Raw genomic sequence first — 144179 nt, 5'->3', positions numbered from 1 at the left:
AACCTATCTTTAAGAAATAATCTCAAATGTGGAAGAAAATATGCCAGATGATCCAGGTAAAAGATGGACTTTTCAAAATTATTTAAAATCACAAACTCAGAGGCAGGCATGATTTATGCAAACTTTGGGAAAATGCATTCAATGAGAATATTATTACATCATTTAAAAATAACGCATAGTGGGGGCTCAGGGGTGGTTCAGTGGATTGAGCATCTGACTTCACCTTACTTAGGTCATAACCTCACGGTTCGGGAGTGAGCCCTGCATCCGGCTCACTGCTGCAGATACAGAGACCGCTTGCATTCTCTGCCCCCTCTCTCTCTGCCCCTCTCTCTCTCTCTCAAAAATAAATATTTTTAAAAACCCACAATGTTTTATTAGAATGAGAAAGATTCTGGGTGGTTTCTTTGACTGCTGTTCTCTGTACTCGTGATGTTATGTTCATATACAACTTATACTGCTGCATACTCTGCCCCCAACCCTAAGCACATTCAGAAGATTGTTTAAAGTTAATACTAGTATGTACACAACCCAGACGACTGTGGTGGATGGAGTTCAGCCCCAAAGAGAAACTCTTTATTCACACCTTCACTCCGATTCAGGATTTGGTAATCAGCACCAAACAAATATTTATGTTTGGAGAAGACACACAGTCTTATCAGTGAATAGAGAGCTGCAGCCCCAGAATGAATATAAGAAACAAGAAGAATCATGAGATGATTCAGTTCAGAACACTACACTCAGAATCCACGTGCCAGACATGCGCTAAACGTGTTCAATGCATTATAACCCACCTACGGCTCATAAAGGAAGTCCAGCACTATTATTATTCCCATTCTGGGAATGAGAAGCCTGAGATACAGGAAACCAAATGACACAAGGGCTACTGGAAAAGATGTAGATTGCCTTCCAAAGTGCATAATTAAGATCTCTCCTTGTCCCAGTGGATCAATGCTACCCTCATACCAGACTTTCAAATCTATCCAACACTATTTGGTCCTACTGACCTACTTGATCACCTCCATTCACTGCCATGAAGTGTGGGCTTCAGTCAGGACTGTTTCCTCATCACTGCTCACTCCTCTCCTGCCCCACTCAGACTCCTGGTGCTCCTTCCCATGTTCACACAATCAAATATATACTAGTTCACGTTCTGGAGATACACGATGACAGGACGACGCCCCTGCCTTCAAGGAGGGCAAAGTTTGGCTGCCATCACTTTAAACAAAATTCAGTACAGATGACTGATCATTTTTATATGATCACGATTCGAAGGAAGAGTGCTCAAGGACAGCGGGAGAGACGATTACACAGTACAGTCAGGGTGCTGCTCAGAGAGCACGGGTGCTGTGGGCAGGGAGCAGATGGCCCGAGGCTGAATCTTCAATGCCGTGGGCACTACTCACCTGCCGAGGGTGGGCGTCACCTCTCTGCCCTCTAGCCTCAGACGCCTTCTCTACTTATGACTCGTCTCCAAAGCTTTGCTTCTCCATGCTGGTATTCTGCCCTAATGATCTCTCCTTCCTTTAAATTCCTTCTGCTCAAACTCTTGAGTGGTTCCCAATCCAGGTTGTACATAGGAACAATCTGGAGAATGGCCCCAGACTAATTAGATCAGGACTCTCACCTTCCTCTCTGCACAGGGAGCTTTAGAATCACTCCAAACGTGACTGTAGACAGCAGCCAGGATGGAGAGCACTGCTTACACCTCTCATCCAGCCCATGACCCATCTTTAGTGCTGTTAACTGTTTCCTACCATCTCCACTCAACAGTCAACAGCCTGAAGGCCGCTAACTAACAAGGCCGTCTCTCTCCCACTTGCTGGCACAAGACTGAATATACACAGCTGATAGGGACAACTGGCATCCTAACGAAAACACATGTAATGTGGAACAAGATGCTGAAATCAGGATGCTAAAAAGGTACTACAGTGAATCTAAAATGAAAGAACCAGAAAGCATGCAGATGAAAGAGATTTTAGAAAAACAGAGGCTTAAAAAATTAATACACTGTAGGAAAATGATCTTGGGGGGGTGGGGGAAGGATTTTTAACCAACTAAGAATCCATTCAGTTACTTACTGCACCAGCTATAGCCTTCAGCACTGGGATAAAACGGTAACACAAGACAACCACGGCTCCTGAGGGTAGGGCCTCACAGGCGATCCCTGAGAAGACGGAGCAGACAACTACCACACGGTGTGGAAGAGGCAGAGGTCGCTCTGGGCTCACACCAGAGAAGCACGTGACCTGATCGGGCATTGCACTCCCCTGGGCAGGTTTAGCCCTCTAGCTGAAAGGCCGAAGTTTGGCTGCCATCACTTTAAACAAAATTCAGTACAGATGACTGATCATTTTTATATGATCACGATTCCAAGGAAGAGAAAACATCTACTGTTGGCACGAGCTTTCTGCTCTGGGTGACACGTATACTCTGTCCATAATGCAGAAAGTAATTTTCTGGTACAAATCTGTCTTATATGAATTTGGGCATTAATTTGGGCCATTAAGAAGGCTTATAATTTGGTGCTGATTGCCCTTAGATAGGTTTGATGGAGGCCTCAGACCTTGGGATGTGAAAAATGAGATGGAGAATCACTGACTACGAGGTTCAGCAACCCTAAGGGTTCAGCCCAACACTGTACCTGTGGCCCACAGACGTCACAGCCAAGGCCAGATAACAGCCGATGGGCAGGCCCGCCTTAACAGCCTTCAAGAGAGGATGAAGCGTGGGTGACTCTGTCATGTCAGGCACAGTGCCGGAGAAGGGAACAGTTGGACAATTCTGCTGTATTCCATAATCATTTTTGTGCAGTTTTAACCTCAAGATCAAGTTCCAGGCCCACTGGTTAAATGAGGTCTCAGGTGTCTCTCCATATCGAACAATACTGGCCAAATATGAAACCTAAAACATTATTTATTTCAAACCATATTAGTTACATACAAATTAAATCAGTAAGCTCACCCACCCATTTCCTTTTGTGATCAGTAATGTCCTCACAGAGGACACACTACTTACCAGTACTCAGTTTGCAGCACTCAATTAAAGCACTTTCTCACAACTGACCACTTTGTGTGTCTGATCTGAGTCAGCACAAGCAAAACAAAAGTTGGTGCACAACTGATGGTGTGATGGTAAATAAGTTTTAACACCCATCTGGAAGTGTGGGAGATCCCTTACAGGGTTTGTCAATTTTGCTAGTGTGAAAACTCCCACCATGGTCAGTTTAAAGCCACCAACGGGTCAACAATCTAGTTTGCAAAGTTACCAAAAACGTAACAGTCAGCTCTCCTGAGCTAGGACACACCAACTTCAGCTCAAGTCAAATGCCATAATATTAGAATGGTCAAGTGCAGGCCACCTCTCAAAGAAAAAAACCTTCATCCAACCACAGAATTCAATTTTAGTATCCTAAGTTGCCAGAAATGTTCTTAGGCAACCTTAGGGTATATACTGTAGCTTCATCCACCCAAATCATTTATAATAAAAACGTTCTCAATATATAAGAAGAGGAAATACCTGCTTCATACTTTCAGAAAGAAGCCCGGCATACGGCTTCTGCGCAAGGTACTTCTGGTACGCTTCAAGAATCATCAAAGCCACTTCAGCATGGATGGCTTGATCCAGATGAAGGGTACCCTATTAAAGAGAAAAATCATCACAAACATGCCATCTTGATTTTTTTTAACATACCTTTGAATAAAAAGACTAGGAAGGATAGTGAAAAAAAAAGTTGGATCCTCAACTTCCCAAAAATTACATCACGTACCAATTAAGTTATAAAATGACAACAGGAAGAAACACAGAAATCTTAAAGAACCATTACATTGTATTTAGGTAGTCTGAGTCATCCCAGACCCTCATATATAGATGTAACTCCCCCACCCCTGCCCTAGAAGCTCCATGAAGACTTTGGGTCACAAGTTTAAGGGCACTGCCACAAACCAGGAAGATTTTTAATTATTTTTAAACAGGAAGATACTTAATGAATTAAGTCTATAACCCTTTCTTTATTATCAGTGAAAATATATAAGATACTCAACAACAAAAATAAAATATTCCTTTAGGAGCCTGAAGTTGCCTATAGAATTCCCATCCAATCTTCCTTTGCAACTTGAAGAAATACATTTCTGGGCTGCCTGGGTGGTTCAGTTGGTTAAGAACAGAACTCAGATCACGACCTCGCAGTTGGTGAGATGGAGCCCCATGTCGGGCTCCATGCTGACAGCAGGAAGCCTGCCTGGGATTTTCTCTCTCCCTCTCTCTGTCCCTCCCCGGCTTGTGCTCTCTCTCCCCAAAATAAATAATAAACAAATGAACAAACAAAGGAAAGAAAAGGAAGGAAGGAAAGGCAGCCGTCCTTAATCTTTTCACGAATTCTCTAACAAAGGATCAGAGAGACTCTCACAGAGGAGAGGGAGAGGGGAGAGGGGAGAGGGGAGAGGGGAGAGGGGAGAGGGGAGAGGGAGAGGCGAGGAAAGGAAAAAGAAAGACAGACATCCTTAATCCTCTCATAAATCCTCTAAGAAAGAATCAGAGAGACTCACAGAGGAGAAGAGGAAAAAGAAAAGAAAAGAAGACAGACAGACACCCTTAATCCCCTCACGAATCCTCTAATGAAGGATCACAAAGACTCTCACAGGGAAGTCCTCAGACAGCCGGCTACAAGAGGGAGGACTGGGAGGCTCTATTCACAAGTCAGAGAACATGAAGACGGAAAAGAGGCCCCGACGGCTCCCACTGGAGTGGGAGAAGCCTCAGACGAAGCCATGGGGAGACCCAGGTGGTCAGGGACACTCTGGGAGAAAAGCTCCCTGGCTCCAGTTTCTCATCTGTACAACAGGGGTCAAGTTCATGCAAAACATACAAGATGGCTGTGAGAACAAAATGATTTGCTCAGAAAAAAAGCTGGCAGACTGTTAGAGAGGGCTGAGTTCTCTCCCATTTTCCCTTTTTTGATCTCGGAGCTAACACATAAGGCCTAGCATAAAAAGAAAGGAAAGTTTTTTTTTTAATGTTTTATTTTTGATACAGACAGAGACAAAGCATGAGAGGGGGAGGGGCAGAGAGAGAAGGAGACACAGAACCGGAAGCAGGCTCCAGGCTCTGAGCTAGCTGTCAGCACAGAGCCTGACGCGGGGCTCAAACCCACGAACGTGAGATGTGACCTGAGCCGAAGTTGGAGGCTTAACCGACTGAGCCACCCAGGCGCCCCAAGAAAGGAAAGTTTTAATGGTCAAAATTATGGACATCTTTAGACACACATGATACATAGCAACCTCTTAATAATAAAAAGCTACCAATAATAATATTAGTAAATTATGATTGATAAAAATTATCATCACTGAGTAGTTTTGTGCACTAAGTTGAGTACTTAATGTGCACCAAGCGGTAAACATTGTACAGGTCCTAACTCACTGCATCTTTACAACAGCCCTACAAGTAGGCACATTAGTATCGGTGCTTATGGATGGACACCTGAGGCCCTAACAGTTCAGCATGCACTCGAAGTGTCCCAGCCAGGAAATGGCAGAGCTGGGGCCAGAACCTGGGCATTCAGGCTGCCTTTGAGTTCAGGCTCTTGGCCAACACACGGGGTTTGGGGAGATGAATCTGGCAATGACATGGAAGACAAAATGCAAGAGAAAGAAAAACCAGAGGCAGGAGAGGCAAATAGGAGGAACCGTAGCTAGAGATAAAACAACAGATACAAATGATCTAAGGAAAAAGGGAGACTTTTCACTGTGGAACAATTTATCTTCATTTAAAGGATGGTCACTCTACCAAACAGAATTTACAAAAAGATTCTAAGCTCTGACCTAGCTAAGAGAAATCTGCAGACCTTGCAAATGATACTCAGATGTGTTTATGTTTTGAGAAAATGTTTCTCTAAAACTGATGTGTAGAACCTGCAGTATCTAGAGAATGGTCTTGATACATACCTGTTCACCAAATCCCCAGTTCAGTCCTTCTAGAATAACACAGGCCAACTTATTCTTCACCATTGTCAGGTTATAATTCAATAACCAGTCCCGAATCACCGCTATCTCAGAGGCAGAAGGTCGCCAGAGATACAAAGGTAGTTCTTTAAACAAGTATAAAGAAACCTTATTTAAAAGAAAACGATAATTAAGATCAAAACTTAAGGAATAATCCTGAATTACTACAATATTATATTATTAAACCGCTCACAAAATTTTTTTTCAAAAGGAAGTCGGGTTTTGTTTGATTTTTAGACAAATGAAATGGATATCAAGGACAACCAAATGAAATAAATATTAAAACCAATGATACTCCAAAAGCACATTTTGCTACCCTGTGTGAAGGTCAATCTTTTATTACATATAATTTGGTATACTTCCATTCAATGAAACCACTGTACCAAGACCCAAATTTAAAGCCATAATAAACAAGAAAACAGTCTTTCATTTTACAAAAAGATTTAGCACTTTAAATAATTATTTAAATAAACAAAAAACAGAAATACGCTAAAATACAGAGAACAAACTGGTAGTTCACAGAGCAGAAGAGGGGAGGAAAGTAGGCAGATGGGTGAAAAAGGTAAAGGAGATTAAAAGGTACAAACTTCCAGTTATAAAATAACTAAGTCACAGGGATGAGAAGTACAGTATAGTAATTACAGTCAGTGACACTGTAGTAACTTTGTACAGTGATGGGTGGTAACTACACTTAGTCTGGTAAGCATTTCATAAACTATATAATTGTCGAATCACTGTGTTGTACACCTGAAATGAATATGATATTGCACGTCAACTATACTTTGGTAAAAAAAAAATTATTTCTTCTCTGACACCTAAAAAGATATTTCTATTAGCTTCCAAGCAATCTGAGGAGAGGGACCAGGAGTGAAAGGAGGTAAAAATGAAACAAGATTAACCAAGAGTTGGTAACTGTTCAAAGTAGATGATGGGTACACAGGGATTCATTTCCTATTCTCCTTTTTAAATATATTTGAAAGATTCTATAATAAAAAGTTTTTAAAATCCTGTTTACAAGAAGTCTATAGTATCACTTTTTAAATAACATAATAAGATAAATCTGGGTTCACTCATTAGCTTACTTTAAGGGAGACTGATCAGAAGAGCAATTTATTTTATATTGTCTAGAACAGTGCTAGCCAATGCAAATACAATGTAAGCCACATACATAATTTTACTTTTCCTACTGGCCACATATTTTTAAAGCAAAACAAGTAAAATTAATATAGTAATCTAATATGCCCAATACATTATCAACATGTGATCATTATACAAAACTACTGAGATATGTTCTATACTTTTTGTTCATGCTACATCTTTGAAACCCAGTGAGTACTTCACACTTACAATACATTTCAATTTGGACTAGCCACCTTTCAAGGACTCCACAGTTACATGGACCTCATGGCCACTGCATTGGACAACACAGATCTAGAACGTACATACTAGTATTTTTCAGGTTTCTGCACTGCTCCCAGTGAGAGGCAAAACAAAATGGGAAAGAACAGTAGAAAGAATGAATTTTAAAGAAGGCTTTCCTTTCCTTTGTATATGTGCATGCATGCACATAGCTGAATTTTCATGAGGATTTATTAATAAAGGTCTTGAATATTCTGAATAAAATGGTAGAATAGTAATTTTAAAGACGGAAAAATTCTACTTTGCCCTGTGAGAATCTGAAAGAAAGAGCAAAACAATGAGTAGAGCAATGAGATCTGTCCGGAAAAACATCTCTCCCAGCAACATAAAATAACAGTGTAGCAATGTATCTGTCCACCAAGAATTAAAGCGTGGCTATCGGGAAAGACCTCAGGGACATTAAAAGGTTAACAAGAGAATAGTACCAAAAACTCTATGCCAATAAGTTCAACTAGTTAGATAAAATGGGAATATGCCTTTAAAAATAAAACAATAAAACTAAGGAAAAGTAAAAATCTGAACAGTCCTGTATTTGTTTAAAAAATGCAAATTGTTATCAAAGGGTCTCCTATAAAGAAAACTCTAGGCCCAGATGATTTCATTATAAAAACTCTTTTGAAAAATAGAAGACGAGGCAATGCGTCCTAATTCATGTGATGAGGACAACATAAACCTAAAATCAAAATCTAAAAAAGACACAACAAAAAACAATACATCAATATCCCTCATAAATATATATGTAAAAAGCCTCAACAAAAAAGTTACCGAAACAAATCTATCAATATAAGAATAATACACGGTGATTAAGTGGCTTTTATTTCAGGAAAGAATAACAGTTCAACACTTGAAAACTAGGACTAGTTTAGAGCCCCCAGACCATTCCTAGGCTCTGGGGCTAGGTCTAATTCTTAATTATCCCAAGCTGACAACAAAAATATCAAATCATATTCATCTGAAGGCATAGAGGGTTTGAACAAGTTCCTCCAAAAGTGTCAGCAAGTTCACAAAGCACAAAGGGACGATAGGAATAAACAGAGAATGGAGCCACCTTTTAGAAGATATACTCTAAAACACATTATGGTTTCAATTTTTATACTTAAAGTCAGGCATCTCTGGGCCAGATTACTAGAAGTATTATGACCAAGTTTAAAATGTAAGTGTGTGTATGTTAGCCAACCTGACAATAAACTATATTAAAAATAAATAAATAAATAAAATGCATCCATATGGGAAAATAAAATCAAATTAAAATAAAGATAAAATGGAAGTGTGGCCAAAACCAGAAAGCCACTTAAGAGAAAATGGTGATGAGCTCAACCACAGGGAGAGATTCTTGTGACCCACTGTATATTCCTTGGAACTAATTCCATTAGATAATCACTCAAAGAGGAGCAACCAAAAACATGCTCCCATTGACTGAATATAAAAGCCCTTTCATCTCAATATCATCCCATCCTATCATGGTGGGACTCAATGCTTTTCTTAAAAAGTATTACTGCCACTATGAAAACACTATAGTGCTGCCTCAAAAATGAAAATGGAATTACCCTATGTTCCAACAATTCTACTTCTGGTTATATACCTAAAACAATGGAAAGCAGGGTCTCAAAGAGACAGCTGTATACTCACATTCATAGCAGCATTATTCACAACAGCCAAAAAGTAGAAGCAATCTGAGTGTCTATGAACAGATGACTGGATAAACAAAATGTGGTCTATACATGCACTAGAATATCATGCTGGCTTAACATAGAAGGAAATTCTGACATATGCTACGACATGCATGAACACTGATGACAGTATGTCAACTCAAATAGGCTAATCACATAAAAACAAATACTGTGTGGATTCACTTATATGAGATACGCAGAGTAGTCAAATTCTAAGGAGAATGTTGATTGCCAGGGACTACAGGGCGGAGGATGGGGGCTATCCGCCATTAGCACACTCACACACTGTAACAGTATTACAGATGATGAAGAAAATCTTCATTAAGTGTATGTTTTTTAAAATGATACATCCAGGGGCCCCTGGGTGGCTCAGTTGGTTGAGCATCCAACTTCGGCTCAGGTCATGATCTCACAGTTTGTGAGCCTGAGCCCTGCACTGGGCTCTGTGCTGACACCTCGGAGCCTGGAGCCTGCCTCTCATTCTGTGTCTCCCTCTCTCTCTTTGTCCCTCCCCAACTCATGCTCTGTGTCTCTCTCCTTCAAAAATAAATAAATATTAAAAAAAATTTTTAATGGCACATCTGTATAATGGAGTATTATTTGGCCATTAAAAGTCATGAAGTGCTGACTCCTGCTACAACATGGATGAACCTGAAAAACAGGACACTAAGTAAAAGAAGCCACTCACAGACCACATAGTGTATGATCCCATTTATACGGAATGTCCAGAACAGTCATATTTATAGAAGCAGAAAGTAGACTAGTGGTGGCTTATGGCTAGAGGGAATGGAGGGACAGAGTGTGATAGCGAAAGGGTAGGTGGTTTCTTTCTGAGGTGATAAAACTGCTCTAAAATTGAGAGTGCCAATGGTTGCACAACTGTGAAAAAACGAAAAACGCTGACTTACATGCTTTAAATAGATGAACTGTATCGTCTGTGACTTATATCACAATACAGCTGATTTTAACATCCACAGACTACAAAAGGGACTGTGACAAATGACAGAAATAAACCATATGTGTCGTTCGACTTAAATTACCACTTTTATTTTCGCTTTTGGCCTATGTAAATAGGGCCTTCTTTCTTAATCATAGTTGTTTCTTCTAAGTATAAAATATAAAAATTATGAAAGCCAAACAAACTTTGAAATACAAACTGTTATTAACTATACACTATAACTAAAAGAAAAGCCTGTTAACGGGACGTCTGTGCGGCTCAGTCGACTCTTGATCTCAGCTCAGGTCATGATCGCAGGGTCACAAGATGCAGCCCTGCATTGGGCTCCACGCTGCGTGTGCAGCCTGCTTTAAAATTCGTTCTCTCCTTCTCCCTCTGCCCCTCCCCCGTGCATGCATGTGTGCATATGTGCTCTCTCTCAAAAAAAAGAAAAAAGAAAAGATTACTAAAACCTGTTATTGAGGGAAGTACAAGTCATTTTGAGGAGATTAAAGAGAAACAACCACAGCTTTTTGTAAGAAGCTGCTAACCCCAAGCAGGCCTGGTCAATGGCAGGGCCCGGGACACAGTGCCTGCTCTCTTCATCCTGCTGCACCTGTCATCAGTCACTACCAACAACCTGATTATTTTTCTCATTGCTCCATTACTCCAGGATTTAACAGAACAAAAAAAGCAAAACATACAAACAAAATCAGTGCTCTTACCATTCCAACCTGGTCAATGGTGTCTTGAACTCTATCCAACAGGATAGAAATTATCTCTGGGTGAGCAGCTGTGATGGCCCCTAAGAGCTCTCGACCAACCTTTGAAAAAGTCTCTCTGGTGGATAGGGTGACATAAGATACCTAAAAGTGGGAGGAGGTGGAGAAGGCGCTTTCAATCCCATCAGTTGTCAGTCAGAACCCAGTTCCATAATTCAGGATGTTTTCAAGTAAAGGAGAAAGAGTCTCACACTGAGCCTCGGTTCACACCATGTTCAAAAAGATGCCAGAACTACAAAGAGCTCACTGCCTACCTGAGGCTGGGGGTCAGGAGGACAGAGAAAGGCACCTTGGTAATAAATTCAAGCACCGGCATCAGGAAATCTATCCTAAGTCTGTCTGTAGCTATGTCCCTTTGGTGTAAAAACTTTTTAAACTTGAGAAAATTGCTAAAATGATGAAAATCAGAATATATTTCAGAGAAATACCTATACTCTCCTATAAAGTAAGATCCAACTACATGAGTTTCTAAAATATCAACATCTACCAACTCCTCTTAATATATTCCAAAGTACAGGTTACAATCCACTGATGCCAATGGCAAGCACATTTTCTTAAAAAATATAACAACAGAAAAATAACAGAATAGAATAGAAAATTGTGAGAGTACATCTCATTTAGATTAAGTGTTACTTCAATTTCACACATGCACATACACACACACACACAATTAGAATAGAGTACACAGTGTAATTTTTACTGTGAGTACTGGCCAAACCCTTGAAACATACAAGAGCATAACTGTTACTTTCACAATAGACCGTGAGAATGCCACTTACTGTACATGAAAACAGACCTTCCCTCCACACCCACAGTATTCTCATACCATAGTAGTTTGGAGTTCCAGATCCACTTAGGCCTTAACCTCACAAGTAAGTATAAAACACAAGTACAGGACCAGACTAGTACTGGATCCTGGAAGAGAACTTTGGATCACCCAGTTCTATCACTCTCAAACCAGAGTACTGAGAAGAAGGCATTAAACTCAGAGAATCTTCTTCAAACATAATTTTACTTAAGTGTACTTGAATAGTTTGGAAGGAATATTTTTTAATGAAGATAAACAGATAAATGACAACCTAAATCGAAAATATACGTATTTTAAAATATACAAAACTCCAATAAAAATCTTGATTAACCACTTTGGGTTCTGCCTCTAAATACACAGGGATCCAAAGTCCACTCTCTTCCTCCGTGAGGGACGGCTCAGCCTGTCCTTTTACAGACGAGGCAGCTGAGCCCAGAGCGGAGAGGTGTGTTTCCTGCCTTAAGACGGGCAATTACAGCAGAGTTCAAACGAGCCCAGGTCTCCTGGCTCTGGCACGGGTATGCCTTCCACCATCTCGTTTACACCGTGGGGCAGCCAGGCTTCCGCGTAGCTGGCAGTGTTGCCGGGCGGAGGCACAACACACCGTGAAAACCACAAGTGTCAGGCTGTGCCAGACTGCCTGCTCCTCAACAAAACTCATGCATCAAATGTCAAGAGATAGTAGGGGGGAATCGAATGAGCATGATTCATATTTTCAATATTCCTTAGAGCAAAATGATAATCCTTGGATTTTCTATCTCCTTCCATAAATACAGACAATACAAGCGAGTCACTTTCTTTGAACCAATCCCCAAAGAACCAACGCACGGACAATCCAAAAGAAAACATTTTTTAGCTGATTTCTGAAACTTCATATTCTAACCTCATATATCTCCAGAACAATAATTTTTATGAAGTCTTCATCCACATTGGTTCTTCTGGCCTGAGCCATCTGCGCAAATGTTGTCAGAAGACAAATCTCTTCCGAGCTATTCATGGAAGAAAGACACTTCTCAAAGTTCACAAAGTGCTCTGGATCTGCAAGTTCATGGCAAGAAAATTAAAATGGGTAAGGAATGAACATCCACCACGTGTATTCTTCCAGAGAGAAAGAATACATAAAATTAAAGATATGCAGAAATATTTAAGAGCCTTGTTCCAGCACAGATTTCTATAGGCATTGGGAAGAAGCTAGAGGCCAGATAAAATTCCAAGTCTACATACAACGTAGCCTCAGCAGTGACATTCAACATCTCCAATTCTCCATTTCCTCATCTGCCTTAAAGAGCTGTTGAAGATTAAGTGACTAGTCACTAGTCACTAGGGACAGGTTGTCAACTGCAAAGTGCTACTACTGTCACTAGGTAAGACATTTTCAAAGGCACACTTGAAGCTACTTGGTAACTGTCAGCCAAATGAATGAGCTAACGAAAGCTGCTAAGACTAGCCAAACGCTCCACACCAACACAGCACTCATCTCAAACAAGAGAGACTTCCTTATAAATGAAAAATCTGGAACACGAAATGAGTTATAACCAAGAATCTGGGGAAAGAAGTAAGTTATAACCATGACTGCAATACTGATAAATGCGGTAAACCGTACACGGTCTGTTTTACCGGCTTCCCAGAGGATGCAGCATAAGCAATATTACATTTTGTCACTAGGGAGCGCTACTGACAAACAGCTCTGTGATCTGTGACCGAAAACTGAATGCCACAAAGGCAGTTACAGAGGAATGATTTAAAAAAAAAAAAAAAAAGGAGCCTGTTTAAAAACATGTATTCCCCTGACGGAATGTTCACAGTAAGCAGGCAGTAAGCCTACAATTCTCTCCAGATGTTCACACCTTTGAGAAATCAAAAGCAGCCTGTCAAATGCCCTGTATTTTCAAACTAACTCCATGGAGGCATTAACGACCCACTTTTCATTTCCCATCCCCAAACTGGGATCGTACGGAGGTACCACCCAGAGCATTTCAAGAGTAACGAAAATTGAAATTATCTTTCTAGTACGTCAAAACAACAAAGCCATCTTGCAAATTTTACAATGTTTACTCACGAGTGCACAGAGTACAATGACTCTTAGTCCTTCTAAAAGACAAGACGAATAACGCCACGAGGAGCGAAGCGCACAGGTGGGAGAAGACCCGCCGCGGCCGCCGTACCTTGGAGCTGCCTCTTGCACTCGGCAGGCGGGAGACTGACGCAGAGCCGCTCCAGGTTCCCGCTCTCCACCTGGCGCATGAGGTAGAAGAGCTTCCAGAGCATCTGCACGGACAGCGTCCCGAAGGGCATCTCTGACATAAACAGCCAAATGCCAAGTCTGCATGATTCAAAGAGTGGGAATAATGTCATACCTCAGTCAACTTCACCACACTGAGAAAGCAGGCAGACCTGCTTTGGTAGAAAAAAAATTCTCAAATCCCAGGGCAGCAGTTTCTCTAACATGCTTCGGCCATCAACACCTCAAGGACGGGTAACAATAACAGCAATACTCACAAAGCACTTACTCTGTGCCGCGTCCTGTTCCAATCACCCTACATCATCTCGTTCCACCCGCGCAAGACCCAGGCAAGGACTATGACTGACGCTATTCCCAGTTTATACAGAAGGCCACCAAGTCACAGAACAGGGAGTAAGAGGTAGAGCTGTGTGTTAAACCGAAGATCTTGTTAAGACCCAGGTGACAGGCTGCATGGAGGCGGGTGTGTGTGCGTGAGCATACGTACAGGTACGTGTGTCCACACAGACACGCGTGCCGGGGTGGGAGGGGCATCAGAAGCCCTCAGTGACTCCTCACTCATCACTGAGTGAAATGCAAACCCTTCAGCCCTGCATTCGAAGGCCTGCATGTACAGCTCAGACCCATGTTTCTAACCAGAGCCCTCGCTGTGTTCAGACCATTCCTGGACAAGCCTGGTGACACCCTCTTCCCTTCAAGTGGCTATCAATTCATTTGTGAAGCCCTCCTCTGATGTCCTCCTGAGCACTATCACAGAATTCTGTCCGCACCTGACTTTGGCGATATCATGCTAGAGTGGCCAAAAAAACTTTGTGGAAAATGCAGATTCCAAGGCCTGCCTACAGAGATCCTGGTTTTGGGAAGCGGAAGCTTGAGTCTGGCACCTTAGACCACTCGGCCATCCTGACACCACAGAGATCCTAGTTTTGTAGATCACAGTTGGGGCCCAAAGATTTGCACATTCAAGTCACCACAGGTGACTCAGACTCAAGCGCTTCTCAAACCACACAGTGAGAAACGCCTCAAGTCACTGTAATTTACACACACATACAAACCACAACAATTTGAGAGCAGACACCAAGTTTTGTGCATCTTTGAATAAACCACCACGTGGACGCGAGTCTTGTATTTTAATTATCCACTACCTAAACTAGTTTCTTGAAAAAAATCAGCACTCAACAAAAGCTCATTAAAATTTTGTGGTGTGAATTTTATTATCAAAAAAATCTTTGAAAAAAACAGGGAGGCACTCAAAACTGTTGCTTTATTTTGGGCAAAACTATAAATTGTCCAATAACAAACAAAGCATATTAAGAGAACAAAAAAAAGGTATTAAATAGTTCGTGCCTGACCCACATCTATGCCCAAGCCACTTGACCTAGATTCTGAAAAGCAATAGCTAGAATCTTGAGCACAGGTTGAAGAAACTGTAACTTCAGGTGGGCCAAGCTTCTATCGTATTAAATAATTATCCTAACGCCTCACACAGGACCTGACACTCTTGTATGACTTCTCCCAAAACAGTGAGGGGAAACTGTAGAGGCCTTAAAAGTGAAGTCACAGGATGCTGTATTTCGGGCTACCAATTCCCCACATGGCAATATGCAGTAGGTACTTGGGCTTTTGCTATCTTTAGGGTTTGTTTTGCTTTAGGTTGGGAGATAACCACTGTCAGAAATTTCTATTGGAGTGCCAAATAAATTTAAATTTCATGGCTTTAAGTACCTGATTCTTCTAGAATTTCTTTTTTTTTTTTAAGTTTTTATAGTTTATTTAATTTGAAACAGAGAGAGACAGAGCATGAGGGGTAGAGGGGCAAAGAGAAAGAGGGAGACACAGAATCTGAAACAAGCTCCAGGCTCTGAGCTGTCAGCACAGAACCCAACATGGGGCTCGAACCCACAAACCGTGAAATCATGACCTGAGCCAAAGTCGGCCGCTCAACGGACTGAACCACTCGGGTGCCCCTCTCCTATAATTTCTTTCCTAAAATAAATTAAACTCAAGAATAACAGTTCTTGATATTTTAAAGTTCAAAATGATTATCATCTTTGTGGATTACACATACTAGAGGAGAGTTCACAGCTCAGAATCTAAGAGCTAGCAGCTACGGTGAGAACTTTCCATCTCAGCTAAGCAGGTTTAAGAACACGTAACAGGAGAGCAGAGATGGGACACCATTCCTGAACCCCGCCGGGTTCTGCACAGATCTGGTGCACCTCATGAGACCACTGAATTTATGGACAACATAGAATGTATAATGAAAAATCTAAAGATTTCTAAGCCCAAGTTCTATTTCTCTTAGACGCATACCTTCTGAGTGCTCAATACTTAGTCAAGGAGTTCTGATACTTCTCTAAGGGAGCAGTTACTCTATTCTTCATCTGAAACGAGAAAAGAACTACCACCACTTACACCCAAAAAGTCCTTCAGGGTTTAGACAGTATTTCCATGTACTTCCGCATTTCATCCTGGTGACATGTCCATGGGGTCAACACAACAGGTAGTGTCATAACCTCCATTTTATAAATGAAGAAGGTGAGAACGCAAACACTAGGTGACTTGCCCAAGGTGACAGTAAAGAGCAGGCAAGACTCAATCCCCCTCCAAAACACATAATACATACAGGGCTGAGGCTAAGAGACCCATGCCAAGAGGGAACACAGCTCACAAGAAGGCAGAGGTGGGGAAGAGTGGGAAGTTAATGAGCGAAGCTGGAGGCCAGCAAACATCTCCTAGCAGAGGGCACAGTGCTGTGGGCAGAACTTGCTCCTACCCTTGGCCAAAAGCTCACGAAGACAGTGCAGGAGGTACCAGTGTCCCCCTGCCTCCACCTCAAGTGCATCCCAGGGTTATAGGCAAGAAAGACGACATAATCAGAAAACAGCATCTACACAGCCAGGACAGGGGACCGGGACCTATAAGAACCCTAGACGTTGAAACCCTCAGAGTAAGACAACTTAAATAATAAAACTGGCAAATCATTTTCACTGTGCACTACTCTTCCTCACTCAGGCACTGAGATGCTGAGAAACAGAATTCAGGCCTTGTTCTAGGCTACCCCAAAAGTTCAGGGATGGCAAAACTGAGACATCAGAATTGGGTTATTTTAAGACTGAAAAAAAATCTTAAAGAAGGAGCATTTCAATCACCACTGTAAATAAGGAAACTAAAGCCATGAATTTGCCCAAGACAAGAAATGGGTGAAATACACCTAGACATTATTATAAGACATCTTCCATAGTCAATGACTTTCATGCCACTCTTTGTCACTCGCCCGAGAGTCACTTCTCCCCAACTATCATCATATTCCTTACCTTTTGGCTTTCAGCACATGTAGGACAGCTCTCAAAAATAGCTCATCAAATTCAACCTGTAGTTTCTCCATGGAGTAGGGCTGCTGGGCCAAACCCAAGCCTTGGTTGTGGCTCACAAACTGTGCCCAATGGTCACTCACATAACCAAGGGTCATCCTGAGCATGAAGAAAGGCAAAATGACACTTTGCATCAATGCACTCAATCCTGGCACCTTTATATTACATTTGAAGCACAAATTTATTCAATATATATTTATCGAATGCCTACTATCTTCTAAGTTCTGAAAAGAATTCAAAGCGGGGGCGGGGGGTACAAACACTACCCTCATGAGGTTTACATTTAATGGAGGGCAAATGGACAATAAACAAAATAAAGTGAAAAATACAGTCTGTCACAGGTCATAAGTGACATTGAGAAAAATAAGTAGGAGAGAGGAATAAAGTTTCTCTGGAGTAAGAGAAGTTGGCCAGAGTAAGGGGGTTGGTTGGGAGAAGGAAAGGCCTTACTAAAGAGGGACATTCCGGTAAACATAGGAGGAAGTTACAGGGATATCTAAGGGAAGAGCAACCAGGTAAAAGAAAAAACACCAGGGGCACCTGGGTGGCTCAGTGGGTTAAGCATCCAACTTTGGCCCAGGTCATGATCTTAAAGCTCATGAGCTGGAGACCCACGTCAGTCCCCGTGCTGGCAGCTCGGAGCCTGGAGCCTGCTTCGGATTTTGTCTCCCTCTCTATCTTCCCCTGCTGATTCTCTTTCTCTCTCTCTCAAAAATAAACAAACAGAAGAGGAGGAGGTGGAGGAGAGGAGGATGGAGGAGGAGGGGAGGAGGAGGAGGAACACCATGAAGGCTCTGAGGCGTGGTCAGCACAGTGGAGGAACAGCAAGGCAGCCAGTGTGCAAAAGCAAGGTAAGTGAGAGGGAGACTGGCTGGAGAGGAAATGAGAAAAGTGACAGGAAACCAGACCATGAAGGCTGCTGGAGATCACTGTGAAGACTGTGGCTTTTTCCCTGAATGGGACTGGGAACAAAGGAATGGCATGAGCTAACTCACCACTTACAGGGGACACCGGTTCTTGTGAGAATAAGCTGGGGGGAGAGCAAGGCAAAGCAGGAAGGAGGTCAGGAGGCGATCAGAATTACAACCAGGGAGAAGTATCTAAGAATGAACTAGAGTGGTAGCAGTAAAGGTGAGAATTCCAGCTGACTTCTGGAAATAGCATGTTTCATTGGTTCGAAAGGATGCACATTTCATCCCTGCAACTGGTATGTGTATTACATTGCTAACGTGCCATATTTTGGTAGCATTTTTTTCTTTCTTAGAGGCACATAAATGCATCTTCAGCATCAGACTGGATGTGGGGTGTGAAAGGTCGGAGATGACACCAATGTTCCGGCCTGAGCGATGAGAACGAAGCTACCATTTACTGAAATCAGAAGGCCGCGGAGAGCAGTGTGGGGGGTGGGAAGAGGGAGGCCTACTGGGTGTATTAAACTACGGTGTTCATGAGTCATCCAAGCAGAGGTGCAGACTTGGCAGCTGCACTTACAAGCTTAAGAGTTAAGAGAGGCATGGGCTGGAAATAGAACTCGGACAATCCTAACAGTATCTAGGTGATATTTAAAGACACGAGAACAGATGAGGTCCCAGGTGCAAGTTGAGATGGGAGAGAAGAGGCCCAGGAACTGAGCCCTGAGGCACTCGGACATCAAGAAGTTTGGGAGGTGAGGATGAAAACCACCAACGAGACAGAAAATGAGCAGCCAGTGAAATGGAGGAGAAACGAGGAGAATGGGGGATCCTGGAAACGAGCCAAAGAAAGTGTTTTAAGGAGAAAGTGAGCAACTCTGCGAAAGGCATGTAAGCGACGGGAGAGATGTAAAGGAGGAGGGAGACTCAGAGTCGGCCCCTGGATCAGTACAACAAAGTTCCACGGCAACAGCATTCCTAAGAGCTGTTTGAGGGGCACCTGGGTGGCTCAGTCGGTTAAGCATCCGGCTTCAGCTCAGGTCATGATCTCACAGTACGTGGGTTCGAGCCCCGCGTCGGGCTCTGTGCTAGCTCAGAGCCTGGAGCCTGCTTCAGATTCTGTGTCTCCCTCTCTCTCTCTGACCCTCCCCTGCTCGCACTGTGTCTCTCTCTGTCTCTCAAAAATAAATAAAAAACCTTTTTAAAAATGAAAAATAAATAAATAAAAAATAAGAGCTGTTTGGGTAGTACCAGGGGAAAGCCTGATTGTGGAGAGTTAAGGCAAGAATGGAGGGAAAAACCTGGAACCAACAGATGACCTGAAGAGAGGGACCTTGTAGAAAGTGTTCTACAACTGGAAGATGTGAGAAGAATCTGTGATAGATACAAAGAAAAGTAAGCAGATGGAACACAAAGAAAGAATAGTCATAATATGCTACAAGAATCAGCTGTAAGTATTAACACAGAAACAATATAAAGAGGGGCTACTGACCTTAAAGCAATAATAACAATGCCTTTCCCATAGAGTTACTGAGAGAATAAAATGAGGAGGTATAATCCTGGCACATAATGAACATTCAATCCTACCTCATGTGTATGAGCCCGAGGACAGATTTTACCTTATTTACACCAAGCAGAATCAGCAAATAAATGTCTGGACTTCTGATAATAAGTAAATATGCTTTTAGCTTTTAAGAAATCACTCTTCAAGTCACCAGCCATCCCTCCTGCCACCATCTCATGTTCATTATCTTTCTCAAGCCCTTTAAAGTCATCCTCCAGCCTTTCAGGGCATCCTATAATCATTTACCTGGCTTTCCCAAGCACAAGGATACACATCTAAAATAAATTAATTAAAGTCTATTTTGCTTTGGGAACAAAAACTGGAGAAGGGGAGGGGCTTTAGAGGCTTTTTTTTGGAGGGAAGGGTGGTTGGAAGAAATAACAGCATATTTATATGCTATAGGGAATGACCAAGTAAATACAGAAAAACCAATGATGCAGAAAAGAGGATAAAAAATTAATTCAATGAAAAGCAGTACATATGGTCAAAATTTATTCATACTTGATAATAAAAACATAAACTCATTTTCCAATCAAATAAATGACAATGCCTTCCCTAGTTCAAATATAGTGGGTGAAAGCTTTGCAACTTTCTTTAAATGGTATTTAACATAAAATGAGAGTAAAAATACAGAGAGAAAACAGGGAAACAATGACAAAAAGCGCTGCTGCCACTCTTTCACAGCTAAGTGCCAATTCCCAGGCAAAGGTTAGGAAGTAGAAGGAAAGAGCAAGTGAAGGAAAAGGAACGAGGTTCATTTTTCTTGACCAAGTTCAGTTTCGCTGGCCAAGTTCAATCCAGCAACTGCTTTGAGGATCTTAACTCTAAGGGCAATTATCTAGCAAACCAGTTAAATGTGAGATAATTAACCAAATATCCTGACTGGAAGCATTCATAGAATTCCCATCTGCTAGGTGGTGAAAAAAAAAATCTTACTCTTATGATCAGTCAGATATGAAGTACACACTAAAATGTCCATCATCCCAATTCCGCAGAATCTGCATCTGACCAAGGTGACAGCAAATAGAAACAGATGTACCAAGAGCGGTGTTACCTGATCATATAACCAATTCGTTTCACGAACTGCCTGTAGCGTGCTCTGTTGAAGGTTTCTAATCCCACAGCTAGAAGCTCCACTAGTGAGTTAGCAAAGGCAAACATTTTCATCATCTCTTGAGGTCTTGTTGTTTCAGGCAAATAATCACCTAGAAGTTCATTGGAGAAAAGGAAAAAATTATAAATGCTATGAAAAAAACACTGAAGGACACAGTTGTAAATACCTTGATGAGGACACAAAGCCAAGGTAGAAATATTAACAATCCCCGTGTCAACAGGAGACGGGAAACCGGAGACAAAGTGCAGAATGAAAACAATTTATCGAGGTTGGGCAATGTGCAAGCCAGGTGGCTCCCTGCATCTCAGCACCAAGTGGGGAATTACAAGCACCAGAGAGAAAGGAAGAAATCTCACTGAGGTCTGATAAGCCATCTCTGTACAGCACGGCCAGGCACAGGGGAACCTGAATCAGGAACTGAATGAGATGGAAGGCTGGATGCTTTTGAACTTGACACTGTCACGTTTCACACAGGACAAAAGAAATTAGTCTACCTTTTGCTTTAAACCCAAGAAGATGCTGAAAGAGCTCATGAAACGGAAACTGTGACAAAAGGATAACCAAGTCATCTTCGTTAAGGAGAAGCCAACTGGTCTCAGGGTCTTCATCCTGAGGGAGAAGATGCAAAGTCAGGTCAGCCAATTTGATGAGAATGCATCGTGCTTTAAAGTTAACAGGGGCTAAACTGTCATGGGCATGAATGGCACATCAGGGACCATGTGTCTTCATGGACTCTCCTCTCTGTATCAGTTCCGCCGATGGGCTATAAATCCCCCAAAATGGCAAGCACAATTTTATGTGTATCTGGGTCATATCCATCCTTCAGTGGCCAAAACTGCTCTCATTAAATCTGGGAGGCAAACCAGCAGAGACTCTTAAATACTGAGAACAAACTGAGGGCTGACAGGGGTGGGGGAGACAGGAAAAGGGGTGATGGGCATGAAGAAGGGCACTTGTTGGGATGACCACTAGGTGTTATATGGAAACCAACTTGACAATAAACTATAAAAGAAAAAAAATCTCCATCCCAAAGAAGATTTAAACAAAAAAATTCTTCTAGAGTAAGGAATCTTACCAGAAAGCTCACTGTTAGGACAACATCAATTAAAGAACCACATACTGAGTCCAAGTTATTTTAGCTACAGATCTCTTGCCCAAAAGCAAGGCCTACCGTAGTACTTAACTGTCTTTGCATTTGCCATAGATAAGCGCAGCTCTGCTGTCAACCGGTGCTGCCGAAGCAGGAGAGAGTAACAGGCCGTAGGTGGTGATTATATGGAGGAAATCTTTGAAGTTTTTGTTTGATATGCAAGTTTAGAAATCAAGTTGATCTGTGTCCTAAGATATGCTACATTCAAAAGCGAATGCTATAAAGAATCCAGAGATCCTGAGGAATATATCACCTCAATTTCAACAAGGGACTAATGTAATTCATTCATAATTTCCCAAGCCACACATTTCCCCCCCCAGTTTAGGTCCTAAATGGCTAACAAGCAAACCTCAGCTCCACTTAGAGCAGTAGCTCTCAGCTCTGGCTGCACGTTAATCACCAAGGAGCTGGGGCGGGTGGGTAGCTCAGCTGATTAAGCGTCCAGCTTCAGCTCAGGTCATGATCTCACAACTCGTGAGTCTGAGCCCCACATCAGGCTCTGTGCTGACAGCTCAGAGCCTGGAGCCTGCTTCGGATTCTGTGTCTCTGTCTCTCTCTGTCCCTCTCCTACTCACGTTCTCTCTCTGTCTCTCAAAAATAAATAAATATTAAAAAAAATTTTTTTAAACAAAAAAAGGAAAGAATCACCAAGGATGCTTTTAAACATTCGGATGTCTGGGGATGGGCCTGGGCGAGAGACGTAAGCTGCCCAGGCAGTTGTAATACACAGCTGGCATCAAACCACCACTGATGTGACGGATCTGGTCCGCCTTCCTGGCCACGGCCTTTCCGGGGCCAACAGCACCCTCAACCCTCTTATCTACTCCCCCAGTTCTGGAATTCACTCAACAATCGGTGAGTGGTAACCAGGAGTCAGATACCACCGCAGGGTCCTCTATCGTTATCTGTCTCTGGGAGCAAATGCAGGAAACCTACCCCAGAAAAGACTTCTCTCAGGAGAGAACACTCCTGGGGGGGGGGGCGGGGGTGGAATCTGTTCCACCACAATCTCTAAAAGACCAATTTGCACCAGCTCCTGAGAAACTCTCTTCAAGGGGACTGTTGAGTCTCTAGGAAAGATGTCTAAAGGGTAAGATGTGTGTGAAGGGCTCCCCATTCACTTGGGGAAACACAGGCATGATCCCCACGCCTGCCATGGCTCTCATTCTGAGAACTGCCTGCTGCGATCTATTAATTCCTTTTAAAAAGAAGGAGTCTTAGTAAATGTGGCCCCTGGCCATCCTGGACAGCACATCCAATCAGGATGTGAACCGTAGAAAAGCACCAGGGCTGGTAACCAGCTGAAGGGAAGGCTCCCCACAAATACACTAACCCCGTATATGGCAGAAAGAAAAACCAGTAAGTATTATCTTGAGAAACTGGATTTTGATCATTCAATCCTCATCATGAATAAAGAACCATCTTCTACTTTTCTCGTGAGAAAATCCAGATGAGAAGTATTTGTAACAGTTAAAGGGAGAACCCTGGTAAGCCCCAGCTCTCTATTGTACAGACTCATGTTACCTATTAGGAGATCCTGAGTCCAGAAACTTGCTACTACATAAAAGTAAATCCTAATATAAATTTTACACCGTATGAAAATATTCCCAGGCTCCAAATTCTCCCAGTTGAACCGGAAGATATTCTACACAAAGGCATCAACATAGCACGCCGGCTCAGAGCACAGGCTCTAGAGGCTCCACCACTTAATGACCTTATAAGCTGGGAAAAATCCTTCACTCCCCCGTGCCTCAGTTTTCTCATTTGTAAAGTGGGGATCACATCAGCACCTGCCTCCTGTGATCACTGGGAGAAGTCCATGCGATGCTATGTGAAAAGTGCTTAAAACCATGTGCGGTACATGAGAGGAGCTTAAAAATGATTAATCAAAACACCACAGACATGACGAGTTACCTCCTCTCCTCCCTCGTCGACCAGCGTCCATGTCCCAGATGCAGGCCCCGCGGAGGACGGCTTCTGCTCACTGGGCTTCATGTGCCACAGGAACTCTGCTCGATTTCTAAAGGCCAAGGGAAATCAACCCATCACATAAACGCAGAAAGCCCGCACGCACTCTGGATCATCTGCTCACCCAGAAGAGTCAGTCATTTACCCAGTCTTCAAAGGGGCTTACATTAGCAAACAAGAAATAAGAACTGGATAAAACTCAGGGAAGCTAAAAGCTCACGAACTTGGTGTGGAGACCTCCTCCATTCTGAATTAGTCATGACGAGTGACTGCGGTTACGGCCCCCACACTCCCTGGGACCACACGCACGGACTGCTGCGGTGCCTTAACTCGAGCAGGGCCTGCCGAGTGTTGCCAGGCACACGACTTGAAGGAACCATGCTCTACTCAATAAAAAAGGACAATCTGCAGGTAACTCAGAAGCTTCTTTAGGGCAAAAGAGTACACCCAAATGCAAAAACATTTTAAAGTCAAAATCATATCTACCACGTGTCAGAGAAGGCCCTGCACCCAGGCAGAGCGAGAGAACTGGAGAGGATTCCTGCCAGCTAGACGTCACAAGGTGCTGGCTAAACCTGAGGAGCAGGTATAACTAGATTAGTTTCTCCTCTTGGCCCAAAATACAGTTCTCAGTCCCTGTTCTTTCCCCTGTGGCCTGACCCTGAAAACTTCATCCATTCCTTGCTGTCACAGAAACTTTCTCCCGTGACTTCCAGCTCTGTAGGTCCACTGCTGCCCTTGCAACTTGAGGAGCCCCAGTCCTGAAGCCCCAGATGTCCACCGGTATCCGGCACGTGTCTGCCCCCAGTGACCTCCGACATTCCTCCTTATAAAACAGCTCTCCTTTCTGTCTTTTCGGTCTCTTGGCACCAGTGCCCTCACAGTCACTCAGGCTCAGACATCTACAGGGTATGTCAGAACCACCCCTTTCCTACAATTTCCTGACTTAGCCAGCAACTTCATCCCTTTCTGAGAAGATGACCTTAGGTACGCCTCCTTCTCTTTCCCAACACCACGATCCCACCCGGGCTCTGAGGCAGACAGGCTTTCCAGGAACGAGAGCGAGTGGTGCTAACACTGTTCAAGGTCACGTAGACGACTGTGCCTCCTTCCCCAGTTAAGTGTCCTCTTGATGGTGAGTTGGGATCCAGAGCCAGGAGAGCCAGAAGTCTGTACCTTAATTAATTAAGCAGAAGCACATCTTCTTCTGCCTTCACTCAATCCTAACCTTCCTTGATATGACTTTTACCTTTGTTCAAAAGCCCTCAATTGCTGCCATGCCCAGGCCACATCAGATCTAGATCCCTCTGTCTTAATGTCAAAACTTTCTATCATCAAGTCACTGTGGTTATGCACCTGTACGACCATCCCCCACACAGTCCTTCACTCCAGCCACCCTGCCTGGCCTCCGCACAGCCATCTATACTGTGCCCAGGGCCACTGCCTGTTCTCCCCACCGCAAGCGCCCTGTCTGCTCCTCTCCTACTGAGACCCACCCAATTCTTGCAATTCAGCTCATGCACCTGGAACCTTCTTCCACTGATCCACCCTCCTCTCTTCAGCCTCTTCAGTGCTAGTGTGCCAATCACAGCTTGACAACTCGTGCTTTTCCCCCTCTGCCTCTAAATCTCTTCTTCTAAGGAAAAGATGATCTTTCTTATCTCCCCACAGCACCTTTCACAATGACGTATATGACAGGAGAGGCAAACCCGCTAAAAAGGGGCCAGAGAAGCTTAACTGTTTACACATGAGGACAAAGGGTATCCAACCCAAAGAAAAGCTGCAATATTAAATTCTGGAATGCTGACTCTTCCCTTAGCAGTTCTTTCGATCTGGGCAGTTTAGGAAGCCAATCCTTTGGTAGAAAGAAGTGTTTCGATTTCTACTTCATAAAGCTCTTCCACACTTACTTGACAGGCGACATTAGCAGGGCAAGGGACTGCATAAAATGAAAGACCCCTGATGGGTTATTCAACACTTTGATCTGCAATCAGAAAAGGAAAAAGCATACTGTAGAAAACCAACAACCCAAGTACCCACGTTCTTAGTTCCCCCGCATTCTGACAAGGGGAGTGTTTATGAAAACAAAGAATCCACGAGAGGGGAGCACGGCCCGCAGGCTCCCTGGCAGTACTGACTCAGCTGTCCTCCAAGAGCAGCGCTCGCTGAGCACTGTCCTTCAACCACTGTGACCGTCCAGGAGGAAGGACACTGCTGCTGCTTTAATCCAAAGACAGAACAAAACAAAAAGTCTTCCTTCTACCTGAAAGGATTCAAACTTCTCACCACCAGAAATACTGAAGAAAAAGAAATGTGGAGAAGTTGAACTTGGCTTGCACTTGGCTTCTATCCATCTGAGTGGTTGCTGTGAGTGACAGAACAACCCAAAGGCAAGCAGCAGAGAGGAGGAAGCATGAACCACATAATCAACACTGAAGGTGATTACGTGAGAGCTGATCGTCGCACAGATGTGGATCTCTGCTCGTATCAAAGACCTGAGACACCCAAGCTTTCTGTCTCGTCTAGACCAACTGCGGTGTGAGGTACATTAATTTACGAAGCTGTGTCGAGTACTACAAAAAAAGGCCTAGTGAGCCTTCTGCACAGAAATTTTACAGAATTAAATACACTGAACCCTCCAAGCAGACTACAAGGGAACGCTTACAACTCTTTCTTAATTTCATCAATTAGGGTGGCTCAAGAAGTTTCAGCATAAAAACTCCTATGAATCTATAAATACATATAGATATATTTTAAGAATTTAATTTTAAATATTAATATTTTAAGCAGCTTTTTCAAGGAAAAAAAGGCAATTTCTTCAAGTAAAAATGTTTTAAAAAATCTCTCTCATCCCACTCAAAACTGGATGACCATTCATCATACCTGGATGAAAGGAACAGCCCATTTACTAACACCAGCTGGGCATCGAAGAATATGATTTAAAAGGAAGAAGTGATCGCCAGGACAGCCAACTCTTTGTAACACTGATACCTGAACAGGAGAGAACACAGCGTTTCACTATTTAAGGAGACGAAAAAAGTACTAAGGACCTAGTAATTCACTTAGCTGATGTTTAAATACGTGAATCTTTCAGAAAAATAACCAGAAATCTACCACACACATACATACATAGTATACATATAATATATAACCAAAGATATACTATGAACAGTGAGTTTCTATTGCAGAGACACACAGAGGCCTATGAACCCATAAGTACTACAATCAAAATATCATAAGTACTTTCCTGCAAACCCAATTTTATTATCTGGCAAAATATAAATTACTAATGTTCCTGGCCACATGTGAGATACAAGTCAAGTAGTTTAATCTGTTCTCAGTTTGTAATAGATGCTCAAATCCAAGTATGCATGCTTGGGCTCTTACCACATATGTAAGAACTTTTGTATGAAAATAAAAAAATACCCAAGGCAGCCCCACTGAAACCACTAAACAAATAAGCCTCCTTCTCTAATACTCCTAACATCTTTCTTAAATTCCCCAAATCCTGACACCTGTCTTTTTTCTCTTAATTTTTTAATGCAACATTAAATATAAGATGATTAAAAATAAATGCTATGAAAGATTTTAGAGCAGCAACCTGTATTAAATACAGAGCTAATCTTTAGTTGAGCATGCTTCCCACATTTCCACTTCTCAAGCTGAAGCCCCGAGATTATTTAGCTTAAACTTTATTAGAGAGAAAAATACTGTGTGCTTAATAACACACCAGATAAGTAGTGTGATAGGTCGTAGATAACTTATTTCCATGTGTCATGAACAAAGAAAGTGTCACTAATTAACATATCAAATAAATTAGCTGAAGAAGCTGTTGAAAAAATAAATATAATCAGAGATAATTCTTCAATGATCTGTTTCCTTACCAACTTCTGCAGCCAGAGAAGAATATCGTCATGAAACTGAGAATCTTCATTAACCCTCCTGGTGAACATGAATAAGACACTAATGCACTCCTTTAGTTGACACAGATCAGAGGGAAAGCTTTCAGTCTGTTTACAAGCTATAAATGAAAAAGAGGACTAAATGAGGCCCATATAAGTGGTGTTTTGGGGAGAAATTTTAGTGTCTGTACCAATAAATAAATAAATAAATACATAAATAACTTCTCAAACTATTCAGTTCAGATAAAAATCCAAAGGAGAAAAACTGCATCAAAAATATCACAAACTGGGGCATGTGGGCGGCTTAGTTGGTTAAGCGTCTGACTTCAGCTCAGGTCATGAGCTCAAGTCAGCTCACGATCATGAGATCAAGCCCAGTGTTGGGCCCTCTGCTGTCAACACAGAGCCCATTTCAGAGATCTCTCCCCCCCTCTCTCTCTGTCCCTTCCCTATCTGTGCTTTGTCTCTTTAAAAATTAATAAATAAACTTAAGAAGATAAATAAAAAATTTAAAGTGTGTGTGTATATATATATATATATATATATGTATACATATACACACTATAAATTTTTTATGTATACATATATATATATTTGGGGCACTTGGCTGGCTCAGTAAGAAGAGCATGCGACTCATGATCTTGGGGTTATGAGTTCGACCCCACCCTGGGTATAGAGATTACTTAAATAAAACTTGAAAACATCTGAATTTCCACTAAATATGTCATCCAAAAATGTACTTAATATCCTAGCGTGTGAAGTATTATAAAGGGAAAATTAACTTCATCAAAATCAATTTTTCATTTAAATATCAGCAGATATCTGGTCTAACCCCGGCTCTTATATTAGTTCTGAAATCAATGAGGGGAGGGATTTTTTTTTTTTTACTTTAAATATTCCTAATATCTCCCTCAGAAATAAAAACTGCATAATTCAAGTAGCTAACTCATGCTTAACACATCACACAATCAAAGCTAGTTTTGCAAAACCCAAATATGGTAAAAAAAAATGCAAAACGTTTTGGTTCCTCTGTAGAAAGTTATATAAAACAACCCAACAAACCAGACAAGCAAAAATAAAGTACAACAGACAGGGGATGAAAAAGTACACTGAGTATCAGTTCTACAATCAAAAACTGCATTTGAACTCGACTTGGTTAACAAGCACATAAATAGGACAGTAAAGGGCATTAATGATAAAAAAGCAAGCTCTCTGGCTTCCCAGAGGAGCACAGACTGAGCCCCAGGGAAGGGAGATCTGGCCCAGCTCCCATGAACTGCTAGGAAGGCAGATCTCAACCCTACGCTGGGGAAGGCAAGGTAAAACAGCACAAAGGTTCCCTTCCAATGCGTACACAATCAATTCAACAAACCCCTCAATTCTTTTTTCACTGCACACCACAAGAAAGAGTGAGACTTCCATTATTCACATACCTCGGCCTTGAACTGCTAAAGACCTCAGAACAGCTGAACTATTGAGTAAGGCATAAATGTAAGACTCCACTTGCAACTTTGAGAGCACAGAGGTATACGAATGCAGAGCGAGGGTCTGGTGGAGGTGCTCAGACTTGGCATCAAATAGCTTCTTTAGCTCCCCCAGGGCATTTTCATTCATCTCTACTCTTTGGTAGCGATGATAGCCTGAAACTTTCACTTGATCCGCACAGATTCCCTAGTGGTGAACAAAAGGGTAAAATAGCAAACCAGTTAACTCTATGCACTTGAAATAATCAGGCTGCGGGCATACGAGGCATTGGCTCAGTACCACCTTCAAAGAGCTTACAAATCATGGTGAGGGGACAGTACTACCACACAGGGAAGACTAAATCAAATATATAATCAGGTGCCATGCCGAGAACTATGATGCCAATCACAAGGTCAAAGAAGGAAAAATAAACCCTCAGGAAAAAAAAATAATAAAACTTGCCCTTAAGCCTCTCATGATCAATAATCTTACCTTCTACTTTACAAACACTGAAGACAATGTGAGATCCCTACAACTTCAAGGGACTTCAAAATACCTCTGTATCTACCCTCTGCTCAAAAGAAACCCCTTCTTTCCAATGCTAACACCTTCACCTGTGTTCTTGATTCTATCCTCCTTTTTAGTATTTTCAAATGCTCCCCTCTCCCCAGACTCCTTTCTATCTACAAAGAGAGATACACGATAAATAAGAGATCCCAATATATAAGGATTAGGGATTGGAAAGCACATCTCCAGCTTCCCTTCACTGCCACAAGTGTGGCAAGAGTGGCCTTCTCTTCCCTGCCATCCTTCCCAGGCCACTATGAAACGGCTTTCCTAATGGTCACCTTGGCCTCCATAGGGTCACATCTAATTGCCTTCCCTGTTTCCTCATCATCTCTCAAGTTATTCCATGGATCATGGTCTCCTTGACACTCTGTACCTATTGGATGTTCCTGGCATTATGCCCAAGGTAACAAACTAAATGGTTCACAGGCTGGATCTGACCTGGAGACATGACTTGCTTGGCCGCTACTCTGTATTTTGTTGACAACATTTACATATCAGGATCCCTCCCATAAAAATATGCATTCCCAGCTCTTCTGAGGAATTGCAAAGATGTGGCAATGCTGGGCCAACACAGCCTCAAAGCAAGAAGCAGCTAGGACGGAAGAGCAGCTGCCCCCGTAGGGCCAGGCAGGAGCTTACCCAGTGACCACCGTCCCGCTCAGCCCACTGCACTTCTCTAGGTCACCTGCTTGGCCCCTGCAGGCATCTGACTTTGTGACTCCTCCACTGTACTACTCTGGGCTAGGTCAGGGTCAAGCGTGAGTATAAGCACACTCCAGCCCTGGACGGCCTCACAAGAACAGCACCTCCACTGCAAATCCACCAGGCTCCTGAAATAGCCAAAATACCTGCACAGACAACTGCTCCTCCTTAAAGTGCCACAGTCGACTTTTCGCATTTTGGCAATCAGACGTCAGGGCAAGCAGCCCAGCTTCAGCCAGCAGCAGCTGCTTCCTACAGCGTGAGTAGTTCAACAGCAGCTCGTAAAATTCGTGCCTGTCCTGATGAGCCATGCTGTCAAACTCTTCTAAATAAGACTCCACATTTTCCAGCCACGAGCCAGGCTCAAAGATTTTTAGCTGTTCTTTCGTGAATGGTACCAGTTCTGGTTGAGAGGGGAGCTCGGGGTAGAGCCGCTCACTGCGGAACAAGGGTTTCACGCCCACCAAGGCTGGTACTGCTCCAGCAATTTCCACTGGCAGCTGGGGATACAGTGTTTTCACTCTCGGTGGCTGAAAAATGTCTTTGGCCTCACAAGAACTCTGCAAGCCAACGTTTTGTAGCACCTCTGGAGAATGACCCAAGGCTTGTCTGTCTTCTTTCTTTTTTGGAGTTTCTCTGACCTGCAAATTTTCCATTTCCTGCTGAGTATGAAAAATATCAGGTGGCAAGGTGCTTTCAGAAGGCCCACCTTGTATCAATTTACTTCCCTCCGCTTCTGTAAAGTTCTTGGGGGTTTCTACTTTGGTTCCAGTATTGTCTCCAGGGTCAACCTTTAGCTTCACTGCATCGTCCCCCACACAGGCTCTGACCTCCTCCCCTTCCTTTGGGGCCTCTGTGTTCCATGCCAGGGACCCTTCGCTGCTTATAGTTAAGGAGGTAAGTGGTACATCAAACATTTCACTCTCGTTGGGTCCACTGGGAGCATTCTGAAGCTGAGAATCAGCTAACGCCTGCGGACAGTCTCCTCTGAATTCACAAGCTGGAGCAGGGATTTCCAGCTCTCTGGAGGTTTTCAGAAGGGAGACTTCATCAGATTCTTCCCTCTGAAAGGGTTCAGATTTTTTCTTTTCCTAAAAACAAGATTTATAATGTGAATTAATTTGTAACATAGCAGTAATTCATGACTTCAACATAAGAAATTCTTAAACTTTATATAAAATCTAAATTTTATAATTTAGCAAATGGAATCTAAAAAAATTTCTTGAGCAAGTGTTTCATGTTTCCTATTATTCAGTTTTGACTACAATAAATTTGGGAGATTCACTAGTATAATCCCAAAAGAGAAAGACATCAAAGTAAGCAACAAATTATGATCTGAGAACAGAGGAGGAAAGTTTTAATTAGGTTGTTCTCCATTCTGCTAGAGGTCAAGTGAAACAGAACAGTCTCCAAGTAGCTTAGGCCTCAATAGACTTATCTTCATCTTTACAAACATAGTCACTGAAAACTCATACAGAAAAAAGTCAAATAAGCTCAGCAATAAAATAAGTAACTACAGTATTAGATTATAACCCATGGGATAAAATAAATATAAATGAGCAAAAAAATGACATTCCTTCTTAAAGAATTCCAATCAATAAACCTAGATGAAATGAGAGAAACAGAAAACTCACATTACAACATCATGGTAATTACTGCCACAGGCAAGATCTATGAAGGATGATACAGTGAGTGAGTGAGAATGTAAGCAGAAAAAAGACAGCTGCAGAGCATCAAAGTATGTCCTAAATATTTAGTAATTATACAGGAGGAAATTTTAAGAATCAGTGGAGAATTCTGGCAGAAAATACCTTAACCTGTGATCAAGGTTAATATCCAGCAGCACATCCCCATGTGGTGTTCTGAAAAGGCCTATCACCTCCTCAGTACCCTTCCAATAATGTGCCCTTTCAATGTAATCATAAAAAACACCAGACAAAAACTCAAATCAAGAAACAGTCTACACTATTGAATACTGAAAACGAACCGAGAGCTGAAGGGGGAGTGGCAGGGGATGATGGTCATGGAGGGGGCACTTGTGGGGAGAAGCACTGGGTGTTATATGGAAACCAATTTGACAATAAACTATTATAAAAAAAATAAAAATAAAAAATAAAATGCCCCTTTAAGGGGCGCCTGGGTGGCTCAACTGGTTCTGTGTCTGACTTCAGCTCAGGTCCGACTTCGGCTCAGGTAACGATCTCGTGGTTTGTGAGTTCAGCCCCGTGTCCGACTCTGTGCTGACAGCTCGGAACCTGGAGCCTGCTTCAGACTCTGTGTCTCCCTCTCCCTCTGCATGCCCACCCCTCACCAGCTCACACTCTGTCTCTACCTCTCAAAAATGAATAAACATTAATAAAAAAAATTTAAATGCCTCTTTAAGGCTGTAGTAGTATCCGAGAAGACCTGTCTCCTTTAAATAAAAATTGAACCAAGCACAGTGGCCTTGCCTAAGTCAGTGGCCTGACTTAGATCATTAAAACTAAAATTTATTTTTTTTAATTAAAAAACATTTTTACATTTATTTATTTTTGAGAGATAGAGACAGAGCACAAGTGGTGGAGGGGCAGAAAAAGAATGGGACACAGAACCCGGAACAGGCTCCAGGCTCTGAGCTGTCAGCACTGAGCCCGACAAGGGGTTCGAAACCACAAACTGAGATCATGACCTGAGCCGAAGTCGAACGCTTAACCAACTGAGCCATCCAGGTGCCCCAAAACTGAAATTTATTTCTAAAATTTTTTATTCATTCCTGGGTTCCAGCACCAAAATATAAAATAAAATAAAATGTTTATGATCATTTAAGAAAAAAAAGGAACAGTCTACAAAACAACAGAATTGTTATGGTCACCAAAACAAGACTGAGCACCTATCAAGAGACCAGAGGAAACAACACAGACAGGACACTAAATGCCATGTAGGACCCTGGACTGGATGCTGGCAGAGAAAAAGAACATTAGTAGGAAAACTTGAAATCCAAATACGTTCTATATTTTAGTTGATAGCGTTGTACCAACATTCATTCCTTGGTTGTGGTGACCATTCTGGACCATAGAATTTATGATTATGTGAGATGATAACATAAAGCTGCATGAAGGGTACATGGAACTCTGTATATTTACAACTTTTCATGAAGTCCAAAATTATCTCCAAAAAACAAAGACCAAAAAAAACCCCAGAAAATTAACCATTAAAAAATACAATAAAATGAGTTATGGTTATGAAAAAAATCTCAGGCACTGACACACAAACTAGACACATAGGAAAACACGATAATAAAGAAGAAAAAAAATACAGGAAAATTACTTCAATAAAATTGTTACACTCAAACTGGAAAAATGACAGAATCAAATACTCCGCTTTCACTATGAAATTATAAGGAAGACAAACCTGACAGGTTATCAGTGATTCTGGATTGTGCCATCCAGCAAACGTCCAGCAAAAAAAAAAAAAGAGTTGATGAGTAAATAACCAAAAATGTAAGATGTTTATATGTACCTAATATTAGGAAGAAAATATAAATGTTTTTGAAATGGAATTTGAGGTTATCTTGCTGGTAAGGAATGTGGCTATCAAACCTTTACGAATGGTGATTCAAGAAGCCACGTGCCCCTCCAGAACTACCTTAATCCACAGATGAGCCGTGGACATCAGATTCACATATGAGCCACACAATGCACACAAACCAGTCTGTCAAACTGCCTAAAATCACAAATAACTAGAAAGCACTGCAGGAGTATTTATAAGAAAATGAAAAAGTGGGTCCAGTTACACTGCAGTGATGTTCAGCACGCTCTGTAATAAATAGGTTTGCCAGACTGGGAGGTCAGCAAGAGAAAATAAAGAGAGGGAGGCCCCTGATTACTGCAGGAGGAGAAACGCTGGCATATTGGTCAAGGAAAAGACCAAATTTCTGTGGGCTGAACAAGCAACACATAAAATTTTTTTTTAAAAAATTTCATTTATAATGAACAAAAAATAAAATATAAGGGGATAAATTTAACCAAAGAATTGTAAAAGTTGGACTCTGAAAACTGCAAAACATTACTGAAAAAAAAATTAGAGACTTAATATGTGAAAATACATTCCAGGTTCATGAGGGGCAGCAATACTCCTCAAATTGATATACAAATTCAATATAATCTCAATCAAAATTTCAGGGGTCCTTAAGCTCATAAGGAAAGGCAAGAGACCCAGAATAGACAAAACAATCTTAAAAAAGAAGAACAAAGGAGATCTCACAGTTTGCAACTTCAATATCTACTACAAAACTACAGTAATAAAGACAGGGTGGGTCTATGGAAAGAACTGAGAATCCAGAAATAAAGCCTTATATTTAATCTCAACTGATTTTCAACAAGGGTGCCAAAACCAGATAATGGGGAATGAGTGAAAAGTTAAGCCCCATTCAACAAATGGGGCTTAACAACACTATATCCAAAGACTGAAACTGGACCCTTACCTTCCATCATATACAAAAATTCAACAAGGATCAGAGACCTAATGTAAGAGCTAAAACTTTAAAACCCTTAAAAGAAAACACAGGAGTAAATCTTAATGACCTCGGGTTCCACGTGACACCAAAAGTACAAATAACAGAAGAAAAATAAATTGGACTTCATAAAAATTAAAAATATTTGTACTGAAAATGACACTATGAAGAAAGTAAAAAGATAACCCACGGAATGGGAGAAAATAGTTGCAAATCAGTTATCTTATAAGGGACTTATATCCAGAATTTAAAAAGAACTCTTGTAACTGAATAATAAAAAGATGAATAATCCAATTTAAAAATGAGCAAAGGATGTGAACAGACATTTCTCCAAAGAAGATATACAAATGGCACACAGAAAGATGCTAACACCATCAGCCATTAGAGACAAGCAAATCAAAATCCCTGGACACCATGTCACATCTCCTGGGATAACCTTTTAATGTAAGATAAGCGACAGCAAGGATGCAGAGAGATTAGAACCCTCGGACACTGCCGGGGGGACTGTGCCGTGATGCAGCCACTATGGAGGACGGCTGGGCGCTTCCTAACTGGTGATGACTGCACAGCCTGATAATCATTCTGAAAACCACGGACTTACACAACTCAACAAGGCTATGAAAAACAAAGATGAGAGATTTTTAAAATTTAGTGAGCTGACGAATGAATGAGAAGTAAGGAAGTAAAGACTGGAATGTAAAACAGGGAAGATTTTTATTTCTCTTTCCTTAAGCCAGAAGACACCTCGAGGGGTGTTAAATGCCAACGGCAGGACAAGACAGGGAGCTGTAAGCAGCCACAAATGAGCCACTTGATCCAGGGCAAGGTAAGCAACCACACCTCCTCCAACACCAACACGCAGGCCTCCAGAGCCTTCCTCCCCAGCCTGTCCCATCCCATTCCACTCCACCCTCACCTCACTGCTCCTCTCTCCTCACTCTAGGACTGCCTTTGTCATTTCGAATTCTTCCCCCGTCACTAAACACAATGAAGTCTCCAACTGCTACTCCCGAACCCACCTGCCCACTCCCAGCCGTTCTAGCAGCAGATAATGTGGCTAGAGAATCAACTGAATTTTTGAAAAACTTCCTAGCCTCTCTGGGAAGAACACATAGTCTTTGTTTAGACTTTCATTTCCCTGGGGTGGAATCCGTGCTTCTCTGGTGTTCAAAAGTGGAATCCAAGCAAACTCTCCACCAGTACGGGTGAGGCAAGTTAGGCACAAAGAGGAATTAGCCTGGAGGTGGCCCAAGGAGGGAGTGGAGACGGGACAGACAAGCTGGGGCTTTGATTCACACGGACCATCCAGACCAGGGCAGGCAACCTGGAGGGAAGGACAGACCACTGTTTGAGCCAATGGCAAAGGCCTGACATGGCTCCCTCACAGATCCCAAGACAGGGGCGGGACCTCGAGGGGGTGAATGTGGAGGGAGAGGAGATTTGCTGAGATCCTCACAAAGTCAAGGCCTCAGGAGCAGTGGTGGCTCCCTTTGGCTTAATTCACTTTTCCAACACACCAAAGGTCCTGGTCTCCAAGCCTCCAGCCTCTGCCCCACCACCAACTCATCCCAGAGGCCACCTTAACATCGGCCTTCCTAAAACACCACTCTGAACAACACAGACACGGCCACAGCTCTCCATTTAGTCAAAGACTGACTCTGAATTCTGGCACTCAGTGCCTCTGATGACTCAGTTATGATGGTGCCTCAAGACAAAATCTTCCTTCAATGACCTTTCCACTCCTGAACTCCTGCTATACGTGTGCTTGTCATCCGGCCCTGGTTACAGAGTTAGACACATAGTTATTTATCTTTATTGTTACGTCTCCCTCCACTTATCATCCGGCCCTGGTTACAGAGTTAGACACATAGTTATTTATCTTTATGTTACGTCTCCCTCCACTTATCATCCGGCCCTGGTTACAGAGTTAGACACATAGTTATTTATCTTTATGTTACGTCTCCCTCCACTTATCTTTATGTTACGACTCCCTCCACATAAACCGCAGGTACCTCACGGCCCGGGACTATATCTTGTGTCTTTGGATCTGATCTGCCTTTGATTTTCGACAGTGTTCAATAAATGTTTCGTGAGACACTAGCGATGAGCTGCAAGGATTTACTGAGTACCAACTGTGCACCGAGCTCCGTCTTAGATACTAAAGTAAAGAACTTCAGATAAAGACATTATTTGGTTATCCAACAAATACTTACAATGTATTCTGGTGCATTCAGTTTATTTTTACATGCCTCTCAGAAAGCAGAGGGATTTTCCAATGAATGCAGAGGAAACAACTTTTAAACCAAAATTTGAATCTATTCTTACACTAAAAACACAAAATCTCACTTAAAAATAAAAAAGCCAGCTTCCAATCACTTTCCCTACATGAGTTAACTAGAGATAAAGGAGAACATACTGTATATATAATAATCATTACAGATCACAAAATAAAATCCAAACAGAACTCCAAGTGTATCAAGTCACATGTGCAAAAATTCATACCATTTTATTTTAAACAAAAGACAAAAGTTTCTTACAACTAAACAAGCCAGGAGATCAGGAATCCATATGTCTTTATTTTTGATCACATAAGTTACATATGGGTAGAGAACATATTTTAAAATAATTCCACAGAGGGAAAAATAATCAAGCACTTACACAGAAATGGAAGAGTCATTAATACGGAAAACCACACTTCACTATACTACACAGTGAATAAATAATCTCTGGAACGTGTGTACACGTGGGAAAAAAACTAAAGAATGCACACAAACTGCCACCAACAGTTATCTCCAGAAGATGGAACTCAGGGCATTCATTTCTGCTGCACATTTCTGTGTGTGTGTGTGTGTGTGTGTGTGTGTGTGTGTGTGTACTCTCGGGCGCACATACTTCTTTAAGCAATGAACACTTCTGTAATCAGAAGAAAAATGAGAGTTCAAGTTCTGGGAAACAAATGGAAGTTTCCTCATTTGCAGTTATTTCTCTCTGAACTAGAATAAGTAAAAATAATTATGACTCCTTTACTTCCATAAAAATAACAATGAGCCGCTTCTTCATGAATAATGAAGGTTCGATTTTTACATTTCACAGAATACTTTCATGAGATTATTCTAAAGGCAGCGTTTGCTTATCAATAATGTCTGTATCCACAGCACTTAGTACAATGTCTGGCACAGAACAGATAAAAAGGGCTTGGACACATGGGTTTGTATCAGATCAAGAGCTCCTGGGGCAATTTTGCCAGCTCTCCTTGAAAGGGCTGGGGGGCGGGGTACATAGGGATGCTGCACAAGTAAAAAGACTTGGGGGAAGGATGGGGCCGCTCTACATTTTGCCTTGAGCACATCTGCTCTGGGCTGGCACCTCTTTCCGGTTGCTCTTAACAATCTTACTTCACTTATCAGCATGTTGCAGGCTTGACCTCTTCCTCCTCCTTCATACACTTCCTTCACCCAGCTTCTGGGACCCTACACTCTCAGTCAAGGGCACTGGGGACACACATTACCTCACTGATAGCTTCTCACACTCCTTTGTTGGCTCCTCTTCTCCCTAAACTCTTAAAATTCGGGTGCCCTGGGTTATTTTCTTATCACCTTTTCTAACTACACTCATTCCCAAAGTAACCTAATTCAGTCTCTGGCTTTAGATAAGTATCTATATGTTAAAGACTCCCAGACCTTAACCTCACAACTGGAGCTCTCTCCCAAGCTCTAGATTCCCAAACCCAACCCTACTCTACATCTCCATTTGGAGGTCTAGCAGACACTAGTTTCTAAATTAGCATATTCAAAACTGAACTCTTGATCAGCCCCCAAACCTATTCCACCCACCACCTCCTCTATCTCAGAGTCATCCCTGACTGTTTCCTCTCACACACATCTAAACCAGCACCAAATCCTCTTGGCTCTATTTGCAGAAACTCGGGGCGCCTGGGTGACTCAGTCGGTTAAGCGTCCGGCTTCGGCTCAGGTCATGATCTCACGGTTCGTTGGTTCGAGCCCCACATCAGGCTCTGTGCTGACAGCTCAGAGCCTGGAGCCTATCTTCAGATCCTGTGACTCCTTCTCTCTCTGACCCTCCCCTGCTCACGCTGTCTCTCTCTCTCTCTCAAAAATAAATAAAAACATTAAGGGGCGCCTGGGTGGCTCAGTCGGTTAAGCCTCCGGCTTCGGCTCAGGTCAGATCTCACGTTCGTGGGTTCGAGCCCCGCGTCAGGCTCTAACAGCTAGCTCAGAGCCTGGAGCCTGCTTCCAGTTCTGTCTCCTTCTCTCTCTGCCCCTCCCCCTCTCATGCCTGTCTCTCTCTGTATTAAAAATAAATTTAAAAACATTAAAAAAATAAATAAATAAAAACATTAAAAAAATTTTATTTGCAGAAACTCTCAGCTTTCAAACACCCCTCACCACCTTTGCTGTACAAGTCTGGTCCAAGCCACTGTCACCTGTTGCCTAGATTACTGCAACAGTCGCTTAGAAGGCCTCTCTGCCTCTACACTTGCTCCTTTACAATCTATTATCAACACTGCAAGAGATCCCTTAAAGCATAACTCAGCATCACATCACTCCTCTGCTCAAATCCCTGAGGCACTCACATATTTCACTCGAAGGAGACGTTGCTACAATGGCCAACACACCCCCGCATGACCTGGCCCTGTGTTACCTTTCTGACTTCATCCCACTCCCCTCTCTTCCCTCACCCCTACCCTAGGCAGACTGCCTCCTTGCAGTTCCTGGGGCAGGCCACTCCCTTAGGGCGTTAGCCTGGGACACTTCTCCCCCCAGTATCCATATAGCTAACTCCCTCCTCTCTTTCTGTCTACACTTAAATGTCACCTTGAAAAATTGCAACCCGTCCTTATCTCTCACCAGTACTCCCCAACTCTGTACCCTGTTCTTTTTCTGTTTTCCTCCACGTATTGCCTCCTAACATGTCATATATTTTAATTTTTTTTTTTAGGGAGATTATTGGTTTGTCTGTCTTCTCCCTTGAGAATGTAAACTGCATTAAGGCCAGGTTCTTTGATTTTCCTGTATTTCCCAGGATCAGTTTCTAGGTGACCAATGAGTGTTTGCTCAACAAATGAATGCATCTTAGGAGGCACAAAAAGAAGTGAATAATATATAGCACCCCTTACCTTCACTCCTGTAACTACTCATGGGAAAGAGGGCCTAAGAGGTAGAAATCATCCAGGTGAGAAGCAAGAGGGGGTGCCGATTTAAAGGTCTTTCTGTTTGTGATCAGCTTTCTGGGCCACATCTCAGTCTATCCTTAGCAGTTACCACACATACATTGTTACCATTAATGAGTTGTTGGCATTCAGAATTTAACTAACGTTCATATACATTCCATGACTATAAAATACACCGCACAGGTAGAATCAGTCCAAATCTAAAAACCTACTGTATTTAATCTACCAAGATCACCAAAGTCAGGGTGCTCTGAGGTGGGGATAGTCTAGTAGAAGATGGTACTAAAAGAACGAAAACGTTATTAGGTTGCCCTCTTAGGAATGAGGTGATAACCACAACCTAACAACATGAGGTCATCTACCAGGTGATTAACATTTAGGAATGCAGATCAGCTGCTGGGTAAAAACACCCACACGCCGCCCAAACCGTCTGAAGACAAGACATGACACTACTCACTTCCTGAACTGAGCCTTGGAACTGCTTTACGGCTCCGTAAATACTTGCCCCAAATTATATTACAGAAAATAAAGGTTTCATTAACATAGAACTTTATACTTAGGGTCCAACTACAGCCAGCACTAACAATGAATCTATTTACTCTAAAAGAATAATTTTTGTTAAATGACAAATATGAGGCCCTTGCTGGTGTTGTGCTTTTTCCATTTTTTTTTCATGCTACTCAGAGGAAAGTTACTAAATTCTTCTACGTGACACCACTTGGAAATATTCTTCAATACCAGCATCTATGCCTTTATTCACGACCAAGTGCAAAGTGGGTGTGATGGGTACTGGGAACAAGACAAGGCCTTCTCTCGTTGAGAAGGGAGAAGAGTTGCTGACAAAATAAATACCAGCTCAAGTGAAAAAGGGATGCAGAGTGCTACTGCAGGGGGAGTAAGTGCGGGCAATGAGGGAAAGCTCTAAAGAAGGACTGTTTTACTAGAGACCTCATGACTGAGCAGTCGCTAGCTAGGTGAGGAGGGGCAGGAAGAGGAGTCAGGGCAGAGGAAACAGCCGTGCAAAGGTCCCGATGCAGAAGAGACATACAATTGAGAACCAAAAGAGACAACAGTGGTAAACCTGAGGCTGCAGAGAAAGATAGAAGCCAGATCACTTAGGGCCCTGAGTCCATGCGAAGGGCTCCAGACTCTAGTCTGGGCAATAGGGCACCTCCGAAAGGTTTCAAAGAGGAGAATTATCAGTTTTGGTTTTTGTTTCTAAAACTATCAACTGACTTTAGTCTGGAGAATGGGCAGCAAAAATGAATTTGGAAAGGACCGTTTAGCAGAAATTCAAGAACTCTCCCTTGGAGGATAGTGGTGGTAGGATGGAGATAAACAAGAAGAATTAAGAGAATATTTAGGAAGCTACAGCTGGCAATACTTAGCGAGTGATTAGATTTGGAGAGTGAGAAAAAGTATGCAGCCCAGATTTCTGGTTTGACCAAGTATCTCTAGAATGAAGGTCTCTTCAAATAAATCAACATGGTCTGTGTAGGAAAACTGCCTAAAATATGTCAATCAAAATAAACGATTGGTTTTTCATGGAGTAAAAATAAAAGCTTAAGATTTTTAGTTTTAGAAACCCTCTTGCAAACAAAATAACTTGACAGAAAATCCTCTTAACTGTTTTTAGGTACTTGTAACATCCTATCTACAGACAGAGACATACGATGTATGGATTTATAAAGTGCCTTGATTGCGATATTTGGCTTTAACTTGAGTTGTCAAACTGCATGACTCTGAACTTAACCACTTACCTTGTTGCTTCATCAGTCATTTGGGAAAGAAAAAAACAACCCCTCCAGATTAAGATTCAAGATTCTGTTCTCTACACGACTGATGTTTACATGTTATGCACTACCATGTTCTAGGTTGAGGGACCTTATGCATGGTTGACCACAGGCTTTTTTCTTTCTCCTCTGTCTAGCTAGTTATTTACCAGCCTAATACAATGCAAAGTTATTCCTCTTAAATATGCTTCTTAAATTAGATAGCAAGATGGCATTCGCCCCGAAGAGTAAGAGTAACTCATCACGGGCCTGGGTATACTGATGTGCACAACTCCATTACAGCCTTTTTTAAATGCATCATAATGAAAGACAGCCACATAAATCATTTATGGGCTATTAGATACAGTACCTGTGAACGCCTGTCTCCTGACAAACCTTTGTTCCCATAAGAAAATCAGGTTTTGATACCATTTTTATGGTACGCCTGCTCTACACATCACCCACGTGTAGGAAAGGAAACTTCCAGTAATTGTAATACCATCATCAGTATTTCCTTCATGTAAATTCAGTTCTAGGTAAGCCAGAACTATCTAGGTCCAGCCATCCAGGGCCAGCATTTAATCTGTCCACTGTAAAATAAGCGTCATTTCAGCAAATATACAGGAGAAAAATCCAAGGTGCATCTGAAAACAAAACACACCAACATAAGAACCCAGAAAATTCAAATCTATCTCTATTGTGTGAGCCCTGCCCTGGTTTCATTTCTGGACATTCATCTTCCATCATAAACGACCAGAATCATGAGAAATAAACAGCAGCAGCACCACAATCACACTGAATTTCAAAAGCGAAGAGGTCCATCACTGTCATCTACTTTCTGTCTGTCGCTATCCCTAAAGCTCTGCCAGAGAGTACGTGCCACACGTGGAGGGGAGGTCCCTTCCCCCTTTGTGCAGGAGAGGACTGAAAATGTTCCTAGGTAGAAAGGAGAAAAGAGAGTCAACGAGGAGGCTGGAAACTGAAAAGCTGCTCCACGGCTGGAATCCAGACCCAGGTGAGGAAAAAGTCAAGAAGGAAGCAGAAAAGGAAGAGCCTACAAAGGTCAGAGGAGAAGGAAAATACGGGCTCCTGACAAAATCCGGCAGGGGAACATGGAAATGGAATAGATGAACAGAAGTAGTGTCAGTGGGTAGTGGGATCAAATACTGGCAGGTGCGGGGAGTAGCTGCGGAGGGCTCAGGGGATGGGCAGCCCTGGCTAGACAGGCCCGACAGAGGAAAAAGGAGACACGGAGCATCCTCCAGGGTATTGGGAGGGTAGCGGGGGGGAATCCTCACCTTGGTTTTAGTCCGGCTGGCCTTGGCCTTGGCCCGGCGCGGGGGCCTTACCGCCTCGGCCATAGACCCTACTGCGACGCCGTCGCCGTTTGTTTTTGTCAAAACCCTGCGCGTCCCCACAACCTGCCCAGTTCCGGCCTCCGGACTTGTCACGTGATCAGACCCCCACCACTCCCGGGGAAGGGGCGGTACCTCAGGGACGCTACGGGCCGCAACGTAGGACAAACCATTCCGGGAGGCATTTTCACGAAGGGATGGTAGCCCCGCCCCCTTCCGTCCAGGCTCCACCCCTGGCCAGGCTTGCGGAGCCTCCAGGTGCTTCCCGCCAGCGGCTTCCAGAAGGTTGTGTAGCGCCCGGCGCGGCCCTTCGCGGTTGACTTGTCGCGTCTGTCTCCCTGGCGCCCACTCATCTTAGGCTCACACACCTCAGGCCCGCTAACTTTAAGGAGTCCGGGGAGAGATGTTTGTCAGTCTTGTTTTGACCTGTACTTAAGTCAATTAGCCTCAATCTCTGCTTTGCGCTCTTGATGACCCTTGAGATATGCACCTCAGTATCCACTTTCGTAAAGAAGAAAGATGTTTGATGAAGATTAAATGGGCTATTCGTAAAAGCTACCTGGTAGAGCAGCAGGCATTTCAGTAAATGCTAGTTGTTATCATTACTATTCAAATTGCCAGACAGGAAGTGGACACCGGACCCAAAAAGGGCAAGGAAAAAGTAAGACCCATAAAAGTGTGCTTAGTATACATTGTGTGTACCTTGCTTCATTTTTAAATTCCAGATGTTAAAAGCTTGGCCCCATCTCCCTTCCCCAGCTGTTCCATTTCTTTTTTCCAAAGCACTTAGTGCCTCTTAAACTATTATTCAATTTGCTTTTATGTTTAGGTCTGTCAGCTCCTCTAGAATGTAAGATCCTAAAGGGCAGAGTTTTTGTTTTGTTCCCTGTTGTATCCCAAGGTCCTCTACAACACTGGTCAACATATAGTAGATGCTCAAATATTTGATGAATGGAACAAATGAATGTGAGTTGTTCTGTCTGATGGTGGGGTAAGACAGTTGAGATGGCTTGTATGGGAGCAAAATAAGACCATCCACCCACTGGTGGCATATCCTAGAATGAAAAATCCTGGAATAGAATGTGAGAAATGAAAAGGACTTCAAAGATGTACACTGCAGTGACTTGTTTATGAACTATTTGATCATATAAAGTACAGTTTCATATAGTTTGATCTCAAATCCTCAACAATATCAAAAAAGTTATCAAGCTCAGAATGCACATGCACATTGTATGCCCTGGTGTGTGTGTGTGTGCACGCGCGCACGTGCATGTGTATTATAATGGATGAGACTTGGCAAATACTAGCAAAATCTTTATATCACCATTACTATCAATTACTTTTGCTGGTATTTCTCCAGGCTTGGAATACCCTTTCTGCTTTCCACTGATTCAAATCCTTTTTTGGACTTCAAAGTTCTCTGTGTGTTATTCACTACTTAGCAAAACAGAACTGACCCCACCTTCACTTCCTGTGGTTTACAACTTATTTGGGAACCACAGATGTGTAGATAAACAGCAATAAATACATCACAGCCTATGGGGAAAGGGGGTATACTTTACATTTATAAACTGAATTTGTTAGACCTTAGTACTGTAAGTAGTTGGTTTTGTTGGTCAGTTCAGGCAATAGAATAAATTAATCTATATTAAATTTAATACTGTAGTTTAAAATGTTTGAGGAAATTTAAATCCCAAAAGAGACTGATTCCTTGACAGAATTTGGTCTATTGAATTTGAGTTGACCAAATGTTAAAGTTCTGCCTTGAAAGTGATTATTAAAACTTATTAAATTTATAAATAGGATGTTGAGATTCATAAAGATAAAGACTTAAGAAAAACTAAATTTAAAAAAAAAAAAGAGGGGCACTGGGGTGGCTCAGTCGGTTAAGCATCCAACTTCAGCTCAGGTCATGAGCTTGAAGTCTGTGAGTTTGAACCCTGCATCAGGCTCTGGCTAACAGCTCAGAGCCTGGAGCCTACTTCAGATTCTCAGTCTCCATCTCTCTCTGCCCCTCCCCCATTCATGCTCTGTCTCTGTCTCTCTCAAAAATAAATTAAAAACTTAAAAAAGAAAAAAAGGAAAAGAAAAATTAAATTTTAAAATGTATATGACAAATAAATTGAACATTAATTTTAAAATAATTAGTTTAAAAGATTCATCCCAAAAAACAAAATAATGGTGGCACCTCGGTACCTCAGAAAGTTAAGCATTCAACTCTTGTTTTGGCTCAGGTCATGATCTCTGGTTCCTGAGATGGGGCACTGTGTCGGGCTCACACGGAGCCTACCTGGGGTTCTCTCTCTCTCCCTCTCTACCTGTGCACTCATGTGCTATCTCACCAGCTCTTGCGCTCCCCCCCTCTCAAAAATAAATAAGCTTTAAAAGCAAAAACAAAAAACCGACAAAATAATGACAAATGTATTTTCTATATATAAATTCTATCTGCAGAAACTCTAAAATATTTACAGCAAGCACAGTTAATCACTGGCCTAACTGAACAGTGAAGGGTTTGCTACTACTGATCCTTCAGCACTAATAATCTCCATTTCCTGAGCACTTACTATAAGCCAGGAACTGTTCTGAGGACTTTTCTTTTTTTTATTCTTTTTTTTATTGATTTTTTAAAATTTACATCCAAGTTAGTTAGCATATAGTGCAACAATGATTTCAAGAGTAGATTCCTTAATGCCCCTTACCCATTTAGCCCATCCCCCTCCCACAAACCCTCCAGTAACCCTCTGTTTGTTCTCCATATTTTAGAGTCTCTAATGTTTTTATCCCCCTCCCTGTTTTTATATTATTTTTGCTTCCCTTCTCTTATGTTCATCTGTTTTGTATCTTAAAGTCCTCATATAAGTGAAGTCATATGATATTTGTCTTTCTCTGACTAATTTCGCTTAGTATGATACCCTCTAGTTCCATCCATGTAGTTGCAAATGGTAAGATTTCATTCTTTTTGATTGCTGAGTAATACTTCATTGTATAAATATATATCACATCTTCTTTATCTATTCATCTGTCGATGAACATTTGGGCTCTTTTCATACTCTGGCTATTGTTGACAACGCTGCTATAAACATTGAGGGGCGTGTGTCCCTTCGAAACAGCACACCTGTGTCCCTTGGATAAACACCTAGTAGTGCAATTGCTGGGTCATAGGGTAGTTCTGATTTTAATTTTTTGAGGAACCTCCATCCTGTGTTTCCAGAGCGGCTGCAGCAGTTCGCATTCCCACCAGCAGTGCAAAAGGGATCCTCCTCCTCCACATCCTCGCCAACATCTGTTGTTGCCTGACTTGTTGATTTTAGCCATTCTAACCGGTGTGACCTGGTATCTCATTGTGGTTTGTATTTGTATTTCCTTGATGATGAATGATGTTGAGCATTGTTTCATGTGTCTGTTGGCCACCTGGATGTCTTCTTCAGAGAAATGTCTGTTCATGTCTTTAGCCCATTTCTTCACTGGATTATTTGTTTTTTGGGTGTTGAGTTTGATAAGTTCTTTATAGATTTTTGATACCAACCCTTTATCTGATATGTCATTTGTAAATATCTTCTCCCATTCCATTGGTTGCCTTTTAGTTTTGCTGATTGTTTCCTTTGCTGTGCAAAGCTTTTTATTTTGATGAGGTCCCAATAGTTCATTTCTGCTTTTGTTTCCCTTGCCTCCAGAGACGTGTTGAGTAAGAAGCTGCTGCAGCCAAGGTCAAAGAGGTTCTTGCCTGCTTTATCCTCGAGGATTTTGATGGCTTCCTGTCTTACATTTAGGTCTTTCATTCATTTTGAATTTATTTTTGTGGATGGTGTAAGAAAGTGATTCAGGTTCATTTTTCTGCATGTCGCTGTCCAGTTTTCCCGGCACCTCTTGCTGAAGATACTGTCTTTATTCCATTAAATATTCTTTCCTGCTTTGTCAAAGATGAGTTGGCCATATGTTTGTGGGTCCATTTCTGGATCCTCTATTCGTTTCATTGATCTGAGAGTCTGTTCTTGTACCAGTGCCATACTGTCTTGATGATTACAGCTTTGGAATGCAGCTTGAAGTCTGGGATTATGATGCCTCCTGCTTTGGTTTTCTTTTTTGCTTTGGCTATTCGGTGTCTTTTCTGGTTCCATATGAATTTTAGGATTGTTTGCTCTAGCTCTATGAAGAATGCTGGTGTTATATTGATACGGATTGCACTGAATATGTATACTGCTTTGGGTAGTATTGACATTTTAACAATATTTGTTCTTCCTATCCAGGAGCATGGAATATTTTTCCTTTTCTTGTGTGTGTCTTCTTCCATTACCTTCATCTTCTTTCCATAGTTTTTAGTGTATAGAGTTTTCACCTCTGTGGTTATGTTTATTCCTAGGTATTTTATGGGTTTTGGTGTTGAGGACTTTTCACGTAACTCATTTGATTCTCATAACAACCCTACAAAATCAATAGTTTTATTGTTCTCATTTTATAGAAAGAGACTAGAGCTTAGAGAAGTTAAATGACTTGCAAAAAAAGACGAAGAAGAAGAAGAAGAAGTTAAATGATTTTCCTATAGTCACACAGCTAGGATATGGGTCAGCTTGGATTTGAACCCATGCAATTGTACAACATAAATAGACTTTAAGATAGGTAGCCAGGCTTACTCTCTCTGTATTTGCAATACTCTGTACTTATACATTGGAGCCAAGATAAATATCAGAAATACTTCATTTAAAGATAAGAGCATTGACTTGGGCATTGATTTTATATTATTTTCTTTCCTTCAAAAATCTCCATATAATAGTTTTAAATTATAATATTCTTAAAAGTGTCCACAAACATAGAAGTACAACATAGAAGAACATGTAATAGAAAGCTAACTCGTCTCCCTAGAGTTAATAATTATTAACAGTTTACTATGCATCCTTTCAAACTTGTTACCCATGCACAAATATTGCATCCTTAAATATTCAATGTCTATGTGTATATTGCATGTGACCTTTTAATTCATAAACCTTGGAGATATTTGCTTATAAAGAAGATAGCTCTATTTCTCTTTTTTTTTTTCCAAGAGAGAGCACACAAGTTGGGGGGAGGGACAGAGGGAGAGACAGAGAAAGAGAGAGAGAGAGAGAGAGAGAGAGAGAGAGAGAGAGAGAGAGAGAGAGAGAATCTTAAGCAGTCTTCATGCTCAGTATGGAGCCCAACATGGGGCTTGATCCGACAACCCTGGGATCATGACCGCAGCTGAAATCAAGTTTGAAAGGATGCTCAACCAGCTGAGTTACCCAGGCACCCCAATAGCTCTATTTCATTTTTCTCTTAATTAATTTAATAGTCCCTAAATTTATTTAAACAGACTTCTGGGAGCCATTTGTTTCCAATTTTTCACTGTTAAAAACAATGCTTAGGGGTGCTGATCTGGCTCAGTTGTACACTTGATCTTAAGGTTGTAAGTTCAAGTTCCCCATTGGAAATAGAGATTACTTAAAAAGAAATAAAATCCTTTAAAAAATGATTACAAATGACCCTACCTGTATATTTTTGTGCATGTGTACTTCTATAACATAGATGCCTAGCTGCAAAATTGCTGATGAAAAACACATTCTCATTTTTTTAAAGTTTTTTTAAGTTTTATTTATTTTCAGAGAGAGAGAGCATACAAGTAGGGAAGGGACAGATCAAGAGCGGGAGAGAGAGAATCCCAAGCAAGCTCCACACTGATAGCATAGAGCCCTACGTGGGTCTTGAACTCACCAACTATGAGATCATGAGCTGAGCTGAAACCAAGAGTCAGACGCTTAACTGACTGAGCTAGCCAGGTGCCCTGAGACATTCTCATTTTTAATTTTAATAAATATTTACCAAATTTCCTTCCAATGGGTTATATTAATTTTCATTATAGATTTAAGAATTTAAAATAATCTTCTATCTCATGAGAAAAATCCCAACTTAAAACAATTACTTGGCATTCATAAAAGGAGTATAACTCACATAGTACATTGCGTATTCCAAAATTTAATATGAGCATGATTCCTAATTCAGCCAGCGTCTGGAACAGTATTTGCCATAATAGGGGTTCAATGAAAGCTGCTGGACTGAGGAATGAGCCCTGGGTAAGCCCTTTTGACACCTCCTACAAAATTAGATTCCAAAGTCTCTGTTGCCATCTGGTGGCAATTCTCCACTGGCGAAACCTCCTGTGACATGATTTCTGAGAAGTCCCTCTTCTACAGTTAATGACTTCCTCACTCTGTGGGAAGTATTAATGATTTCATCATTCATGATTACTAAACGAAATTTTTTTTAATTATAAATAACTGAGGTTACTTCTAAATTTTTTCAGCTTCTTGAGACAATTTGCCAACAGTGCAAGTACCAAAAGTAGCCAGCCTACATTTTTTTAAAAGACTTACATATATGGAGTCTCTTCTATTAACAGACATCTTCCACAAGAAGCAAGGCATAAAACTTATATTTTTTCTATTATTCCCCCTCTGAGAATCTTCCCCGCTTAAAAAAAAAAAGTTAAATGAATCCTGGAAATGATTAATTATCTGCATCCACAAAGTATCGGATATTGCTCGTGTCCTCCTCATATCGCCCTGGCATTTTTCATTTCTGAGTACGCAAACCCAAGCTCCAATGATCACATCTTTGTCTCCGAGCTCCCCTTGGTCACATGCAAGACAGGCTGAAGGTCCCAGGGAAACCATGCATCCTCCTAAACTGAAAGCAGCCCTCAACCAGTGACAAGTGGAAGTTGGTGTATAAATACAATTATAGATTGAATTGTATCCCTCAAAATTTGTATATTGGAGCCCTAAGCACCACCCTCCCCCCCATACTCAAATGTGACCTTATTTGGAATGTGCCCTTACTTGGAGATAGGATCTTTCGGTAATCAAGTTAAAGTGAGATCATGAGGGTGGGCCCTAATCCAGTAAGATTAATGTCTTCATACAAAGGTGGAAAATGGACACACAAACATGCAGAGGTAAGATGGCCATCTACTGGCCAAGGAGAGAGGCCTAGAACAGCTCCTTCCTACACAGCCCTTAGAAGGAGTCAACTCTGCCAACACCTTGATTTTGGACTTCTAACCTCCACAAATGTGAGGCAACACGGCTCTGTTGTTTAAGCCAGCCAGTGTGTGGTGCCCTATTACAGCAGCTTTAGCAAACGAATATGAACGCTTAGCTCCCTCATACCTGGGGCGGATTAGCACTGCCATCTGATTCCCTCTGTGCCGTTCCCCAGAGTCCCCCATGAGATTCAGCTCCAGTTGCTTATAGCGGTAACTTCCTTGGTAACATAATCTTTATTCATTTCTGTCTCTTCCCTTTTTCAGTTCCCATTTCACTACTAGTGTTCTCTGGGAACACCTCTTAAATCAACTGCTTGATTTTAAGTCCTGGTCTCCAGGCCCCCTTGAGGAACCCAGACTAAGAGAGTATCAGAAACGGTACTCAGATGTCAGGATGGGACTCTGGAATTAGACTCCTTCCCAGCCAGATGGTAACAAGGATCTCACTGCTTACAGAAGTGGAACAAGAGGTAACCTCCAAGCTGAAGCATCACAATGACTGGAGGCTTCATCTGTGGTGACTTAGGGCAGGATTTAGTAGGACACTCTTACATAACATCCCTGATGTTTGAGAGATATGGGCCAACTGTAGTTATGAGGACCCTAGAGTGGATTTATTGTCAACTGCTGTTGGTGTACCAAAGAAAATTACAAGCTCAGACCACTAGGGACTAAGAAAACCAGAAAGCCTCCATGGTAACATTTACAGAGATGCATTTTGTGAAAGTTATCAAGGAAATATAAATATTAAATAACGTTATTACTGAACTATTTTATCCTTAGTTAGATCCCCTGAGTCAGGTACGGAGGGCATTCCGGAATAAGTAGGGTACATTCTGGAACAGGTGGGGGCAGATCCAGAGGCCAGTGCATCACTCAAACAGGCAATGCAGACAACCTCCTCCAACTTCCTCTGCTGCATCTATGTCTCTCCTTCCGGCTCATACCTGTGGCCTCAGAGGAGGCTTCCTTCAACCCAGTGGATGGAGAAGAGCAAAAGAACTCATGCCTGGTTCAAGAATAAATCATCTCTCTCTGTTAATTGTTCAACTATATGTGGACTGCTGCTATGATACAGCCCCACCTAGGGTGAAGAGAAGTGCATGCTCCCAGTGGACAGTGTATCAAGTAACACAGCTGGTCATCAGCCTGATGTGAAAGGAAAAGAAGGTCAAGGTGACAGCTTGGCAATGGCACATGACTTGACTGATTGACCAAGGAATAGGATCAGAAGACCGAAAACAAAAGAATGGGCAGCAAAATATGGAATCTTTGTGTCTTACATCGTGCCCACAAGAAACCACTCATCAAAGGAAGTTCAGAGCAACCAGGTGGCAAGGATGACTCATCCAGTGGCATCCAGCCGGTCTCTGTCCTTGGCCACCCCAGTGCTTCCTCAGTGGACTCAAGAACAGAGTAGCTGTGGTGGCAGAGATGAAGACTCTACAGTCCCCCCCGCCCCGACTCACCAGGCCTGCCCTAGTGGCTAACGCTAAATGTCTGATCGGTTAGTCCTTGAAGCTGAAGGTGAGCTCTAAATATGTTGTCATCCCCCAAGGAGACCAACCAGCCACTTGGCAGAAGAGTGATTCCATTAAGCTCCTTCCACTCTAGAAAGAGCCAAGATTCACCTCTACTGGGACTGATTCCAAGAATAGATTCTTTTCAGCTAGCAGTGCCTTGGCCAGCAACACTAACCAAAGGCTGAGTGTCTCACGTATCATTATGAAATTCCACATAACATTACCTTAGACCAGTGTTTGCCCAATTGTTTTTCATTACCCTATGGAGTCTTTTAAGACATTTTTTTTCCTTAAATTGCCATGCCCATGAAATTCATGCCCATAGATATACCATACCTCTGCATGTGTGCTGTATGTGTATCTGTGCTTTAAACCATAAGAAGAGTAAGACTTGTTTTGCCCAAAAAGAACTGATTTTCACCCCCTTATGAGCAATTCTGCCCCCACTGAGAATGCATATCTTACACCAAGAGCTTCACTTTACAGTGTAGTTGGTACAACAATGGGCAAATGGCCAGGGGCTCCACTTTGTCTACTATATACCACATCGCCTAGAAACTGCTGTCCTGATAGAATGTTGGAATGGCCCTATAAAGTGTGGCAGCTTGAGAATACCTTGCAGGGTTGGGGTGCTAGTCTTAAAGATGAGGTCTTATATGGTGTTTATATGGTAATATATGTTGACTCCGATAGGTAGAATTCACAGGCCTGGGAGCCAAGAGGTAAGAGTGGCCTCTTAGATCACACTGACCCACTTGAGAACTCGGTGCATCCCATGTCTTTAACTTTATGTTCTGTGGGACTGGAGCACCTAGCTCTATGTGATTGCCAGGAGATGCATTAACCAGGGGGCAGAGAAAGGGCTTCACTAAAAATGGCGGCTGATGCCTAGTGATGCCAGCAAACCAGCAAGGAAAGAAGGGGATAACTGTCCCAGCAGGAGTTGGTGATCATCACGAGGTGATCATCCAGGGAGGAATGTATCTGGCACTCAGGAGTTTCACTGGGGTGCCTCTGGGTGTTGCCATGCCTGTGATAAACATAAGTTGGCAATTTCAGCAAACAGGGTCTGACAAGAGCCTGATAACCAGGGGCTAAGACCCCTTAGGGATGAGGATCTGGATTACCCCACCCAGCTGAGTAACCTAGACAAGCAGTAGTCTTGCCAAGTGTGAAGGGAATCTAGAATGTGTGGTATTAATTTGCTGGTGCTGCCATATCAAAATACCACAGACTGGGTGGCTTAAACAGTAGAAAGTAATTTTCTGGCAGTTCTGGAAGGTGGCAGTCCAAGATGAAGGCGTTGGAAGGGTTGGTGTCCTCTGAGGTCTCTCTCGTCAGCTTGCAGATAGCTGTCCTCTTGTTTTTCACAAGGTCGTCCTTTGGGCACACTTACCCCTGGTGTCTCTTTCTCTTCTTAGAAGGGCACTAATCAGACTGGATTAGTGCCCTACCCCAGGGATCTCATGTCAACTTAATCCCCTCTTTAAAGGCCCTATCTCCAAACACAGTCATATTCTGAGGCACTAAGGGGTGGACTTCAAAATATAAATTTGGAGAGGGCCGTGGGCAAGATACAATTCACTACCTAACAGGCTGCTAAAGGAAGATGATGCATATCAGTTAGAGATTCAGGACTATCTATAGCAAGGGGCCATAGCTTGTCCTACTGAACTGCCTGGAGTGTGTGTGTGCATGTGTGTGTGTGTTTTGCGCGCGCGTGTTGGAAACTGGAACTTGAAGACGGTGGGCCGGAGTAAAATCCCCGTGGGGCACAGCTGGACCTGAGCCAGGCAGGGATCAGACACGGCCAGGGCACCATCCACATCCCTTCAGTACTTACCATTTCCTTAAACATCAGCCCAACTTCCAGCTGCCAGGAACTGATTCTCCCAAGGGCTCTCTCGGCATTGGGGATCCCACTCTGCTGGCATTTCCGCATTTCCAGTGGGCCAGAGATGCCAGGAGCTTAGTGCCTCCTGGGGGTAGCCCTCAACCAGTGCCTGAAGGGAGCTGGGGAATGCATGTCACAGCTCCCTCAGCTCCAGTGAGCCATCTGGGAGGTGTGTGTGCCACCTGTTTCCTAGGAGCCCCCGCCAGACTACAGCTCCAGTGCCTGCAGCACTGTCTTCATCATACACACTTTTTTTGCTTTCTTTCCTTCCTTCCACCTCCCTTGCCTCCCCACTCCCATACTGGTGCCTCTGGGGTCACCTCCCAGAAAAAGTACCCACACGCAAAGCCTTATCTCAGGGTCTGCTTCTGGTGGAATTTGAACGAAAATGCCTCCAGTCTTCGGGGTAAATCATATTTACTAAATTTAACATGTTTACTATTTGACTGGTTTCGCTCCCTTTCCTCTCCCAACTGGTTGTTTCTCCGGGCAGGGTCTCTTTCTAGCCACTAATTCTTTCATACTCACTACAATGCATCAGGTGCTGGGGATAGAGCAGTCATTAAGGTCACTGTCTAGGAGAGAAGGCAGACTCTGAACAATTAATTTTAAGAGTGAATCATGTATTATCACAAGGAAAATCCAGGAGAGGAGAAGGACACAGCAGTGGGATCCAGGGGGGAGAAACGCCTCCCCAGGGAAGTGACATTGTCGTGATACCTGACTTGGTCGTGATACCCGAAGGACCAGTAGGAAGTGATGTGGCAGCTCCTCTAACAGTCTGCCCTTCTGCCCTCAGACAATAGCAACTGTGACAAGGACCAAATGGCTTAGAAGAGAAGATGCAATTAACACAAAAATGCAAAATAAACCCTAAATCTCCAAGAACCTTTATTTTACTTCAGATCAAAATGAAAGAGCAATAAAATAAAAATAATTTCAATTCATAAAACATGTTTACAGCAATTGCACTGACCAAAAGAGAGAAAAGTGAAATCCCTGAGGAATTGTGAACAATAAATAAAATACCTAAAAATAGAATGTTCTGAGTTTGAAGAAAAATGTCCTGAGCCTGCTCAATTTGGGGAAGTCAATGGCCCTTTGCAAACTTCAGTTTCTCAAAAGGATATCCAACTGAAGCAAGCTTCCTGTCATGAGGAGAAGCTGCCACTTTCAGTAACACCTAAAAGGGTGGGAAACTAATCTTGCTTCAATTTGTGCATAGTTCTGAGAAAGCTACCGCCCAGGGCAGGAGAAGAAAATGTGTTACAAGGCCAACAACATTCTGAGTAAGCACCGGTGCGAGTTTAATTTGTCATTAACTAAAACGTACCATTTTCTCAGGGTGTGTGGATATTCTACAAAAGGGACACTGTCTCCCTGCCGTTTGTGGGTGGTAAAAAGAAAGACTCAAATACCTGTGAAAGGGTAAGATTGACATTTTATAAAGTTCCAGGATCTAACAAAGGAAAGATTCCCTGTGAAGACCCAGGACTGAGGACTGGCTTGGGAGCTCTAGAACTCTCTTTAGGAATGAAGTCCAAATACCCTACTGTGCTGATCCTAGGATGTACTTTTTTTCCCCACACACAGTTTAGTAAATCAAATTCAAATGAGCTTAACCATTAACTGTCACAACTTTCACCTTTTTATGAGTAATTCTGCCCCCACTCAGAATGTCAACTCCCTCACTGAACTTTCTCAGTGGTATGTAAAATAATGGCCATGCTTTATAATCAGTGGCTTCTTAGATTAAATTAAATATGGTGCTCTGAAGTTCAGGACACATAGGGTGTCCTATAAAAATAAATCTGACTTTTAAACCCTGGTTATTTTCCCAACTGAAAAGACACCGGCAAAAAGCACTTGGCGGCTGAAATTTCAACAGGAGCACCAGTGGCCTTGGAAGGAGCAGTAAGAATGGCAATGTGAGGGGAGCTTACACTTTGGTTTGGATTCAGTCTCTAATCGGTAAGGAAGTTGATTTCACACTACAGGGCCCCACTTCCTCATCTGTAAAACGAGAAAGTATAATCAGATGGCCTCCAGGTCCTCCAGCCAAAAAGAAAGGTGGTTGGAAATGGAGCACCACCGAGGGTGTGCGCCGCTGTGCAGGCACCACAGCCGCGCCGCCCCCAGGGCCAAGGAAGCCCCTCCAGGCTCATGGCTCAGACCCCTCCGCAGCCACCTCTGTCCCCCCACAGCAAGAGTCAGGGCTCCGAGGAGATAACACAATTCACTCTCAACATTAGTAACCGCCCGGAAAAGAGTAATTCTTCGGTCTGGGGCAATTTGTAAACTTCTTTTAAGAATTTCAGAACTTTACTAACCTAAGTTGATCTAAATGTCTACAATAAATTTAAAGTACCAAAAAAATTACAGCAATATTTCACTTGGAAGTTTCACGAGTGACACAGTGTGGCTAAGGATTCTACTGTTCGGAGGGCCTCCTCCCACTCTGTACCAGCACCAGCCCAGAGAAGGTTTGTTTCCTGAAAGAAAACAACACAGAAATTTCATTTGAATGAACCATCACATCAGCTCCTCGCTCCTCCCCGTGCCACATTATTCAAGGAGAATAAGTATGCTTGGCCAAAGAAAACACAGAGTGAGGAATAAGTATTAAAAGTAAAAAAAAAAAATTAATTGTGATTACAACACCATTGCTTTATGGTAAATAATACACATATTTATATTTCTTGATACTCAAAAGTTATAATCTGTCTCTCCCTAAACATTGTAGAATTGAATGTTTTCATTCACAGCAGCTACATCAACAATGCCAAGCAAACCACAAATTCCTACACCTTCCTATTTAAATTCCCACACGTTCCTATTTCCTGTGCTAAGATTCAAACTACTTTAAATGTCATCATGCATTGCTTAGCTAAGTTATTAACTAAGATAGACTTCCTTCCGTAAAGTCCTCTTCAACCCCGTCAATGATACATGTGCACGTTGAGCCCTGTCGTTGGGCTTGCACACACTAACGGACCCCATGAAGTGATGGAGCTCACGTCTGTGGGCGCTAGCATCTTGCACTGGGACGGGTTCTTGAACTCGAGGAACTAGAGTTGCTGGGTCAAAGGTTACTATTAAGCAACTAGAATTCGTGCTTTACGCAAATAGTTGAGGGTAGGAAAGGAAGAGGTTAGAAAAAACACAACTCTCTGAGCTGCCAATGGCCCCCCTGTAGCCATTATCTCCATGCTGCTGTTCCAGAGGGCGGATTTCGCCTCAAAGTCCCAAGTCCCTGATTCCCCATGTCCCTTTCTACATCTATTATGTGGGCCCTGCCTCTTGTCATGAGAAAAAGGGAGCCTTATGAAATGAAGAAATGATGACCAGTTGTACAGACATCGATTTGTGTGCCTGTCAGAAAGTTATGTGTAGTTAGAGGTGAGGTGTTTTAGGTCTTCCATTTCCATTAGCTTTCACAGCAAAGTTGCTTAAATATTAAACACATTTATTAAGCAATTTAAGGACTTATGTTTCAATATAAACACATACTAGCTGATCGTTTCTATCAGATCAAAACAACATGGCTCTATCCCTTCTAGCTAACGGGCTACAAGCCACAAACACTTGTGTTTGGAGGACTGAAGACAAGCAGTGTCTGATGTGCTGGTCTAAAGAACTTTCCAGTGTTACAGAGCACCGAAGGAGACCACCGTGGAGCACTATTCAATCCTGTTGTAGGGGCACCTGGAGGCTCAATCAGTCAAGCATCCAACTTTGGCTGAGGTCGTGATCTCGTGGCTTGTGAGTTTGAGCTCCAGATCAGGCTCTGCACTGTCAGCACAGAGCCTGCTTGGGATTCTCTCTTTCCCTCTCGCTCTCTGCCCCTCCCCCATCATCATTCCATCATTCTCTCCCTCCCTCCCTCCCTCCCTCTCTCTCTCTCTCTCTCTCTCTCTCTCTCCCCCTGCCACCCCTCTCTTTCCTCTCAAAAATAAATAAACATTAAAAAACAAAACTTGTTTTGTTTCCTAAGTGGCAGTCACAGCAAACCAGGAAGGGTGGGAGAGAAGCTGGCACAGCTCCTGAACCCCCTGACTCCTGACCCCCCTGGGAACATAACCATGATCAGGAACGTGCCAGAGGATCAACTCTTCGAAACAGTCTTTTATTAAAGAAGTAACAAAGTCTCACTGTAGACAAACTGGAAAATGTAAGTAAACAAAAAGAAAAACTACTACTCATGGGGGAATATACCCTCTCAAACTTTTTCTATGCTCATCTATACGTATATTGTCCTGCCCCCGGACACGCCCTTTCGGGTTAAAACATTTATACTTTACAGAGTTCCATTTAGTATTGCTGTTTTGGACTTGGAGGCATTCACTCACATTTGTGAAGGTGAAGACGGACGCGGGACACGCTGCAAGCACCTGAGAGGCAGAGACAAGCAGCACCTCCACAGCCATGGCTGGCCTCATGGTTTTGCTCTAGCAATCCCTGTGGGGTGCTAGCTTGGAGCAGTCATGATCTGATACCAGATGACCCGTCTAATCCCCTTGTGATAGGGGAGTGTGACAGTGTTTGCCTCATTATAACTGACTTCTTTTTACTTGACTTTTCCCCTTTGGGGGGTGGGGGAGTACACTAGAGGCTAAATTACTCAAACAGTGAGGATCATGTGTATTGTGTGAGCAATGCCTAAGTGTGGGTGTGTTATAGCCACAAAGAGCTTAACTAGAGCAGAAAATGAGATACAGAATAATTAATGAAGGGAAAATCTCCTCACTCAAGTAGGTATGGCATGGGCTTCAGGCCCCTGACCATTAGGGGACCCAGACGGGCCATTCTACAGGCCCACGTGCACCTGGGGTCAGCCTGAGGCAAGGCCTTGCTGCCTGCAGTGGTGTCAGAAAGAAGACTTCAAGAACACAATCAATAGTCTAAATGCACCTTGCAAATCATGTGAAAATTAAAGGTTCTTACCGCTGATGTTACTGATAGATCAGACTGTAGTTATCAACCAAAGAATAATCAGGGTTATCTGCAAAGGGCAGAACAGAGCAACATTAAGCCAATACTGGTTCTTGGTAAGATTCTTAGCCCTTTTCAAATCACGATATCCCACTTAAAGATTCCAGTGACTGCCCTTTGGTAAAAAGAAAACCTATCTGGCGACAAAACCTACAAACAAAAGTCATGACTACACACAGAGATTCATGATACATTCTGGAAATCACTACCACAACTTCATTACCCTTTTTCATCCATGTGCAGATAACAGCACTTAGAATAAAGCCATCTTCAAGGCTTAGCTTAGACTTCAAGCTAAGACATAGGCAAAAGTCATTAGTCCCACATAATCAGGTGTGAACGGTTTTATAAAAATAACATAACTTAGGGACGCCTAGGTGGCTCAGTCAGTTAAGCATCCAACTTCGGCTCAGGTCATGATCTCCCAGTTCATGAGTTCGAGACCCACATCGGGCTCTCTAACCTCAGCACAAAGCCTGCATCAGATCCTCTGTCTCCCTCTCTTTCTGCACTTCTCCTGCTCACACTCTCTCTCTCTCATTCTCAAAAATAAACATTTAAAATAAAATAAGTTAAATTCTTATATTTTCCCAAGATATTGTAATCTCAGCCCCTAAATTTCTTTTCAGTCACTGAAGTTTTAGTAAGCCACTACATGCAGCATAAGTTCCCTGTTCCCTTGAACATAGGTAAGTATTCCTTTCTTTTACTCACAATATAGATATTTGTTGAGCACGTACTATGTGCTATGAATGATACAGGAGAAACCCAAGTACCTACCCTCAAGGATCTTATAATTATCCAAGGAATAAAACTAACAACAAAAACAAAAAATGCTAAAATGTGTGATTGTCCTACAGGTACCAGGAATTCTGATTTAAAAAGAGACCAGAGTTATGAGTGACAGACCCAATTATGGTCAGTATACAGATATATACTATTAGGTTATATGGTTTCTAGACATAACTTCTATCAGTTATGTTTCTGTGTAATCCAAAGGAGACTATACTTTGCTGCTCTTATGGTTCAAGTTGAAATAATCTCTCAGGTAAGACTGTCATAATAAGTTTCTTTTAGTACTCCAGGAACTGAATTCTCTTTGATAAGCTATAAAGTAGATCACTAATTACCAAAGTCCACTCTGTGACAAATAGTATTACATTAAGATCCTGATACAGGCTCATTCTCTTGAGAATTTATTTCTATTTATTCCCTTCTTTCCCTTTATTTCAACATTCTAGCTATTCAACCTTAAAGAGAACCTGACATGAGCATTTTGAAAAGTCTTTCTTGGCATCATACCTGGTAAACTTTTAGGAACTGGGAGAGGTCCTCTCCTGTAGGAAATGAAAACCAAAGTTTTTCAGATAGGTTCTTATTAGTTTTCTAATTTTTGTCTTCACACCACAATCATATTACACTCTAATCAGATCTGGATTCTCTTCTGAAGAGTCAAGAAAAGTTCAGATGAAGCAAAAGCCTACAACACTGACCTACCAGAGTCTAGGCTGCTGACATTCTATTATGCTGTTGAGCAGGACACAGAGCAGTCAGGAAGCACAGAGCCCTGTCCCCGCAACCCAAACGGGCAGGGGGAAGGTCTCTGCTGTGAGTTTGTGGTTTCCTGATCACTGGGAACCTCAACATCTCCACACGTAAGACAGACAATCCAAGCAGCTCCCAGCTCACTGCGAGGATTAAATGAGTTCATTCACATGACCTGTTCTGAATGGCACCTGACATTCTTAAATATTGATGATGACCATGCAATTCTCTCTCAAATACTCCCTTCTTTTTTTAAAAACTGGAATGGAAATTCAACAACTTAGATTTCAAGTTGACTGTGTGTGAAATATAAGTTTCTCTTCTTTTCGGGATTCTTTATGGGGGACGGGGTGGCAAACACTTTCTGCAAAAGGTCAGACAGTAAACGATGTCCGCTCTGCTGGCCAGTAGGGCAGCTCTGTCTCAACTCTGCCAACTCTAATGTAGAAGTAGCCGCAGAAAAAATGTAAACGGATGAGCATGATCGGGTTCCAATGAAACTTTATACAAACACTGACACCTGAACTTCATATCATTTTCATATGTCAAAAAATAGTATCCTTTTCTCTTTTTTTCAGTCATTTATAAAAACCATTCTTTACTCCTGGGCCTACCAAAACAGGTAGGTCAGCTGACTCACAGGTGGTCAGAGTCCTGCTTTCTACATGCTATACGGAAAGTATAGGATTCATGTGTGACTCATGTTAATCACATTCAAGTATGATGAGGTCCTACTTAAACTATGACTGGTAAAAGCGACTTAACATTTGTCCTAAAAATGCTACTTCTCCAAATCTAGCAACTTCACCTAGCCAAATGCAGTGGTAGATGTGTTCTAATACCCCTTAGAACACTAATGATAACAACGTTTATTAAAAATATTTTTCTTCAGGGCACCTGGGTGGCTCAGTCAGTTAACTGTCCAGCTTTGGCTGGGGTCATGCTCTCACAGTTCATGAGTTTGAGCCCCGTATCCAGCTCTGTGCTGACAGTGCAGAGCCTTGAGCCTGCTTCTAATTCTGTGTCTCCCTCTCTCTCTCTGCCCCTCCCCTGCTCACATTCTGTCTGTCTCTCTCTCTCTCAAAAATAAATAAACATTAAAAAATTTTTTAAATATTTTTCTTCATGTCAAAGGTAGGTGATTATTACCTTGGTAGGTTGGGCCCTGGAGCCTTTCCCTGTGGGGCTGTATTCTTCTGGGGAGAATAGAAATTCTCATATACAATGGGTGCTAGGGGAACCAAGAAACAAAATATTAAGATGCTGGTTTTCCATTCTCGATGATATGTGCACCAAAGACTAGGAGAATTGCTTAAGTAAATGCCCAGCCCCGCCACTCTATCCACCTGGTGGGGTCTGGCCAGTTTTTTGTTGGTTCACGAAGTACTCAATGTCCTTCTCAATGCTGCACGCTTCTAAGCTCTTGCGGACTTCTTCATACATCTGACAAAAAGAAGATAAATCAAGCAAAGAGGTATGTCTGTGGCTAACTGTGACACAGCTTATTAAAACAGGTTTGATGAATGGCTGACTCGTCCGAATTTTGCTTTCAAAAGAAAAAGAGGCATTGCCAAGTCTCAGACTCATATAAAGGGATTTCTCTGATGCTTATCTGCTATTAAAATTGTTTTAAAGATGATAAGAAATATATCTCTGTGGCTGCATAAAAACCTTTGCAGAAAGATTTGTTTTTAATACTGATGGGACAAAGAAAATAGATACCAAGACCAAAGCCACACACAAATGCAAAGACCAATTAACTTGGAAAAAACCTCTTCTAGTCATTTCTACAGGTTTTCTAGGTATTTAATTGTTCTTCTAAAGTGAATGTCTCATCCAAGTGAGGGTGGCTATTTCTAGCAAAGAAGGTTGTGATAATTTGATTCTACTCTCTGAGGGCTGGGAACCCCATGAGGATTGCTGTGCACAAGTTGAACTTGGATATTGGCTCTGGGAATCCTGCTGAGGTAAATCTTGAGCCCAGGCATGACCATTAGCCTGGGCATGGGTCCATCTCCTAGTGCTTGGTGGTGTCCTGGAGTGGCCCTCTGTTGTGATATCTTTGTCTTCCATAAATTAAACTACATTTGGGCCTCCCTTCTCTGCTCTCCTGCCCTAACTCTGAAATCCTTAAAGGGAAACTCATGGTAGCAAAGCAGATCAGGAGTCAGGCAGATGGGTGTTTATTTGGGTCTTTCTATCACTCACTGTGTGGCCTTGGGCAAGTCACTGTACCTCTCTGGGCCTCAAATGAGGAGGGTGGACTAATAAATGCTTATAGTTCCTTCCACTCTAATGAGTCCTCCGTGGATGCTTCCGACTTACATCATCGCTTGTGACGCATTGTTGGGACAGCTGATTCACGTGTACCCACAATGCATTCCGGAAGAATTTAATTCGTTCCCATTCTTGAGCTTCAAATATCTGTGGAAACATAACTACATGTTCATATATATACAGAGAAAGGGGACATTTGTCTAGACTGGCTATGACTTAAGAAACAATGTCAACCCTCAATATCTGTAAGCTTATTGTCTCATTTAAGATATTCCTCCCCTACCAACGAAACTCATGAACTCTCACCACAGGCAAAGGATGCAAAGAGTATTCAATGTGGTATTAACACAAACAGGATTGGACATGGTTCTGAAGGTAATGATGAGCCCAGATGCCAAGGTTCTAACCTGAACTCCAACTAACATTTCCAACTGCCTGCCGGGTATCTCCCCGTGGGGAGCTTGCCAGAGCTCACAGTCAAATTCCCCCGTGACTGAATTCAATTGGCAAGATGGTGGTAATCCCTTAAGTTCAGGAGAACCTGGGCGAAAGTGCACTTGTCTTCCACCTCTGTTTATGTTTGACGTTTTCTTTAACAAAAATGTTTTTTAAAAAGTCACTGCCTGAACAACAGCTTCTTGGACATAAACAAGTATCAATTTTTGGAAACTCAAGCCATTATTCTATAGTGGATGCTATTCAACAGAGGATGTTATATATTAATGTATTTTTTAAAGGTTGAATATAACGCGATTACATTTTAAAACTTTTTATAATGTAGGGGCGCCTGGGTAGCTCAGTCGGTTGAGCGTCTGGCTTTGGCTCAGGTTATGATCTCACGGTTCGTGGGTTCGAGCCCCGCATCAGGCTAGTTCAGAGCCTGGAGCCTATCCTTAGATTCTGCGTCTTCCTCTCTCTCTCTGACTCCCCTGTCTCTCAAAAATAAATAAAACATAAAAAAATTTTTAAATGTGAAACTTCAAACAGAAAAAAATAGAGAGAATGGTATAATGAAAGCATATGTACCGATCATCAGCTTAAACATTTATCAACTCACAACCGATCCTGTTTCGTTATATCCCTACCAACTCATCTACCCCTTAGAGTATTTTGAGGCAAATACAGTATTTTACCTGCAAACCTGTTAGTATTTATATGTAGTATATATTTTAGTATTTAATGGATTTAGCATACTTAGTATATTAGTGTATGTAGTATTTCTTATATTTTGTATTTATGTAGCATATAAATAGGTTTTACATTATTTTTATTACAGAATACTTTGCATAGACAGAATCATAGAGAGCAATATAATGAATACCCACATATGGACCCCCTTGCTTGGTCCACAGGTTTGGCCATATTCGCCTCAGATTCTGTTTCAGGGCCTTGTGTGCTTTCTCCAGTCTCCATCTCCTTCCTCCTTCCCCATGGATAACCATTCTCCTAAACTTTATCATTCCCATGCAGGCTTTTATGATATGTATGTGTCTATAAAACGTATTTGATATTGCTTTGCATGTTTTTAAACCTTAAAAAGGGGGACTTATTCTAGGCTTCTCCATGAGAGTGTGGAGTTAAAGAAGTAAAGCAGAAAAGAGTGTTTTAGGAAGGGAACTGTGGCCCTCAGTGTTAGATAGTAGATACAGGCCAAATAAGATCCGGAGCTGCAGAGGCCTGCTGGACCTCACACCACAGAGATCTCTGGTTCCTCAGCAGGCGGCGGCGGGGGTGACAGACCCCAGATGCAGCAGGCTGGGACAGGCAGGGGGAATGGGGATGTGAAGGCAACTCCTTGAAGAGGCCTGGCTGTGAAAAGAGGAGAGGGTAGCAGATGGAAGCAAGAGCCAGTAGGTTCTAACACCAAGAATGAGCTGAGTAGTGGAAATGACTGTGTAAGTTCACACTAAAGGGAGTTTCGCACAGGCACGAGGGAAAGAAGGCTGGACGATGGGATCTTGAGCCCAGGTGGTGGGACAGGATCTCGATAAGGCAGGAGCAGCCCCTTTTCAGCTAACAGGAGAAAAGGAGGGGAGGCAGTGTAGGTCAGCGATTCTCAGGCTTGAATTTGCATAAGAGGCACCAGAGGACTTGTAAACACAGGACTGCACCTACTCCAACAGTTTCTGTTCAGTGGGTCCAGAGTTGGTCTGAGAATTTGCATCTCTATCAAATTCCCAGATGATGCTGATGCTATAGGTCCTGGGACTTCACTTTGAGAACCACTGGAAAACTATAGAAAAACTATAGACTGGCTGAAAGAAACTTGAGGAAGTTTCCAGGTTATGTCTTTATTTTCTTTGGGAAATTGTAAGTGAATCACATGCTAAAAATGAAGTGGGGAGGTAATGGAGAAATCAAAAGTGTAAGGAGAGTAAAAACTTCCCTTTTTTTATGTTTATTTATTTTTGAGAGCGCCAGCAGGGGAGGGGCAGGGAGAGGGGGCAGAGGATCCGAAGTGGGCTCTGCACTGACATCAGAGAGCCCGATGCAGGGCTTGAACTCTCAAACCTCAAGGTCATGTTCCGAGCCAAAGTCAGACGCTCAACCGACTGAGCCACCCAGGTGCCTGAGTGAAAACTTCTAGCTCCCCTTCTCTCTATCTATCTATCACCTTGCATTCTCCTTATCGGAGAGCAAGTTCAGGCAAGGCTCTTGAAAAATAATTACTTAGTCACCCATGAACTGATCCAGCTATTTCATGTTTGCACTAACCAAACGTTAGAGGAAGTCCTTGAACGGAGTCATGACTGGGACGGGCAGAAAGATGAGGTTTGGAGGAAAACATTCCAGTTCCTTCCATCCTTCACTTACATTTCTGATTTCTAATTTGGCTTCAAGCATTTCTATGAGGATTGGGGCCCTGTAATAAGGGGGTGGTGCATTTCTGGCAAAGTGGGCTCCCCAAATTCTAGGAAGAAGACCCATCCCCTCCCAAGCAGCTCCAGTTGTGGTACCTCGCAGGCCTTGATGTGCTCACTCTGCCAGTCTTCGCGGACTTTGTCCAGAGTGTTGACGTGCATCATGTACACCTTGTCTGCAGTGGAGGGGAAGGGCCTGGCTTCAGAAACCAGGCAGGAGCAGGCCATGCAGACCCACTGCCCAGCTCTCCCCGGATGGCACACGACACTCGCCAGAGTCACACTGAGCTCACAGGACCCCAGGGAGCTCTGGACGTGGGACGCCATATCCATCTCTCCCTCTCATAATATCTTTGTGAAATAGGTACTTTCTTTTTAGACATTAAACCAAGTCGGTTAGCAAGAAATGCTTCAAGGGGGAAGAAAAAAAAAGGAAATGCTTCAAGGAAGGCGAACGAAGGCTGACAGGAACTTCAGCCAGGGTTCTCTTTGGCCGATTCAACCTCAGTAGCTTCCACCCATTTCCATTTTCAGGAAGGTTATGCAGTGAGAGGTGCAGAGAATGATCAAGTTACTTTGGCTTTGGATTTGGAGATTCATTAAGTGACCACGGTCACAAGAGCTTGTCTCCTGCAGGGACTCTGGGATTAGAAGGCTTTGTAAACACCCGGCTTGGATCTCAGATTGCGGCCGTGACAAGGCCTCGAAACTTGGCTGTTTCCTTCTTAGCAGATAAGAATTATCAGGGCTGAAATGGGTTTTTAAGACAGATGTTCCTCATAAATCAGAGTGAGCACCTGATTACAAGGCACCTGTCACATGACCACCGCCCACCCCCCCCCCCCATTCAATTCACAGAGCCCAAGACCTAAGCAGGCAGTGGCCAAAAACTGCTATCTCACTTTCCCAGGTTCTGATTTACCTTGTCTCCCTCCTGTCCCCCCTTCCTCCCTTCTTCCCTCCTGATACCTTGTTAACCCCACTGTCTGTCCGTACGTTCTTATAGGATATGTAAAAATACCTTTCCAGACAGAGTCAGTATAATGTCAGCCCCCTACCCACAAACCTCCCCCATCCCTGGGAGCAGCCCCCTCACCTGAGTCTTCAACTGCAGTCTTCGAAGTTGCCAGTTTCACAAAAAGCTGTGAGGACACACAAAGACCAAGAGCTGAGGGATGCTGGGTGGAGCTCCTCCAGGCAAAACAGATTTGAAAGCAATGGCTGTGAAGAGACCCTCATAGTCCAAGTCTCACCTGTGTTTCTCTCAGAAACCCACTCAACTTGCCCTCTAATCTTATCACCACTGGGAAATGGCCATCAAGCCTCTTGCCCTGTGGTTTCCTAAAGGCACACCCCGGCCCTCTGGGTGCTGACAATCTTCCAGCAGATTACATGGAATGGATAACTCAACCAGCAAGAGGCGGCCTGGCTACAAAGAATACTTCAGTTTTGTAGAAAGATGAAGAAACCAAAACCCTCTCCGCTGTTTCTTATCACCCGCTCCCTTCCCTATGGCCGCGCTTCTCCAGCTCCTCCCAAACCCCGAAACCGTGACGAGGGACTTTGCGGGTCAGAGGATCCTGACAGCCCAAAGCAAGATATTGCCAGGGACTCGGGATGCAGGTCCAGTTTTCATTAACATTAGTAATTGGATTTAGGTTCAAATACACATTTCTCAGATTTTTCAGGCTGTTGGCTCTCCCAGGTACCTTTTCTTGCTGCTTCGGGTTCACCGCATTGGCACTCCGGTGGACAGCCTGCTCTGCTTCATCTTTGTCTCGGCATTTCTGCACATAGATCTTCTTTGCCTTTGTTGTTATGCGCAAAAAGAGGACAAAACAGGTAAGTAGAGCGTGAGCCAGCAAAGCAACAACCCCAGCCCACTGAGCCCAGCAAAGGAAGGGCGCTCCGGTTAGCGCCGTGATTGCCCTAGATGGTGGGCACCCTGGCAGCAAAGGCTCTTTCTTAGCTATTTGTGGAAGAGCTCTCCAGCCCTTTCCCAAACTACGCATGTGGTGGCAACCTGATCAAGAAAGTAAGAACTCCAATTAGCCAAACACCAAGTACGTGAGCTTTAAAAACTGACTGAAACAAAAGATGGGATATGTATGTAACTACAAGATGTACCGTCTAGAGGCGCCTGGGGGGCTCCGCCGGTTAAGTGGCTGACTCCAGCTCAGGTCATGATCTCATGGTTCGTGGGTTTGAGACCCACGTCGGGCTCTGCTGACAGCTCAGAGCCTGGAGTCTACTTTAAATTCTGTCTCCCTCTATCGCTGCCCCTCCCCCGTTCACGCTCTGTTTTTTTTCTCTCTCTCAAAACTGAATACACATTAAAAAACAATAAAAAAAAAACGTGTGGTCTAACATTTATGTAACATAACCCTCAGAACTTAGATGCAATCATTTGACATAATAATTATAATTATGCTTCAAAATTCTAATGTATCCACCATAGCAAGTGACCAGGGCATGATTCCATCAATTCTGTCACATAGCCATGTTCCTTTTTGATTTAAAGAATTCTGTTTTAGCTAGTTTTTTTTTTTATTTTTTAAGTTTATTTTGAGAGCGAGCGAGCATGTGTGGGAGGTGGGGGAGGAGCAGAGAGAGAAAGAGAAGGAGAGAGAGAGAGAGAGAAAGAGAGAGAAAGAATCAGAAGCAGGCTCCACACCAGCAGCATGGAGCCCAACGTAGGCTCAAACTCATGAACTGTAAGATCATAACCTGATCGGACACTTAATCAAGTCTCCTAGGCACCCCTGTTTTAACTAGTTGAAAAGTAGGCCCCCGTCTATCCTATGCTATCATTACTACCATTAGTATGAAAACTGTTCTCAAATTATATAGTTAGCAAATCCAATAATTTTCTGTTTCAACTATTGAAGCAAAGACTGAACTTGTTCAAACAAAGCAAAGCTGTGAGTCAGCTAGTAATAATGCTGACACCCCCAAAACTGCCTAAGAATGAAGACTCCTTTGCAGAGATGGTTTGTGCTCATCCGATATTTCATGTGCATTCTTGCATTTCTCAGCATCCTCTGCAATTCAGTTGAGGTTAACCTTTTAGTAAACAACTACATCATTCTCTATGTATGCTACACACACATAGAAGTTTCATAATTTCTCTAAATTGTAAGCACATAAGATATTCATGCAACAATTTTCTTTTGTAACATTACATAATAGACATTTCTCTATATCAAGCATGATTCCTGTAGCTGAACATTTCAATGGTTGTAAACACACACACACACACACACACATGTCATAATTTTAACTCTCCCTCTATTGGTGGACACTTATCTTGTTTCCCATTTCTTAAAACATAAAAATATTCTGATTTTGTTTTGAGTAGTATGAATTTATCTATATGGGTCAAATTCCTAGGAGTGTAATTGTTTGGCAAAAACATATATATATATGTCCAACTTCCTTCCAAAATGACCACACAACTGATACTCCCACCAGCAGTATATGCAGTAAATTTCCTCACTCTCACCAGCACCACCCTTGGACAATATGCCTGAGTTTTTCTGATATCACAGGAGAAGATGTCAGCATGAAGTTGTTTTATTTGTATTTATTTCATGGCCACTAAGGTGGTATGTCCTTTCCACTTCATGTCTTTTACCTGCATTTCTATTGCAGCATTCTTTATTTTCAGTGGGGGTTTTTCCATTTTTTTTATGCTTAATTTATTTTTGAGAGAGAGAGAGAGACAGAGACAGAGCATGAGTGGGGGAGGGGCCGATAGAGAGAAGGAAACACAGAATCTGAAGCAGGCTCCAGGCTCTGAGACGTCAGCACAGAGCCGGATGCAGGGCTTGGACCCATGAACCATGAGATCATGACCTGGGCCGAAGTTGGATGCTCAATCAACTGAGCCACCCAGGTGCCCCTTTTTCCACTGGTTTTTAAGAGTTCAGTCTGTATTAGGAACACTAACCAGCTATCAGTTATATAAGTTACAAATATTTTTCCTCATCTATTATCGCTCCTGAAGCCATGTAAAGATATTTTTTCTTTTGCTCTTAAGTAGTCTTAAATTTTAATGCTGTCAGTTATCAATCTTCCTCTACTCTACTTTATTTTTTTAATATGGCATATTTATTTTTTCTCTGTTGCTACATATTCATAAAGGTCATATAACTAATCTTTTTCCATTTTTTAGTCACTGAATAATTCACAATTTTCATTATTTTAAGGAGTGAATAAGTTCATGCCTTTGCTTTTCTTTTTTGGGACAATTTCCTAAAGATAGAGTCTTAGATTCTTAGTATAAGATTGAGGGAATATGATCACATTTATGGCTCTAAAAACATATCACAAAATAATTTTTTAAAGGTAATAAATACAAGCTTCCGAGAAGATAGAAAGATATAATTTTCCCTATTCCTCGACATCAGAACAATTACAAACCCTGGACATTCCGTATAAGGTATAAACATAAGACTCTGAAAGGTGGAGAGAAGACAGACTGGCTGGCAACCCTGGTCTGAGAAGGGTGACCAGCTAAGTTCTCTCTGTTTTCTTTTTGCCTCATCTATCACAGACCAAGTGCCAAAGAAGCAGGTAACCAAGAAACGGCAATGAGCAAAAACAAGAAGTCCCAACAAAACCCTGCCCTCTCTAGCCAAAAGACCAGAAAAGGGACAGCCTAGCAGGAGAGAAACCTTTAGAAAATAACCATTTTACTGCAGCCAAGCACCACCTGTAAAAACTGTGGCCACACCCCCTCCCACATCTAGCAAAAGACAAATAGTGAGTCTAGACTTCACTGTCACCAAGCTATAATGAGATGCCCAACTTCCCTGCCAAGATGGTGTCAGAGAAGGACAAATAGGGAACTGGAACCTTCATTCCTACTGAGAGGTAACAGCACTACACATAGTGCCAGTGGAAACCATGTGGGCAACCTGGACTCCTACCACCCCTGCCTGGCAGTCACAGGTGCCCCCTCTGCCCATTGGGGAGGTGTCAGGGAAGGTCTAGGGGAGAGTCATAACTTTAACCGTCTCCCCGCAGTAACACAGCCACACTGACCCTGTGCTTTCAGTGGCAGCCAACAGAGGAAACCTGAAATTTTACCCTCATATAGGAGTAATGAGTCAGGGGACCCCACTGTCCCCTGCCAGAGGTGTCAGAGTCATCCAGCTAAAACAGAATGTTTAAATAAGATCTAGAGTCTTGTAACTTAATACCTAAAATGTCCAAAACCAAATGACTATCACGAATCATACCAAGAACCAGGAAGATCTGAAACTGAATGGGGAAAAAAAAAGGCCTTCGATGGATGCCAACATCAAGATGACAGAGATTGTTAGAATTATCTGACAAAGATTTTAAAGGAGCCATCATAAAAATTCAACAAGCAATTACAAACACAAATTAAGAAATAGATGATCTTGGCAAAGAAATAGAAAAGCTCAGCAAATACAAAAAAGTTATTTTAAAAAACAAATGGAAATTTTAGAACTAAATAAATACACTAATGGAGGTTAAAAAATGCAATGGATGGGCTTCAGAATGGAAGAGATAGAAGAAAGAATTGGTGAAGTGGAAGATAGACCGATAGAAATTACCTAATCTGAACAACAGAGAGAAAAATAGGCTGAAAAAAAATGCATAAATGGGGCACTCACAAGGATCAGTGTGTTAAGTGTTTAACTACTGATTTCAGCTCAGGTCATGATCTTATGATTCCTAAGATCGAGCCCTGCATGGACTCCATACTAACAGCATGGAGCCCTTGATACTCTCTCTCTGCCTCTCTCTCTCTGCCCTACCCTGTTCACGCTCTCTCTCCCTCTCTCAAGAAAACTAAACTTCAAAATAGATGCACAGAGCCTCATGGACCCTTGGGACCATAACAAAAGATCTCACACATTCATGTCCTTGCAATTCTAGGAAAGGAGGGTGAGCTGAAAAAGTACTTGAAGACATAACAACTGAAAACTTCCCACATTTGGCAAAAGATATAAAACTATAGATTCAAGAAGTTGCTCAAACCCCAAACAAAATAAAGCCAAAGAAATCCATGACAGAACACAATCGTGAACTTCTGAAAACTAAAAAACAAACAAAAACAAAAACAAAACAAAAAAGAAAGAAAATATCTTAAAACAGAAATGACACTTTACCTATTAAGCAATACAAACAGCCTTTGACACTGAAAGGGAAATCAAGACATTCTCAGAAGAAGAAAAACTAAAAGTATCTGTCACTAGTAGACCATCCTGAATACAGCTAAGTTCCCTAAGCAAGAAAACTATAAAAGAAGAAACTTTGAAACATCAGGAGGAAAAAAAGACACAGCAAGCAAAAAATGAGTTAATGCAATAGTCTTCCTTTTTCTTGAGTTTTCTAAGTCATTTTTGACCGTTTAAGCCAAAATTATAACACAAGCACAGCTCTTCAGGTAGGTAGAAGAGATAGTTAAGAAACTTGTATTTCACTAGGGCTTTCTGTTGAATTGTGAGAAACCTTGCCCCAGATTGCTCAAAACACAGAAGATCTGGTAACAACCATGTAGGGGCCAATGCTATTTCTGCAATTACACTAACTGTTTCTCAGTTGCTTCGGAAGTGCTGTGCATCGTAGGGAAAAAAATGACGCAAAGCGGACTGCATATGCCATCAACATTGGTGACATTTTCCTTTTTAACTGGGTTACCAGACACCATGTCACAGTCACAGAACATCATGATGATATTTCTGTACAAATATGGAGTCATGGATGTTTCAGTAACAGAGTTCACTGTGTCCAGAGGGAACAGATTCAGGAAAGCTAGAGGTAGGGCCCTTGTGATTTGTCTTAGCTCTGTCTTGTTAAGTGCTGTTTTTTTTTTTTAATACATTACTTAAGGAAGGCTTTTACAGTTTTCAGATCTTGAAATAGGAATGACTCACTCAGTAAAATAGGTAAGAAACCAAGATCCAAAATAATCACAGGGGGAAAAGCTCACATCCAACAAGATAAATGGCATGTAGTATAGACGCTTTTGTCTTTTGACATATTTTGAAATATTTAAATTGACTTGTAGACTTCCCCAGGTTACCAAAAAGTCACCATCATTTTGTTTCCTCTATCCTGTGTCATCCTGTCTTTCTAAGGACTAAAAAAAGGGAAAGTCAACTTCTAAAGCTGGTTTTCCCAAACCACTGCACTAATCAATAATATTATTGAAGTACTATTTTCAGGAATATGCTCATACACAGCACAGGATTTCAAAAAATGTCACCATGGCAGAAAGAAGGCAATAGACTGAGACTCACATCCATAGTTTTCTTGAACTGTAAGCTCCTTTGTTTATGGGCAGCATCCATTATTAGCTCTGTCTGTGAAGAGAAGACAAGCACTATTAATAAAAACAAGTGACTGTCAATGCCAACTTATCTTGAGGACTAAGTGTTCAACGTGGATTATCTCACTTAGTCCTCACACACCCAGAAGGCAGTTGTGCTATTTACTACCCCACTTTTGCAAACAAGGAAACTGTAGCAGAGAGGCTGAACAAGCTGCCCAACGTCTTATGGATGCTGAATGCAAGGCCCGCCCTTGAACGTGTGCAGCGACCACAGAGAATCGTTTCTTCAGTAAACTTGGAATCCAGGAACTTAGGTTTCAAAAAGGATTTTAAAACTTTAGTTAAGGCGCCGCTCATATTTTAAAAGCGATCTTCATTCTGTAAGTCTATGTCAGCACAATAAAATTAGGGTCTCATAAATATTCACCTCTCTAGTAGCCACCAGTAACACACCCTAAACCAGCCGGGAGCCCAGGGAGGATGAAGAGTGGGACAGCTAAGAGAAGGCATTCTCCCCTTTATCCCAGCTAATCCAGGAAAGGTAAACTACTCTACTGAATTCACATGGGAGCAGTTTCTTTGTTGTGGCCACGATATTAACCCTTCCATTACTCAAAATAATGGTGCTAATAATAAAAATGTATGTCTCAGACCTAATAGTAGCTGCCATTTATCAAGCATTATTATGTGCTAATCAGTTTTCATGCATCACAACAACTGTGAGTACTCTTATCCCCATTTTCTTGATAGTAAACTGAGGTGGATTAATTTACCCAAGCAAGTAGTAGAGTTGGGATTTGGGCACAGCCTGACTCCTGCACCCTTGTTCCTAATCATTACCCTAACCCATCATCCTTATTATAGCTCTATAAAACCAAACAGGCATATAAAAGACCAAGAGGTGCAATAATTCAAAATGAGCGATGGCATTGCTCTTGTGCAAAATGATACAATGCAAAATAATAATAATACTGAAAATGATGTTTGAGTGTGGTTTCTCTTTCTTCTGGAGAATTAAATTTTTGTCTGTTACCAATACAAACATGGTTGGATGGATTTTGAAGATATCTGGATGGAATGTTTGGGATGGTCTCACTTCAAATATAAGCTTTGTGGAATACATGAAATTCTCTAGGGGATCCCTAAGGGGCCTTCAAAGAACTGAACAGCCATCTTCCAGCCCAGCTGAAATCGAGGACTAAGAGGTGGCCAGGCATCTGCTAGTAGTGAAGACAGTATAGACACAGAGAACAGACATGAGCCCCACATGCAGAGACTGATGGGAAGGCCCTTGTCATCACAGACAGGAGGCTGTGTGGCTCACGTGAGCACCTATGTACCTCTGCTGGGAGGAGGAGCTGGTTTATTTATTAATGGTTCCTGATTTCCCCAGGCTCCATGGAGCAGATCAGTCAGCAATGTTGGTCCATTCCGTGGTCCTTTCTGGTCCAAAAATATACATTGTCTTTCTTCCTGCTTGGGAGCTGCCACTATTTCATAGTTTATGGCCCCAGCCAGGCCTCCTTATGTCCAACTTGCACATAACATCTGCTTCCAGCACCTCTCAGGTGGCTACAAAGTTCTATTAGCCAGACCTTTCCCTTCATCTTCCTCTCTGCCTTCGAGGATCCCTGGTATCTGCATGTGAACAGGGCCCTAGAGAGAGGTAGATCACACCTGACAGGTGTGATCCCTAGGGCCCAAGAGATGATATCACTCAAGGCCATTCAGTGATACCAAGTCCAGCTCTGTCTGTGACCCCCCCTTTGATTTAAGTCTCCTTCTGTCTGTATTCACTTATAGAATGGCCTACTCTGGGCAGGTCTTATAAGACCAAACGCTATGGAAAATTAATTGTCTTATTATTGATGACACAAAGAAGTACTAGAAGAATCACCCTCTGCTCTAAGGTGGGGAGAAGCAAAAGGGAGGGGGAAAGGAAGAAGAGGTATATAAAGGACTCAGATGGCCCTGCAGTAAATGATTGAAATAGCTGCTTAGTGGTCTGTCTGTCCACATTCATACCTTTAAAGCTGTTAGCGTCACTCCATGTAACCAAGGACATTCCTTTCTTTGGAGGTTGCTCACTACACAGGCAGAGCACCATTCTGCCATGCTCATCCTAATAACAGTGGAGAGGGTAGAACAGAATGTGGGCACCAGAGGAGAGTGACTAACAGTGTGCTGTCCCCGTCAGCCCGGCACATTCTGGGCTGGAGAAGCAACCTCGGTACTCTAAAATGCCAAGACTTCTGAAAGTGGCTCCTAAGAGCCCCCCCCCAACCTTGCCAGCCCCCAAGGATGACAGCCTCTCTCTCATCACCCTCATCTGTACTGTCACTCATGCTGGTGCTCGTAGTTTCAGGGTCTTCCCCCAGGACGCCTCCCCCACTCACTGATGAGGTTAGGAGTCCCTGCCCCATGTGAAATGGAACCTTCATCTCCCCTACTATTTAAGGCTCATCACGCTTCGTCATGATGACTATGTCACATCATTCTCTGGCCATGCTCTACGCTCCGTGAGGGAAGGACGACCATGTCTGTATTGTTCACCACGCGCTGAAATCTAGCTAAGTGAGTAGTACACCACTAACTTCGGAGCGGTTCTACCTGCCCTTCCCCTTCCCCTTCCCCTTCCCCAGTGTGCTAAAAGGAACCAATGGTTTTCCTTGATAAGTGGAAAGGGCTCAATTTCCAGAAAGTGGAAGCTCAAGACATGCAGTGAAAATGAGAAGCTATCATTGACACATTTTCTCCCAAATTTTGATTTAAAAAAAAAAAAGTATCTAAAAACAGAAGTGGTACAACCCAGAGTTCACTGTGACACAAGTACCTAGAAATTCAGTTAATAAACTTTAGGCTTCTTCAAGAAAGCTCAGGAGGCTTTTTGCTGCCGTAGAGAGCACACGGCAATGAGCTTAGAGCTCAGGCTCCTGTATTAATTACTTAACAGAATTCAGAACACATTCTTCCAGCTACGAGGACTTGATCTTCGCAACGTGTTAGGAGGGGAAGTTTCAGAAGACTTGCAAAATTAACAAAACTCTCCCTGAAATGACCAAGGCTACCAAAGGCGCTTGGAAACATGAGGAAATGACCTTCTGCTCCTCTTACTGTAAATCATTTGCATACAGACTGTGCATTTTGCCTCTGAAAAGGTGTTATTTCTCTAGGTAGGTAGGCAGGGTTGGCAACCTGTTTTGACAGGTTGACTATCTAATGGGTGGGTATAATATACATATTAACTCTGCTCTAAAAAATATTTGAGGCCAAATGCACCTCTCAAACCTGATACATGACTTGTGAGTGTGTGTGAAACCACTGATCTGGTAATCCTTAAATGTTAGTTTCCATCCTTTCTTCCTAAGAAGAGGCATAGCTGTAAGAGCAGCTCATGAGATGACAACAGATGTAAGGCAGGCAGGATCGTAAGTCCGCCATCCACTCCAAATGCCAAGGGGTCACCAAGGAAGCTGGACTTAGACTCTGGCTTAGAAACATAGGCAAAGTTGCTGATATCGGCATATGGATAGAATCAGACTTAACAGCTGAACCTTTATTGGATACACACATCATAGACAATGACCTTGAGATGGCCAAGGGGTAGGATGAGAATGATTTCCAAAAAGTTCATGCAAATCTGTCTAGGGATACCTGGGTGGAAATCTGTGGGCACCAAATAAAGAAAAGCTGGCCCCCATGTGAAGCTGAGGTTCCAAACATGTAGACCAGATGTAAAAAAGAAGAATTTCTAGAAGAGTTCTAGTTGAATGTATACTTGAATGTATAACTCATTTAGGAACAAAATAGAAGGGAGTCAGAATAGTGGCTAGTCCCTTCTAAGGAACACTTTACTACTATTAATCTGGACTTCTTTTCTTGATCCTTATAACTTCTCAAAAATTTCCCCGTTTTAACGTTCGTTACTCCCATCTCCTTCCATGCAGTTGGACAGAGTAAATCCCATCAATGAAAAACAGCCTATGCACATCTGCTTTGAAGACAAAAAGGACTTGGATTTCCCAAGGCCTCAGTTTCCCAATTTGTAGAATAGGGTGGTGGGACCACATGGTCTCTAGAGAATGTGGGTCTTCTCTACATCTTACCCTTCTCTTACTGCCTTGTCAAGGAGGAGGAGTGTGGTCTGGGAGCTCGCCAGGTTAAATGCCCTAGACTCTACTGAAGACAGAGGGTTTCCTCTTGGTAGTCATAGTCTGAATAGTGGCAATATATGTGAAGAGAAGAAGAAGACAGGCCAGACCCATAAATCCTGCAAGAATTCAAAGAGAACTGGCCTGGGCACAAATGGGTACAGAGACAGAACCATCTATTTGGGTCTCCACATGGTTTCCCAATAAATAATCTCGCAGTTTAAAAGAGGAGCATGGCTGCATGGAGGTGGGCATGAGCCAAGGAGTTTGGTGAAAAAACAAGCCTGGAGTTCTCTGCCATGGGAAAAGCAACGTCTCAACATATATGCAAATCCAACCTTTTTCCGTTGTAGCTTTTGCTTTTCCCTGAATTCTTCCATCTTCCTGGCCTCTTCTCTTAGAGTCTGGGCAAGCTGAATGTGACATTGTGCCACATTGTCTACCTCTGCAAAAAGATAAAAAAAAAAAAAAGGTAATAAATATGATCTACATATGTCTGAATTGAAATATCCAAAAACCACACAAAACTTACCTATGAAATACCACAGCAAGTAGTAAAATTAACCTACCTCACTTGGTCACCAACATTTATCAGCCCCCTCCATGTGCCCTGCCTTGTCCTGGCCACCATGATTAAGGCTAGCAAATCTTTAGCTTAACCTCCGACCACTAACTGTTACTAACCTAGTGTGTGCCCAGAGCTGGGGAGAAAATCAGCAAGGCACCAGCTCATGGAGCTTACGTGCTGGAAGACATCACTAAACCCACTACAATTTCAAATTTGATACTTATTTCTCATTAGATGACTCTAATGGTCTTTCCATCTCTAACATTTTCTGAGCCTGAGCATTTGTAAAAAAGGTCACACACAAAAATTATGGCTATCAATGGTTTTTTTATAGACAGAAAGATTATTGGTGAGTTTTCTCCTTATTTTCTAAGATCTGTCCAATGAGCCTAGGTTACCTTTGTAAAAGAAAAATAATTCTTGCTTTACTTGTTTTAAGAAGACAAATTGAAGCATGACTTTATGGCTAGAAATACTGACAGATCTGACCTAAGAAAACAATTTAGACTTATGTGTCTAACCTTGAACAAGGTTCAAAGATACATGACAAATTGAAAAAATATTAGCAATTTATCTAAAGGAATAAACCATTATATTAAAAGAGCTTACACAAACCAAAAGAAAAATATATATATTCCAGTATAAAAAAATTGGCTAAAGAACATGGCATTTTTTAAAAAGATTGGCTAAATGGCTAATAAACATTTGAAAATGTATTTAACCGTAAAGCTCTTGGAAAAAATGTAAAACCTTAACACCCAGAAATGTATAATTTTTTACTTTTCAGTTGGGAAAACTTTTAAAGTGTGAAAATTCTTCATATTGGCAAGTCTGTGAAAAAATAGTGCTTTTGGTGAGGGAGAAATCACTACAACCTTTCTGGAGGAAGTCTTGCATTTTTTAAGATCAAATCTTTCAAATGTGAAAGAATGAGGCAGATCTCTAGGAACTAAAATGGAAAGATGCTTAGATAATATTAGTAGGAAAAACAAATTGTAGGAGACAGGTATAGTTTGATCTCATTTATACAAAAACTCACATCTCTCTGTGTGTCTACAATTTAAGAGAGAGAAAGAATTGTAAATGTAGGAAAAGTCTGGAGAGATGCATCCCAAACTTCTAGGGTAACGAAATCATTGATATTTTCATTTAAAAAATGATTTAAAAACCATATGCTCTGCCCTCACCCACAGATTCTGAACCACTGTCATAGTATCATCCTATTTATTTATATGAATTGATACATTTACATATGCTTAATTGCATAAAAATATCTGGAGTCACATTCACCAATAACTGCTTATCACTAGGAACTGAAAGTTTAGGTATTTACTATCTTCTTGATAGTTGTCTCATTTGAATTTTTAAGATAAACACATTTTTTAATAAGGAACTAAAACTATCGGGGCGTGGGGGAGAAAGTAAGTCAAGTAATAGGAAGTTTATCGACTTAGGAGACCCAGCCTACACCGAAGCTCCCTTGGGCCCCATGTTAGCCTTGCAGGGCATGTAAGAACCATGAAACGTAAGAAACATTTTAACCTTTAGAAATGTATTCATTGGTGAGGGAAGAGAATACCTTCCATGGAAAGGTTGAGATGAGTATCTGTTTAGCTAACGTTTATAAACGTCTAGAACCAGTCAACTAGCTACAGAAACACTTTAAGCACATACCATACATACGACACCAGGTTAAAATCCTTCGCTTGAAAGCAGCAAGCGCTGTGACAGATAGCCGTAAAGGCAGTTTCTCAGTAATGGACCTGGGGACTATTAGAACCGAACAGGAGGGCGCCCGGCTGGCTCGGTTGGCAGAGCATGCGACTCCTGATCTCAGAACCCTGAGTCTGACCCCCTGTTGTGTTACCAATTACTTTAAAAAGGGGCACCTGGGTGGCTCAGTTAAGTGTCTGACCCTTGATTTCAGCTCAGGTCATGATCTCACAGTTCGTGAGTTCAAGCCCCACATTGGGCTCTGCACTGACAGCATGGAGCCTGCTTGGGATTCTCTCTCTCACTCTGTCTCTGCCCCTCCCCTGCTCACTCTTTCTCTCTCTCAAAAAAAAATAAATGAACTAATTAAAAATTTTTAAGAAAAAAAAATTTTTTTAAAGATCTGGACAGGACCCCTTGAAGATCAAATTACGATGGCCTGGGCCTGGATTTCAAGTGTGAGAAGTCCTGCTCAAAGTAAGTCAGATGACATCATGCTGCCGGGGTGTGGAGGGTGGGCTCTCTGGCTCATTTCAACTCTGCAGAGCCACTTGTCACCTTGGGAGCGGCTCTATCTTCTTTGCACCCAGCGAGATGGCTGTTCAAATTAAAACTCACAGCAAGGGCAGTAAATATAATTTAAAGGAACACTTACGCTTCTTGAAGACATCAAGGGCCTGCTTCAGGGTGCTGAAAAACAAGTGTGTATATAACTTCAGTTCTGGAAATTGTTGTGCAATCATTTTTTTTTAAGTTTATTTATTTTAAGAGAGACAGAGACAGTGCAAGTGGGGGAGGGGCAGAGAGCGAGGGAGACAGAATCACAAGCAGGCTCCATGCTGACAGCAAGGAGCCTAATGAGGGGCTCGAACCCACAAAACTGTGGGATTACGATCTGAGCTGAAACCAAGAGTCGGATACTTAACCAACAGAGCCCCCCAGGCGCCCTGTGCAATCTTCTAATACCACTGCCTGCTTCTCTCCGCCCAAGTGTCATGGCCTGTAGACTCATCTTTGCATGTAAGCTTGGGAAGGCAGCAAAGGACCAAGATTTCTTCAGTTCATTTTTCCTCTTTCTTGCTCTCTCAATCCCAGGCAAAGCATTATAATTTCTTCACTGCCCACCTGGGTGGAGCAAGATGCCCAAATCCCTTATGTTTCATTTCCCCCAATGATTATATAGGAATTATGGTCCCTTTCTGATAAGAATACCAGTCCTTCTTTAAATTTTTTTTAATGTTTATTTTATTTTTGAGACAGAGACAGAGTGCGAACAAGAGAGAGGAAGAGAGAGAGGGAGACACAGAATCTGAAACAGGCTCCAGGCTCTGAGCTGTCAGCATAGAACCTGATGTGGGGCTTGAACCCACGAACCATGAGATCATGACCTGAGCCAAAGTCGGATGTTTAACCAACTGAGCCACCCAGGTGCCCCTACCAGTCCTTCTTTAAAGTGTGATAATTAGGGGTGCCTGGCTGGCTCAGTTGGTTGAGCATCCGACTTCAGCTCAGGTCATGATCTCACAATTCGTGGGTTTGAGCCCCACATCGGGCTCTGTGCTGACAGCTTGCTCAGAGCCTAGAGCCTGCTTTGGATTGTGTCTCTTTCTCTCTCTGCCCCTCTCCCACTCACACACTGTCTTACTCTGTTTCTCAAAAATAAATAAATGTAAAAAAAATCTTTTAATAAAAACATAAAGTGTAATAATTAGAGGGGCACCTGGGTAGCTCAGTTGGTTAAGCATCCAACTTCAGCTCAGGTCATGATCTCATGGTTCGTGGGTTCAAGCTCTGTGCTAACAGCTCTGTGCTAACAGCTCAGAGCCTAGAGCCTGCTTCAGATTCTGTGTCTCCCTCTCTTTCTGCCCCTCCCTTGCTCACATTCTCTCTCTCTCCCTCTCTCTCAAAAATAAATAAACATTAAAAAATATATTTAAAGTGCTAACAGCTCAGAGCCTAGAGCCTGCTTCAGATTCTGTGTCTCCCTCTCTTTCTGCCCCTCCCTTGCTCACATTCTCTCTCTCTCCCTCTCTCTCAAAAATAAATAAACATTAAAAAATATATTTAAAGTGAGATCATTAGAAATAGGGATACAAGGAAATGTTCAAACTCTGTCTCCTGATCGCCCCCTTTTTTACTCATTTGTCAGTCCTGTGTTCATCGAGCATAAACTATGAGCCAGGTATTGTTTCAAATGTCAATGATTCCATGGTACAAGACAGACTGGTCCCAGACCTCCGACTCCAATGGAAGGGACAGACATGAAACACAGCCTATTAGTTTTCTACTGCTGAATAACAAATTTCCACAAATTTAGCAGTTTAAAACAACACACATTTATACATCACAGTTTCGGTAGGGGAAGCTCAGGACTCATTTTTCATACCTTCTCTCAATGTCCCCCATCCTCTTACCCCCCCATGGCTCCTCTCCCTTAGGACGCCCTGCCCCATGGTTCTCCTTGTCCACCAGCCTCAACTTCCTTAAGCACATGTCTCTGTGAGGCAATGTGGCCGTGGGGCCGTTCTTGCTCATGCTGCCGTCACTGGAAGCAGATCTCACCAGGCTCACTCCAGCCTCTCAAGGAGGAATGGAACCTTGTGAGTTTATGGTCCCCGAGGCACAAAAGCAAAAGATCACGGGTCACTTCTATACATACGTATGTAGGTGGCAAGTTTTACTACTTCGCAAAGTAAAACCCTTTGTCTTTTCTAGTTGGCCGTTTCTGCCAGCTATTTCCCTTCCCTGCTCTGTTTATTTATCCCAAAAGAAAGAATTCTTATGTCTCCACGCCTTTTCTCACAAACACTTCCAAGTATTACAAAGACATCAAGCAGGAAAACATAACTGCACGTTCTCCATTCGCTTTACCCATCTTATGATACAATTATCGTGATATGATACGGATACACACCAGCAAGTATCCACGTCAAACAAATGTGCCAGGGGTCCAGAAGGACAAATGGACATCACTGAAGCGCAGGCGTACTACCGGAATTGCTGGCAACGGTGGGGGATATGGCAGCAGACACCCCCGGAAGTCTTTCTCCACTGTGAGTCGTGCAGCTGAAACCCAGCCTGCCGCACAAATAGTCCGTTCAGGGTCTAAAGTTTTTCTCCCACCCTAAGCAACTGGCTGGAATGCCACGAGAAGGCCAGCCCCAATCTCTCTTTAGTTACTTGTTAGCTTTGTTGTCTCACTTCATCAGTTAATTGCTATTTCCCTTGTTCAGAACATGACAATCGGAGAGAATGTGAACCTTGGGGGTGGCGGCCTAGCAACCGCCTCTTCTCCCTGTGTTCTCCTTGGCTGTGGGGAAAGGAAATATTCTACCACCCTTTAAATTTGTTTAGTGTTGGGGCGCCTGGGTGGCTCAGTCGGTTAAGCCTCCGACTTCGGCTCAGGTCAGATCTCACGTTCGTGGGTTCGAGCCCCACGTCGGGCTCTGTGCTGACAGCTCAGAGCCTGGAGCCTGCTTCAGAGTCTGTGTCTCCTTCTCTCTCTGACCCTCCCCCTTTCATGCTCTGTCTCTCTCTGTATCAAAAATAAAAATAAAACATTAAATAATAATAATTTTAAAAATTAAAAAAATTTTTTAGTGTTTATTATTTATTTTTGAGAGAGACAGAGAGACGGAGCATGAGTGGGGGAAGGGCAGAGAGAGAAGGAGACATAGAATCTGAAGCAGGCTCCAGGCTCCGAGCTGTCAGCACAGAGCCCGACACAGGCCTCAAACCCATGAACCATGAGATCATGACCTGAGCCAAAGTCAGATGCCTAGCTGACTGAGCCACACATACGCCTGCTTTCTCTCTTTCTCAAAAATAAATAAACATTTAAAAATAAATAAATAGGGCACCTGGGTGGCTCAGTCAGTTAAGCCTCTGACTTAAGCTCAGGTCATGATCTCACAGTTTGTGGGTCCAAGCCCCATGTTGGGCTCTGTGCTGACAGCTCAGAGCCTGGAGCCTGCTTCAGATTTTGGTCTCCCTCTCTCTCTGTCCCTCCCCAGCTTGTGCTCTGTCTCAGTCTCTCAAAAATAAAATGTAAAAAAAATTTAAAAAGCAACTTAAAAAATAATAAAATAAATATATAAATAATATAATATAAAATCTGTCCCATTAAAGTGCCTAGAAACAGTGACATCTCTGTGACAATGACCAAATACTAGAACTCAGGGTTTCATCTATAAATACAATTAACCACTAAAAGAACCAAGTACACTTGGAGAAATATCTAATTCCAGGTTTAAATTTAAAATATTCCAATTTAAACATTTTCACAAAAAAACTATCCTAAGAAAATATGGCAAACATGAATAATTATTAAATCTAGGTGATTTGGGTATACAGCCATTCTTTATGTTTGTCTTTTTACCTCTCAGTGTATTTTTTTTATTTTTTTTTATGTTTATTCATTTTTGTGAGACAGAACACAAGCGGGGGAGGGGCAGAGAGAGGGAGACACAGAAACGGAAGCAGGTTCCAGGCTCTGAGCCGTCAGCACGGAGCCTGACACGGGGGTCAAACTCAGGTGAGATCATGACCTGCGCCTAAGTCGGACGCTTAACTGCCTGTGTCACCCAGGTGCCCATTCAGTGTATTTTTTAATTTTCATTTAAGACCTCAAAAGTAAAATATAGTGTAATCAACGAATTCTCCTTGTACCAATGTCTGATATCGGGGGTAACAAATTTTTTGGGTTTATATAACTATTAATATTTTAAATAGTTTTCAATGTTTCTTTCTTTTTTTTTCATGTAATTAGACTTATACAGAAATTAGAAGGTTAAGTAACAACTAGTTAATCACCTAATTTCACAGCTATCTGAAGTGGCAATCGTTATACAGCAGTTTATCTATGATACATTCAAGATACATGATACAATTTATTACTTGTTCATAAGCTACAACACAGCCTGCTTAATACCTTTCCTTAAATTCCACCTCTATACTACAATATGCTTGAGGTCCATGCAAAAAAGTAGCTACCTTTTATGTAGGAAATGGATGATTAAGTCTTTGGTGCTGTAAAAGCAACTTCATTTAAACATAACCACCCCCACCACCAAAAAAAAGAAAAGGAGAAAAAAAAAGTAAAGAAAATAATAAGGGAAAAACCCAAGACACACTTCCTATGGGGGAAAAAAAAAAACAGCATGTAATTTCTGCAATGTTTCTTTCTATAAACCAGCACATTTCTGGGGTGGGGTGGGTGTGTGTGTGTGTGCGCGCGCGCATATTAGAAGCAAGAGAAGAGAAGAGGAAGGTCTATGTCTTCTCTTCCCCCATGAGGGCTCTGCTAGGACACAGACCCCAGGGCCTCCACGCGGCTGTCGACAGCACAGCCAAAGCAGGCTGCAAGTCAGTATGTGCTGTGATTAGGCCTGCAGAGGCCTGCAAAGTCTACTTGAGGCTATTGCTCCCAAGCCTCCCTCAACATGCTTATTTTGGGGAAGGAATCTACAAATATCCATATGAGTAGGATGGGCTATGGAATTTGTGAGGTCCACCGCAAAATGAAAATGTGGGACCCCTTGTTTATAAATTATTAAGAATTTCAAAATGGAGATAGCAAAGAGCACCAACCCCACTGGGGAGCCCTTCAAAGCGTCGGCTCCTGTCTGACTGCCCATGAAGCCAGCCCTGCAGATAAGAGGGAGTGTGCCCTACAGCAGGTGCCATGTCCTGGCCGTCCCTGTATTCAGTGAGGGACAGACGAGCATGTGCAGAAACCTCTCGTCAGTGGTGAGAAGTGTAAAATCAAGCGGACAATCTCTCAGAGCTATCACAAACGGTGGTGTGTGTGAGTGTGTGTGTGTGAGTGTGTGTGTGTGTGTGTGTGTGTGTGTATGTGTAAACCCCTCCATCCAATGTCTGGTACAAAACCATATATGGTATAATCCTACCTACGAAAAAGTATACATACAAAGAGGCTTCAAAGAAAATCTAGAACATTTTACTAATGGATTGTGGCTTTGCAGCTCATTTTAGCCTTCTTTCTATTTTTCTATATTTTTCACAACTCAAAATAAGAAAAACACAACAGTTAAAAACTGTTTTCAGCCAACACACTTCACCCGCCGGCCAGCTCTGTCCGCTGAAGGGCTGGGGCTCCTGGCAGAACGGGTCAACCCGAAAATGGGACAGAAGCTTGGAACCTACTTGATCTCCAACTGTCCACATGGCTTCTTCCTGGAGAGGTTCAGCAGGTCTTTGCCATATTTCTCTTCAATCGATGCCCTAAAGGGAACAGAAGAGAGAGCTCTGAGTCTTTCTCGGGGCTGATTGTTAGCCAAGACTCCCTTGAGGGATAAAGATTGCACTTCTGAAGGGAGAAGCTCAGATGTCATGACATTCTCTAAAATGCAAAACTCCCTCTACATGTGAGGGGGAATTGGGAGAAGACAGTGGCCTTCATGTCTCAGTCGCCAGGATGGCCATCGCATCCTGGCAAAACCAAACATGGTCCCCTGACCGGCACAGACCAGAGCGTTACAGACTAACTGTTCGAAACTATGATCCAAGGATTTATTTACCAAAACTTTATCTTTATTCATATATATTTTTTATGTGGAGTAAGAGAGAATTCCACTAAATGCTGCACTCCTGATGCCCACCCCTCTTCCCATGTTTTCAGAGTATCCTTTGCACCATCCTATACAGTTCCTCATTCACAATCAATTCAATGTTTTATAATTTTTTTGAGAGAGAGAGAGAGAGAGAGAGAGAGAGAGAGAGAGAGGGAGAGCATGAGCGGTGGAGGGGCAGAGAGATGGGTGACAGAGGATCTGAAGCAGGTTCCACGCTAACAGCAGCAAGCCCGAGGCAGGGCTCGAACCCATGAACCGTGAGATCATGGATCATGACCGGAGCCGAAGTAGGATGCTTAATCGACTAAGCCAATTCAAATACACAGCTAAACTGTAGCAAAGAGAGGGGAATTTCAGAATATAAACTCTGCAGTTGGCAGGTCTCACAAAAACAACTAATTGTTACTTGGTGTAGCACGGTCTGTCTAAGGCACCAAATGTCCCCTTTCCCCCGGCACTTAAGGTGTCCCAGGTACTGTACCAGGTATAAGGAAGAGCGTTCCAGGGCCCGATGGTCCTAGATTTGAAAGCAGATCTATCCTTTATTGGCTGTCTGACCTTGGGCAAGTTACGTAACCCCTCTGAACCACAGGCACCCCACACCTACCAGAGCAAGAAGAAATGCCAGGCAGGCAAAACCCTGAAGAGGGCTGCACTTCACCCGAATTATCCCTGAACAGGACACAGGGAAGGAACGCGCACTCCCTCAGTGACGGCAGCCTCCTCCTGGCAATCACACCACCAGACAGGAAGCCCAGGGCCCAGGCAGGCCACTTAACCAAGGGTCTCAAACTGTCATACACAGGGCATATGTATCTGACACTCTGACCTGATGCCAGCAGATTCTTTCCCAAAATCAGAGAACACAGGAATGGTTTCTTTTGCTATGAAAATCCTGCAGGAAAATGACCATATACTAGAAATACTGTATAGGGGTGCCTCGGTGGCTTAGTTGTTTAAAGGTCTGACTCTTGGCCTCAGCTCAGGTCATGGTCCATGGTTTGTGAGTTCAACCCCCGTGTCAGACTCTGTGCTGACAACGCAGACCCTTCTTGGGATTCTCTCCCTCCCTGCCCCTTATCCGCTCTTTCTCTCTCTGCCCTTCTCCCACTCATGCTGTCTCTGTCTCCAAATAAATAAGAAACTCAAAAGAAATACAATAATAATATTTACTAATTTTTAATTTCCATATATTTCCTCCTCTTTTCCATCTATTTTTATGAGACATTTAAAAAGTGAGAACTTAGCTGGGATCTATTTGCACTTGTGTTTTTCAAACTGTGGGTCATAACTCACTTGCGAACCATAAAGCCATTCAATGGGTTGCAACCAGCCATTTTTAAATACATAGAATTGAATAAAATAATAGGGTAGTGATGTGTGTTAAACTCTTGTTTTATGCATGTGTAACCTGGATGGCGGTGTAAAATTTACTTCTTGCTGAGGGTTACATTAAAGAAAAATGTGGGCCACTGAGTCACAACGCCATCTGCATCGTGTCAAGGGACTCTCAGATGGTCCCACCCAGGCAGCGGAAGCTTCGGTCATGGGTGTTTGGCGACGCCTTCTCATGGATGAATGGCAAGGCTAGTTGACTCCCAAGAGAAAAATCGACAAAAGCCCTAACTGGAGGAGGGGCACCAAAAGCAAGGGGTATTCTACAATGTGCCTGCCCTGGAGTCGTGAAATTCCTGTTTGTGTGCTCCCTCCAGAGCTCTTTTGAAGAACGGAGGAAACCCACCTCCAGTGCCCATCAAGAGAAAGAAAAGTGGTAAGGTGGGGTCACCACTGTCAACCAGCTTGGGTAGAGGAGGGAGGCTGGTCCCTGGAAGGAAGAGGTGCATCACCAGCTCCCTGGAGGCTCACAAGGGACAGACCTCGCTCCACCCACGCCTCCTGAGACCCACAGTGTGGCAGTGCTCTGGTTCCCCGGGCCTTTCAGACGGTTCAGGGACAGAGGCCTCCTTGGATCTGGGGCGGACGACCATGTAGGTGTGATCTTACCCAATGTTCCCTTAAGAAGAAAATAAAAAGTCAATGGAAAAACACTTTGATGTCTGTATCTCCAAGCTATAAACTTGTTACAAAGAGAAATCTGTTCATTAGTTTGGGTCCTGGCAATGACCCAGATCTTTGGCCAAAAATCCCCCTAAAGTACCCCTTCATCCAGAATCACTGGGAAATTGAGTATTCTGAAGAAATACGGACTTCCCACAAAACTAAATTACCCCATTAAGTATGGAATTAAAAAAAAAAAGAAAGAAACACCTTATCTATTACAAAAAGAAAAAGAGGGGTGCCTGGTGGCTCAGTTGGTTAAGCATCTGGCTCTTGGCGTCAGCTCAGGTCACAGTTTGTGAGTTTGAGCCCTCATTGGGTTCTGCACTGACAGTAGGGAGCTTCCTTGGGATACTATCTCTCCTGATCTCTCTGGCCCTTCCCCAACCTCTGAAAATAAGTAAACTTTAAAAATAAAATAAAATTTAAAAAGGAAAGGAAAGGAAAACTCCTCTACACCATGCCAGTCGCCCCCCTACCCCACCAAGCTCCCTACCCTCTGCAGTGCAGTGGCCCACCCGCCCCCGTCTTTCTCACCGCTCTGTCCCACCCCGCCCATGGTCTCTGAATCAGGCTCCTTAAGTCATGTTCATCTCCTCCACCTGCAAGCTTGCTGTTCTCCCACAGACACCTGGCTGCCCCTATCAGATCCGCCCCACCCTCCGAGGGCCGCTCACAGGTCCTGTCTGCTATGAAGCTGCCCCTCTTTATGTCCTAGTCTTTCACAGTCTCCCTCTCCGGTGCTGTGCACATCAGCTCCCTTAGCATTTTATTATATTTTGGTTTCTGTTTCATTCAAGAATCTCATCTGCCAAGCTGGTTTCCAAGAACTTTAGGACAGAGATATCATTTACTTCCAGGTATCATTCCATAGCCTAGAGCAGAGGGTCTTGGGAACCCTTAGAAACAAACAGAGTGTAGGACATTGTCCCTTTGTGTGCGTGTGTTTTTGTCTTCCCCTTTGTCGTCAAGGAAGAACGATGTACCTTTCTTTTAAGAAGTCTTCAAACTCCTTGCAGTTCTTGCGGCCATTGTTCAGGTGCTGAATGATGCTGTCGTAGCCAGCAGTGCTGAGGATGTCTGAGTTCTGGTGAGAAAGGACATGTGTCAGGGCAGCCTGGAGAGCGGTCAGGGCAGAGCACAGGGGAAGCCGGCAGTGGGGAGTTTCTGAAAAACTTCACCTCCAAGACATATGTGACTAACGCAAACAAAATAGAAGAACTAAGAGTGTATGTGGCTGTGGGAAAATTTTCAAAGTGATGACACTGAAGGGCCATGAAACAGGAAGCACATACCAGGAAATGGAGAGCACATGGATGCGGGAGCTGGCCGGGCTCTGTCCCTCTCTGCCCCCACCCACCAGGCCTAGTCACATCAGGACAGGGCGGGAGCTCCTGGGAGAGGGGGGAAACCCACTCCCACCGCAGAGCCGCTTTAACTAGGGCTACACAATTTTCCCTTTGTCCTCAAATTTGTCACAGAGCTTGACACTGACACCTCCCACAGCCAGTAAGCCTGGTCTGAGGGTCAAGGGTCAAGGGTATCCCTGCAAAGGACAAACAACTCTGAGCCACGAGCCAGGTCCCTGAAATAGGGGGTGGAGGGCTTCTCACTGGGAAACATGAAGGGGAGGCAGCTTGATCCATCACACGGTCACTGGCTGGCCCCAGTGATGGTTTTTCATTTTAAATTAGCAGTTTATGCCCATTTTTATTTTATTATGTGCTCTGAGGTTGGAAGAAGCTACTTAAGTCCCCAAAGGAGTAGCCCCAGAGGCAATACATTTTTAAAATCAAACTCCCTCGTGGGATACGCCTGGGTGGCTCAGTCGGTTGAGCGTCCAACTTGGGCTCAGGTCGTGATCTCACAGTTTGTGAGTTCAAGCCCCACATCAGGCTCTCTGCTGTCAGCATGGGGCCATCTTCGGATCCTCTGTCCCTCACCTTCTCATTTTCAAAAATAAAGATTTTTTAAAAACCTTTAAAAATCAAAGTCCCACAACTCCTCAAACCAACAAGTCAGGAGCTAAAGACTATCCCCCTAATCTGGCTGGCTCCCTGATTTCTACCTCCAAAGGCATGCATTAGGTTGCCTGATTCAGACTCCAGTCCCTTAGGGAGATTGGCTAGACTTCCCCGAGTGTGCCCCGGGGAGCTGTGAACTCACTCGCCCCAGCCCAGCCCAGGCAGACCATCCCTTCCCAGCCCCCATGGGCTGAGGGAGGTGCAGCTCGTCCATTAGTGGGTTGTGGGGGACCACTGAAAATACCTCTCTGCCCTGTCCTGAGCACTGGAGAAGCTGAACTTCCCTCTTCTATGGTCTGGCCGAGCAGACAGGGTCCCAGGGAGATCTAGCAGGACAAGGCTTGAGGCTGATTTCAACACGGCCTTCAGAAACCCAACTGGCCACAACTCACACCGTGTTTTTAAAGATGGATTATTATCAGCAGAGTCAATTTTACACGTGGGCATATAAATAAAACTAAGTTAGAAAGGCACTTAGTTCCAGGAGTTCTGGCCCTTGTTTCAGCATAGATCTAGGCCCCGGGAAGCCTAAAGCAACAGCCTTTTCTCTACCCATCCCCTCCATATACACTCTTCTATCACGGCCAGGGAGCCTTCTTCCTGTCACCTGCTACGCAGGGCTCAGCGGCAACTCTAAGACAGCCTTTACATTATCCCCTCCCGAATCCAGATCCAGTCCCTCAACCCCCAGGTTTTCGGGAAGCCTTCTCCAAGGGGCCCCGACGCCCCCTCCCCTGGGCTCTCTGAGTGCTTGGCTTCTGAATTTGCTGCTTGCTATCCACCACATGAGGAGCCTCGCTGTCCCACCTACGGCAAGATCCTGCAGCGGCTTGCAAGTCTTGGACCGCTTCTGCACACACACACAAGCAAAGAAATCTAGTTTCACACTATGTACACCAAAGATCTACAGTAAAACTCTGGAGGACGAAAGGCCTCTGGTGTTCCAGCCAGATGGATCAGAAGGGAGCAATGAAGACAAAGGTTCCTGAGAGAATGAGTGAATGGGCACAGAGGGCCACAATCAATGCCGATGTGTAGACAGAAGTGCTTTGCCCTTCCCACAGAAAATCACCTGGGTTCTCTGTTTTATGCTATCTTTTGAAAAAAGTGGTTTCCTTTTCTTAATGAAGGGTGAAGATAGACACTCTGAGCTGAGCAGGAAAGGGAGAGCTAGACCAGTGTTTCACAGAAACAAACCAAATCACTAGGCCTCCTGGCTGTCAGCTTAAAAAACCAGAGCTGCTGCTTCAGAGCAGTGATGGGGCGCACAGGCAACCACGAAATGAAATCCCCAAGAGAAGACAAACAGTGTCCATGACCAACTTCAAAGTAGTGGAAAGATCTGGTCTGGGAACTCCTTTGTACGCTGCTCAGAGGGCACGGCTGGTAAGCACTGACTGGCAGAAGTAAGAATAGAAGGGCCAAGTAGGATAGAAGACTGCATGAGCACCAAGATGGCATCTCAGATCTGCCACCGGAAGTGATAACCCCATAACCTCAATATCCTCAGCTTGTTAACTGGAGCCCTCAACGCAATATCAATCACTTCTATCCCTCAGCTTTTCCTACTCTGGTCTCTTCCTTGGCTTTCAAATGAACAGTTTACATTTCTACCTCAGGATCTTTGCACATGCTTTTCTCAAAGCAGGAATAGCATCTCCTCCTCTGGTTTGGGGCCAGTTCAAATCCCATTTCCTCAAATAAGTCCCTCTAATGTCTTCTCTTCTTCTTCTAAATGCCTGCAATGTTTAATGCCCATTTCTCTATTTGGCTCTTATTATACATTATTTTATGTCATTAGTTAACATATTTTTAAAAATTAGTTAGCTTCTTTTTTTTTATGTTTTATTTATTTTTTGATACAGAGAGAGACAGAGCATGAGGGGGAGGGGCAGAGATAGAAGGAGACACAGAACCGGAAGCAGGCTTCAGGCTCTGAGATGTCAGCACAGAGCCTGACGTGGGGCTCGAACCCACGAATATGAGATCTGACCTGAGCCAAAGTCGGAGGCTTAACCAACTGAGCCACCCAAGTGCCCCACAGTTAGCTTCTTAAAGAGTATCTGGATTACACTCAACTTTTATTGCCCACAGTAGCTTCCATGTTAATGGTGCTTGAGAAACATCTGTTAATTGTATGCCAACTACAGACAAGATCCTAACAAGGTTACAAAGCTCTCATTAGATGCAGTTCTCACAATCAAGAAGCCTATTGTTCATTTAGGGAGTCAATAAAAGACAATAACATAAAACAAATGTGTAGGCACAAGGAAAATTAGAGACTAAGATGATACAAAAGACTATGAAGAGAACATATATAATGAAAGAGGTAGAGAAGAAAGAATAGGTTTGAGTCATCAGAAAAGAGAAGAGAAATGCCTGGGTGGCTCTGTCAGTTAAGTAGTCCGACTTTGGCTCAGGTCATGATCTCACGGTTTGTGGGATCGAGCCCCTCATTGGGCTCTGAGCTGACAGTGTGGAGCCTGCTTGAGATTCTCTCTCTCTCTCCTCTCTCTGCTTCTGCATGGCTTGTTTTCTCTCTCTCTCTCTCTCTCTCTTTCTCTCTCTCTCTCTCTCTCTCTCTCAATATCTCTCTTTCTCTAAATAAACTTTAAATTAAAAAAAAAATACAGGAGAAAGATGGGGTGCCTGGCTGGCGAAGTCTTGATCTCAGGGTCATGAATTTGAGCCCCATATGAGATGTACAGATTCTTTAAATAAGTAAATTTTCTTAAAAAGTTGAGGGAAAAAAATAGGAGAACGAAAGAAAGAAACACAAATTACCAAAGTCCTCAATCTAACAAAGGGCATCTATAAACACTACACTAAAAACCTACTTAATTTTGAAAGGCTGAACACTTTCCTCCTACTAAAGAGGAAATAAGGCAAGAAATAAGTCAATGGGCCAGTGGGTGGCTTAATTGGTTGAGCATCTAGCTTTTGGTTTCAGCTTGGGTCATATCTTGCAGTTTGTGAGTTCAAGCCCTGCATTGGGCTCTGCACTGACAGCATGGAGCCTACTTGGGATTCTCTCTCTCCTTCCTTTTTTGCTTCTCTCTCTCTTTCTCTCTCTCTCAAAATAAGTATATATAAACATAAAAAAAGAAAACAGTCAAGAAAAATAAAATGTATACCTACTGGAAACAGTAAAACTGCTATTATTTGCAGACAACATGATTGTGTACATAGAAAATTCTAAGAAATTTTCCAAAACAAGTGACTAGAATTAATAAATAAACTTAACAAAGTTGCAGGGTACAAGGTCAATATACAAAATTCAGTTATAGTTCTATATATCAGCAGCAAAAAAACCTTATACATCATTTGCAATGGCATAAAAGATATAAAATATTCAAGAGTAAATACTTCAGAGGTTATATAAGATTTCTCCACTGAAAATCACATGCATTGCTGAGAGAAATGAAAAAAGATCTCAGTAAAGGTAGATATGCACCTTGTTTGTGGATTGAAAGAGTCGATATTATTAAAATGTTAACTTTCTCCAAATTGAGTGATAGAGTCAACATAATCCTATCAAAATTTCAAAGTCTTTGCTGTAGAAATTGGCTAGTTAGCCTAAAATTTATGTGGAATTACAAAGGACCTAGAATAAGCAAAACAAAATTATTTTTTTTAAGCTGGAGAATTCACACCAATGACTTTAAACCTTTCTATGAAGTCACAGTAGTCAAAACAACATGGTACTGATCTGAGGTTATACAAACAGATCAATGGAACAGCATAGAATCCAGAATAGACTCGCTTGTCAACTGACTTTCAACAAAGGCGCCAAAGGTATTCAATGACGAAATGATAGTCTTTTCCACAAGTGGCCCTAACAATTGCATAAAACACGGGGAGAAAAGAACATCTACTCCTTCCTCATAGCAAATACAGACATTAATTGAGATGGATCATAGGCTTACATGTAAAACTAAAGTTTTCATTAAAAAAAATAAGGAAATATCTTTGAGACTTTGAGGTAGGAAAAAATTTCTTAGAGAGGACACAAAAAGTATGAGCTACAAAAGAAAAGCCTCAAAAAAATGGACTTGATCAAAATTAAAAACCTCTGCTCATTAAAAGAGATTGTGAAAATAGGGCATCAGGGTGGTTCAGTCAATTAAGCATCTGACTTCGGCTCAGGTCATGATCTCACAGTTCATGGGTTTAAGCCCCATGTCGGGCTCTGTGCTGACAGCTCAGAGCCTGGAGCCTGCTTCAGATTCTGTGTCTCCCTCTCTCTCTGTCCCTCCCCTGCTGGCACTCTCTCTCTCAAAAATAAAAAAACATTAACAACATCAACAACAAAAAGAGATTGTGAAGAAAATTAAATGGCAGGCCACAGTCTAGGAGAAACTTATTCACCTTACATACGTCTGTCACAGTCAAAGGTAGAGCATTTGACAGCATATGTCTGTCACAGGACTTGTATCCAGAATATATAAATAACTCCAACAAATTCATGATAAAAACATAAGCAACCCAATAAAAACTGGGCATAATACTTACACTTCATAAACATTCATAAAAAGACACTTCATAAAAGATATTCTATTTGGCCAAAAAGTTTATGAAAAGTTGCTTACCATCACAGGGAAATTCAAATTAAAGTTGCAGTCATATCTACTCCATGCCCACTAGAAGAGCTAAAATTAAAAAGTCAGCATTGAATGTAGGCAGGAATGTTGATCTACCAGAACTCATGTAAAAATGGTACATTTTGAAAAATGGCTTTTTCTCAAAAAGAAAAATATACACATATGCTGTGACCCAAAGTTGTACCCTAAGCATTTGCTCAAGTGAAATGAAAACATATGTCCACAGGGGCGCCTGAGTGGCTCAGTCAGTTAAGCACCTGACTTAGCTCAGGTCATGATCTCACAGTCAGTGGGTTCAAGTCCCATGTAGGGCTCTGTGCTGATAGCTCAGAGCCTGGAGCCTGTTTCTGATTCTGTCTCCATATCTCTCTGCCCCTCCCCTGCTCATACTCTGTCTCTCTCTGTCTCAAAAATAAATAAAAACATTAAAAAATTTAAAAAAAAAGAAAACATATGTCCACAAAAAGACTTGCATAAAAATGTTCATAGGAGTGCTGTTCACAATATCCCCAAATTGGAAAGAATCCAAATGTCTAACAACTGATGCATGGCAAACAATTTATGATATATTCATACAATGGGATACTAGCAATAAAATGACAGAACTACTGACACATGAAACCATATGGATGAATCTCAAAAACATTATACCAGTGAGGGACACCTCAGTGGCGCAGTCAGTTAAACATCTGACTCTTGGTTTCAACTCAAGTCATGATCTCACTGTTCATGAGATCAAGTCCTAAGTCAGGCCTGTTTGGGATTCCCTCTCTCTCTCAAAATAAATAAATAAAAGCAACTCATGCCAGTGAAAGATGCCAGACACAAAAAAGCATTTACTGTGTGATCTCATTTACATGACATTCTAGGGCAGGCAGGAGGTTTTAGGACTTATTTCTACAGGAAAAGAAATAACAGTGATTGCCTGAGCAAGGGGAGAAGCTGAGGGTGGAGTGGGAGGGGCCCCTTGGGGAACTTCTTGGAATGATGGAAATGCATACACCCAAGTGACCCACATTCTTATCAAGATCTTTCTACAAAGGTGTGGGTTGTACAGGTGTGTTGTAGTTTTTGAAACTCCTTGATCTACACATTTAACTTACATAAACTAGACTTCAATAAAATTAAAAGGGGAAAAAAAGGAACAGGATTCAGAGGGAGAATGGGCAGGAAGCACAGTGGGAGGAACAGAGGAAGCTAAGCCTTGGAAGGAGATCTGGCCGTGGAGCCCTATGTGAGGCAGGGAGATGAAAACGAACAGAGAACGTATCCAAGCACCCAGCAAACCTCCCAAAGAATCAGAATGTAAGGTTTCATAATGTTCAAATTATAAAGAGTTAAAGAACATTCAAGTTTCAGTCAATGGTTAGTTCTTTGACCACAACGACACTTCAATTTTTTTAAGACAAAAAATTTGCCAGATCCAGCAGTAAGCACATGTGTGCCACATCAGCAGACATGTGAACCAAAGAATAGTAGTAACAGTCTTCTGAACACACGGGCAAGCAGCCCAGACCAGGTCGAGCCACAGGTTAGGAGAAGGAGGAAGTCTCTGAGGGCTGCCTGGTGGAGGGTAACTCCACTGCCCACCAGCTCTCCATCCCAGATCGCACACTCACGTCTGATTTCATTCACTCAGTCCAGGTATATACACTCTCCTTCCTGCCCCGCGCTGAGCCCCATGCTGCAGCGGCCTCTCAGACTTGTTTCCAGGGTCCTTTTCCACCACGTGGTATGATATAAGGTATAATAGCAGACGGGAAGCAAAGTACACCTGCAGCCCCCAAAGCCGCCATCACAGTTCCAGGCGCTGCCACCGGAGCCTCCCCGCATCTGGGTCTGTGCTGAATCTCACATGTGTCCTATCGTGGTGTCTGCTGTGCACAGTTTCCCTAGCTGTGGGCTCCAAGGACCACCTGTGCCAGAATCACCCAGGCAGACCCCCAGGTCCCACCCAGACCTGCTGGGTTCTGAGCCTGGGGCAGGGAATCTCCACGTTTCACACTCCTTCCAAGTGACTTAACACGGAGAACTGCTGCTCCAGAAATGATAAAGACAAAAGAACAATCAAGGTCCCCACGCATCGGAGCGGAGCACAGAGCAAAGCAGGATGCAAGCCCACAAAACCAGAGAACACAGCAGACTGGGGTGGCAGGGGAGCGACTGCTGGCAAGGGGCATGAAAAGAGGGCAGAGAAGACTCATGGTTTGCACTTCATTTTGAAACCTTGGATTTTTGGGGCACCGGAGTGGCTCAGTCGGTTAAGCATCCAACTCTTGGTTTCAGCTCAAGTCATGATCTCATGGTTTGTGGGTTTGAGCCCCGCATCGGGCTCTACATTGACAGTGTGGAACCTGCTTGGGAGTCTCTCTCTCTCCCTCTCTCTCTGCCCCTCCGCTGTGTTCTCTCTTTGTCTCTAAAAATCAATAAATAAACTTTAAAAAAACTTTTGAGTAAAAACTGCAAATTAACATGGATGCTCTCTGGGGCCCCAGGGTGGGGGCTGCTGACTTGGTGTTACATACAAAGCCTGCATTTGTTTGTGGCTGGGCAGAGGCTGCAGGCCTGAGCCACACTCTGCATTACATGCCCACAGCATTTTCCATACACACAGCAAGATCGGAGCTATTTCCATGTTTTATAGCTGGAGAAAATAGGAAGTGAGGATCTTCTTATCACTACCTCCAACCACAGTGAAAGATCTTAACTGTCAACCAACAATATTATTCAAATTTCTGTCATTCATTAGAAATTTTACAGCCAACAATAGACTCGGGGTAAAGATCAAGGCATTCCTTTTATCTCCCTATGCTCTCAACCTGGACCTTTCTTTCCTGCTTACTTTCCTATCCCTCTTACCCAGAGAGGTAAAACCAAATGGTTCAAACTCACCTTATCCGCAAATAAGGATTAAGTATTGCTAATTAATATTAATAATTAGGTCTAACATCCATTGAATGCTTGCTGTTTTCCAAAGAGCATACCCACTGTTGTGTGTGGAATATCCTTTTAATTCTTATAACAACTCAATGACACAGGGATCATTATTATCTTCATTCACAGGACAAGAAACTGAGGAACAAAGTCTGTATTTATAAACAATGTGACCACATAGCTTCTCTTCCTGGAGGAAGGACCATAGCTAACTTTCTGTCGGTCTGCTTCCCACCAATTCTAAAGATTTTTTTTCAATGTTTATTTATTTTTGAGAGAGAGCGAAAGAGAAAGAGAGAGAGAGAGAGAGAGAGAGAGCGAGAGCGCACATGCCCGCATGAGCTAGGGAGGGGCAGAGAGAGAGGGAGACAGAGGATCTGAAGCAGGGGCTAGAACTCAAAAACTGCGAGATCATAGGGTACCTGGGTGGCTCAGTCAGTTAAGCCTCCAGCTTCGGCTCAGGTCATGAGCTCACAGTTCGTGGGTTCAAGCCCCATGTCGTGCTCTGTGCTGACAGCTCAAACCCTGGAGCCTGCTTCAGATTCTGTGTCTCCCTCTCTATCTGCCCCTCCTCTGCTCATGCTCTGTTTCTGTCTCTCAAAAATAAATACACATGAAAAAAAAGATGATCATGACCCAAGCTGAAGTTGGACACTTAATTGATTGAGCCACCCAGATGCCCTTAAAGATTTTAAAGTAATCGTTACATCCAGTGTGGGGCTTGAACTCACAACCTGGAGATTGAGAGTGGCATGCTCCACCTGCTGAGCCAGCCAGGTGCCCCCCACCCCAATCCCAGCAATTCTACATGGACACACCCAGGCTTTAATGCTGTACTTGGGTTTGAGTCCAAATTCTACCCTGTGCCAGCTATGTGACCTTGGGCCGAGAGCTCAGTCTCTCTTCATGTTAATTTACAAGACTGTTAAACAGGGATTCTTGTAAGGATCAGATGAGATATTGTGCCTTGGATTTGTCAAGTGCTTCATAAACTAAAGGAACTAAGAGAGACACACTCAAATCTCTCAAGACCAGGCCACATAAGCAAAAAATCAAATATATTTGGACCATGTGAACTTTTTTCACTAAAAGCAGACAACAGTGAAAGAAATGTACCTAGTTAGCTATTCAAAGATAAGTAAGTATGTCGGGCACCTGAGGGGCTCAGTCAGCTGAGTGTCTGACTTCAGCTCAGGTCATGATCTCACGTTGTGAGCTCAAGTCCCACATGGGGTTCACTGCTGTCAGTGCGGAGCCCGGTTTGGATCTTCTGTCCTTCTCTCTCTGACCCTCCCCAGCTTTCACTCTCTCAAAAATAAATAAGACATTAAAAAAATTTTAAAGTATATGTCATCATCAGAGGAAGGAGCCAGAAAGGTGTCAGAGTCACCTCAGAAAGGGATATGGAAACTACTATCTCAGCTGTGTGTTCCTAAATCAAAAGTCAAAATTGAGTCGCCTGGGCAACTCAGTCGATTAAACCTCCTGGTTTGGGCTCAGGTCATGATCTCATGGTTCGTGGGTTCCAGACTCTGGGCTGGGAGTGTGGAGGCTGCTTGAGATTCTCTCTTTCTCCTTCTTTCAGTACCTCCCCTGCTCCCTCACTCTCTCTTTCTCTCTCTCTCTCTCTCAAAATAAATAAATAAACATTAAAAAAAATAAAGTCAAAATCATATCATGGTTGTGTCCTTAAACCTTCTCATAAGCCACACTAGGGGACAGTGAAGGCAAGCATGAAACCCAGCCCAGTTCCGACTCCAGCGGGGCGCGCGGCAGGCCCACAGGGTGCGCCTCCAGACTTCCATCAGACGTGCCCAGCTCTGTCTGGCCTGGAGCCACGCTTGACATTTTCACATGTCTAAATGTCCCTCCTGTCAAGTCAGCAGGTCAGTTAAAAAGGCAACTCCACTCAGCTGAAAATACATTTGGAAGAAACTGTGTGATGCCTGTGTGATGCATCAGCGTTGGGGGGGCGGGGGTGGGGGCGGAGGTTGGAAGGATGTGCACCAAAATGTTGAAAGCAATTTTCTTCTTACCACATGTCTGTGTTTTCTAAATTTACTATAAAATATTTACATTGTTTTTATAATCTGAAGTCTTCCTCCCTTAGAGATGGCAAATTGAGGTCTTTTGTTTCTCTGTCCTGTGTTCCCAGGCCCCACTAAAATAACAAATGATCCATAACAACAATAGAAAGTAGGGAAGGGCCCAAGGAGGAAGCTGGGGATTTGTAGAAATGTCTGTTATACAAAAAGCCAGTGGGGCTAGACCCACGGAGGACAGAAGCCCGTATTCCAAACCCATGCCAAACAGAAGAAATTCCACGGACTTTCCCAGTAAAGCCCTAGAAACCCTGAAGCTCAAGTCTGAAAATCTGAAATGAAAATCTGCAGGGTGTTTGTAGCAGTGGGAGCGCAGCCAGCGCCCTGCCCGCTCTGAGACTTCTGTGCCAAAGCCACAACTGGTGAGGACTCCGCCCTGCAGCACGCTCCAGCAAGGGCAGCGAGCAAAGAGCAACAGGCCACTGTCCCTTGGCACCGTCAAACCTCCCACAGTACAGACTGAAAGAAAAAGAAGGTTATGCACAGTTGTCGAGTCCTGACAATGACCTTTGCCTCCAGGGTGCCGTTTCCACTTCCTCACTCCAGACAAGCAACAACATATCAGAAACTGTCATGATTGCTAGATGATACAACTACCCTTTTGGAAAACCAGACATTTATCAAATGAAAAGCCAAGAGTTGAATTAGATACATTTTTGTTACGCATTAGCTTTCGTCCACATCAACAAGAACCGCTTAAGAAAGTAACTTAACCCGCTCACAGTCTGTGTCTCCCCTCTCAAAAATAAACATTAAAGGGGCACCTGGGTGGCTCAGTCGGTTAAGCCTCCGACTTCAGTTCAGGTCATGATCTCACTTTTGTGGGTTTGAGCCCCACATCAGGCTCTGTGCTGACAGCTCAGAGCCTGGAGCCTGCTTCTGATTCTGGTCTCCCTCTCTCTCTTTCTGCCCCTCCCCGCTCATGCTCTGTCTCTCTCTGTCTCAAAAATAAATAAAAAACATTAAAAAAAATTTTTTAAATAAATGTTAAAAATTTTTTTAAAAGCACATAACTTAAAACACAAAATCCTATTCACAATGCCAACAAAACATATAAAATACCTAGGCATAAGGTTTTTTTGAAGGAAAACTATTAAGACATTACCAAAAACTACAGACAAAATCACAATACATCTAGAAGTATATCCTAGGCAAGATGGAAAAATCTAATACTGGAAAGATACAGTTCCCCCCAAGTAAACCTATAAAGTTAAAATAATTCCAATCAAAATCCAAATCTTACTGGGATTTCTTTTTAAATTTAGCTTCATTCCAAGGCCCACCTAAAAGTGTAGGTGAATGAAAATAGCTCCCAAAAATGTTGAAAAGTAATGAGTGAGGAACCTACCCTACCATATGAAAAACAGTATAAAGTAACAAAAAAATTTGAAAAGCATAGTACTGACATTGTGAACTGACAATCAGGTAAATAAAATACAAACAACAGCCCAGAGATAGTTTATGTACACGGAGGATTTAATATATGATAAAGGAAGCATGAAACCAGAAAGCAAATGATGGCTTATTCAATTAATGTTACTGTGACAATGACAGTCCATTTTTCCAAAAACGAAACATAGAGCCTTTTCTAACATCCTACTCTGTAATAAATACCTGACTAATTAAAGGTCTAAGCATGGAAATCATAACATGTAAGAAGAAAATATAGGATATGTTCTTTTTAAATATTAAGTAAGATATTTTCTAGACTGCAAACTTAGAAAACATAAAAAAAGATCAAATTAGCCTATTCTGAAATACAGTTGAACAAAACTGGCCCCATTTGAGATAGAAAGTTTCAACAGGCCGGTTCCCACAGAAGAAGCAGGAAGTAATCAAGGAGCAGAAAACAGTAACCAAACTGGCTGTTTCACGGAAAACATTCCACCAAACTGTCAGGGAAAAAAAAATATTCCTAAGCTTCCAAAATTGATTGGAAATGAAAGAAAATGTCCTAATTCATCCTGTAAAGCAAGTATAACACAATACTTAAACTCGATGGAGTATAAAAAAGAAAGTTACAGACCAATATCGTTTGTAAATATTAGTCAAAACATTCTAAATAAAATAGTAGCAAAAATAATTCAGTAGCACATTCTGAAGAGAATGTAACAAGATTAAGTGGGATTTGTTCCAGGAATGCAAAGTTGTTTGAATATTAGAAAAATTATTAATCTAATAAAACATTTTAATAAATCTAAACAGAAAAATCATTTTCTCAGTAGATGCCTGTGGTAGACTGAATAATAGACCCCAAAGATACCCAGGTCTTCATCTAAGGACTCCATGAAACTTATCTCATATGGAAAACAAGTCTTTGTTGATATGATTACATTAAGAATATTGACACAGAAGAATTATCCTGGATTATTTGGGTGGACCCTAAACGCTATCACAAGTATTCTTATAAGACAGCAGAGGAAGATTCCACACCAGAGAGGAAAAGCCATGTGACCAAAGAAGCAAGACCGGAGTGATGTGTCACAAGCCAAGAAATACCAGCAGCCACAAGAAGCTGGGAAAGTCAAGGAATAGAGTCTTCCCTACAACCTCCAGAGGGAGTATGGATCTGCTGACATCTTGATTTCATCTTAGAGATGCTGATTTTGGACTTAGGGCCTCCAGAACTGTGAGAGAATACATTTCTGTTGTTTGAAGCCACAAGTTCATCATAATTTATTACAGCAAAGAAATGCAAGGCCAAAAAAGGCCTTCAACAATATTGAATACCCATTGCTGATTTTAAAAGAAACTTTCAGGGTGTCATGCTAAGCGAAATAAGTCAGGCAGAGAAGGACAGATACCATATGTTTGCATTCATGGGTCTAATAGGAGACCAGGAGAAACCTAACGGAGGACCAGGGGGAGGGGAAGAGGGAAAGAGAGTTGGGGAGAGAGAGGGACGCAAAACCTGAGAGACTATTGAACACTGACAACGAACCCGAACCCGAGGGTTGAAGGGGAAGGGGGAGGGGGGAAAAGAGGTGGTGGTGATGGAGGAGGGCACTTGTGGGGCAGAGCCCTGGGTATTATATGGGAACCAATTTGACAATAAACTATTAAAAAAATAAATAAAGAAACTCAAGAAAAAAGAAATTGATGGGGCGCCTGGGTGGCTCAGTTGGTTAAGCATCAACTTTGCCTCTGGTCATGATCTCACTGTTCACGGGTTTGAGCCCCTCATCAGGCTCTGTGCTGACAGCTCAGAGCCTGGAGCCTGCTTCAGATTCTTCCTCTCTCTCTCTCTCTCTCTCTCTCTCTCTCTTTCTCTCTCTCAAAAATAAATAAAAAACATTAAAAAAAATGTTTAAAGATGAGGAACAAGGCAAGAATGGCCCCTTTCTCCACTCCTTCATACTAGAGGTATTAACAATACAATTTGAGAAGGTAAACTGATTAGAAGCATAGGAGCTGTTCAAGAAATAAAGCCGTCTCTGCTTGCAGATGATATAATACAAACGGAAAAGACATGCTTTGTCCTTGGGTAGGATGACTCACGGTCATAAAAATGTCAGTTCTTAGTTAATTTATAATTGTAATGCTATTTCAATAAAAATACCAACAAGTTATTTCCTATGTGGTTAAACAAAGTTCTATGGAAATCATATAAATGAACAAATGGCCAGAAAAATACTGAGAATGAAAAGTTCTGAAGGGAAGCCAGCCCTACCAGACATTTAAACACATTATAAAGCCTCCATGATCACATAAACAGTCAAACAGTGGAAGAGGATACAAAGCCCAGGAGCAGAGGCAAGTACACACAGAAATTTAATATATGCTAAAGGTAGAATCTCACATCACTGGGGCAAAAATGAACTTTTTCATAAGTGGTACTGGGACAATTGTTAGCCATTTAGAAAATGGCAAAAGCAGATCCAAACCATATGACATACAAAAGAATAAATTCCAAATGGATCAGCAATTTCAATAAAAAAGATGAAACCTGCAAGTGCTAGAGGTAAACATGCCAAGAGGTTTTCTAACTATGACTTAAAGTCCTAATGCAACAACAAAAGAAAGTTAATATATCTGACCATCTAAACATAAAAACGTTTTCATAGCAAATAATAATAATAAATAACATAAATCTGACAAAGAGAAAAAACACTTGCAATTAAATCACAGCTAAAGGGCTAATATTCCTGACACAGAAATGATTGGGTTTTTTTTTTATCAATTTCCTCAATTTATTTATTTTAAGTTTTTTTTAATGTTTTATTTATTTTTGATACAGAGAGAGACAGAGCATGAGAGGGGGAGAGGGAGAGAGAGGAGACACAGAACTAGAAGCAGGCTCCAGGCTCTGAGCTAGCTGTCAGCACAGAGCCTGATGCGGGGCTCGAACCCACAAACGTGAGATCTGACCTGAGCCGAAGTCTGAGGCTTAACCGACTGAGCCACCCAGGCGCCCCAGAAATGATTGTTTTAAATTGATGGAAAAGGACCCAGAAAATGGGCAAGAGATATAGAACAGATGATTTACTCTGTGTGTATGCATTCCTTAAATATACAGAGATATACAATCTCACCTATTAGAAAAGAGAAATGCAAATGGAAACTGAACCTCACCCATTGGAATGGCAAAATTAGCAAGCACAAAACACATTCAGTTGACAAGACTGTGGGCAGCAGCCACTCTAATGCATTGCCGGTGAGAATGAAGACTGGCTCAAACTTTAGGAGAAGGGGTTCAATAACAACCAGAGGACATGTGTGCTTAGCTTTTGATCCGGCCATCCCACTTGTAGGAGTTTACCCCGAAGATACACCTCCAACAAAAACAAAACACACATGCGCAAGTTACTAATGAAGTGCTGTCTACAAAGTCTTGTACACAACCTAAAGTTCATACACAGGGAGAGTGGTACATCCTCACAACGAAGTTCAATGCACCTATGAAAAAGAATGAGGGGCACCTGGGTGGCTCAGTCCATTGAATGTCTGACTCTTGATTTTGGCTCAGGTCACGAACTCATGGTTCATGAGCTAGAGCCCTGCATTGGCTCTGTGCTGGCAGTGCAGAGCCTGCTTGGGATTGATTCTCTCTTCCTCTCTCTCTCTCTCTCTCTCTCTCTCTCTCTCTCTCTCTCTCGTTCTCCCCCCGCCTCACTCTCACTCTCTCAAAATAAATAAACTAACTTTTTAAAAATGAGAACTATCACTAGGAACTGACAGAGTGGTTTCCAGTCCATACTTTTTATTTATTTATTTATTTATTTATTTATGAGAGAGAGCGCATGCAAGCAGGGAGAAAGGGGGCAGAGGGAGAGGCAGAGAGAGCCTTAGGCAGCCACGGAGCCTGACACAGGGCTCCATCTCAAGACCGGGGAGATCATGACCTGAGCCGAAATCACGAGTTAGACACTTAACTGACTGAGCCACCTACACTCTCTCAGTCTATATTTTTTAAAGGGAAAAAAAGCAGAGGGCAGGAGGGTAGCTACAGTGTGTTCACAAAGTCTGGATGCATTGGCAAATATACATAGGAAATGATTAATTGCTATTATATTACAAAGTGTTCAATGCTATCATATGATACGTTGAATATGTTGTCCTTGATTGGCAATGCATAGTTTAACGCATTATGGAAAATTGCTATGAACACACCTTATTAACATAGCATTTCTATCAACCTCTGCACTTGTGCCTTTGCATTGCTTCAACAGATTCATGTTTCCGATTTTCATGGAATACACCTGTCATTAGCAGGCCCCAGAAGTAATCGAGGAGTTTCAGTTATAAAAAATAAAATAGCACACACTATTGTTTCCAGATTTTGTAGCTATTCTATAGAGTACACTGCCTTTTGCATAAGAAAGAAAAGAAAAATGAGAATACACACACACACACACACACACACACACACACACACACACATACATATACCTACTCATTTGTACAAGGAAACACAGAAAAGATAAACCAGAAATTACTTACAAGGGGTAAGTGGGATCAGAGAGGACAAGACAGGAGTAGAATTGGGATAGAAGTAGTGGGCGAAATTGATGCTTCTTTAGGTATGCTTTTTTAATTTTTTTAAGTTTATTTATTCATTTTGAGAGAGATCATTTCTCAGCCTTTTGGCTAAGATCAAGTGTATTTATTTTGAGAGAGAGAGAGCACGTATGTGTGCCTGCAGGGGAGAGGGAGAGAGAGAGGGAGAGAGAGGGAGAGAGAGGAGAGAATCCAAAGCAGGGGCTCAAATCCACGAACTGTGAGATCATGACCTGAGCCAAAATCAAGAGTCAGACACTTAACCAACTGAGCCTCCCAGGCGCCTCTGGGTTACATTTTTCTAAGTTGTTCTAACTTTTAAAATTATGTTTGAAATATTGAAGTTGTTCTAACTTTTGAAATTAGGTTTGAAATATTCCAATTTAATGAGTGGAATACAAAGAGAAATAATAAACCTAGCCTCATTTGAATGAATAAAATTACCATACTGAAGGAGAGGGAGGTAGAATCAACCCAGGTAACTTTCTTCACCCTATTCTGACAGTGTACTCTGAGCCCAGGCCAAAGGAGTTAGACGCATTAAACTCTAGCTTGTCCCCAATGGTTTTGGTTAGCAATCCTAAAACTACTTTCTGTGTGCCTTAGGGCTGAGGAAATGAGTAAATGCACCGTGGTTAATAGGAGCGCCCTTTCCCTGCAGAGGCATGCTAGAGACGGCTCACACCAGTGAGGGCCAATCCTGCACATCTCTTCCTAACTCCCTGTTCAGTGATGTCATGTTGGTGGTTTGAAAATGGCCCTGGAGGGAGTTTTTACACCAAAGAAATTAGCAAATGCTGCAAAGCAAAATGTTTATCTACTGGATTGTTAAACATTTACCAGCCTACCCCTGGAAAATATAGCAAGTGGAGGAAGGCAGGAATAATCCTGTGGTATTGAAATGGAAATTGTTTTGCATACATATGTTTCCTCACTCTGTCTGTTGAAAGAGCCTAGAAACAATGAATTCCAGGTAGCAATGAGCACATCCAGAGCACAAATACTGGTTTCTAAATCCTATTCTCTCCTAAAAGGAACCAGGGCTCTTTGGAGAAACAGCAGATTCTAGGACTGGGGCAGAGAAATTAGCTATTAAGCCTTTAATACCTTGTCCCAGAAAGCTGGGGCTGCTCAGAGAATGATGGGAATATATCTAAAGGACACAGGATCTAGGGCACAAGATCCAGTTTAGAGGGACCCCTTGCTATCCAAATCCAGAAAAATCTGAGCATCAAGAGAAATCATGATAGTAACATATTATACCCATTGAATAAAATAAGAATCCCTGTGTGGATACTAACAGAGAGAGAGAGAAGAGAAAGCTCTTCCCTACAGTGGAATCCCAACTTCATTATATAGACGAAATCAGGAAATCACTGTACAAAGACTTGTACATAAATGATCATAGCAGCTTTATTCAGAGTGGCTGAAAACTGTAAACAACTAAACTGTCCATCAAAGGCTCAATGGATTAACAAACTGTCACATGTCCACGTCCATAAAATAGAATATTATTTAGTAACTAAAAAGAACAAACTATTAATGCAACAACATAGATGAATCTCAAAATAATTATGGTAAATGAAAGAAGCCAGGCCAAAAAAAGAGCCTTACTGTGCTTAGATTTATACAAATGCTAGAAAACGCAGGGAATCTACAGAAACGGAGAGCAGAGTGGTGGCTGCCTGGGGAGAGGCAATGAGGTTGGAGGAACTTCAGAGGGGTGTAAGGAAGTCGGAAGGGATGGATAGGTTCACGAGCTTAACGGTAGGAACAGCTTCATGGGTGGTAGACGCATGTGAAAACTGTTAAGTGCTATACTTAAAACAAGCAGTTTATTATGTGTCAATGATTCCTCAACAAAGCTGTTAAAAATTTTTAATGACCAACCCCTTAATAATTGATTCAGGCAAGAATCACCTATGGATGTTAAAAACTAATGGATAAAAGTTTGAGGAAAGCAAAATATTTACATAATTTCAGAGTACCCCCCCTTAAGATACTTGTTAATTACATTATGTTATATAATTTATATTTTATATAATTACACGAGTAACTCATTACTTACGAAAAGGAAAGCAGTAATTTTACTGTGGAGACACCTAGAAAACACTAGGATGACAGGCTAAATAATGACCCCAAATGATGCCCCTGTCTAAGTCCCAGGACCTGTGAATATATTTCCCTACATGACAAAAAGGATTTTGCAGGTGTGATTAAGTTAATGATCTTGAGATGGGGAGAAGATCCTGGATGATTCAGGGGCCTGACATGATCACAAGATTCCTTAGATATTAGGATAAAATAGAATCATGCATAGTAACAAAGTAACCCGCAATATATTGTTATGAGAAAAATGAAAGCAGCCTATATGAGCCCATGATAAATGTGCCCATATTTGTTAAGAAAATGCATAACTACCTTGTATGTAACCACAGAGACCAAAGTCTGGAAAGGACATGTTTATTCGTGGCAACCTCATTATTTCTGAATGTTTGTAATCCTTATAACAAAATTGAACATAAAATAAGGAGGGGCGCCTGGGTGGCTCAGTCGGTTATGCATCTGACTTCAGCTCAGGTCATGATCTCATGGTTTGTGGGTTTGGGCCCCCTGTCAGGCTCTGTGCTGACAGTTCAGAGCCTGGAGCCTGCTTCAGATTCTGTATCTCCCTCTCTCTCTGCCTCTGTCTCTCTCAAAAATAAACATGAAAATTTTTAAATAAATAAAATAAAATAAAATAAGGAACAAATTCACATTTTACTACAGATTTGTATTATGTATGGTGAGACCATGACTTTCTGAAAGATGAATTATCCCTCTAAATTTAACATAGAAGGCATAAGATTTAGAAGATATCAATGTTCAGAAAGCTGGCTAATGTTCATATTACCTACATAATGTTCAACATGATCCAAATCGCCTCTCCCCACCCCGTCTCTCTCTCTCTCTCTCTCTCTCTCTCACACACACACACACACACACACACACACACACACACGCACACCCTCAGGGACATGAGAAATTTTATTTACAAATCCACTGCGAGAGAAAAATCTAAGAACCAAAGGTGGGTGTTTCAATTCATGAGGAACATTAGACCACATCTAAGGGCACTGCTATTGTTAGTGCTAACACGTTTCCAGTTAATAAAAACAAGGTGAACTTCTAGAGTTTACCCCTGAGAGGTGCATAACTGTATATGTCACAGGGTAAAATCAGTGGTGCATTGTTCCAATTTTAGTATAATTCTGCCGAAGTGAGCACCAATCAGTGATGCATCAACGACCAGGAATCCAGACTCAAAAGTCTTCCTCCAGGTCACTAGAGAATCCTCTAGACATGCCCAAGACACTGCACAGGCTGGAAAAGCAAGAAAGTGCCAGGAAGTGGCTATACCTAAAAGTGGAAATAGGTCCTCAGATAGGGCACCAAAGGAACAGGACAGTGTTTCTCTAAACCCCAGCGGTCCAGCCACAGAGCCAAGAAAGCCAGCCAGATCAAATACCCAACGAACAACCACCACTGTCAAAGCAAACAGGGGAACGAAGCCAGGAATCCAAAGTAGGTCAAGCCCAGGGAAATGTCCAAAGTCACCACATTAGTTGACGTTTATCCCTTCTTGCTCCACATGGGAAGTTGGAGCCCAGTCCATAAAAATTCCCTCCAGCCTCTGATCCCCTTCATGTCACATCTCCACTGAAATACAATTTTGAAGCCTTTTAGTCTCTATCTATTATCTTCTGGCAAACCAAATACTCAAAAGAAAATAAATCTCAAAGTCTTCGAACACTACATAACCGTGACAATTCTTAAGCAGCCACGTCCCTGCACAAGTAACATTTGGGAGGCACTTCCCAGCTGCTAACTGGGAAACCTCAACTAAATGCCTTATCTCAGACTCCAGTAATCCAGATAGTCAGCTGATTGCATTTTTTCCATGACAAAGTATCTGAAGTCAAGAAGCTGCAAATTAATAGGAAATGTGTAATGTTGATGAGAACAACAATGTCTAAGGTAAAAGCACATTCATTCCTATTCAATGTATTTCATCTTCTCCATCTCCATTTCTGAAGCCCCAGCACCTAAATCAGAAGAATCCTCAAAAAATTTCCCTTACATTCTCTGGATGTGGATTCACCATGACAAACGTTTTATAATTCCTAACAAATTTCGAACCAAAACTGAATCGGGGTTAATTATCAATTGATCAGAAAGTGGAATTAAGCAGAATATCCCATGTCCTAAATATTCTAGGTAATCAAAGAGTCTGTTTACTTTCCCACAGTATTCTAGTTTTGGAGTGCTACTGTATTTGAGAGCTTATTAGAGCACAACCACATAATTCATTTCCATCCTTTTACAAATGAAGGAATGGAGGCCTAGGCTACAACTTGACTGATCATCATATTCTTAACATGAACAGAAGTACATCAATGCAAAATTATGCAAGAAACCAACAATATGTGCAAGAAAATGCAATAATCTCCAAATGTGCCCATCAGGATGATTAAATTTGATCGTAGGGACAATACCAAGTAATAGATTCTTTTTATTCCAGAAAATTACCCATTTTTTATGTCTCAGTGATTCAGCCTTCCCTGACCCTGGAAATATGTGGCTCTTCTTTCTACCTGTTCCTTGTGACTCTATAAAACTGATGACAATTGGTGTGGTCTTTGAGAGTTTTTTTTTTTTTCTCAACACTTTTATTTAGATTTGGTTAAGTTTTACTTTTGGTCTATTTTTGGCTTCACCACTGCCGTGTCACTAGGCCAGCCCAAGTTCAGTATGTTTCGAATTTTCTGCACTTCAGGTCCATGACTTTTGGGAATGAGAATGTCTTACATTTTCAAATTTCAGATTTAACACGTCTTAAATGTCAGAATTCTAGAAATAGAATTAGGAAATAGGAATTAGGAAATAGGAAATACAAATAGGAAGTATTTCTTCCAGTACCTATTCTCCTAAGTGCACTGACTATTCCTCTCTAACCCACTGATTTCTTACCCAGCCTTATCCTAGGAGCATTTTCCATGAATTTTGAGCACTGAGGATATTCAGGCATCTTAGATAAGAAACACATGTTAAAATGACATTCAAATGAACTAGACCAATAAATCTGATTCATTAAAACCATATTTCAACTAAAGTGAGCTGAAAACTTGTGTCCATACAAACCTACACATTAGAGTTTATACTAGCTTTATTCTTTTTTAATATAATTTATTGTCAAATTAGTTTCCATACAACACTCAGTGCTCATCCTAACAAGTGCCCTCCACAATGCTCATCACCCACTTTCCCCTCTTCCCCACCCCCTTCCACCTTCAGTTTGTTCTCTGTATTTAAGAGTCTCCCTCCCTCTGTTTTTTAACTATTTTTCCCCTTCCCTTCCCCCATGGTCTTCCGTTAAGTTTCTCAAGATCCATATATGAGTGAAAACATAGATATCTGTCTTTCCCTGACTGACTTATTTCACTTAGCATAATACCCTCCAGTTCCATCCACATTGCTGCTAATGGCAGGATTTCATTCTTTCTCATTGCCAAGTACTATTCCATTGTATATTTAAACCACATCTTCTTTATCTAGCTTTATTCTTTTTTTTTAATTTTTTAATGTCTTTTTTTATTTTTGAGAGAGACAGTGTGAGCAGGGGAGGGTCAGAGAGAGAGGGAAACACAGAATCTGAAGCAGGCTCCAGGCTCTGAGCTAGCTGTCAGCATAGAGCCCGACGAAGGGCTCGAACCCACAAAACACGAGATCATGACCTGAGCTGAAGCTGGACGCTTAACCGACTGAGCCACCCAGGTGCCCCAGTCTAGCTTTATTCTTAACTGTGCCAAATTGGAAGCAACCAAGATGTCCTTCAGTAGGTAGATGGTTAAACAAATTGTGGTATATTCACACTAAAGAATATTATTCAGCAATCGGAGGAAGCGAGGTATCCAGCCACAAAAAGACATGAAGAATCCTAAACACATACTGCTAAGTGAAAGAAACCAATCTGAAAAGGCCACATAGTGTATGATTCCAACTATGTGACATTCTGGAAAAAGCAAAACTGGAGACAGTAAAGAGGTCAGTGGTTGGCACGGGTTCAGAAGGAGGGATGGAAGGATAAACGGGATTCTTCAGGTCACTGGAACAATTCTGTATGATACTATGATGCAGGATATATGACATAATGCACTTGTCAATATATAATAATAATGTATCCATATCAGTACAGCAAGAGTAACAAATGTATTGCACCAATGCAAGATATTAATAATGCGGGAAACTGTGGTGGGGAGGGAGCAATATAGGAACTCTGTACTTTTGTTCAATTTTTCTATAAACCTAAAACTGCACTAAATAATAAAACCTATTAATTTTATAAATTCTTGAAACTACCCTCGATAACACAGCATGCTTTAGCTTTCTAGGTAATCACTGGAAACAGGATTTTAGTGACTCGATCATTTCAGCAAACTGGCTTTTGTCAAACTGATTCTCAGCAATCTGGCCCGCTTCCTGCTGAAGCCACACTGATCTTTCTGTTCCTCAAATACACCAGGCCCTTTCCAGCCTCGCTGTTTGGTCTCCCCTTCCCTCAGCACTCCGGAAGGCTGGCTGGACCTTACCCTTCACATCTCAGCTCAAATGTCATCTTTTCAGAGAAGCCCTCAATGATCACTCTGTCCCCCAAACACATGGAGTGACAATCCAATCACCCTAAGTTGTGGGCAGAACAATGGCCCGCCCCCAAAGATGTCCAAGTCAGAATCCCAGGAGCTTGCCTTGTGTGGCAAAGGGACTTCGCAGAGGTGCTTACCTTAAGGACCCTGAAATGGAGAGATTATCCTCAATTCTCTCTCTCTCCCTCGCTCTCTGCCCTTCCCCACCCCTCATGCTTTCTTTCTCACTTAAGATAAATAAATAAACTTTAAAAAAAATAGGAGGTCTTATTTTACAAATTGGTGTAACTTTTTCTAAATTAATATATTACAAATGTCTTTCTTGCTGCTTGCTGTAAATCACAATTTTTAGGGATTAGGGACCGTATTTCACTTGTTCTAACAATTCCTTAAAATTTTTAAAGTTATTTCCACTCATTTTCATTAAATATCTCAAATTTTAAAGTTAACTGAAAAAATTGCTACAATATTGACATACAAATTCACTACTGATAGTTCTACCTCTTTAACACAACCATAATCTATCTTATCATGTGAGATACAGAACCGTCCTAGTTTCAGGCTGGCCAAAGAGTATTGTCCTCACTGTACCACAGGAAGCTCAAGGTCAGAGTGGTTAGCTGAGTGGCTTTGGGCAAGGCTCTCATTTAGTCAGTCTGAGTGAGTGCAGGGTGTAGACCCCAAATGATATGGAGCCACGGCCAGAGGACTACAGCTGACCTTGACTGGTGGCCTCTCCCTCCCCACTTCCTGTTCCCAGGAAATCATCCACAATTTCATCTGAATAGCTGCGGTCTTGTCCCCTCAGCCTCTCTTGGGCCCCTTGGTGTTTCCAGCTTCCCGATCTGAAACCCCATCCACAGGACTCATTTCTTTGCCCTGGAGAGCAGACAGGCTTCTAGTTTGCTGAGTTCTTGGGTCCTGGGGCTCTTCAGTGCAGTATCTGCAGAAGCCACCACATGGCTCAATGGCCACATGGCTCAATGGCAGGTGCCTTGATTTGTATCACATTTACTGCCTTTCACTCAGAGCTAAGGATATCTAGGAGGGACACCATGGTCTCTCATATATAGACTCTCCACCCACACAGCCCAGGAAAGGGCAATATAGCCGGTGTCAGCCAAGGAGAAGCCTGCTGGCCAAGATGGTGGCCCTGAACAATGGCTGGTCAAAATCAAAGCCAACCACTCTTCTGGCAGGAATTACATGGGAATCCTGATGAAACAGGTAGGTGTTAACATAGGACAGTTGAATGAAGAAGGTTGAGTTGGGGACAACTCACGGACTGGTCAACTGTTCAGATATCCAGATCTGACCATCAGTAGAAGTGTTGACAAAGGCCTAGAGAAATAGTTTTGATCCCAGAGAGCTAAGGTCTTTTGGACCCCTGTTCAGGACCTGGGTGTCTTGGGATGGAGAACGCTTAGCGTCTGTGTTGGGTAAAAAGGAGTATATCCTGAGGGCAGCTGCCAAGCAAGGCAACCAAGGCCTGGAGCAGTAAAGGGACTGTATTTCTAGGGGTTTCAGACATTTGGGGTGATTTATGAACCTGTTGCCTCAAGCAACTATTCTTTAAATAGAAAAACTAGTGTTCAAATTGGAGTAGAATCACTAAGACGAGAGCGGAGAGGAAAGACCACAATGACTGTTTCTGCAGTGTTTCCTCTGGCACCCATCACCCAGCAAAACCAAGCCCCAAACCAGGCTCCAGCCTGTCAGAGGGCATCAATCCATCAACTGTTGTCATTCAAGCAAGGCCCGCAGGTAGGGGTGGGGGCTCGGTTCCCCTGCCCGAAGCAGCCTATTTAAGTGTTCCTTCCAGCCCTATGCCAAGCCTTCCCCTCCCTGAGGTGTCCTAGAAACAGATTTCCCCATCTTATCACATGCCCAGTGCCATCTTAGCACTTTTTAGGGACCAGTGGCCCGTGGCACCCACCCAGGTGGCCCTACTCCATAATCCTATGCTGCTAACCCACGCCTTTTCACGTGAGGAGAGCAGGTCAGCCTATTTCCCATCATACATGTGTGTTTGCCCCCTAAGAAGAGTGTAGGCCCACTGAGGACAGGGGTTGATCTTTTCCTGACTTTAGAGGCCCACACACATCTCTGGTTTCTGCAAATGTCAGAACACCTGGGCCTCATCCAAAAAGACCATTAAATATTGAGTGAAATTTTAACCCTAGAAAACTTCAAAGAAAAATAATTAAATGTTTATCAAGCACAGGAGGCGTTTTTAAACTTTGGTATATAATAGATGAAATCACAAAAGATTAGCTCAACACACTTGACTACATAAAGCATTTTCAAATTACGTACACATTTTAAGTACAATGATCATTTTACAGAGAAGGACACAAAGCTTAGGAAAGTTGAGTAATTTGAATAAGGCAAATCCCTCAGCTTAAAAGGAGCAGAGCTGGGGTTGGACCAGGAAGGTCCAACACAGAAGCTTGAGTGCCTCAGGACTTCCCTCACTACTGCACACTGCATTTACTGGATGCCAGAACATGTGAATCACGTGTATAACACACATACGTATACACAGACATCTGCAGATACAAGAATGTGCATTCAAATCTTTCTAGTAAATGACTAAGCATACCTTTATCATCGTTTAAAGCTTGTATATAGATTCATAAGTAAAGCAAGAAAAGAAACAGAACAATTCATAAAAGAGGAAATAGAACAGGAAAATAAACAAAGGTTCACTCTCCCTGGTGATAAAACACAAATGCAAGTTTAATGAGGCACCTGTTTTGGCTTATTAAATGGGCAGGGAAGAAACCACACTGGCCATGACTGATATAGTGAAACTAGTAGCTTAGGATATTTTGGGGGGCACTGAGAATATAAAGGCCCTCTAGGAAATCACTTTACATATATATATGTCAAAAGTTTTTAGATGTCCTACTGTAAATGAATGCCATTTTCATTCGACAGCTAGCACTGTGAATCTGAGAAAGGGAAACAGAGCAGCTCCATTTTTAGAAAGGTTCATCTCTGCTGTTTCTCTGCTACGACTTGTTTACTCATGTTCTATATTTCACCTTGCATCTGAATAAACCACAGAGCTCTCTATGTTCCCACTTCAAGAGAGGCACGAAAGTTAATCATTCTCTGATTCTTGTCCTAGGCCCCCAAACACCTTACCATCGAAGAAGAACTGAATCCCAAACATGTCCCAGAACATTAGCTTCAAACCAACCTCTGCTGAAGCTGACATCAACCCCCTCTACTTCAGTGATATATGAAATAGCCTCTATTATTCACTTGATACTAGCCTTTGAGGAGACTCTACCCTGGATTCCTAAAGGAACACGCACCTTGAAACCCTTTCCAATATAATCCCCTAATGCCAACCAATGGAGAGACTCACTCTCCTTTCTTTTCCAAGTCTCTCAGACACTCATTCTGCTATATCTTATGGTATTCAATAAACTCTGCTTTCACTTCCTCACTTCCTTTCACTTTATTTGATTTCTTTCTTTTCCTCTCTTTTCTTTTTTTTTAAATAGTAATCTCTACACCCAACATGGGGCTTGAACTCATGACCTCAAGATCAACAGTTGCATGCTCCCCCAACTAAGCCAGCTAGGTGCTGATTTTTATCCTGCACAAAGCCAATGACCCTTTTGGCTGGTCCTGTGTGACCCCCTCTGGGTCCTCAGACCTGGCCTGCCTATGTCAAATTCATTATGTACCAGTACCGCTGGAATCAGCAGGCAGGAGTGTGGGGCCTGGCCATGCCAGCTTTTGAATGACCGGCTGGGGACTTTGTGTATGTGAGACAGAAATAAACACTGTCCTTGTCTAGGCCACTGTTATTTTGGGTTTTCTGTTACTCATGGCTGAACCTAATCCTATTTACACAGAAGGTAAATGAGTCTTCACCAGCTGCTGTCTAGCTTCTCCAAGGAGTAGGAAGCAAGATCATCAAAACAGAGTAAGCACATGGGAAGGAAGTAGAGATCTGACTAGCGTGGAAAAGGTATGAAACTAACACGGTGGAAAGAGGGAGTGATCTCATCAGATTAACATACTAAAACAGTTGGGCAGTGACAAGCTCCTTCATGAGTTTCTAAAAACAGATATTTAAAGATTCTATTTTTTAAATTGTTATTTTTTTAATGTTTATTAAAGTGAACACAAGAGTGAACACAAGTCGGGGAGAGACAGAGAGAGAGGGAAACACAGAATCCAAAGCAGGCTCCAGGCTTTGAGCTGTTGGCATAGAGCTGGACACAGGGCTCAAACTCACAAATTGAGATTATGACCTGAGCTGAAGTCAGATGCTCAAACAACTGAGCCACCCAGACACCCCAAAGATTCCAATTTTTAAATATCCTAAATAACTGAAACTCTGAAGCAAATTATTTATTATAGACAACTTCAGAAATTATATTAATGTCAAGCAGCAAGAAAATAGTTTCATCAATTGTAATATTTTATGTGATGTTGAGAAAAGCTGATAGCAATAGATAAAATATACTTTTGGTACTTTCTTATATTTATATTTTATTTATTATATGAAAACAGTAGAACACAACATAGTACATATAGTATGATTATACCTATGCATAGGAGGAAAGATGAGGAAAAGCACCAAATCTAACAATATATTTCTAATGTCCTTAATTTTATTATGCTAATATTTAAAAACTGTTATCTTTAAATAGCACAGGAGACTCATCTCACTGAGTAGATAACAGTTTCTAGAAGACACGATGTCTCATGTTGCTCTGTGACCACAGCAACTACTAAAAGGCTGCTGCTCAGGACTTCACAGATAGTTGTTGAGCTGAATTGCCTGAGATGGCGTGATGACTAGGGAAGAATGCGCTCTTGCTCTCTCTCGCTCTCTCGCTCTCTCTCTCTGTCTGAGGAGGAGCTCACTTTTTTGGGGGGAGAGCATGCACATGGCCAACAGATGAAGGCATCCCGGTGGGCATCCTGCATATGCATCATGCTCAGAAAGGTACACAGGAGTTTTGCTAAGAAAGATCAACTGGAACATGGGTTCCTCTGGGCACCTTCCCCAACCTCATCCCTCCAAGGATTCGGCACCCTCCAGACCATTTCCTTGAAGGCAAATGTGGTCACTACAGGTAGAGCCTTACAGGGATGCCTTCTTGTTTTTTATAAAGAACATTTCCTTCAGATTTTTTGAAGTCTTCATCTGTTACTTTCATTTTCCGTTCTCTCAAGGCCATCAGACCAGTTTCTGTACAGATTGCCTGGATGCTGGCCCCAGAGAGGTCATCTTTGGCCATGATCAAGCTGTCCAGGGTACATCATTGGCCAGCATCATCCTGCTTGTGTGGATCTGAAAGATGCGGCTCTTAGTCTTTTCACTGGGCAAGGGAACTCAACTTTCCTGTCAATGCTGTCAATGTTCTGGTCTGATAAGTGCTGGGTCCAGAGTTTCTATTTGGTGTGTGCCATGATAACTTTCACATCACCCCTTGAATCAAATCCATCCAACTGGTTCAACAGCTCCAACATTGTTCATTGAATTTCTCTCTCACCACTGGAATTTGAGTCATATCTTTTTGTTCCATTGGCATCAATTTCATCAATAAACACAATAGCTGGTGCATGTTCTTCCGCAACTCAAAACAATTCCCAAACAAATTTGGGCCCATCAGCTAGGTACTTCTGATTAAGTTCAGAGCCAACCACTCTGAAGAAAGTGGCTGAGGTTTGGTTTGTTACTACTTTGTCTAATAAGGTTTTACCTGTGCCAGGTGCACCATAGAGAATGACCCCCTTCTGGGGGCTTTATCCTCATCTCTTCATAATATTCAGGATGAGTGAGAGGAAGCTCCACAGATTCCTTAATTTCCTGGATTTGGGTGTCCAATCCCCAATTTCAGCCTAGGTTTCCTGGGAGGCCTTTTCTACCTTCATCACTGTGACCAAGGGATCCGTGTCATCCATGAGCACCCTTATGATGGCATGCATTTGTGGCTGAGCAGGACCGAGCAGCCTGTTTCCAGAAGATGCTTGTCTACAAAGGAAAGACTGCTGATGTAGGGTTCTGAGTCTACAAATGTAGACACGATGGCATTGTTGTCATCAATGATCTCTTCCAGTGTTCCTACCGACATTGGGGTCCCCCTCAGATCATCTACCTTTGATCATTCCTCCTCTTGCTTTTCTTCTAAAGCCTTCATTTTTTCATGATTTCTAATGAATTCTTCCTCCATGAGAAGAGAGTCTTTAATTCTAACTTCAGTCATTTTAACCCATACTAAGTGTGAGAGGTCACCAATGGCAGCTTGCTGACAGCATCTGGTTCCTTTGTTTTCTTCTTCTTTTTCCCCACTCTAGTTGGTACAAGAGGCCCATATTTCTTTTTCTTCTCCTTGCCATCCTTCTTGCCACCTCCAGGGCCATGACCGCCACTAAGACCCATTTTGCTTCAACCACTGAAACCAGAGTGCTCCTCTCTTTAACCAGTGTTGTGTTTTCTCTGTTGGGCATAAGGTCTCTCACCAGGTGGTCAGCACTTAGTGTGTGTACCTTGCTCTGTGCCCTTCCTTGAGCAAGTAGAGCCAGAGCCCATCCTTGATACAGCATTCTCCCAAGTACAAGACAAATAGCCAGTCATAGTAGAACAGGCTCTTTAGAAGCCACCAAAAGGGAATGTGAAGATGGAGCATCAACTTGGATGAGTGTCAGCTCATTTGCTGAGTGTCTGCTACAAGCCAGACACCATGCTAGATGTGAGGGATACAGTTCTGAACAAGCCAGACACATCGCATGGAGCTTATGGTCATGGAAATCAGACATTAAAGAAGTAATTACAGTGTCATGAATTGTGTTATTGGTACAGGATGCAATAGGAACCGGCTGGTGGGGCTAGTTAGACACAGTAATCCATCATTTGGTAACTGACCTAGAAGCACCACAGTAGCATCAGTGAGCAAGAGAAGGTAGTGGTAAGTGCAGAGGCAGGCTAGTCTGGGGCTGGCAGAGCCGTGTAGGCCATGGTCAGACTTTTAGACTCCAAGTATCATGAAAGGCCCCTGGAGGAATTTAAGCAAGGGAAGGATATGAACTCATTTATGTTTTGAGAGCTCTCTAAGTGACATAGGATCTGGAAAACAGTGGCTCCAACTCAAGAGAGCACTGAAGGAAAGCCCAGGATGACCATTGTGCAGCAGGCCTGATTGGAACAAAGGACAGAGGGCTCCAAAAAGGGGATCTCCAGTAGAGGATGGGGCTATAGAAAACCTTTACAAAGTATACCTAGTATGCTAGAGAGTGTTTTAAAAAGAGTCTCTGATTTAAAAAAAAAAAGTCTCTGATAAAGGTGAATAATTTGCAGAAATAGAAAAGCCCATATTAAAATTCATATAGAATCTCAAAGGACCCTGAATAGCTCAAACCATCTTGAAAAGGAAGAAAAAAAACGAAAGGACTCAGACTTCTTGAATTCAAAACTTACTAGAAAACCACAGTAGCCAAAACAGTGTGGTACTGGCATTAAGAGAGGCCCTTGGAATAGAACAGAAATAAAGATGTTCATACATAGTCAAATGACATTTGATGAGGCACCAAGACTATTCATTGGGAGAAGGATGGTCTTTTCAACAAACAGTACTGGGAAAACTGGATATCCGCATGCAAAAGAATGAAGTTGGACACCTACTTAATACCAAATACAAAAATTAACTCAATATGGATTAAGGACCTAAATGTAAGGCCTAAAACAATAAAACTCTTAAAAGAAAACAGGGCAAAAACTTCACAACACTGGATTTGGCAATGACTTCTTGGTTAGGACAGCAAAGGCACAGGTAATGAAAGAAAAAATAGACAAACTGGACTTCATGAATATTTTAAAATATTAAAAAGACACTAGCAACAGAGTAAAAAGGCAACACTGCAGAATGGGAGAAAATATTTGCAAATTATATATCTAATTTTAAAAAAAGGTTTATATCCAGAAAATATACAGATAACTCAACAACAACAAACCAAACAACCTGATTCAAAAGTGGGCAAAGGACTTAAATAGACATTCCTCCAAAGAAAATATACAAATGGCCAAGAAGCACATGAGAAGATGCTCAACTCCACTACCCAAATTATAATACCCTTAGAATGGCTACTATGAAAAAAACAGAAAACAGGAAAAAACAGAAAACAACAAAGTGTTGATGACGATGTGGAAAAACTGGAACCCTTCTACACTGCCGGTGGGAATGTAAAATGGTGCAGCTGCTGTTGGAAACATATGGCAGGTCTTCAAAAAATTAAAAATAGGGTTACCAAATGATCTGGCAATTAAAATTCTGAGCACATATCCAAAAGAACTGAAAGCAGGGTCTTGAAGAAATATTCATACACCTGTGTTCACAGCAGCATTGTTCACAATCGCTAAAATGTGGAAGTGACCCAAGTGTCCATTTACAGATGAACAGATAAGCAACATGTAGCATACACAAGAAATGGAATGTTAGTTAATATATTTATTAATGTTAACTAACATATTAACTAACTTAACTAATATGTTAACTAATATATGTTAATATGTTAATAATATAACATAAGGAAATTCTGACACAGGCTACAACATGGATAAACTTTGAGGACATTATGCCAAGTGAAATAAGCCAGTCATAAAAAGACAAATGCTGCATGATTTCATTTATACGAGGTACTTAGAACAGTCAAAATCATAGAGACAGAAATGTGACAGCTGCCAGGGACTAGGGTTAGGGAGAACGGGGAGTTTGTTTGATGGGTACAGACTTTCAGTTCTACAGAGTGAAAAGAGTTCTGGAGGTGGATGGTGGCGATGATTGCACAACAGTAAGAACGTATTTAACACCATTGGACTAAGATGTTCACTAAGATGATTAAGACAGTAAATTTTAAGTGATAGGTGTTTTGCCACAATAAAAAAATATAGTATCAGACTAAAAAAATGAAAAGGGAACACAACTAGTTAAATATGGAATTCAGCTGCATGGCCCTGAATATTATATATATGTACGTGTGTGTAGGGGTGAAGAGCAGTGAATGCCTCTTCTTTTTTTACACAAATAGGTGAGATTTCGTGCTCACTTCTTCACATGCTATTTGTTGAACACATACTCTGTTCTCAGAACTGTGTCAAGCGCTAGGGATATAGAGGTCAAAAGGACAACAGCCTTGTAAAGAAGACAGACAAAGAAAATAGTGACTAAATAGTGGGTAAAAGTATACTATTAGAAACATGAAATGGGTTGGAATGCCTGGCTGGCTCACTTGGAAGACCACCTGACTCTGGATCTTGGGGTCATAAGTTCGAGTCCCATGCTGAGTGTAGAGACTACTTAAATAAATAAAATAAAATAAGCAATACAACAGGCTTTCAGAAAGTCTCCAAACCAAGACCTAGAAGCAGGAGCAGAAGTCAGTGCAAAGGCCTGGGGAGGGGCCGAGGGAACATTGCCCCGCCAGCCTTGGAGGATAACACGCAGCTTTGCATGGTTATTGTTCACAGTGTGAATTCTGTGGGTGTGAGGCAAGGGTCAGCCTTCCGCCGCCCTTACAACTTTTCTTGTTCTTTATTTTTTTTCTCTCTCTCTCTGCTAAAATATAGTTGTGAAAACCGTTGTCATTGAGGTAAGTGAGAATTTCAGTATCATTCTTGGGGGGTTTATAAAAGTACTTGAAACTGTAATCCACCCCCATAAAAAACAATATGTGTAAAAAATGAATGGTCATCTGTGAAAAAAAATATTTAAGATCATCACAGCCTTTTTTTTTTAAAGAATAGTGGGTATTTAATATCTAAGAATACTCTTCTGTTTAACTTTCAAAAATAGTTACCTGTGATCACTTCTGTTTAAAAAAAGAAGTCTTCAGGGTGCCTGGGTGGGTCAGTCAGTTGAGTGACTAACTCTTGATTTTAATTCAGGTCATGATCTCACAGTTTGTGAGTTCGAGCCCCACATTGGGCTCCACACTAGGGGCACAGAGCCTGCTTGGGATTCTCTCTTTCTCTCTCTCTTTCAAAATAAATAAATAAACTTAAAAAAGAAAAAAAATAAGCCTTCAAGTGGTTTCTAATCCACAAATGCAATCCAGTGTGACCTGGTCAATGCTAATGAAACAGCCATATTTGAACAGTGAATTTTAAGGCTATATAATAGTTCCCAAAGATAGAGAGTAATGAATGTTATGTATTGTATGCGTAAGATTGCCCTGGGCTCCTCTGAGCCTCCGTACACATACAAATAGCACGAATAATTTAAGACAGGGGCAGTAGGGTCCACTGGGGAAAAGCTTCCCTATTCTCAGGAAGAACATCTATCAGATATGTCAAAATCTCCTACTGACCCTTGGCTAACCTTCAGCCCAAAATGCAAAGTAAAGTAGAGCTAATTCTAGAAAGTAGGTTTAAACAAACAAGCCACTGGTCTACTATACCTTTGAGAAGTCTGATTTTCCTACTTAGCTCACACATGTGTTGTTTGGGAAATAGGAAACCCACAACTCTGAGACAGGTGACAAAGCCCTTGTTTTGAGAGGCTGTAAGGCTCACAGCAGCTATTTGAACACTGGTGTTGAAAATCCCATGTATTCTGCTGCCTGACTTTTCTAGAGTGAGCTGTATGGTTCTGGCGTCTTCATGTATTTTCACGATATATGAGTTTAGGGGTGCCTGGGTGGCACAGTCAATTAAACATCCGACTCAAGATCTGCTCAGGTCGTGATCTCATGATCGTGAGAGACAGCCCCGCATGGGCTCCACAGTAAGCATGGAGCCTGCTTAGGATTCTCTCTCTCCCTCTCTCTGCCCCTCCACCCCCCTCAAAGTAAATAAACCTTTCAAATTAATTAATCAATTAATTAAAATTCCTGGCAACAATGTAGGACTTAATTAGCTTAAAGTATCCTTGTTTATTTAGTTAGAAATTTTTAACGGTTTGATTGATTGATTGATTGATAAAGTAAGCTCCCTGCCTAGCATGGAACCCAACATGAGACTTGAACTCATGACCCTGAGATCAAGACCTGAGCTAAGGTCAAGAACCAGATACCTAACCAAATGAGCTACCCAGGTGACCCCTTAATAGTTTCATGTTTTTAAAAATTACAACCACAGGGATGCCTGGGTGGCTCAGTCGGTTAAGCATCCAACTTTGGCTCAGTTCGTGATCTCACAGTTTGTGAGTTTGAGCCCCACATCAGGCTCTGAGCTGACAGCTCAGATTTTGTGTCTCCCTCTCTCTCTGCCTTTCCCTGCTCTCTCTCACTCAAAAATAAATAAACATTTTTTAAAATTGCAACTATAAAGCTAACCAACAACTCCTCTTATTTAAATCTCCTCTTTTTGTTAAAATAGGAGATTTGTAGCACAGGTAAAGAGAAAACAATGTTGGTCACTTCCTATTCAGAATGAGGTTTTCAATAATACTAAAATGTAGATGATACTTACTCTGTAACAAAATATATACAAAACTGGACATTCTCGGGGGTCCCTGGGTAGCTCAGTCAGCTGAGCGTTGACTTTTGATTTCAGCTCAGGTCATGATCCCAGGGTGGTGGGAGAGAGCCCTGCGTCAGGCTCCACATTGAGCATGGAGCCTGCTTAAGATTCTCTCTCTCTCTCTCTCTCTCTCTCTCTCTCTCTCTCTCTCTTTCTCTCCCCCACTCACACTCTTTCTCTCTCTCTAAAATAAAAATAAAATAAAATAAAAACTGGACATTCTGATTACATTTAGGAGGTAGTAAATGATAAAGACAAAAATTAAGTATAAAATTATCAATTAGTTGTACAGATAAACTATAGATATTCTAAATTTTAGATATAATCATTATTTTGCTTTGACGAGCTGATGAATTCTATAGATGTTTCACCGGAAAAAAAAAATCCATAAATAAACATGCATTCATACACGTTTATACCAAGTTTTGAATACACCAAGTCTTTTTAAATTTAGAATACATTTTTTAATGTTTATTTATTTATTCTTGGATGGGGAGGGACAGAAAGAGAAAGACAAAGAATCTCAAGGAGGCTCTGCACTGTCAGAGTAGAGCACAATGGGAAGCTCAAACCTAAAAACTGTGAGTTCATGACCTGAGCCGTAATCAAGAGTTGGATGCCTAACCAGAAGCCCCACTTTAGAATACATTTTAATTATACGTATCTATCTATACATGTGTTGTATTTTTAGGTCTTCACATAATGGGATACATCAACCTCTGAAGTCTGTATTTACCATGTAAGTCTGATCTGTGAATAAACTTAGTTTTTAATTGCTCTGTCAAGAAAAAGCAATATAAACATATTTTTTGTAAAGTGGTGGTAACTACCGGAAAAGTGTAAGTTTCTGCACCATGATGTTGAGAAAGCTGTATTTTTTTTCCATAAAGAGGCCCATGCCTCTCATTAAAAATGTTTAAGAAGATAAAACAAGAAAAAAGGACTTTGAAAATTATTTTAAAGATGGATCCCATTGCCTGCTTTAAGAAGTATGAATTAGACAAAGGTAATTGTCATAACTTTACCTTGCCTTTTGCCACTAGGGAAAACCATACAAAATAGCCCTGTGGTATGTGTTTAGGGACCAGTTCCCAAGAAAGAGTATTAAAGACATAAAACGGCACCCTACACATTGTATAAACTAGCACATGGAGTCAGCATGAAGGGTTTATGTGGTAACCTGGTTTCTTCTGCTTATGGAAGAAAAAGAAAAGCAGCTTCCCACACTGATTCAGGTCACTGTACAGAGAAAAGTCACTGAGCAAAGCCCCTTATGGTATCTGCCCAAGTTCCAGGAAGGCCCCAGAATGACAAGATTCCACACTGGCCGAAGATTTGGAGCAGAGGGACAGCCCTGGGTCCACAGTAAGACAATGAGCAAATTCAAACAGCCCCAAGCCTTCCCCTGGTCACTCTGCAGGCAGGACAGAGAGGTCCCACCCCCTGCGGGGGGAGGGCTGGGACAGAGAGGAGGAAGCAAGTCTAGACCAAGAGCTTCAAGAATCAGAAAGCCCTGGTCCCAATAAGGATCCAGACAATGTATAGAGACAGGTTGGGCCTCACACCCAAGTGAGGAGCACGAGAATCTCCTAGGGTAGGGGGACTCCTGCCTCTTCTGGAACATACACCTGTGCATGTCCACATCCCCGTCAAAGACCGGGAGCTTTCCTCTACTGAGTCCCAGCTGCTTCCCTGGAGTTCTGGAATCCACATCCATGGTCACTCTTATTCTGACGAGGTAGTATTTACATCAACATGGTAAGTTACACAGCACTGCTTAACCATGCAGCCACAGTCAGGTACACGTAGGGAAGAGTGGGAAAGAAACAAGATACCTGTTGCTTCACATCAGGCAAACTCAGTTAGGGACCATTTTTTTTTAATGTGTTGTTTATATTTGAGAGAGAGAGAACATGCACACACAGGCAGGGGAAGGGCAGCAGAAAGAGGGGGACAGAGGATCAGAAGCAGGTTCTGTGCTGACAGCAGCAAGCCTGATGTGGGGCTCAAACTCATGAACCTGAGCCTAAGTCGGCACTCACCCAAATGAGCCACCCAGGCACCTTTTGGAACAACCCCATTTTTAAAAAAATTTTTTTAATGTTTTATTTATTTTTGAGAGAGAGAGAGAGAGACGGCGTGAGCAGGAGAGGGTCAGAGAGAGAGGGAGACACAGAACCCAAAGACAGGCTCCAGGCTCTGAGCTAGCTGTCAGCACAGAGCCTGATGTGGGGCTTGAACCCATGAACTGCCATATCATGACCTGAGCTGAAGTCAGATGCTTATCTGACTGAACCACCCAGGTGCCCCAGGATGATCCCATTTTTAAAGAGCACTGAGTAGGGGCACTTGGGTGACTCAGTGGGTTAAGCTCTAACTTCTGTCTCTCTCTCTCTCTCTGCCCCTCCCTGCTCACATTCCCTCCTTCTCAAAATAAATAAACTTTTTTAAATGTTTTAAAATTTAATAAAGAACGCGGACTATTCTTTTTCAAACAGATCTGCAGAAAGTACTTCCACGGGACATTTGAACAAGATTACGTACAAAGTATACACTGACTCATACCTTTTCTGAAACACCTACTTAATTTGACCACAGGCCTTTCCACTTCCATGGAACATTTCTCTCTTGGGCGTGTGACAGCCCTTTCTGGTTGTATCCCTATGGTCTCTGTCTTTATTTCTCTGTCTTCTCTCCTCTCCTGCCTAAACAAAGGTATTCTTCAAGAGTGCTTCCTTGGGAACTTCGTATCTTTTCATACTTCTCCTTGAGTGGCTGTCAACCACTGCCTTCAACTGTCACCTCTGTGTGGACAGTAATACCAGCTGACAATCACAGGTACCCACCATGCGCCTCCGTGCTAATCTCTGCACTAAACTCTGATGGGGTAGACACTGTTAATATCCCATTTTTATGGAAATGAGTTAGGAGCACTGAAGCTGGTGGTGGGGTGGGAGGAGGAAGGTTGAAAGAACCTGCCACCTAAAGTCACACAGCTAGTAAGGAGCGCAGTGGGGATTCAAACCCGCCCACCTCACAGCCCGCACTGGTAACCAAGGCCTTTCTGTGCTTTGTGCTGTTCTCTGTCTTCTCTCGCCTGGACAGCTCGAAAGGGGCCAGGGCCATCTCCTCCAGATCAGCCCCTCAAACCCAGAATGCTGACCGCTGGCCTACTAGCATAGCACCCTGAATGTGCCCATTGTCGTCAGCATGTTGACCACCAGACATCAGAGAACACTCACTGCCACGTTTGCACTGGTCACTGAAACAAACTATTTCCAAACCCAGCTGCCTCGCACCCTGTCCCCTTTCCAGGACCCTCCCCCGTCCAAGACCTCCCATACCCACCAATCCTGGCGTGGTGCTGGTGGGGGTGGGGGGCAAGGGCTGGGTTGGGGACTTCAGGATGCTACTGGCCTTGGTCCTTGCCATTGCCACCCCTGTGGTTAAATATTGTTAATATTGGCTCTTCCTCTTCCTCCTCCTCCTCTCTCTCTCCCCACAAACTAGTTCCTCCTCCTGACTTCCTTATTTCTGGGCCTGCATCTCTAATTCATATTACATGGAGCCTCCCCTGAGCCCTCCTACCCTCTCCTCTATTGCTCACCTTCAATGGGTTGCCTTGCCCTGTGGCTTTGACCTCTACTACCCCCTGCTACTCCTCCCTCATCTCCTCCTTTTTCCTCCCTTAGGAGGGAGGCCACCACCCTGGAACAGACCCCCTGGCCCAGTTTCCACGGACCCGCTGGACTCTTCTTACCCTGCCCCTTCCTCCTCCACAAACTTGAGGCCAAAGCCTGCCCTCCCTACCTTGAGTCCTCATGGGACTATACCTTCCAACCAAGGTGGTGGCCTTAACCTCTGCAAATGCCACCTCAAATAGAAATTCTTTTACAGAAACAGTATTTCATAAATATTTATTAAATTCAGTCAAGTGACACCCACTTGTGCTTCCAAAGTTTTCTACCATATCCGATCACAACCTTCTCGTCCTTGAAACATGGAAGTCATTCCCCTCGGTGATAACCACAGCCTTGCCTCCTCTACCCCTTAAGTGGGTAGAGGCATCATGGGAGGCCTCCAGCAGGTTCCTTTCCACCTCCTTGCCCCCAGGCCTGGCCAACAATCCTGTCTGCCTGATTCCCGAGCATTGACATATAAGGCACCATGCAATGCTGGGGGCTCAACCGATGATAACACCCAGCGCCTACCCTCCGGAGCTCAGGATTGGAGCTGGAGGAGAAAGATATGCACACGATGGGTCAAATGATGATTCACCATCTACTTCTGGCAGTACCCAAGCACCCATGCAGACAGACGGCAATGCTGGGACAATCTTGCTGGGCCCCAGCCTCACTGAGGCACTCACAGAGCGTTTGGTCTGTGCAGAATCCTGCCCCACTATTTACAGCTCTAGCAGCTTGGGATTGCTGCTTAACAGTCTGCCACTCAGCTTTCTCATCTGTAAAATGAGATAGTAAGCAAGCTACCTCAGAGAGTAGTCGTGAGGCTGAAATGAGTAGTGTGTGTACAGGTGTGTGTCACCAACTATGCACAGTAATGTCAGCTATTATTGTTTCTGTTATTTGACATAAAGTATTCAGAAAATTAGAGGTGAAAGATACCTTTGCAAAATATCTCTCAGGATCTCAGAAACCCTCTGAAAGTAGAAGCCCAGAGGAGGAGGAAAAGTATAAGCAGAACGTTCTCTCCCCGCTGACCTTTACCCTTCCCAGACCTCATTTCTGCCCTTGGCCGTAACCACTCCTGCCAAGTATGCTTCGGAGGCTTGGAGCCGGCTAAGGACGGAGGCTGCGGCTCTCGCCCCCTCCCGGGCCCCTTCTGCTACAGACGTGCTTACTCAGTCAACAGCGATTGGCACCCCTCCTGCATCAGCCTCGTGTAAGGGGCACTGGCCCTGAAGGTGGCACAGTAGCTGTCCTAAGATGCTCGTACACTTGCAGTCTCCCCAGTTCAAATCCACAGGCTGACAAATGCCATGAAGGAACAGAATGTGTGACGTGTGAACTAGTGATAAGGGTTATTGGGCACAATCAGGAAAGGCTTCCCTGAAGAGGTGACATTTGGGCTGAGATCTGAAAACCGGTGTCACAACGTGAGGAGGGGGAAGGCAGGTCTCTCTGCCCTACCTTTCCCCACAATGCAGGCAATGGGACCTGCGGGGGGGGGGGGGCAGTGCCCCAGGCGAACTTCAAAAACTTCAGGAATTGGGGGCTTCACAAAGCGGTATCTAAACACATCACTGACACATCGCTGAGGCCACAGCGCCAGGTTTCTCCAACCAGCAGCCCACGACGGGGACTGGGGCTTGCCTGGCAGCTGGAAAGCCGATGGAGGCAAGCAGGGTCCGAAGTAAGGAGTCGGGACGTGTGCTGACTTCCAGCTCCCGCCTTAAAGGGATGAGGGCAGTGCCTCTGAAAGAGAGGTTACAGACCCTCGAGGGGCCCCCCGAGGAGTGCCAGGACGAGGGGAAGGTGTCTGGACGGAGGAAGGGGCACAGGCAGCCCTTGGACGCCGCCAGCAGCGCTGGGCTGGGGCTAAGGCCTGGGGAGGGGGGCCCCTGGAACAGGGCAACGCTTCTGCGGGAAGGGCGGGCGCTGACGGGGCGGGACGGACCTGGAGGAGACGATCCCGGGGCGTGTCTGCCGCAGTCGCCGGGGAAGTCACCCAGGCGCCCCCAAACCCGCGCCTGGCGCAGCCTCCGGGGTACCGGCCGCTTTCCCCCGACGCTCCGCTAGTCGCCCGGGTCTCAGGATCCTCGGCGGTAGGACGGAGGGCCCAGCGCCGCTGGGGCCCGGGCGACAGCGGCGCCGGAGACGCGACCTGGAACTCGAGGCCGCGCGGCGGGCTGGGGGCCGGGCAGAGAGGGGACACGGCAGCGGGACAGGTCCCCAAGCGGCACCGACTTACCCAGAAGTTCGCCTTGAACAGTGCGCCCGTCATGGCCGGCGCGCGTCGCTGGGGCCGGAGCAGAGGAGCGGCTGGCAGGAGCCGGAGGCCGGAGGGTGGCAGCAGGCGGCAGGGCAGCAGGGCTGGGGAGTCTCCGGGCAGCGGGGAGGCCGACCCGGTCCTGAGCCACGCCCGACTGCCCACGCCCAGGGCACACCCCTTCTCCTCCTCTCCCTCCTCCCCTTCGCGGGTCACTCGCGTTCAGCGCCCACGCGCGCCCAGGGAAAGCCCCGCCGCGTCCCGCAACCTGCAATCTGGGAGCCGGGAATTGTCCCCTCATGCAGGAAGCCTTCGATGATTGCAAGGAACTGGTCCTGCCGCCTTCCCAATCGGCTCCCTTCCGGTCTACGTGCTCCCTCCTCCCCCGACCGAATTCCTCGTGGAGAAATCCTGGCCCAGCAGGGTGCTGGATGGAGCCCCACCTGATCGGAGGGTGGTCTTGGGGACCGGGTGTCAGGTCAGCAGTGCTCGAGGATTGATAGTGCTAGTGGTCACGTGAGGTGCAGACGCCTCAGGGAGTCCTGAGTACGATTCCAGATGCACCCGCTACAGATCAGCCCCTGAGTAGGTTTTAGTTTAAAAGTCAAGAAAGCTCATTGATACTGTCAACCCTTGACTCTGTGTCCCCGTGGAGCCTTTTCAAGGCCTCCAAGAGCTCAGCCCCTCCCTGACCTCCTCCCCATTCTCAAGACCCAAGACCCTTTTCCACCACACCGTCTACCAGCAGCCCAGAGCCTCCTTTCTCCATGCACTCCCCCTCCCTAAGGACACACCATAACTCCAGGAAAAGTCAGATTTATCCCTCCTTGGTAGTAATATGGCACTTTGGGACAAAGTACTGCCCGGAGCTACAGGCCATGAGCCAAAACTGTGGCAGACAGAAGCTTGAAAGTTTTGCCCAAGATCCCAGGGTATTAAACAGGAAGAACTGGGTTGAGTTCTGCCCTTCTAAACAGGGCCAGGGCCAAAGACAGATGTCACTCCTGGAACAAATCCACCCTGGGCAAAGAGTAGGTGCTCAAGGAGGAGAAGATGAAGGTCAAGGGTACCAAGACCGAGTGCTGATGGCCACCTGTAACCACAGGCCTGCAAAGGCAAGCATTTGCCTCTCCAGCAGATTCTAGACACAGTGAAAGGGCAATTCTGGGGTGATTTGAAGGACAGCTAGAAGGTTCTGCCTGGTAATACCACCGGGGTCCCACTGTGACGAAATCCTACCAGCAGAGTTATCCACAACTAGGAAGATGAAGAGATTGCCTCCAGCCCTGGGTCACTCCAGGGCCATACATCCACTGGCTGTTCACCTCTTTGGAAAGCAGTAAGGTTACAAGGAAGCGGAGTCTGGCAGCACCATCAGGACACAGGAGAGGCCTCAGTGGACCCCAGGCAGGAGGAAGGTGAAACTGCAGGAAAGGCAAAAATATATATATAGCACCAGCTGGGGAGATGAAAGAGGCTGAAGAAAGATAGCACCAAGATGCTTGCTGGAAATTTTTAATATTTTGGAGTGGATACTTTTTTGTTTTATTATTTATTTATTTACTTAGAAATAGCGAGAGATTATGTAAGCAGGAGAGAGGGACAGAGGGAGAGAGAGAATCTTAAGCAGGCTCTACAGTCCTCTCCAAGCCCCACGCAGGGCTCTATCCCACTACTATGAGATCATGACCTGAGCCGAAATCAAGAGTTGGTCACTTAATTGACTGCCACGCAGGCACCCAGGGCAGATATTTTAGACACAATTCTACCTGTCTAGGTTTTAACTTTTAATGTATATATTTTTTGAATCTTAGAAAGTCTTCCAGGGGCGCCTGAGTGGCTCAGTTGGTTAAGTGGCCGACTTCAGCTCAGGTCATGGTCTCATGGTTTGTGGATTCGAGCCCAGTGTCGGGTTCTGTGCTGACAGCTCAGAGCCTGGAGCCTGTTTCAGATTCTGTGTCTCCCTCTCTCTCCAGCCCTCCCCCACTCATGCTCTGTCTCTCTCTGTCTCAAAAATAAATAAACTATAAAAAATTAAAAAGAAAGAAAGTCTTCCAAACTCTGATGGAACATAATGCTTGAGTTTCACTGCTCAGATCCCAAAGATCCCTGAATTTTAATCTCTTCTACCACCTGGTGGCAGGATTGAAAATTGCAAATGCTTCTCCACACTGATGGAAAATACAGTAAAACCATGGATTGCCAGTAACTTGTTCTGCACGTGTTCCACAAGAGGAGCAAACATTTCTTTTTTTTTTTTTTAAGATTTTTAATGTTTATTTATCTTTGAGAGAGAGACACACACAGAGTGTGAGCGGGGAAGAGTCAGAGAGAGAGGGAGACACAGAATCAGAAACAGGCTCCAGGCTCTGAGCTGTCAGCACATCTGTGCTTGAACGCAGGGCTTGAACCCATGAACCATGAGATCATGACCTGAGCTGAAGTTGGCTGCTTAACCGACTGAGCCACCCAGGCGCCCCGAGGAGCAAATATTTCTGATAAGTTTTAACTTGATAAATGAGCCATGTCTTCAATACTAGTATGTGATGCCAAACCACATGATTATAACTGAGCCAATGGTTCTCTCTCTCTGTCTAGGATTGTGGGTGATTGTCTTCCGTGCTCGATGCTCAGTCTCAGGCTGCAGTGTTTGGCAGACATCAGTTATTTTTCAGGATGTTGGAAAGTGCCCACAACTGGCACTAGTTGGTGTATTTTTTTGTCACTTCAAAGCACCTGTGAACAGTCCTTTGCTTTTCCATACAAGAGTCAGCTTAGGAATGCTGTGCTTCATTGTAGGTCAGGCTGCCTGCAGTTATAGACCCTTCCCTCTGCTGCCTTACTGCCCGTTACATTAAATACAGTGTGTGACAAGAGTTTATTAATACTGTACTGTGGCCAACATCCATGCGAGTGTATACAGTGGCCCCCATGCAGATTCCATGAAGCCAACAGACAGCAGTGATTCCTACACAATAACTCTCCTCTCTCTTGTCTCCCTCACACCAGTCATGAAGGTTTTCAAAGATAAGTGCAGGTTAATTTGTTTATTTGTCTTTATATTTATATTTTGTATTTATCACAGAATCATATGCACTTCCCTTATTTCCTAATGAAAAATTTCTTAATGGGAAATTTTCTTTGATATAAAAGTGCTTTGGAATACAGTCATGTTTCTGGAATGAATTATGCTCACAAACCAAGGATTTACTATATTATTCATTCCTCAAACTTATTAAAGTCATCTCCTGGACAAGGTGTTGTGAGTAAAAAGGCAAATAAAATGTGTACTATATGTAAGGGTCTACAACCAATGGGAGAAATTTTACTGATAAAGTTAAATAATACTGTTGTAGCGAATTTGAAATAATAAAATTAAATGATCAATACTTTAAAAAAGTAAATGATCATTACTCTTAAGATAACTGCTGTTAATTTTTTGGCATAATCTCTTCCAATAATACATATTTGTTGTACATAAAATTTTCAATCTTGGTTTTTAACTTAACATTTCAGAAGTACGTTCTAAATGCATTAAATGCATTTTTCCTAACAAAAAGTTTGATAGTACAGAGTAGTGACCAAATAGACACTCTTGCATGTAAAACATGAAAATCTCTGTGAAGAGAAATTTGGTCATGTCACCAAAATTTTAAATGCACTTATATTTTGGGGCACCTGGGTGGCACTCTCTCTCAAAAATAAATAAATAAGTTTTTATTTTATTTTATTGTTCCAAGATTTCAATCTTTTTTTTTAATACTTTATTACCAAGTGGGTTTCCATATAACACCCAGTGCTCTTCCCCACAAAAGACAAAAACCAAACACCGGAGTGACTCAGTTGATTAGGCATCTGACTTCGTCTCAGGTCATGATATCACAGTTTTTGCGTTCAAGTCCTACATCAGGCTCTGTGCTGACAGCTCATAGCCTGCAGCCTGCTTTCTGTGTCTACTTCTCTCTGCCCCTCCCTTGCTCTCTCTCTCTCAAAAATAAATAAACATTGAAAAACACTAAAACAAAGCACTGCTTGCTTCGCATCTCTCCTCTCCTCACAAAGCTACCAAGTTTCCGTATTGCCCATCGGAATGAAGTCCCAAACACCTCTGCCTGACTTTCAAGAGCTCCCCGGCTCGGGTCTGCTCTGACCTTTCTGATCTCCTTGCCCAGCTCCCTGCGCTCCCCCGACCGCAGCCCATCAGACTCTTCCCAGTCTTGCCACGCCACCTTTGTTCACACTCTACCGGCCAGCTGGGCTACTCCTCCTCCTGCTACAGTGCCACCTCGTCACCACTTGCCCAACTTCTCCAGCCCGTGTTGTCTCCTCACTTCTTGAATCTCTGGAACTTCTCACCCATATCACACACACGAGCCCTTAATAATGTATTACTTATATCCTTATGTTCTCCAATTTCTTGTATCCTTATCCAAGAAGATTGCAAAGCACCTCGAGGTAAGACTGACATTCTCTTGAGCACCCAGACAGCTCAGTCAGTTTAAACATCTGACTTCGGCTCAGGTCATGATCTCGCAGTTCGTGAATTCGAGTCTCACATCGGTTGAGCTCAAGGCCTGCTTTAGGTGAGCATGTGCCCTGCCCTGTTTCTCTCCCTCTCTAACCTTCTCCCTCTCTCTGCCCCTCGTGGGATTCTCTCTCTCCCTCTCTCTCTCTGCCCTTCACTCACTTTCACCCTCTCTCAAAAAAAAAAAAAAAAAGAAGAAAAGAAAAAAAAAGTCAAGACTGATATTCTCTCATGTATGCTCACAGATTAGACAATGACAGACCCAGCCATGGAATTCAGTGACATCTCTCTGATCATCAACAGCATTACCAATTTTTCTTTCAGTCCCCATAGTCTGCTCCCTCGATCCCAGGAAGCAGGGGCAAACCTAGTGTGAGCGCTGGCCAGGTAGCTAAAGCCAGGTGGGATCCCTGAACCAGAATCCGGCCAAGCAGAAGCCAGGGTCTGAAAGCCCCAGAGGGCAGGAGTAGACAGTGTTACTGTCAAAATAAGTGGCTAGATTTCTGTCACTTAGGTTGGAAGCTGAGTAGACTGAGGAGTGAGTGAGAAAGTCAGGACAGGACAGGAATAGAAAACAAGGGACAAACATCCAGGAGGAGCCTGAAGGTTAGTTGCATGGTGGGGGAGGAGCTCTGGCCTGCATCAAAGCAAGGGCTGGGTAGGTACAATCAAGATTTGAATTTTCATAGGTTAATGTGAGTGAGGTAAGGGACTCAAAGGGTCTGGTCCTGGTAAAGGAGTGTTAAGATGGGACATTTTGGTATCTATTGTCACAGAAGATAACCAACTGTACATAGGCGCTTGTGTTTCCATCAAAAGCCACCATTAAGAGAGTGAAAGGCAAGCCACAGAATAGAACAAATGTATAGTACATTTGTCCAAAAAGGATTCATATCCAGTATTTATGTAAGGAACTTAAAAACTCAAAAGAAACAAACAAAACCAGAAAACATGATTTAAAAAAAACACAAAGAGCCATAGGACTGTTTCTAAGGCTGGGGCAGAAAATACACGAGCCTAAGGGCATCCTGTAGTGTCAGAAAGTGCAGCAAGACAGCAAATACACAAACTAATTAAGGGTGTACCAAGGACTCCAGGAGAAAACTGAAGGCTCCCGATTTGAACAACAAAAGAAATACTGGATTATAACCCAAAATATAGAACAACTAACCATGAGTCCATACTGATATAAGTAGATTGATTGAATACCTAAATAAATGGAGAAATACAGATCTTTTGGGCAGAATCCCAAATACTCTGGGTAGATAGTCAACCTTCAAGGGGGTGGAGCAGAACTCCTCACTCTTTAAATGGAAGCTGGGAAGAGTGACTTCCTGCCAAAGAATACAGCGTGGAAGGGGTTGGAGAGGGAGTAACTCTACAGTGAAGAAGCCTGACAAACAGCACCTCAGGCAAGCGATCAAGGTTAACATCAACAGTGATGATTCACAAAGGAAAGGAGAAAGACAAACAAAACCCTGATAATTCAGGTTAATAGTACATACCTTTGATATCACATGATAAAAATGGCACTCTATGTCCATGGTGTTCCACCCAGAAGCCCACAACCTGAGTCTAAACATGCGGAAAATACCAAATTCAAACTGAAAGACATTTTATAAAACACTTGATTAATACCCCCCCCCCAAAATCTGCCAAGGTCACCACAAACCAGGAAAATCTAAGAAACCATCACAACCCAGAGGAGCCTAAGGAGACATGGTGATTAATGTGGTATCCTGGATGGGATCTAAGGAACAAAAACGACATGAAGTAAAAACTAAGTAAATCCAATGAACCAGGAAAGACGGAAAGTAAAAAAAAAAGCAAAAGAAACCCCACTAAACTAAGGACTTCAATCAGTAGTGTATCAATCTGCTCTCGTGCTTTGTGGGATCAAGCCCCACGTCGTGCTCTGCGCTGACTGCTCAGAGCCTGCTTAGGATTCTCTCTCCATCTCCCCTCCCCTTCATGTGTACCCTCTCTTCCCCTCAACAAACAAACATGTAAAAACCTAGTATACTACCATGATACTGCCTCGGCCCAGGAAGGCATCAGGTCAGCTTCAGCTTACTGGCCAGAGTTGTGCCGGGCCTGAATTAGTACGTTTAGCCAAATACAAAGGTCCATACAGAAACTTGAGGTAGCCACCATTCTAAAGCAGACCTCCATGGCTAACAGGACTTGCTGGCTAAGCCCGGGACTCCTAGGGAACACAACTGAGCACTCCTGCAGGGCGTGACTGAGGTCGGTCCGGAGGCTGGCATTACCCTGCTTCAGAGTCAAACCTGTGCAGAACTAACATAGCCGGCCTGGGACTGCTGTCCTGAGAGAGGCCTGCTTTGCAAAGTTGGCCCATGGCTGGTGTCTGCAAACCTGACGGGTAAACATTTCCCAACATTGATATAAAACTTTCCCGGAGGGGGCTCCATCGGTTAAGTGTCTGACTTCGGCTCAGGCCATGATCTCATGGTTTTCGAGTTCGAGCCGTGCATCAGGCTGTGTGCAGTCGGCATGGAGCCCACTTCAGATGCTCTGTTCCCCTCTCTTTCTGCCCCTCCCCTGCTTGTGCTCTCTCTCTCAAAAACATTAAAAAGAAAACTTTCCCTACATAAGAGTGGCTCACTGTGCCTAATTATCAGTATAATGTGGTTTATGCTAAACACCTGCTTCCTTCTGGGAGGCTGGGATTGTGGTACCTGTTAGGCAGAGCGTGCCTACGTGAGTGGCTCCAGTAAAACCTTGGGTACTGAGCTTCTAATGGATTCCTCTGGTAGACACTTCACATATACTGTCACAATTCATTGCTGGAGGAATTACATGCATCCTGTGTGACTCCACTGGGAGGCGACTCTTGGAAGTTTGGGCCTAGTTTCCTCCAGACATCACTCCATGAGCACTTTCCCATTGCTGATTTAACTTTGTATCCCTTCACTACAATAAATCACAGCCATGAGTACAACTGTGTGCCAAGTTCTTTGAGTTCTAGAAAATTCCTGGTGCTGGACATGGTCTTAGGGACCCCTGACACATAGACCTAAATGTGAAAACAATAAAACCTCTAGAGAAAAAAAATAAAATAAAATAAATCTTAACCTTAAGGTAAACTAAGATTTCCCCCCAGTTTTATTGATGTATATCGGACAAATAAAAAATTTAAATAGTTAAGGCATACAACACATTTTGATATACATATAAATTGTGAAGTGATTACACAATCAAGCTAACATATGATCTCAGTTACAATTTTTCTGTTAGTGAGGACACTTATGATCAACTTCTTAGCAAACGCCAAGTATACAAAAAACAGCGTTAGTAGCTGTTCATCAGATCTCGGAGTCCTGCATAACTGAACTTTGTGTCCTTTGACCAACAATTCCCCATTTTCCAACTCCCCCAGCCCCTAGCAACCATTATTTTACTCTTTGCTTTTGAATTCGAGTTTATAAAGAGTCCTTAAACAGGACACAAAAAGCACCACCATAAAAGGAAAAAGAAAATAAACTTAATTAAAGCGAGAACTAGGAAACATTCCATATTGGAACCTCTTCCAGCATGTCCAGTACTGTTGGTCAACTTTTCCTTTCTGGACTCAGTGGTTTGGGAAGATACTCATGTTGGTGCTTCGTTCTCACGTTACTTTCGATTATTCTTTTATATGTATTTACCTCACCTCCCCATTTCCTTAAGGGAATGAGTCATGACATACTCATTGCCTAAAAGGTGGTGAAACAGTTGACAAATTGGAAGGATGGACTGCTGTCCTTTTGGAACTTGCAACATTTTCCATGCATGAATTGAGGAACCACCTCCATTGAAGGAGGTGGGAATCTACTGACCCATCAAGGAGAGAGTCTTGTTCTGTGTCACTCTCAGTGTGCATCAAAGCTAAAGAATATTTATGGAGAGGGGCACCTGGGCGGCTCAGTTGGTTAAGCGGCAGCTGACTTCAGCTCAGGTCAGGATCTCACGGTTCATGAGTTCAAGTCCCACATCAGGCTGTGTGCTGACAGCTCAGAACCTGAAGCCTGCTTCAGATTCTGTGTCTCCCTCTCTCCCTGCTCCTTCCCCACACCTGCTCTGTCTCTTGCTCTCTCTCAGAAGTAAATAAACATTAAGAAAATTAAAAAAAAAAAAGAATATTTATGGGGAATGACCTTAAAGGACTTAGGTCAAATAATTAAGGGGCTATTTCTGGATAGTACTGCCCCCCACAATATGGATGATTTTGCCAAATCACACTTTGACAAAAGCCCTTGTCACATACTGAAAAATTACACAGCTTCAGGAACCTGTCCCTGTTTCCTGTCAAGATTCCCATGAGAACACTCTTCAGTACCTCATTGTCCTCCTTTTGAGGACTCTCAGGAGACATTTCTGGCTTAAATTCAATCTACAGTGAGCATCTGAGATACTAACTTCAACAAATAGATAACAAATTTGTACAAAATTAAATGAACTTCTATCTCCACATCTGACTTTCTCTCATTACTCTGGTTACTCAAACCAGAAGCCTCATGGCCAATCTTCTTTCCTTTCTATTCATGGACTCCCAGTACTATACTTAATACTTTTATATAATGTCCCTCAAGTCTATCTCCTCTTTTCCCCTTTCCATACTCTCATTACTGAGAATTTTGAATTGGCTTTCTGATTTTCTTGCTCCAAGCTATCAACAAATCATTGCTGTTTTCCTACATAGCTCTGATCAATAACTGATCATCACTGAGAATTCCAAATTCTTCAATGGTCTTCAAAACCCTCCATGAACAAGGTTCAATGTGTAACACACAACCCAGCCAATACCATATGCTGCAGTCAGGTTAAGTACTATACCCAAAATACACTGCTTCTCCACTTTTATTCTTTCATATATTCTAGTTCTACCCTTAATGCCCGTGACATTCATCCTCTGCTAACCTATACTGTAATGCACTGAATTTAAAACAAAAAACAAACAAAAACATAAAACAAAACAAAACAAAAAACCCATGGTCCCTACTGATCTGAGAGGGAAAGCTTTCCTTCCAAGAAGAATGTCAGCAAGTATAAAAAACAATTATAAAATCACCATTTTACAACTCCCAATGTTCTATTTCAGGTAAGAATCAATAGATCCCCAAAACATCCAGTGAAAAGTTGTTGGAGAACAAGATTAAAAATACAACTATTAGGGGCGCCTGGGTGGCTCAGTCAGTTAAGCGTCTGACTTCAGCTCAGGTCATGATCTCATGGTTCCTGAGTTCGAGCCCCACATCAGGTTCTGTGCTGACAGCTCAGAGCCTGGAGCCTGTTTCAGATTCTGTGTCTCCCTCTCTCTGCCCCTTCCCCAGCTCACATCCTTTCTCTCAAAAATAAACATTAAAAAATTTTTTTAAATACAACTATTATAGAGGGGCACTTGGGTGGCTCACTCAGTTAAGATTCTGACTCGATCTCAGCTCAGGTCATGATCTCACATTTCATGAGATTGAACCTCGTGTTGGGCTCTGCACTGACAGCACTGAGCCTGCTTAGGATCCTCTCTCTCTGCTCTTCCACAAAATATTTAAAAAAAAAACTATTATAAAAGATGCTGGGGAGACAATTAGGAAAATTTTAATATGGACAGCATATTACTGAGTCAGTTTGTTTTCTTAGGTATAGTGGTACTGTGGCTACATAGAAGGTCTTTTTTTTTTTTTAAGCTTATTTTGAGAGAGAGAGAGAGAGAGAGAGAGAGAGGGAGAGAGAGAGCGAGCACACAAAAAGGAGGGCCAGAGAGAAGGCAGATTTCTAAGCAGGCTGTGTACTGCCAGCATGGAGCCCGATGCAGGGCTATAACTCACAAACCATCAGATGGTGACCTGAGCCAAAATCAAGTTGGATGCTTAACTGACTGAGCCACCTATTTTTTTTTTAAACAGGAGAAAAGCAAATTTATTTTTTTTAATGTTTATTTTATTTTTGAGAGAGATAGCGTGAGTGGGGGAGGGGCAGAGAGGAGACATAGGATCAGAAGCAGGCTGAGCTGTCAGCACAGAGCCAGATGCGGGCTTTGAACTCATGAACTGTGAAATCACAACCTGAGCCAAAGTCGGCACCTAACCAACTGAGCCACCCGGGTGCCCCAGAAATCAAATGTAAATAGCCATATGGGGCGCCTGGGTGGCTCAGTCAGTTAAGCCTCCGACTTCAGCTCAGGTCAGATCTCACGTTCGTGGGTTCAAGCCCCACGTCAGGCTCTGTGCTGACCGCTAGCTCAGAGCCTGGAGCCTGCTTCCGGTTCTGTGTCTCCTTCTCTCTCTGCCCCTCCCCCTCTCATGCTCTGTCTCTCTCTGTCTCAAAAATAAAACATTTTTTAAAAAATTGTAAATAGCCATATGTATGGGGAATCCACACAGACCTGGAATTCCAAAGAGGCAACATGAAGCTTATGTGAGCTAAAGAAAGGGGCAGGGACCTGGGGCCACAAAGGGGAGACTACTCACTAGCAAGGTGAAAGATGTTTGGAAAAACAAGCCTCTTCTGTTACAGATGAGTTGCAGGTCTTTATTCTTAGGGCAGATGCTGAAATTTTTTAGATGAAGTGTCAGAAATGTCAGGATGCTTACAACTTACATTCAAATGGTTCCTCAGAAAAATAAAGCAAATGCATCAAAATATTAACAAGTGGCATATATTGACAAATAGTAAAAGAGCATTATTGCTTATATTACTCTCCCAACTTATCTTTAGGTCTGAGTATTTTCATAATTAAAAAGTCTACCTCTTGTGAAAGGCCAATTCTTCCATGAACTCTTTTCCAATTCTGTCAATATGTATAGATTTTTTTTTAATTCAAAAGGCACTTTGGTGGGGCACCTGGGTGGCTCAGTTGGTTAAGTGCCGGCTTCGGCTCAGGTGATGATCTCATGGTTCGTGGGTTCGAGCCCCACATTGGGCTCTGGGCTGACAGCTAGCTCCGAGCCTGGAGCCTGCTTCAGATTCTGTGTCTCCCTCTCTCTGACCCTCCCCTGCTCACACTGTCTCTGTCTCTCAAAAATAAATAAGACATAAAAAAAAATTTTTTTAAACAAAACAAAAGGCACTTTGGTCTGCATCTCATGTGTACTTCTATACAGTAATTGCTGAGCATTTACAAAGTCATTACCACAAATGTCTTTTGTCTTCCTCCCTCTCCTAGGGAAGTTACAGGTTCCTTCTAGGTCACTCATTTTGTATCCTTCAGTGCTCATCTCATAGGGAGTAATAATCAAATAGCTATCAAAGCGCTATTTTATTTGAGATCTGCCCATCAATATTCTTACAGAGTACAGGGCTGAGACATTAGAGGCCTTCTGCAGAGCTAGACTTTATAATCCTCAGATATTAAAATACATATCTGAAAGCTATAAAACCTCACATTTCAAAGGTCAAGTGCATTTCTCAGATGATAAGCTGTACAAAAACTCATTTTATGGCAGCATTTTGGCTGCCCCACAGCAGGGCCATTGAGTATTTAGGCACATCTGGTGAGAACAGACCCATGACTATGAGGTATCTCAACCTGCTGGTCTCTGAATGACTAATAAAAAAATTACATTTGTTATCTCAGAATTGGTTTCTCCCGTTTCGCGGTTGCAATAGACTGTGTTGGGCTCTAGCTCAGCAAAACGATCAGGGAGAGGCTTTACAGCTTTAGGGGAACTCTTGCCATCTTCCAGCATAATGTTCCCCCCCAACCATTACCTCTTTATTTTTAAAGTAATCTCTATACCCAATGTTGGGCTCGGATTTACCACCCTAAGATCGAGAGTCATATGCTCCAAGGATTGAGCCAACCAGGCGTCTCTTTTCTACAATCCTTAATCCAGATGTATAAATGGTTTAGCAAACTACTAGAGCCAGTGGGTAGTAGAAACTAAAATCCAGTGAACCGTGCATTAAACCTCTTCTCACAGGGTATATCTGCTTTTAGACATGATTTGTCCTACATTTATTAGACCAAGTAAACCAGATGTGCTTCAAAATATTCTAAGATTTGGGCCACCTGGGTGTCTCAGTCAGATTAGCATCCAATTCTTGATTTTGGCTCAAGTCTGGATCTCACAGCTCGGGAGACCGAGGCCTGTTGGGGCACAGAGCCCGCAAGGGATCCTTTCTCTGCCACACTCTCACTTGCTCAAAAATAACCATACGGTTTCAGCAGATCAAGTCATACGAGCAGCCTTTCTCTTTAACCCAAATCATCTGTTCATACTGTGATCATAGTTAAACAGAATGGTGATGTGTTATAGTAGCTGTGTGCACATACAAATTTCTTATCCATTGGGTGAAATCAACAAATCACACATACGATGTAAAAGTCAGGAAGTAGCACAATTGCAATATGGAGCTGACAAAATAACTGAATAGGAATAGGTGCCTTTGGGGGTACCTGGGTGGCTCAGTCAGTTAAGTGTCCAACTGTTTCAGCTATGGTCATGATTTTGCAGTTCCTGTGCTTGAGCCCCACATCAGACTCTGCACGGACAGCACGGGGCCTGTTTGGGATTCTCTCCCTGTCTCTCTCCAACTCATGCACTCTCTCTCAAAATAAACATTAAAAAAGAAGTATTAGTTGACTTTGGAAAGTAGGAAGAGGTTGGGAGTAGGCAAACAAGGGATTTCCTTTTCTCATGAACAGCTGTGTCTTGACTTTCTCATTCTTTAAATCATATACCTGTTAACAATTTAAAAGAGCCCAGAAAGACCCAGGCATGGGTGAAACTTCCATATAACACAGGGATCACAGCAGGTTACATGGAGGACTCATTTAATAGCTTCAAAATTAGATATGAATATGAAAAAATATTTTAAACTTTGAGAAAATCTCAAGCAGGCTCCATGCTCAGAGAAGCCCAATGTGGGGATCGACCCCACAACCCTGGTATCACCAGAGTCAGATGCTCAATCGACCAAGCCACCCAGGCGCTGTTAACTTTTTTTAATGTTTATTTATTATTTAGAGAGCATGGGGGAGGGGCAGAGAGCAAGGAGAATCCTAAGCGGTCTCCTTCCTGCCAGCACGGAGCCCCACACAGGGCTCAAACTCACCATGAGATCAGATCATGACCTGAGCCAAAATCAGGAGTTGGATACAACCGACAGAGCCACCCAGACAACTGTTTTAATTTTAAGTAAGCTCTATACCTAATACGGGGATTAAACTCACAACTCTGAGATCAAGTCATGCTCTACCAACTGTGCCAGCTAGATGCCCCGATGACAGTCAATCTTCTGTGTCAACTCAGCTAAGCTATGGTATCCAGTTTTGGGTCAAACTAGTCGAATTGCTGTGAAAGTATTTTCTAGACACAACTAACATTTAAAATACTTTGAATAAAGATTACTTTAAAAAAAAAAAAAGCGTACTTTCCATAACATGGATGGGTCTCATCCAGTTGGAAGGCCTTCAGACAACCTAAGGTCCACCAAGGAAGAAGGAATTCTGCTTCTAAACACAACCCTTCCCTGGGTCTCCAGCCTGTCCACCTGCCCTTTCAAACTTGCCAGCCCCTACAATCTCTCTATAAACATCCTACTTGTATTTCTTTGAAGAACTCTAATTAAGCCCTTAGTTAACAAATGTAAACCTTTAAAACTTAGTGAAATATACAATTATCTTTGTAAACGGTCAGGTAAAGATTTCTTAACTAAGACCAAAAATACTAACCATAAAAACCAACCAACTTAGGGGTGCTAGGGTGGCTCAGTCAGTTTAAGCATCCGGCTTCGGCTCAGGTCACCAGCTCACAGTTTGTGGGTTTGAGCCCTGTGTCGGGCTCTGTGCTGACAGCTCAGAGTCTGGAGCCTGCTTCAGATTTGGTGTCTCCCTCTCTCTCTGCCCCACCCCCATTCATGCTCTGTTTCTGTCTCAATAATAAATAAATATTTTTAAATTTTTTTTTAAGAACCTGACCAACTTGGTTATGATTATAAACTGCTGCCT

The 144179-nt window shown here is 42.7% G+C and overlaps 2 protein-coding genes and 1 pseudogene across 3 annotated transcripts in view; all 3 read right to left on the bottom strand.

The window, feature by feature from the left end:
- Positions 1-43457, bottom strand: part of EPG5 (ectopic P-granules autophagy protein 5 homolog) — a 106286-nt gene extending 62829 nt beyond the window's left edge. The window contains exons 1-16 of the mRNA XM_029922924.1: positions 43330-43457; positions 30723-31667; positions 29274-29511; positions 27823-27959; positions 26822-26929; positions 25849-25922; positions 23885-23990; positions 21315-21429; positions 20761-20911; positions 17175-17330; positions 13781-13938; positions 12499-12653; positions 10751-10891; positions 5943-6107; positions 3520-3639; positions 2645-2904 (exon numbers count right to left, since the gene is read on the bottom strand). Coding sequence (XP_029778784.1) covers positions 2645-2904; positions 3520-3639; positions 5943-6107; positions 10751-10891; positions 12499-12653; positions 13781-13938; positions 17175-17330; positions 20761-20911; positions 21315-21429; positions 23885-23990; positions 25849-25922; positions 26822-26929; positions 27823-27959; positions 29274-29511; positions 30723-31667; positions 43330-43392 — 3092 coding nt within the window. The 5' untranslated portion in view covers positions 43393-43457. The remainder of the gene's footprint in view (positions 1-2644; positions 2905-3519; positions 3640-5942; positions 6108-10750; positions 10892-12498; positions 12654-13780; positions 13939-17174; positions 17331-20760; positions 20912-21314; positions 21430-23884; positions 23991-25848; positions 25923-26821; positions 26930-27822; positions 27960-29273; positions 29512-30722; positions 31668-43329) is intronic.
- An 11271-nt stretch (positions 43458-54728) lies between these two features.
- On the bottom strand, positions 54729-129845 carry PSTPIP2 (proline-serine-threonine phosphatase interacting protein 2). 2 transcript variants are annotated; one of them, XM_029922394.1, is made up of 15 exons: positions 129685-129845; positions 88911-89011; positions 85439-85516; positions 79929-79963; positions 77331-77437; positions 72810-72872; positions 67242-67340; positions 66629-66674; positions 65629-65708; positions 62720-62818; positions 61741-61837; positions 61544-61625; positions 60152-60186; positions 58802-58859; positions 54729-56349 (listed from the first exon to the last, which is right to left on the bottom strand). In XM_029922394.1, the coding sequence occupies exons 1-14, from the start codon at positions 129715-129717 to the stop codon at positions 58810-58812; spliced, it is 1005 nt and encodes a 334-aa protein (XP_029778254.1). In that variant the 5' UTR covers positions 129718-129845; the 3' UTR covers positions 54729-56349; positions 58802-58809. The 2 variants fall into 2 exon arrangements, with proteins under 2 accessions (XP_029778254.1, XP_029778255.1); XM_029922395.1 differs by lacking the exons at positions 85439-85516; positions 88911-89011; positions 129685-129845 and adding an exon at positions 82188-82478.
- On the bottom strand, positions 117291-118486 carry LOC115277980 (annotated as a pseudogene).
- Positions 129846-144179: the final 14334 nt, after the last annotated feature.

This window comes from Suricata suricatta, chromosome 14 (genome assembly GCF_006229205.1).
Source record: "Suricata suricatta isolate VVHF042 chromosome 14, meerkat_22Aug2017_6uvM2_HiC, whole genome shotgun sequence".
Classification (NCBI taxonomy): Eukaryota; Metazoa; Chordata; class Mammalia; order Carnivora; family Herpestidae; genus Suricata; species Suricata suricatta.
This window is presented reverse-complemented; position numbering and strand designations above follow the sequence as displayed.

Bases quoted from the DNA above. Each gene is read 5' to 3' on its own strand.
- PSTPIP2 (XM_029922394.1), bottom strand. From the start codon at position 129,717: ATGACGGGCGCACTGTTCAAGGCGAACTTCTGG. The intron at 85,517-88,910 runs GTACATCGTTCT...TGTTCCCTTTAG, and splicing joins GAAGACTTCTTAAAAGAAAG to GGCATCGATTGAAGAGAAAT. The intron at 79,964-85,438 runs GTAGGTTCCAAG...CTTGTTTTTCAG, and splicing joins TGTGGACAGTTGGAGATCAA to CACCCTGAAGCAGGCCCTTG.